The sequence below is a fragment of the Ruditapes philippinarum genome, unplaced genomic scaffold, assembly GCF_026571515.1.
Source record: "Ruditapes philippinarum isolate M1 unplaced genomic scaffold, ASM2657151v2 ctg400_1_1_1_1, whole genome shotgun sequence".
Taxonomy (NCBI): domain Eukaryota; kingdom Metazoa; phylum Mollusca; class Bivalvia; order Venerida; family Veneridae; genus Ruditapes; species Ruditapes philippinarum.
The window spans coordinates 46,847-191,025 of record NW_026857630.1 but is presented as its reverse complement, the minus strand read 5'-3'; the positions used below and the strand labels follow the sequence as shown (position 1 = coordinate 191,025).

General features: G+C 33.2%; 8 protein-coding genes and 1 long non-coding RNA gene across 10 annotated transcripts; 3 read left to right on the top strand and 6 right to left on the bottom strand.

Moving 5' to 3' along the window:
* Positions 1 to 599: 599 nt before the first annotated feature.
* LOC132750401 (N-acyl-phosphatidylethanolamine-hydrolyzing phospholipase D-like) lies at positions 600 to 18,322 on the bottom strand. 2 transcript variants are annotated; one of them, XM_060740367.1, is made up of 6 exons: positions 18,169 to 18,322; positions 14,854 to 15,065; positions 13,035 to 13,571; positions 7,365 to 7,516; positions 4,461 to 4,578; positions 600 to 1,589 (listed from the first exon to the last, which is right to left on the bottom strand). In XM_060740367.1, exons 2-6 carry the CDS (start codon positions 15,055 to 15,057, stop codon positions 1,395 to 1,397), a joined length of 1,206 nt encoding a protein of 401 aa, XP_060596350.1. In that variant the 5' UTR covers positions 15,058 to 15,065; positions 18,169 to 18,322; the 3' UTR covers positions 600 to 1,394. The 2 variants fall into 2 exon arrangements, with proteins under 2 accessions (XP_060596350.1, XP_060596351.1); XM_060740368.1 differs by lacking the exon at positions 4,461 to 4,578 and adding an exon at positions 3,865 to 3,979 and having other exon boundaries at positions 18,169 to 18,321.
* A 2,963-nt stretch (positions 18,323 to 21,285) lies between these two features.
* LOC132750400 (putative cysteine protease YraA) lies at positions 21,286 to 22,240 on the top strand. Its single transcript, XM_060740366.1, has one exon. The coding sequence runs from the start codon at positions 21,333 to 21,335 to the stop codon at positions 21,840 to 21,842; it is 510 nt and encodes a 169-aa protein (XP_060596349.1). The 5' UTR covers positions 21,286 to 21,332; the 3' UTR covers positions 21,843 to 22,240.
* A 3,175-nt stretch (positions 22,241 to 25,415) lies between these two features.
* On the bottom strand, positions 25,416 to 34,983 carry LOC132750414 (uncharacterized). Its single transcript, XR_009628542.1, has 5 exons — positions 34,880 to 34,983; positions 29,711 to 29,948; positions 28,994 to 29,202; positions 26,407 to 26,566; positions 25,416 to 25,901 (listed from the first exon to the last, which is right to left on the bottom strand). It is a non-coding gene; the product is annotated as an uncharacterized LOC132750414 (long non-coding RNA).
* A 253-nt stretch (positions 34,984 to 35,236) lies between these two features.
* LOC132750399 (uncharacterized) lies at positions 35,237 to 41,401 on the bottom strand. The gene is made up of 4 exons (XM_060740365.1): positions 40,080 to 41,401; positions 39,214 to 39,370; positions 38,332 to 38,445; positions 35,237 to 38,103 (listed from the first exon to the last, which is right to left on the bottom strand). Exons 1-4 carry the CDS (start codon positions 40,082 to 40,084, stop codon positions 37,159 to 37,161), a joined length of 1,221 nt encoding a protein of 406 aa, XP_060596348.1. The 5' UTR covers positions 40,085 to 41,401; the 3' UTR covers positions 35,237 to 37,158.
* A 1,819-nt stretch (positions 41,402 to 43,220) lies between these two features.
* LOC132750413 (uncharacterized) lies at positions 43,221 to 46,687 on the bottom strand. The gene is made up of 4 exons (XM_060740390.1): positions 46,622 to 46,687; positions 45,887 to 46,043; positions 44,941 to 45,048; positions 43,221 to 44,661 (listed from the first exon to the last, which is right to left on the bottom strand). Exons 1-4 carry the CDS (start codon positions 46,624 to 46,626, stop codon positions 43,846 to 43,848), a joined length of 1,086 nt encoding a protein of 361 aa, XP_060596373.1. The 5' UTR covers positions 46,627 to 46,687; the 3' UTR covers positions 43,221 to 43,845.
* A 14,623-nt stretch (positions 46,688 to 61,310) lies between these two features.
* LOC132750397 (alanine--tRNA ligase, cytoplasmic-like) lies at positions 61,311 to 85,446 on the bottom strand. The gene is made up of 20 exons (XM_060740363.1): positions 85,305 to 85,446; positions 79,296 to 79,450; positions 78,567 to 78,755; positions 78,036 to 78,181; positions 77,317 to 77,508; positions 76,540 to 76,684; positions 75,846 to 75,991; positions 74,271 to 74,418; positions 73,563 to 73,799; positions 73,063 to 73,207; positions 71,002 to 71,171; positions 70,427 to 70,540; positions 69,001 to 69,138; positions 66,950 to 67,090; positions 66,358 to 66,470; positions 65,925 to 66,033; positions 65,221 to 65,346; positions 64,569 to 64,775; positions 63,998 to 64,111; positions 61,311 to 63,413 (listed from the first exon to the last, which is right to left on the bottom strand). The coding sequence occupies exons 2-20, from the start codon at positions 79,437 to 79,439 to the stop codon at positions 63,243 to 63,245; spliced, it is 2,895 nt and encodes a 964-aa protein (XP_060596346.1). The 5' UTR covers positions 79,440 to 79,450; positions 85,305 to 85,446; the 3' UTR covers positions 61,311 to 63,242.
* LOC132750398 (protein FAM133-like) lies at positions 85,325 to 97,071 on the top strand. The gene is made up of 5 exons (XM_060740364.1): positions 85,325 to 85,465; positions 91,031 to 91,111; positions 94,088 to 94,170; positions 94,985 to 95,046; positions 95,769 to 97,071. The coding sequence occupies exons 2-5, from the start codon at positions 91,090 to 91,092 to the stop codon at positions 96,151 to 96,153; spliced, it is 552 nt and encodes a 183-aa protein (XP_060596347.1). The 5' UTR covers positions 85,325 to 85,465; positions 91,031 to 91,089; the 3' UTR covers positions 96,154 to 97,071.
* Positions 97,072 to 99,868: 2,797 nt separating this feature from the next.
* LOC132750396 (methionine--tRNA ligase, cytoplasmic-like) lies at positions 99,869 to 124,353 on the top strand. The gene is made up of 21 exons (XM_060740362.1): positions 99,869 to 100,024; positions 106,132 to 106,244; positions 106,578 to 106,750; positions 107,868 to 107,996; positions 110,129 to 110,204; positions 110,850 to 111,064; positions 112,337 to 112,443; positions 112,896 to 113,012; positions 113,484 to 113,687; positions 114,237 to 114,326; positions 114,982 to 115,168; positions 115,450 to 115,620; positions 116,275 to 116,488; positions 116,976 to 117,109; positions 117,596 to 117,675; positions 117,906 to 118,037; positions 118,999 to 119,103; positions 120,063 to 120,246; positions 122,000 to 122,095; positions 123,103 to 123,186; positions 123,364 to 124,353. The coding sequence occupies exons 2-21, from the start codon at positions 106,142 to 106,144 to the stop codon at positions 123,520 to 123,522; spliced, it is 2,760 nt and encodes a 919-aa protein (XP_060596345.1). The 5' UTR covers positions 99,869 to 100,024; positions 106,132 to 106,141; the 3' UTR covers positions 123,523 to 124,353.
* A 2,126-nt stretch (positions 124,354 to 126,479) lies between these two features.
* On the bottom strand, positions 126,480 to 135,226 carry LOC132750395 (protein asteroid homolog 1-like). The gene is made up of 2 exons (XM_060740361.1): positions 135,138 to 135,226; positions 126,480 to 129,687 (listed from the first exon to the last, which is right to left on the bottom strand). Exon 2 carries the CDS (start codon positions 129,462 to 129,464, stop codon positions 127,206 to 127,208), a length of 2,259 nt encoding a protein of 752 aa, XP_060596344.1. The 5' UTR covers positions 129,465 to 129,687; positions 135,138 to 135,226; the 3' UTR covers positions 126,480 to 127,205.
* Positions 135,227 to 144,179: the final 8,953 nt, after the last annotated feature.

Genomic DNA, 144,179 nt, shown 5'->3' with positions numbered 1-144,179 from the left:
TTAAAGTTTTTTCTTTCGGTTGCCATGGCAACCAGAGTTCTGCATGGAATTAAATTCTTTGAACAATTTTTAAAGGTGACCACCAAAGGAACATTCCTGTGAAGTTTGGATGAAATTGGCTTAGTGGTTTATGAGGAGATGTCATTTAAAGTAAAAGTTTACGGACGGACGGACGGACGGCCGGACGGACGACGGACGGACGCCGGACGAAAAGCGATCACAAAAGCTCACCCTGTCACTTTGTGACAGGTGAGCTAACAAAAAATACAGTTTATTAATAGCTGGTACAACATGAAATTATTCTTCTGTATCAACAAATTCAGTTATAGATTATAATGAAATTAATATTCAATGTTGTTATAACCTTTTAAAAGTCCTATAATTTTGCCATTTTATGAATTTAATAAGCTTCCATTATTTTTCATCATGTCTTAACCAATTCATCAGATGTTCAATGTTAACCTAATGTTTCCACTTGTTCAGATAATTCCAAACTTCTGAATTCCGGACACTTCCAAATTCCAAACTTTTTGGCTAATCCCACAGGTGTTCCGTTATCAGAAGTTACACTGCACATCATAATCAAAACAAATAACAAACTAGTTATAATATTCTTAATAAATCTTCACACAAAACCATTTAACCAATTCACAAACATTTAATATGCATGTACACTAAGTGTAAAACAATATCAAGACTTCATATGTATGGAAACATCACCAACACTTACACAGACACTTGGTGTAAAACTACAAACCTAAGTAAAAATCACCAACATAACATTTATACATACACTTTGTGTGAAAAAAAGACAAGCTTTCATTATTTGAGAAAAATGTCATTATTGCAACGATAATACACATGTAGTATGTTACTAAAGCAATAAACCTACTAGTATGAACAACTTTTAAACAAATGAATTGTGCAAAAAACGGTTATTGTTATGTCCCATTGCCTGGAAATGAATAATGGTAACTAAAAAGTGTTAATTTTTTTTATTAAACACTAGTAAAATATATATTTTATTACATTTCTGGATAGACTTATGTCCTTTGGTCTAAAAGTGGATATATTGATCACTTACAAGTATTCAAAAGCAAAACCTCAAAGAGTACAAAAAACTTGACTGAAATTTTTAAGTGAAATCCATGACAGAGTTATGTCCCTTACATAGTTAAAATGATACTTGACAGATCTGTCTACCCAGTTTAGACACTGTCTTCATGTTCATATGTAAAGCAGGTTAAACAATAAATGTTTTACAAAGTTAAACTTCTTGCACCAATAACAACTAAACAACATGTATATATTAATTTAAAAGAGCATTGATCAGATTATAGTTGTCTGGCTTATCTACACTACAAATACACATTTGTATATCAACATAAGAAATGTTAGTCTGTATAGTTGTTTGCCTGGTCTGCACTACTATGTCTCCCTTCCCTGCTTTTATATGTCATGAATGGGGGAATTTTTCTTTCATCTCCAACACACCACGTCTCTCCATGGCTTAAACTTATAAACTGTTTCGGATCCAGTTTCTTCTTTTTCATTTCCTCCTCAACCTTCTGTGGTGGTTCAACAAAGAACTGAAATCAACAACTTATGAAATAATCAAGGAAGTTAAGTTAGGTATCACATACTGTATATGAAACAAAATAAAATAAGTGAATTCATGAGTTAAGTGAATTGCATTCATTTATCATATGCACTTTTATGGCCATAAAAACAATATTTGATGTAAGGTAATTAACAATTAAACACCTATTTCAAAACTAAACTTTGTTCATAACACCAGAAATATGACTATGAATTTCATGATGGTGAATATCTCTGTCAAGTAATTCCGAACTTCATTAATGAGTGACAAAATTACGTTCAGACAAAGAGACCACCTTACCTACAATATCAAGCTCATGGTGTGGGAGTATCTGTAGATATAATGACATAATTCACTGTAAATAAATTAGATATATATATATTTAACATGAAGTTAGAGACTTTTAAGTGATAATGTATAGTAAATATCTGGCAATAACGCAATGAAAATATATCAAATGATATTAATGCAATGTAAATTTCCAATAATAATGCAATGTAAATATCGGTGATAATGCAATGCAAATATCCAGTGATATTAATGCAATGTAAATATCCAGTGAAAGTAATGCAATTTTAATATCCCGTGATATTAATGCAATCTAAATATCTGGTGATAATGCAATGCAAATATCCAGTGATATTAATGCTATGAAAACATCCAGTGATATTAATTAATGCAATGTAAATATCTGGTGATAATGCAATGCATATATCCAGTGATATTAATGCAATGCAAAAATCCAGTTACATTAAAGCAATGTTAATATCTGGTGATGATGCCATGCAAATATCCAGTGATATTAATGCAATGTAATTACCCAGTGTAAATGCAATGCAAATATCCAGTGATATTAATGCAATCTAAATATTTGGTGATAATGCAATGCAAATATCCAGTGATATTAATGCAATGTAATTACCCAGTGTAAATGCAATGCAAATATCCAGTGATATTAATGCAATCTAAATATTTGGTGATAATGCAATGCAAATATACAGTGATATTAATGCAATGTAATTACCCAGTGTAAATGCAATGCAAATATCCAGTGTTAATGCAATGTAAATATCCAGTGATATTAATGCAATATAAATATCTGGTGATAATGCAATGGAAATATCCAGTGATATAAATGCATGCAAATATCCAGTGATTTTAATGTAGTGTAAATATCTGGCGATAATGTAATGCAAATATCCAGTGATATTAATGCAATGTAAACATCCAGTAATATTAATGCAAAGTAAATATCCAGTGATATTAATGCAATGCAAATATCAAGTGATATTAATGCAATGTAAATATCCAGTGTTAATGCAATGTAAATATCCAGTGTTAATGCAATGTAAATATCTGTTTTTAATGCAATGCAAATATCTGTTGTTAATGCAATGTAAATATCTGATGATAATGCAATGTAAATATCTGATGATAATGCAATGTAAATATCTAGTGTTAATGCAATGTAAATATCTAGTGTTAATGCAATCAGGGCCTTTTTACCCTTCTGTACTGTAGCCGGTATTCGGCTACTTCCCCAAGCCAACTTACTACCTTTTTTCCCCAAAAAACAGTCTAAAATTCCCCTTCTTGCAAAGATTTTCCCTTTCAGAGAAATGTTACATCGGAGAAAAAAACTTGTTAACAAACTTTCTTGTTTAAAAATAGATCATTGTTTTTGTCCAATGAAAGCTAATTATTCAATTACCCACTAGAGGGATACCTCAAATCAAGAACCCTCACATGTCATACGTAAATTTTCTATAATTAGGAAATATGAGTTAATGTATTCTTAGGCAAATAAAAAGTGGCAATAAATTGATCTGTAAAAAAATCCCTGTAACTTATGTTGGACAGAAAGCTCCTAAAATAAGTGTGTTTGGGGGAAAATATGCAAATATATTATGATATTTCCCCCAAATGTATGATTTAAATAAGTCTTTATTTATAGTAATAACAGTTAAACTGCCAGTGGAAAATGTGATTTTTTTTCCCCAAAAGTATTAAAACCACACATTTTTTCCCCACAAAAAGGGCTTGGGCGCCTTCCCCAAAACTAGTGAAAAGGCCCTGGCAATGTAAATATCTGTTGTTAATGCAATGTAAATATCTGATGATAATGCAATGTAAATATCTAGTGTTAATGCAATGTAAATATCAGGTGTTAATGCAACGTTAACATCCGGTGTTAATGCAATGTAATCATCCGGTGTTAATGCAAATATCCACGAGTGCATGACAAAATTTAAAACCCTATATACCTCATTTGTTAGCTCAAATGTCCCCCAGTGCATTCCAATAGATTGTTTTGAGTTTACATCTAAGTGAATTTCCACAGCTTCTGTCGGATCTACATGTTGGAATTCAGTTATATGTCTGAAACATTTTTTTCATCAAATAACTATAACATTAACGAATAAATACCCATTCATGATGTATGTTTTTGCTAGAGGACATGCTATTATTTTTTTTTCTCAAACATATGAATGAAACATAATCCTTTATTCGAATATACAAATGCAAGCAAATTTATGATTATTTTACCAGTCATTTTATCCTTCTGTAAATAAACTGACGGCTAAGTTGACATTCTAATAATGTCTTTAATCATAAATCTGCAAGTTAAATGTACAATGTAGAATAAAGGGTTAAGCATTTAGTTGTTAAATACATCCTGTCCAGTATGCCAACATTTTTTCTGTTTTCTACAAGCTGTTTGATATAACATTTTAATTTATATAAGATGATCCCAATCAGTAAAACAAAGGTGGTGGGTACAGCAGCAACTGCTATACTTCACAAAATTTTACTTTGACAAGATGCATTTAACATAAACAGAAAATCTTTTCATCAGTACCTCACAAGCTGAAGTTTTAAATGTCCCCCAATGCATTCCTATAGAACATTTAGATTTAATATCTTGATGTATATTTACAGCTTCTGCTGGATCAACATGTTGGAATTCTAAAATCCATCTGTAAAACATGATAATGATTAAAATTCATCTTTAACAAGAGTACTGCTAGGCGGAGCATTATATGCCCGAAAGTGTTTTTTTTTTTTTTGTCCCCCGCCTTTTCGAAGAAAAAAGGGGGATATAGAAATAAGCTCCGTCCGTCTGTCCGTCCGTCTGTCCGTCCGTCACACTTTCGTGTCCGGTCCATAACTTTGTCATTTATGAAAGGAATTTGAAATAACTTGGCACAAATTTTTATTATAATAAGACGATGTGTCATGCGCAACAACCAGACCCCTACCTCCAGGGTCAAGGTCACACTTGCTCATTCAAGGTCAAAAATTGCCTATTTGAGGGATATGTCGTGTCCGGTCCATAACTTTCTTATCTATGAAGGAATTTTGTAAATACTTGCCATAATTGTTCACAATAATCAGACGATGTGTCATGCACAAAAACCAGTCACCTACCTTCAAGGTCAAGGTCACACTTGGAGGTCAAATATTAACATAGTCTGTTACAGGGTATATTTTGTGTCCGGTCCATAACTTTCTTATCTATGAAGGGATTTTGTGAAAATTCTTGCCATAATAGACGATGTGTCATGCGGAAAAAGCAGTCACCTACCTTCAAGGTCAAGGTCACACTTAGAGGTCAAATATTAACATATTCTGTTACAGGGTATATTTCGTGTCCGGTCCATAACTTTCTTATCTATGAAGGGTTTTTGTAAATACTTGCCATAATTGTTCATAATAATCAGACGATGTGTCATGCGCAAAAACCAGTTGCCTACCTTCAACGTCAAGGTCACACTTGGAGGTCAAATATTAACATAGTCTGTTACAGGGTATATTTCGTGTCCGGTCCATAACTTTGTCATTTATCAAAGGAATTTGAGATAACTTGGCACAAATGTTTGTTATAATAAGACGATGTGTCATGCGCAACAACCAGACCCGTACCTTCAGGGTCAAGGTCGTACTTGTTCATTCAAGGTCAACATTGTCTATTTGAGGGTATATGTCGTGTCCAGTCCATAACTTTCTTATCTATGAAGGACTTTTGTAAATACTTGCCATAATTTGTTAACAATAATCAGATGATGTGTCATGCGCAAAAAACCGGTCACCTACCTCCAAGGTCAAGGTCACACTTGGAGGTCAAATACTTACATAGTCTGTTACAGGGTATATTTTGTGTCAGGTCTATAATTTTTCATAGTTCAAGGGATTTTGAAATAACTTGGCACAAATAGTCACAATAATAAGACGTTATGTCATGCAAAACACCTTCTCCCCTACCTCCAAGGTCAAGTTCACACTTAGAGGTCAAAGCTTAACATGATAGATTTTTAAATTCCGTGTTTCATTTTATTTTTTTAACAAATTTATTGTTACATTTGCAGATCTAGCATTGATCATAATTTTGGACTGAATGTCCTGAGGTCCATACCTCAATCTTTTGAAATAGCACAATTTTATGCTTCATATAAAACTCCCGGGGCGGGGGACGTTGGTAACTCTGTTACAAATTCTTGTATTAGTAAGGATGAAGCATTTGTAAGACATGGGAATTAAATAAAGTATTAACTCCTTCAAATAGCAATCCTTTATGAAGTTTGAACACTGTGGGCTAAATGTAACTTAAGTTATGCTCCGGAAACTCTTTCCAGTTTTAAAGTAATAGTGACCTTGAACTTTGACATTTTGATCCCAAAATCAATAGGGGTGTTCTACCCAATATGGAAAATCATTCAATTAAGTTTGAACACTGTGGGCCAAATGGAACTTTAGTTACGTTCTGGAAACTGTTTTCAGTATTTAGGTTATAGTGACCTTGACCTTTGACCTTGTGACCCCAAAATCAATATGAGTCTTCTACCCAATATGGACAATCATCCTATGAAGTTTGAATATTGAGGGCCAAATGGAACTTAAGTTATGCTCCAGAAATTGTTTTCAGTTTTAAAGTAATAGTGACCTTGACCTTTGACCTTGTGACCCCAAAATTGATAGGGGTCCTCTACCCAATATGGACAATCTTCCTATGAAGTTTGAACACTGTGGGCCACATGGAACTTAAGTTATGCCCTGGAAACTGTTTTCAGTTTTAAGGTAATTGTAACCTTGACCTTTGACATTGTGACCCCAAAATCAATAGGGGTCTTCTACCCAATATGGACAATCATCCTAAGAAGTTGAAACACTGTGGGCCAAATAGAACTTGAGTTATGCTCCGGAAACTGTTTTCAGTTTTAAGGTAAAGTGATCTTGACCTTTGACCTTGTGACCCCAAAATCAATAGGGGTCTTCTACCTAATATTGACAATTATCCTACGAAGTTTGAACACTGTGGCCAAATAGAACTTAAGTTATGTTTCGGAAACTGTTTTCAGTTTTACGGTAATAGTGACCTTGACCTTTGACCTTGTGACCCCAAAATCAATAGGTGTCTTCTACCCAATATGGACAATCATCCTATAAAGTTTGAATACTGTTGGCCAAATGGAACTTAAGTTCTGCTCCGGAAACCAAATTGCTAAGGGACGGACGGATGGACAGACGGGCGCCAGGGTGTATAACATAATATGCTATAAATTCTTTCAGGCATATAAAAAGAAAAAAAAATACAGATTAAAAACTCTTTGAATTATATATTTGTTCTTTGGTGACCTAAAAAAATACCAGTCTTTAATTATATTTCAAAATTTACATTCATACACTCATAAGTTCATGCTAAAATGTGAATAAATTAATGTTTGATATGATATCCTGAGACAATCAGATGTATTATTGATTATACCTTGGTTCATATGCTCCTATTGGTAATACTGCCAGATCAAAACCGCCATATTTCTTACCAATTGCCTTAAACAATTCTTCATAATAACCTGTGTCACCAGCAAAATAGTAAGATTTAGTCGGCCCTTTTACAACCCATCCACACCAAAGAACCTAAAAATATAAAATGTTTACATGCAAAATTGTACTGATTGCATATTTTAATTGTATATTTTTGTACTTTAAAAACCTCTGGCTTTTGAAAAAAAAAACCCAAGTGAGCCTTTATCAATCAACTACATGAATGAACAAAGAGTTAATGATTGCCCTAGATTGCTATGTTGTTTATCTAGGATTTTTTACCATAAGGGTTCAGTGGGGGTTCAGCGATTTTCTTCTTTACTAAAGGGATTAAAAGTCAAAATTTTGTGTGATTTGCCCTAAAAAAACATACTGTAAGTTATAAACTTTAATGTATTTTATGCAATTTTAAAACTGAATAGCCATATCCCAGGGATGAACCTAGTCCCCCTCACCCACCCCTTCTTGATACATGTATGTCACTCACCTGAACACTGTAATTGTGCACTGCACACCTACTCAATGAGATCTATCTACCTACAAAGTTTCATGTTGATACTACTTATACAGTCGAACTTCGTTCGTTGAACTCGGAGGGCCTGTGCAAATTTGTTCGAGAGATCGGTAGTTCGAGCCAACCGAGGTTGAACTAATATTACGTTGATCAAATGCCTAAAGGTTTTCCTAGCTTACATCGTTTGAATGATAAATGCGTCAATATAATCATTTGTTAGTATATCTGTTCGTCGAATTTTCATACTCAGAATTATTATCCCAGTGTTTAAATTAAGTATTAACGGTACGCTGTGTTTATCTATATTCAGGCATATTGTAATTGGTTGAGTTCGATTGGGCAATCACACCAAACTTGTTGAACAATGTATAAAATATATTTATATATTTATATGTTTATAATGGGATGAATTTAATTTTAAAAAATAAATTAATGAAATATTTATTAAAAACATTTACAGCATCATCTATTTGTAGTCATTTACTAAAATAAACACACATACAAGTATCATTCTATAAATAGATAACACTGTTACGATTCACTTTACATGAACCACGGTTGTAATTAAAGCCGTCCGGGTAACGTCATTCTTTATTGGCATGCATATTTCACTTATTTCACAAGTTATTTTCTTTTTATCGTTACCATAAACGGCAAATCAACAATATTATCATACAAATAAATCGGTTACAACACCTCTTTTTTGTATCAATTAACCTTAATTACCTTTGTCACGATCACGAGGTGTTAAAAACATGTGTCGCTGACTGTCATTTATTTAGGACATACCGACTTGTCTTTTTGTGTTCGACCGGAAAGGTGTGATTTTCACTATATTTCTGCCGAAGGGACCAGAGATCAGGTTCGAGAGTTCGAGCGATCGGTGTTCGAGCGATCCGAGGTAGAACAATATATATAATATAGGAATTTTGCCGGGACTGGGCGATGAGTTCGAGCGAAGGGAGGTATTCGAGCGATCCGAGTTCGAGCGAACGAAGTTTAACTGTAGTTTTAGAGTTATGTCCCAGACAAAGTTCAAAGTGTAAAATAAACAAAGGGGAATAAATCAAAAATTAGGCAAGGCAGAGTTACAGTTCTTGTGCACTGCACACCTACTCAATGAGATCTATCTACCTACAAAGTTTCAAGTTGATACCTGTTATACATTTAGAGTTATGTCCCTGACAAAGTTCAAAGTGTAAAAATAAACATAGGGGGATATTTGAAAAATTAGGCAAGGCAGAGTTACGGTTCTTGTACACTGCACACCTTCCAAATGAGATCTATCTACCTACAAAGTTTCATGTTGATACCTCTTATACTTTTAGAGTTATGTCCCGGACAAAGTTCAAAGTGTAAAAATAAACAAAGGGGAATAATTCAAAAATTAGGCAAGGCAGAGTTACGGTTCTTGTGCACTGCACATCTAATCAATGAGATCTATCTACCTACAAAGTTTCATGTTGATACCTCTTGTTGTTTCAAAGTTATGTCCCAGACAAGAAAAGCGGATGGACGGACGGAAAGACGGACGGACGGACAAGGCGGCGACTATATGCTCCCCCAAAATTTTTCGGGGAGCATAAAAATGATACTTAAACATGATTGGTACATGAAAATACACAAGCACAACACTGACACAATGCCTACTGAGCTATCAAGGCACATGGTAACATGATGTTTTAAGTTGTTTTTTATTTATGAGGCTTCAATATGCCTTACCTATTAATTATACTGTTATTATTAAACAACGGCTCAAGTTACCATCCTAGGACAGAACCTTAAAGAAACAAGATATGTTTGTAAAACATGTATGCCCCCTATCAGCAGCCAATTAGTCATGTGATAAGGTTATTATTAGGGATGTCATTCGGAGTCCGGATATCCGAACGTTCGGATAACGATTCGGTGTGCGGAGCCGATTTTCTGATCCGGATGTTCGTATAAAATATTTTAAAATATTGAGAAAATGTGATAAATACATGCGTTGAGATAATCGTAGACATGGTGTTGACACCATATTGTATATTGTACCTTAATTTGACAATACACATCATAATCTCTGCAGACCACAAAAAATCAATAATTACTATAATAATTACGAGTCAATTATGACACATGTTGTTAATCAAATTTAAGTTTTGTAAGATTCAACATGGATATTCTAATTATAAGTCCCGTGCGACTGTCATCGGCAACGATGTTACATTTTTTATATTTAATTAGGTTATTATTTTTATATATATTTCGGCTTACCGACCCGTCGACTCCTTATTTTGAGACAATGAAAAATCTGCAGAAATAAAATAAGCAAATAAAGAAATGCACTTACGAATTATATGTTAATTATCACAGCTTTTATTAAAATTGATACGAAAATTATCCGACAAAATAACTTTCTCCTTTAGTATTAATCAAACATGTGCATTTTTTTTAAACATTTTTTTTTTCACATTTCTTTTTTCACTTATGAACACTTAAAATGTGTGTAATTCATGTAAGTTTCGGCACTTTCTTTGAAGATTCGAATCAAACAGCCAGGGCTACATGATGGTAAACATCAAAGATTGGCAGATTCTTTTGAAAAGCCGGCTACACGTGTGTTAAAGGTCATCGTGTGTAAATTGTATGCGTGTTATCGAACAATGGAAACATTATATTTAATTTTTACGGGTATTATTTTGTTTTCACAAATGTGAGCGAATTTTATTGCGTATTATAGCGCTAATTGAGAAATCGGCGGCGAATTTCGTTTTCATTTCATTTGAAATTGTAAGTACCACATGCACGAAATTTATTGATAACAACTAGTCGTATTCTATATAGAAGAAATAAAATCAATAACGGAAAATTTTTGATATGTATCATTCAATTAAAAAGGAAGAAAAACGAAATACTACACTTTCAAAAAGGTCGCGAAAAAATGGTTACGTCATATCAGACATCTAAGAATATAACAACGATCCGAACATCCGGATGTATCCGGATGTTTGATTCGGATATCCGGATGGCTGTTTCGGCTCCAGATGACATCCCTAGTTATTATGCATGACTTCTGACCCAGTGATCAAACAATTAATAAGGGTTATCAAGTATCTACTGGCCATGACCTTAACCATTGACCCCTCGACCCAAAACTCAATAGGGGTCATCTGCTGGTCACGACCAATCATCATACAAAGTTTGAAGTTCCTAGGCCTAAGCGTTTTTAGTTTATTGATCAGAAACCGTTTTTAACATACCAGGTCAATGTGACCTTGACCTTTGACCCCAAAATCAATAGGGGTCATCTGCTGCTCATGACCAATCAACATGCCAAGTTTGAAGTTCCTAGGCCGAAAGGTTCTTTAGTTATTGATCAGAAACCGTTTTTACTTACAATGTCAATGTGACCTTGACCTTTAACTCTTGATCCCAAAATCAATAGGGGTAATCTGCTGGTCATGACAAATCACCATACCAAGTTTGAAGTTCCTAGGCCTAAGCGTTCTTTAGTTATTGATCGGAAACTGTTTTTACTTACAAGGTCAATGTGACCTTGACCTTTGACCCCTTGACCCAAAACTCAATAGGGGTCATCTGCTGGTCAGGACCAATCATCATACAAAGTTTGAAGTTCCTAGGCCTAAGCGTTTTTAGTTAATTGATCGGAAAATGTTTTACTTACAAGGTCAATGTGACCTTGACCTTTGACCCCTTGACCCCAAAATCAATAGGTCATCTGCTGGTCATGACCAATCACCATACCAAGTTTGAAGTTCCTAGGCCTAAGGGTTCTTAAGTTATTGATTGGAAAGCATTTTTACCTACAAGGTCAATGTGACCTTGCCCTTTGACCCCTTAACCCCAATATCAATAGGGGTCATCTGCTGGTCATGACCAATCACCATACCAAGTTTGAAGTTCCTAGGCCTTAAAGTTCTTTAGTTATTGATCTGAAACCGTTTTTACCTAAGAGGTCAATTTGACATTGACCTTTGACCCCTTGACCCCAAAATCAATAGGGGTCATTTACTGATCATGACCAATCACCATATCAAGTTTGAAGTCCCTAGGCCTAAGGGTTCTTTAGTTATTGATCGGAAACCGTTTTTACCTACAAGGTCAATGTGACCTTGACCTTTGACCCCTTAACCCCAAAATCAATAGGGGTCATCCACTGGTCATAACCAATCACAGTACCAAGTTTGAAGTTCCTAGGCCTAAGGGTTCTTTTGTTATTGATCAGAAACCGTTTTTACCCAAGAGGTCAATGTGACCTTGAACTTTGACCCCTTGACCCCAAAATCAATAGGGGTCATCTACTGATCATGACCAATCACCATACCAAGTTTGAAGTTACTAGGCCTTAAAGTTCTTTTAATTATTGATCGGAAACAGTTTTTGCTTACAAGGTCAATGTGACCTTGACCTTTGACCCCTTAACCCAAAAATCAATAGGGGTCATCTACTGATCATGACCAATCACCATACCAAGTTTGAAGTTCCTAGGCCTTAAAGTTCTTTAGTTATTGATCGGAAACCGTTTTTGCTTACAAGGTCAATGTGACCTTGACCTTTGACCCCTTGACCCCAAAATCAATAGGGGTCATCTACTGATCATGACCAATCACCATACCAAGTTTGAAGTTCCTAGGCCTTAAAGTTCTTTAGTTATTGATCGGAAACCGTTTTTGCTTACAAGGTCAATGTGACCTTGACCTTTGACCCCTTGACCCCAAAATCAATTGGGGTCATCTACTGATCATGACCAATCACCATACCAAGTTTGAAGTTCCTAGGCCTTAAGGTTCTTTAGTTATTGATCGGAAACCGTTTTTGCTTACAAGGTCAATGTGACCTTGACCTTTGACCCCTTGATCCCAAAATCAATAGGGGTCATCTACTGGTCATGACCAATCACCATACCAAGTTTAAAGTTCCTAGGCCTAAGGATTCTTTAGTTATCACTCGGAAACCATTTGGTCTACGGACCGACGGACCGACAAGTGCAAAGCAATATACCCCCTTTTCTTCGAAATGGGGGCATAACTAGGGACCAATACATCAATAATCCATTCAATCTTATACATGTTTAAGAAATTATAAATTACCAACCTTATAATCATCTACAGGGGGAAGACGGGCACACCAATGCTGTGTTGGAGTACAAACAAATTTAAATGTCTGTCCATTCAAACTGATGTTTTTGTCCTCCCCTTCCCACCAATCTAGCTCTGTTACATCACTTTCATTTATCCCATTTTTTACAATCCAATCCTTTTGATTCTTTGCAACAAACCATTTCACAGGAGATTTTCTATATGTTTCATCTTCTCTGGCTGATTTTCCAATGGCTTTTACAGATGCTTCTTCTAAATGATCATAGTGGTTATGGCTTATAATAACAGCATCAATCTTTACAATGCCAAGAAGTTCTTCAATTGTGCATGGAGCTTTTCTGTATCTCTTGTATGCAGTTACGCTGTTTGGACCACAATAGTCCAGGAATACAGGATCAGATAATATACAGACTTTATCAAACTGAACAAGAACTGTAGCATGTCCAATCCAGGTCACTTGAATTCTGTCGTCAGGTGGCATCTTGAGTTTTGCTGTATAAAGTTTGTGCACTTCTAAAACACTGTCAAGCTCCTGTGAAAAAAATATAAATAAAGAAACAATGAAGTTTAAAATAACAAGAGCCAATATGTAACATATGGTAAATCCCCTCACCATAAAGAATTTATAAGTTTTACTTTGGTATATTTTACTTAGTGAGAGGAAATCCTTATAAACCCCTGCTAAGTACAGTTTTCATGTGGAAAAAGAATAAGGCAATGAAGAAAAGGTTAGAATAACTAGTAACATATGTGATTTATTTATTTTGTTTATTTTATTATTAAGTTTGAAGAAAATTACTAAAGAGTTTGCTAAGGATTTTTCCTTTTCAAGTATATATCTGATAAAGTAGAATAACTCTAAAAAAAGGCAAGGTAGAGTTATTGTTCTTGCATCTTGCACTTCCTACCGATTTGCTGCCAGTTAAATCCCTCAATGTTGTTAGGAGTTATGCTTCAGACAAAGTTGATTTTCAAATAAATCTGATAAAGGGGAGTAACAATTAAAATAGGCAAGGTAGAGGTATTATTGTATTTTTATTCTAAACTTTCTCCTGATGGGCTCTGTCAGTATATTGGGTTTGAAGAAAATTGCTCAAGTATTTTTGGAATTATGCCCTGGACAAACATTTTGAAGTAAATCTGATAAAGAGTAATAACTCTAAAAGTAGGCAAGATAAAGTTATTGTTCTTGTACTTTGCACTTCTTACAAAGGTGCTTTGTCAGTGTTTAAAGTAGTAAATAAAAAAAGTAAAATACTGTATGAAAAAAAAATCTCTCAAGTACTTTTGGAGATGGATGCAGGCATGCACCGATGAAGATTAACAACAGCACAATATGTGGTGTTAATGCCTGTCTGTTAAGGGCAACATCTATCACTAACAAACTTTATTTAATAGATACTCAAAGTTTAAACTCCTAAAAATATTACTTTTAAGATAATGTCAAGAAGTATTGCATGTTTCACTTTGATACCCTTCATAGCTTTAAAATTGTTCGATATTTAATAGACAATTTTGAAAAAAGAAAAGGGGCAGTATTAAGCAAGTATTCCAAGTTTTGTTTTCATACCTTTAAAATGTTTGAGTAAATTGTCCAAGATTCTTTAAATCAATAAAAATTATTTAGATATTAGTCAATAAATGAAAGTCCTATACAAAATTATGATGAAATGGTGCCAGGAGAGGACAAAAATCCATATATTACTTGTATTCCCCCAAACCCAAAAAGTCATCAATTTTCAGAGCTTGTTATCTGCCAGTCTATGGAAGTATTGATGGCAACAATAAGTACATGACTTATAAAATCTGCTTACCTCACCATCTGGTATACAACTGTTATTCTTTTCCAAAAATTTCCATTTCCCTAGATCTAACAGATTGGGTCTACTAAATTTTTTCCAAGGACAGCAAACAAACCGTTCAGATCGAAACCAAGGTTTTTCTATTTTCGATCTAAGTTGCTCAATATCAATATCAACACAATTATTGTCAGCTCTGGGGTCAAATTTGCTTGCCATAATCAATCCTGTAAATATATAAAATGCTCAACAATTAACAAAGATCATAAATAATGGCATTGAACCTATGTAGCAAAAACAAAAATTACATATACAAATTAAACAAGAGGGCCATGATGGCCCTTATATCACTCACCTGGTTATTGAGGCTATGAACTAATATTGTTAGCAATGAATGAAAGGCAGATATAATGCCATAAACTTAAACTGATATAAGAATCAGGCCTCAACACTAACTTTTTAGCAGGTGGTAGGCCGGACCACTAGATTTGAAAGTTAGGTGGTCCTTCCAGAAGTCAGGTGGTCAGTTATCATTATTATATCATTTTACTGCAAATGTAGAAAAAAATGTTTAAACTTTATGACAAAGATGTATTATTAACCTTTAAAGAAAACAGATATTTTTAGATATATATTTTTCACCTAATCAGAAAAGGGCGAGCAAGTCAGTAGGTATTTTATCGTAGAGTTATTTGTTTTTTATCTCAGTCAAAAATACACAACAGAGCTCTTATTTATGTTAACTTTTATATTAAAGTGATTTCTCCCTCAATTCAAGTTAGGGAATAGTGAAGCCATTTGTGTCTGTTATTTTCTTACTGTTATTCAAATATTCATTGCTAATATGTGGTACGTCTTACAAGTTACATTAATCATGATAATAACATAGCATCTTTTATAGATTAACATTTTTAATGGAACTAATAAATTATCTTATTCTTGTCTTTGAAAACAAGCAAATATCTAAATTATTAAAATAATGACAACATTTTATTTACTATAACTTATCTTATTTTTCTCACAGATTTATAATACAGAATTTTACCTCCCTGTTGCTTGTTGGTTGATATATCTATTTTGTAGATGATATTAAACTCCATTTCGCAAAATGAAGTCCATTTCGCATTCTATTACAACCCTCCTCTAAAGTGTTCAGTGCAAGGTTCAGCAAAATTAGTCCTAACAAACTCAAAAACTTGACTTATCTTGCTCTAGGCAATAACAATATTTCTGTGAAATAGTTGAAAAATCAGACTTCAAATAAGGAAGTCATGGGCCGGACACAATTTTGCTGCAACGTCATGCTGTGACCTTTACCTTCAAAATAGTGACCCAAATGTTGCCTGCGACACGTTGTCTCAATATGGTGATCTTTTCTGTGAAATAGTTGTTAAATCCAACTTCAAATTATAAACGAAGTTATGGGCCGGAAATGATTTTGCTGCAAGGTCATGCTGTGACCAGCATGACATCATGCGGCCTTAAACGCACATCTGCGTCCAACAGTCAAATTTGCGCGGGCACATCTTTCACATCCAGGTCGGATGACGTAAGCAGGTCAACAATGGCCACTTACATACGCTTCAGATAATAAAAAAACACCTTTTTTTCTAAAAATAATTATCATTTAAAATACTTCCATATTAACCGTAACCATGTTTGCATATAAAAAAGTCATTTATTTAATACAGATGCTTAACTGATAAATGGATAAAAATGATAAAGGGGCGGAAAACTACTAAGACCAGTAGCGATTATAATAAAAACATGCTTGTAACTTCTGATCACTTAGTCAGAGACATATTATCTGATATAATATATGTTTTTAACGTCTCTGCTTAGTCTTGTCAAAGAGACACCGAGATAATTTTGGACGGGCGCTACGGTTTGACAGTAAGAAAAAAAGTCTGTAAAATGGGTTGAACCGTTCACGCCGAATTAATAAGGCTACCGATCACTGTACCTTACTTGGGAGACTATAAGCTAAAGATACTTCAGCGAACAGATTTTATAGTACTATATAGATCTACTATTTTAACTTTTCTTGCGATAACCAGGATGTAGACATGTATTTAATGTACTGTTGAATCTATAACAACATGTAGTCCAATATATTAGACGTTACAGGCTTGTTATAGTTTTTGTCGGTCAAGCCTGCATGACAGAAGCAAAAATATCTCAAAGCGACGTCATGTCATAGTATATAAACGGGTACACGCTGAACCCCACGCTGAAGACCTTAAGCTAGTATCTGTGTACTGTACCAGCTGTACTGTATCATGAATTACGAATCCGGGTCAGCTCGGCCCTAAAACGTACTCGGCCCCCGAGTCAGCTCGGCCCTATTCCAACTTGGCACGGGTCAATTCGGCCCACTTTTTAATTATATATATTTAGGTTTGTGTTATCACTACTTATTGTTATTATTGTAATTATTTATTAAACACGGATTGACAGTTTCAGAACTAGTAGCAGACAGGCTTTTCTTATCAGTAGAATTGCGAGTAAAGATAACCGATTGCGTATCTCACTGTATTTCTGACTCGTGATAGGTTTAACCGTAAATTTAAATACCTTCAGTGTCAAACAAGGTGTTGAAATATATACTAAAAGGAAGCTTAGATCACCAGCTTTAAATTTGTGTAACAAATTTTAAAATCGGACATTTAATCGCCCCAAACTAGCTATTTAAACACAGCTAAATTTGCATTCGGGAAATTAAGGAAAACAACTCTTGCTTTTTCACTCAATATACCTCGGTTATTTACGTAGTTCGACAGAGAGAGTTTATAAATATAAGACAAATAAATAACAATTTTTTTAAACTATACTTTATTTCGGCAGAAGTACAATGTATAATTATATAATAATAAGATATTTCTTATTATTCATTTACCTTAACAACATGCAAAGCAAAGTTAATACGTTATATATATTTTTGTAAAGTGGGCCGAGTTGACCCGTGCCGAGTTGGTATAGGGCTGAGTTGACTCTTTTCCATGAATTACAGAGACATTAGGCCATCCTTAAAAAAATTTTTGTTTGCAGTAACCCGACCCAGAACTTTCAAGGTTGGTAGGTAGGTAGGTAGATTTTTCTTTTTTTATTGAACTGTACTCCCAAATAAACATGGAATTTCAAAATGCTGGACAATATATGCTTTGATAATCTGGTAGAACAATTAGACTAATAAATTGATAACTGAATTCTCATTTAATAAGATGAAAAAAAATTTTGAATAGGGGCAAATTGTGAGTCGGTCGCGTTACTGCAAACAAACAATTTTTTAAGGATGGCCTTAATTTCCCTGTGAATATCTATTGTACAGACCTGATTTTGAAACCACAATTACGCGCAAAATTTTGATAAACGTCTTAGCATTAAATATGTCCAGCTTTCCTTTTCAAATCATACGGGATTTCCATTTACGAAACAGAAAGTAGAATTTTGTGTGCTAATCGTAAGAACAACACTTTTGTGAGGGAACAAACATATTTTTACGATTCGCCACAACAATTTTCGCAACAGATGTAATTCTTGTGTCTCATCAGTTGACACTGTTTGCACTTTGCTTTTCAAGCTCCGGCTAAATATCCATTCTTTACTTTGTCATGTTACCCTTTTGCAATTTTTGTGTTGCGTAGATATATATAAATTTCTGGGTTGGTTGAAGTGATACACCCCTACAGTAATGCACTTAGTATCTCCACTTTGAAGTAAACTGAGGGGGCGTTGATTCAAACCCCAGAAGGGACAACTTTTTTTTCTTTCTTTTTTTTTACCATTTTTTATTAATCTCTCAGATCCCTACAGTAATGGAGGAAAAAAAGTGTTTCAATTTAATTATATAATTATTGTAGGTATTTATTTACTAAATAATGCCATATTTAATAGCAAATATATGATACCTGATATTTTCAAAGTTTAATAAAATAAAAACTACATGGTAAAAGTATTTTATATTTTGCAAGACCAACCAATTTACATTTAAGAAAATTTAGGCAAACTTTGAAAACCGCCCCTCATTGTGGAAAAGTTTAGGGATATTTTGAATAAGGCTTGTTACATAGGGAAATGGTCAAATAAGTGTTAAAAGTGGATGGGATAGGGTTACATTTTTATACATATTAAAAACATTTCGTTTAAAAACAATCATTTTGCTTGTTTAATTTGTTACCTAAATTGCATTATTTGTTTCTTAACAATGAGCTATAGGAAAACATTTTTCATAATGATGATATTATAAATTATTTAGAGTTTCCTCATTTCTGAAAAAAAGCCCTTCTAATGGCAAAGTTTTAGTTCAGAAAAATGTCCATTACTCATAAACCACACGATAAATTCTGTTTAAATGTTGCATACAGGTGACATTTAAGGCATATAACTGTCCTATGTTGTTAATTTTACAGTTCCTTATAGTGTCCATTAGGGGTGTTTTACCTTAAGATTGGTGGTTATAATGAATCAATTTATATGAAAAATGATATCTGATGTGTCATGGAGATACATTTTCTTTAACGCAGATCTACATTGTACGTCAACTAAAGGTGTTTTACATGTACATCAGACCTATGTGATATGATTCAAATGATATTTTGTCCAATGAAATAGTTCCATTTTTAAAATTATATTCTACATTCAGAGACACCATTGACTGATGACACCATTACATAGTTGACATAAAAATTACTTTCTCCCCCTTACTAAATGATCTTTATAAGTTAGAAGCTTGATAAAGAGACTGGGTCATGGAATTTAACCCTGATAAATATGAAGTACTTATAGAATCTCTCACGAGACACATCTTGAAATTTTCTCTATTCCTTACCACAGATATATAAACAATATTAAATATTTAGCTCCATGTCCTTACATAATACAACATAAAACACTATATTCTTCAAAATATATTGGGTATAATTAACTGGTCCCTGCATACATAGATATATAATTTATATTTAGCTCCATGCTGCATATAGATAATGTAACACCCAAACAACTTCCTCCGTTTTATCAAAAGAAACATAAAAGCATCAAATTAAGGAGGCTGCATAGACATCTTACAAGATCGCAAGTAGAATAATGTTCTATATTAATTTGGTACGACAGAAACACTTTTCTAATAAAATAGAAAGTGTACAGAGAACTGTGGCAAGATATGTCAATAACAATTATGATTTCACTGGTAGTGTCATCAATACATGTATGTTACAGAAACTATATAGCGAATATCACCAGTCATGTCATTAACTGGTTAATTTTATCACCACAAAGTGGTTATATTTTATCTCTATGAAATTTCAACGGAGTACAATGTATATATTAGCCAAAGATATGAATTTTGAGCCAAAAGTAGGTCACTACATGTACGGCGTCCAATGAGAACCTACATTGTAAATGTACACTAACCTGGGACAATATAGCTAAAGATACTTTGACAGCGAACAGGTTTTATAGTACTGCTAGACCTGTCGCAACGTCAAAATAAAAGCGACATATAAGGTTATGGAAGCCAGAACTAGGGACAATAATTATGGAAACGTTGAAACACTGAAAAGGGCTATCATAGGCCACCAAGGGCATGCCTTCTAAGCCGTCGCTCTCTTTGTTAGGGGCTCTCACACCTTAGCACACTTTCCTCGTTACCCCTGCCTACTTTGTGAAACCACTCTCCTCAACTTTAGTCAAGACATAGGTAGGTGGTCTCCAGTCATAAACGAAGCAGATAGTGTTCCTGGGTACGGGAAGTTTAGAATTGTCTACCCGCCAATTACAAGCCGCATATCTTCTGCCATGCCCTTTGCCGTCTCTGTATTTTCTCTGTATCAATCCGTTCGTTTTGCATCCCTTCCTAGCTCATACTGCCACCCATCCCTCATTATTTAGCTATGTACAAGGAGTGATTATGAGTAATTTATAGTTTTTAACAAAAGCAACTTTTATAAATATTACGTTTAATGACGAGTTAACATGTAATTTGAAATTGTGATGTTACTCGGCTGTACGTAAGTCAAATTATTCCAGTCAAGGAAATGAATATGTACATCATACCAAGTATACTTAGACTTTACAGCCCCCGACATTGAGGTTAGAAAGTTATGTTCAAGCCCTTTTTGTACGTACACTTGATGATTATATATGTTAAATTCTGTAAAATTGCATTTTAAAACATGTATATTATTTTAATATAAGCATATTAAAATAATTAGACTGTTCTTTGACCTCAATAAACTCAAAAATGTTTATTGTAGAATATAAAATCGTCATCATTATCACCATCATCATCATCATCATCAAGATATATTTTAGTCTGGATTACCTGCCCTTTTCTCTCCGTTCAAAAGAGTACGACTTTATAGTACGACGGGAACCAGGCTAGATATATTTATGCTATTTTACCTAAGTGTGCGAATCGTTACTGTGTCGAATAATTATTGTGGCGAATTGTTACGCCCCTTATTTTAATTTCCGCTTTCGGTTTGACATTAGCAACTATGAGTAAGAAAATAGGAATTCTTGCAGAGTTTAATTACGAGGACTTAGAGCTATGGTATCCATATTATCGTTTAAAAGAAGAGGGTCACGAGACATTTACTATTGGGCCGGAAAAGAATAAAACGTATAACTCAAAACACGGTTATCCATGTAAAGCCGAGTTTGGAATTGATGAAATATCTGTTGATGGTTTAGATGCATTGATCATTCCTGGTGGGTTCTCACCGGACTACCTAAGGCGAGACAAACGCATTCTTGCTTTAGTTAAGGCGATGGATGACGCTGGCAAAGTGCTGGCTTCAATTTGTCACGGTGCATGGGTTCTGATCTCAGCCAAGGTGATCAAAGGAAGAAACGTAACATGTTTTATAGCTATTAAAGATGACGTCGAGAATGCAGGGGCAAATTACACCGATGTTTCTGTAGTTGTCGACAAGAACATGGTTACTTCCAGATTACCAAAAGACTTACCAGACTTTTGTAAAGCCATTATCTCAAAGCTTCGATGAATGATTGACGAAGTAGTTTCACAGTCACGTCATTTATGAACACAATTTCGGAAACTGGAGGGCAATTATCGTGTTGGTATCCATTAATAGGACTTTAAATATTTTTCTGGTGCAAAAATGACGTTTTTTAGAAATACATTTTTCTAATCAAAGAAGGAAAATACAAAATTGACAGATGAAAGAAGTTTAATCATAAACAATTGCTTTTGCACTATACAGTTATGAACAAGTTAAAACAAAAACATTTGTCACGAAGATTTCTGCAGCCAAGTTCCAATAATTTGATTTTGTAAATTATCGTACTGTATCTTTATATAATGTGTGAGGTCATTTGTTTATAATTATGCTTGATTATGTAGCAATGTTAATGGATATTGAATAAGAAACAAAATTTTAAAGATGTGTTTTGTTTTTTATTGGTTTGTAATTTAACTCTGTACTGTTTATTTATTTTACATTTTTTGAACTGTCTAGAATTTGGCCAAGTTTTTTTATGGTCTACATTGTATCAATAAGTACCGGGGCCAATAGTTATATAGGATCATTTTAGATATACTGCAGTATGCCTTCGAAGCCTTAACTTTAATTTCCCCCAAAATATGTAAAAAAGCACTGAAAGTACTGGAGTGTCGATTGTGTTGTGAAATATATAACCTTTCACAGCCTGAGTCTGTTTATTGATTACGCCATTTATTTTCGTTGCAGATAATGTACAGTTTGATATTTATTCAAATATTTTAGTTCTATTAGACCTATCTCTAAAAAGAAGAAAAACAGATCTAGATGACATTAATCATAGGTTTTTACAGCAAAAGTGTGCCTTATGAAAGATATTGGCACACTTATTAAAATATTGGCCCAAAGTTAATGCCGGTTAAGTATACCGGTATTTTCTTAATGAACACTTGCCCTGTATCATAACCTTTTTATTGCATTTGCAGCAATGCTGCCCTGTATTTTAATCTTATCAAAATTTGAGACTTGGGCAGCCCTTATACTCCATATGGAATCACCTGGGCGGCCCATGTACTCAATATGGGCCCCATATGGGCAGTCCTTGTACTAAATATGGGTTTCAAATGGGCAGCCCAGATACTTCCATTATGGGTAGATTTTGAATTCCGGGATAGATCTATTTTCAAGTACTTCAATTATAAGTTTGCTGGACGTTAAGTTGCAACTGTCATAATTCTTGTACTTGCATTAAATATTCAAGTGATGTTTTAACTGGAACAGACAGATTATGGCACAAAGCCTTTATTATCCTGCAAGAAAACAACACACAATGTATATGCTTTAACAATGTTAACTTTATTTAGTAATCTCAATTATGGTAAGAGTGTATCATATATATACAGATTCTCAAAGACACAACTGCAAACCTACTCCCATGTCTTTTTAAATTTCTACATAATTCATAGGAAAGTATTATACATTTATTGTAATTCATTACAAATTTCTATCTACCAATTACTTTCATTTTCAAATGAAATAGTATCTATGTTTTATATGATATTTAAATTTTCAGATATCTTTGTATTGGACAAATGAAATAGATCTACATGAATAAATATAAAAAGTTGTTCATTACAACCATATATTACACTTTGGTATGATAGTGCTGAAGAAAAATATATTATACAGCTTGTGAAATGTAACAAATATAATAAAACAAAACCTTGGCACAGTTGTAATACTGTTCATAGATGTGTAAACAAAATATACAGCTGATGAAAAGTAAACAAATATAATAACAAAACCTTGGCACATAGAAATACTGTTTATAGACGTGTAAAAAAAATATGCAGCTGATGAAAAGTAACAAATAGTTTGTACAAGTTTGTAAAAATAACCAGCTTCATTTCTCATATCTTCATCAACAAAACCACAATAAAGGCAAGAAATAACAATAGTATTTACAATTTAATGCATTTCAATTGTTAATATCAATAGTTATAGTAACTTTTGTGAAACGTTACTGTTTGGATCAGTTTTCTATGTGCTTATAATATCATTCTCAATAAGAATTTCATTAATCTTTTATCAATTTTCAATGGTTTATGGAAGTTAACATTGAATTATATCCTGACTCACAAGCCACTTTGTGAAAAAAGTTATCGAATTTGATAACTATATAAATATCAAAAAAGATAACCAAGTATACTGAATTTCGGAAAAAAAATATGACAACAACGTCAATAAAATGACTTCATCTTTGCGATGCTTCCTGATAAAAAGTTTCTCGCATATTTCAACCTTTTATTGAAAGGAACCAAACATTAGTGGAGTTTTAGACATAAAGTAAACACATACATGTATACTGTATCAATGTAAGTATCATGATAAGTTCACTTCTGAATACCAAAATTTGTTATTTTCACTCATGGCTGCGCCACTTTGTGAACAACACTTTAGGTATCCACTCTGTGAAATTAATTATAAATAAAATGTGATATTACACCGAAATTAACAATTATCCTATATATCACAGAACAGTAATTAATTATGGATATATTCCTTTAAAAATGTGAAATAATACTGATTTAACGAGATCAAATTTGTTGTGAAGAAGTTCATTTAAAAAATTGTCAGTAAAAATAGCTGTTTCAGTAATTTATCCGATATTATCGAAGTTTCAACAATAACAAAAATAAAGATTACAAGAAGCATCATTGTACAGTATTTCAACTTGATTTAAAAGGTTAATACCATATCAATATATGTGTTCCCTGTTAGTGTTAAGTTTGGACAAGATGTTATAATTGTATTGATCAGTATCAAAAACATTCCCCAGGCATTTTATGTCTTGATTTAAATAGCAACAATGTTTAATGAAAAAAAAAATAACAACAGCATATAGACAACAGAAAAACAGCATATAATGTCAACAACAAACATTACATAGCAGCAAAATAAACTGACTAGAAGGCAAAGAATTTTGTATTTACAAGAAAGACATGCTATGCTGATGACCTCAAACATTAAAATTAGCAACAAAAAGTATAACAAGATACACAAATGAGCCACTTACTGTAGTTCTGACCCTTATCACATTTTAAAATACTTTGATATCTATTGACTTTCAATCATTGGAATAACTTATATGCCGATGAAGAAAAGGTTCGAAAATGTAAAATAAAAGTCATTCATTTTATGCTTTTGTGTGTATTACTGATGTATCCGTGAAAATTATATTTGATAAATTTACAGTGAAAATGATCCAAATTTCAAACTTTTCAATGACAAGACTACTTCTAAGATTTTCCCCATGTGGTACCTTAATAATATCATTTTTGCTGACAATTCTGACATTCTCAGGACTGTTTCAAGACTAACCTATCCAAATAATATTCTTCTGAATACAAAATTAATTTTCCTTAAAATACACAACTTTTAAAAATGGCCGCCACTTACATTTCACAAAGCCAGGTCATACATATATTGCCTGAGTAACAGAAATAAGGTGGGATGGTGTGACTTTTTCTTCTAGAATTGGTTGTTTTTATTATTAAAACAAGCGATTATTCATATTTTTTTAATAAAATAAATAAAATCATTGATTGTCAAACTTTTTGTATAGCCCAAGACTCCTTTATTTATGAATAATTGGACTTAAATTCAACTAAAATTGATGTTAACAGTGGGGAAAACAGATTTAATAATTATTAAAGTTAATATTGAGGAAGTTTCATTAGCATAAAATAAAAAGACACTTTATTGTTTGTTGTGTAAGATGTAATTTTATATCATTGAGGGACTTTTATATAATAACAGTGTTCTCACTCGTGAGAATAATGTTTTTACAGCTCACTTGATGATATAAAATTTCATCTTACACACTAACAAACAAATACATGTATCCTCTATAGATTTGCATTTTTAAAAAATAAAAACATGTCTAGTCACTTCCTTCATTTGCTTAAGGTAAGGTCTCGGACACTTTGTTTCTTGCTTTCCTTCCCCCATCGCGGTCCCACTCCCCAGCCAGCCACTTTGAAACCTCTATTTCTACATCCTTCCTCGTTGCAGTCTTTGTCGGCAAGTTCCTTTGGACACATTCTATAAAACAAGCATCCTTATCCTTAATGAATGAAATGAAATGCAGTGAAATGTAGGTATTGAAACCATTCAAAGGTCATAAGTCACCTTGTAGCATTTTGAGCATAAAATTGGAATATAAACTAATTCTAGTATGTTTTAACAAATATAGATGTTTGTGTCCCGGTTTTACGTAGCTTTTAACAATATTTCTGTGATATCGCTGCAGTCAGTTGTAAGCTGAGATCATCTTATCGGTGTATCAGTAAAGAATGTTAAGGTAAACAAATAACTTGCTTTACAGGAAGGTGATTTCTGCTTATATTATGCATCACAACACAATGCATGGGATCAAAACCACACAGCATGTAAAATATTCTCTCTTATTAATTTCCATAAAAGCTAATCAAGCATTTTCTTTCATTAAAGCGATACCTGAAGACACAATAACAAGATCTTGGATAATATATCTATTTTGAAGCCTACTTAAAGACACCACTTTGCAAATTCGTAATTTATCACTTACTATACAATACATTCAGTATCTAGAGGCCCCCAAATGTTTTCTTCCCTTTCAGCCCCTTCATATTGAACATTCTTGCCAGTTCATTTGACATGGTTTCTATCATCTAGCGGTCAACAGTTTCCCGCACAACTGCCCCACCAAACATTGAGAGGAACCGCACCTTAATTAAAGCAGAACATAAACTTTTTTTAATGTTAATTTTAACACTACTAATTTTCAAAATTTGTGATGCGCTGCAAGTCACCAAATGACAAATAATTGTCAACTGGACCTCAAATACATGATCTGCCAAGAAAAATGTTTGAATTGACAAATTAAAAGACCTTTCCTCATATATTTACAGCCTAATTGACTTGTGCCTTTTTGTTTGTCCCCTCCACCAAGTGTAATTGGGCACATTATCATTGTTGTTTTTTTAACACAAGTTTATACAGTATGAACAGAATAATTTTTGATATTATTATAACAGCGCAATTCCTGGATTTTGTGGGTACTAGTCATTTTCCTGGTATTTTAAAAGCTGCCAGCATTTTGATTAATGAATCGACTGTCTTGTCTTAATAATCAATGTTGAAAACGAGGTCAACTGCCAATGTCTTGTGCTCATGGCTATTATAGCATATCTAAATAATAAGATAACTGTTTCAATATGAATCAAAAAATTAAAACAAGCCAGTTTTTAATTCCGAAAGTAATGCAGTAATAATAATAATAATAATAATAATAATAATAAACACTTTATTTCATGAAGGTAACATATTAAGAAATACAAATCTTATTTACAATATGGCCTTCAATTAAACAAGATAATGAAAGTCACAAATATGTACACACATTAAAAACAACATAAACAACAACCATTCAAATTGACAGACACATGCATACATCAGATTCATTTAAATTGTATATCAATCAAATATTTTTTCATATTTCTTTTAAAAGCATATAGAGACGAAGACTCTTTAATATATAAAGGTAAATTATTCCATACTTGCATTGCATTATTTTCTAAAAGTTCTTTTAACATATTTCGTATTAGATCTTACATGTATTATGTTTCTATTTGTAGTTGATCTAAGTGTATACGTTTGATTTTTCGAAAACACTATGATATCTGAAATGTAGGAAGGAGTCAATCCTTGTATAGATTTAAATACTAATAATGCTGTATGATACGTGCATCTATTTTCGAAAGTTAACCAGTTTAATTTTAGGAAAAGCTGTAAAGAAGGCGTTTTAACTGGTTTACACAATATTATCTTTTGCTGCGCGTTTCTGCAGTTTATTCACTTTTTCAAATTCAGTTTTATTACAAGTACTCCATATAATACAACAATAATCAAAACAAGGTAAAATATAAGCATTGTAAAAACATTTCTTTCATTTCAGCGGATAAAAAGTACGATATACGCTTTAAGAGAGCAATTTGTTTTTGTAATTTATTACAGACGTGCTTTATTTGAACATTCCATTTTAAGTTTTCATCTAAGTAAATACCTAATAATTTCTGTGATTTCGTTTGACTTAGGTATGTACCTTCTATATTTATATCTAAAGAAGGTTTTGATTTTAATTTATTTTCTGACCCTATTATCATACAATTGGTCTTTTTCGGATTTATTGCCATGTTGTTTAATTTACACCATTTGCTTATATTATCAACATCACATTGCAGAGTTCTCTGAATCACTTCAATTTTTTTATTTGATGCATGCATAGTTGTATCGTCAGCATACATGTCTATGTTAGAGTGTGTTGTACTAAATGGCATATCATTAACGTAGAAAATGAAAAGTAAAGGGCCTAATATAGACCCTTGAGGGACCCCTGATTTCACTGTTCCACTATTTGAATGACTATTTCCATATTTGATAAACTGTGTTCTATTTTCAAGATATGATTTGAAGAGTTTAATTGAGGTGTTTGAAAATTTGTACAATTTTAACTTATGCAACAATATGTTGTGATCTACCAAATCAAATGCCTTCTTTAGGTCTAAAAATACTGTGCCTATCAAACAGCCCTCATCTAAATCGTTAAGGAAGGATTCTATGAGTTGTATTAGAGCTGTTTGACAAGAATTGTTTTTTCTGAAACCCGACTGACTTTCATGAATAATATTAGTTTCGTATATATAACTATGTAATTGTGATGCAATATGCTTTTCAAAAATTTTTGATATGGTTGGCAAAATTGAAATAGGTCTATAATTATTTGGATCTTCTTTTGGTCCATTTTTGTAAATTGGAAGTACATATGCTTCTTTAAGTTTATCAGGAAAAATGCCATTTCTAATGGAATTATTTATTATAGAAGCTATAGCTATGCTTAAATAGTCACCACAGGCTTTAAGAATACGCGGCCCAATTCCATCATTTCCTGTTGACTTGTTTACATTTAGTTTATCAATAAAGTGTTTGTCCACTGTGCAATATTTTCCTACATAAGTATAGCAGAATGATAATACATTATCATCAAGTGCTAACCACAGACCATTATGTTATTTCGCATTTAAGCCAGTGGATATGAGGTATACTTTTTTCAGTTACTTATGGTGCAAAAATAACATGACTAACACTATGCTTACCACAGATGACAGCTTTGTCTGATCTTCCAGAAGCTCATCGAATGTTTCCATCTGCTAAGGAGAACGAATGGGGAATGAGATATCTTCAGGAAGCTGCAGCGGTTGGTCATCTGCTGCTGACCTTGACAACAATTGCTACATCATCCTCTTATTTTCACGATTCTCCTCCCGCATTGTCTCCAAGACTCAGAGAATCTGTGTAACAGCAGCTTCAAAAAAGGATTCATAATTCTAGGCTTTATACTTTTAGAGCTATGTGAATTACAAATGAAAAAAAATCCAGTATTTTAAATTTTTCCTTGGCTTAAACAGTTATTAACGCTAAAATCTCAAAAGGATTGTTGAGTGTGCAAGGTCACAAAATGTGAAAATGATAAGAAAACATGAATTAAACTTAAAATATTTTTGAGCTAGGCATGTCATGGGGTGAATATAAACATTTTTGACTATTCCAAGGACAGTAACTTTGGATAACAGTTGTGGGGTCAGACAAGAATAGGCGAACATTAATTCACATCATGATAAAGACTAACACAAGTAATCATCAATTTCTTTTGAATTTTTTTTTAACTATACGTCATAAGGTGAAACTTTCCATTTATGGCTGTGTCACTCAATCCAGCTTGTTACAACATTTATTGGCTTGTTTTGAGGATAGAACATTTAATAAGTATGTACTGTAATGAATATATTTACAGCTCCGAAGTTTATACTTACTCGGCCCAATAATCTGCCCACGGGAGGGCGTATCAGAAGCACCTTGTATTGGAGAAGCACTTTGCACATCACTGCTGGCCTCTCGCAATGCCTGTGCAGATAAGCAAGGCGGAGGTGAAAGCAGGCTTCGTGCCTGTTTGGCGTTGTTGCTTTGTCAATAACTTGTGATGGTCTACTCTCGGTGTCTGTCTCATTCTCATCAGTGTCACTATCCGATTCATACAGCCTTTTTGATGGCCTATCGACAATAAAATGAATATACATTAATAAGTAGTTAAAAATACATATACATTAAGTGAGTTATTGCACCAAGTGACAATATGATTATGACCTGTACACGGCTGACAAACATGTATTAGTCTATGTTTACGTACCGTACCGAATTGTTGTGCCGCAATTTTTTCTACCAAGGATTTTTAGCACGAATGCGCTCGTTTCCTGATGGGATTATTTCATGAACAGGAAGGGCTAGAGACTTGGAGTTGGTCTCATTTGGAAGCTTAATACAAATGTGAAATAATGATAAAAGATTTTTTTTAATTGTCTGGACAATTGTTTTCACAACGGCCTGGGTAGTGAATCCCTTGCTCGTAGGCTCGAATCTAGAGTTTCCAGCCTTCTCTTAACTTTATAGTATGTTTTTAAAGGGGGTCATAATTTACATTTTTTTTGGTTTTCGAATTTTTTTAAGATGAACACAGGTTTAATTATCTATCAGGTCATATTTTTTCTTCTCAGGTCCGATACTCATGCCTGTGCAACAGCTAGAGGGCTTGGTTGGTACTTGGAAAAAAATACTTGAATTTGTAAAAAATAAGTATTTGTATTTAATATTTTTAAAATGCTTATGAATGAAATGTTGGTACAAAATGGAAGGGACTTCTAAGGCTAGGGGGGGACACTGGATTTCAAATGATGGTGTCCCTTTAAAAAGAGATCTCTTAAAATTTAGTCTAGATAGAAACAATATTTTTAAAATGTTAGTATCGACTCCGTCACAGTTAAGTAATTCAACAATAACAACTATACACATGCATAGGTCACCTAAATTGCCTAAGAGTCAGGGCGTAAATTCTAGAAAATGTCGCAAATTAAACGACTGTTTGGAAATTACATGACAAAGGCAAAAACTAAACAGCGTTTACAGCTTACCTACACACACAATAAACATGTAAGGATATAATATGAAAAGTCGTTATGACGAAATCGTGGTTAAATGCTCGGAATCGAAAAGAAATATTTTTTTCGTGTACAATTTTACAATTTAAACATTTCAATACACAATTTGATTTTAAGCGGCAGCGGAAATCACGTCTGCACATGCTCGAAATAAATGTTTTCATCAAAAACTGATTTTTATAAATTATTTCTGAATTTATAGTCTAAAAACACATTTTTATATTTAAATAATAAAAATTAAAACCAATATCAAAACTTAACAAATTAATTTCTCGCACCTGCTCAGGCATCCTAATATTTATAGGGTTGCCCAAATGGGACCCATATGGGTCCCTCATGGCTTGTATAAATGTTTAAAATAATGCTACGATTTTATATAGGATAATAGCAATTTATTGCCAAGGTGGTCACACTATAGCTCAAAGTAAACGAGTTCTAAAGAAATAAATAAAAGAAAAATTGTTTTTTCCTTAAAGTGCTGGAATATGGTACCCGGCCATATGGGTCTAATATATAGGCGTACCCAAATGGACTTGCCAATATTGGATCCATATAGGTCCAATATGGGCATACCCATTAGCTTGCCTAGATATAGCCATATGGGTCCCATATATGCATGTTTGCTGGGTATGTATTATTCAGTACAGTACCTCCAAAATCTGCATATTCTGCACATATGTCAATAAGTATACACATTGTGACAATAAGAAATATTTAAGGTTAAATGTGGTAAATACTCTGTGATTACTTCTCACATTTACTTGATATTAATAACCAATACTCGTTACATTAAAAAGCATACTAGTGACACCGGCGAGCAACTCCAAAGCAATACTCGGTAAACTTTACATGTTTATTTATTCTCAAAATGCACTGTTATCTGAAATTTTTATTGTTGTCAGATTGAAAGTTTACCTTGAATTTACCTTTGTTCATAGTCTTGAAATGGGATGAAAGTCCTCTTAATATCGAGCAATATCCGGCGGTAAAGGCTCCCACGTTTACAATTTTTTACATGATTGCTAGAACCGAATCGATAATGTTAAACGGTGGTTACTTCTATGCACTATACTATACCATGTATTCAAGTCGCCAAATTGATGACTTACTTCTATACAAGTAAATAATGTTCAGTGCTCATCACGATTTAGGCGGCACACATTTTCTGCATTGTATCCGCATTTCGTTATTTAAAAGATCAAAGAAAAATCAACTTTAACAAAAATGAATTATGTCACAAGCGATTATTGCACGGTGATGGTGTGTGGTCCGGGTTGTAAACACCCATTTTCCATTTTTTACTTTGATAAACCAATAAGTATAGATAAAATCCATTATTACAGGAAATTATTAAGATAATTTGTAAGACAATATGGTCATCTCGAATAAACGGTAAAAAATATCATAACCGTTTATGAATGAAAATCGAAACAAATCCGTTTAAAAGTGTAACCGTGGGGGCCTTACCTGCGGTACGGTATTCCTCAGTGAAACTAGTTTTGTTGCTCTATGTTGAATTATCTTTGTTTCATGTGTTCATACCTTTCATTGTTTTACGTTTTCATGTCATAATTTATATACCTTTTCTAATTGAAATTGTTATTGATGAAAGTGTGTGAGGGAAGAATTTACAGTTCATAAATGTTTAAGCTACTGGTTGGGGACTACCAAAACCGGACAACCACCAAACCCGGACGGCCCTGAAAATGCTTAATTTAGTATTTTCTTTCTTCAGTGGTTGTCACTTTTTTTATCAACAATAAATGCATGTTTCTTCTAAAAATAAATAAATAAATTTATTTCAACCACCGTAAATGGTAATATAATTTTAATGGCTATTTCAAGAATGTTGACGTTGAAATTTGGGGGGTCAAGAAAACAATGCCTGACCTCATATACCATCTATAATCATTTGCAGAGTAAACAATAGAATTTCCAAAACTTCAGCATTTGTTTCTGAATCATTGTCTGAATCATTGTCTATCATGTTAAAAATTAAAACACCCAAGCTGTTATCTGAATTAAATAACGTCATGTACATAAATGTCCGGACACATGGTGCTGTAGTGTAGACATTTGAGGTAATTTTGATACCTCCTTGTCGAGCCTCAGATATAAGTGTCAATACAATCAGACAAACAAGTTTGTTAGTTAGGGGAAGAACCTAGCTGAACCTTGTCAATTTTTTTGGTCTCTAGGTTAAAACTTATGAAACCTGTACAGAAAAATGTTCAAAAAGTGTCCGCGGTTGATGGTCCCTGACCCTGTTGTATAAATCACAACATCTCATCTTAACAAAGATAATAAAACATACAGATCTTTTCAATTATTTTTAGTATATGTGATCTACCGCTGGATGTTCATCAACTAAACAATCTAAAGTGATTTCTTTTTTGTTGCGGACCGAGTTGGTTTACAGTTATCTTATACCTCTTCGTACACATTGATAAGATAAGTTTTGTTTCAAGTCGGCAAGTTTTCAACAGTACAACATAAGCTCTAGGAGCTTTTATAACCGACTGTATATAACATAAAGTATAAGATCAACAAAGATAAAACAGCTACAATAAAAAAATGATTACACATGATATATATACATCACATACATAAAATAGACCTTTTAGATATTTTTATAAAAATGAATCAGATGGTAAAAAACTAAATGATAGTCAGTGTTCCCATTCACGCACAAATGTGAATTCCGTATACTGTATTCTGTAATTTACAAAAATCACGCATGAAATTACAACTAGGTGCGTGCATGCACGTATGAAAATTGAAGTAAAACTGCCAAAAAATTATCCGCAAATTCGAAGCGCAAATCAATAAACTACTCACAAATCTCTGAAATTGTTTACAAGACCGTAATTTAAGGTGATTCTGCTTTGTCAGCCATTTTTGTTTTCACTATGTGGGTCCAAAGTGAAAGTAGGCCTAAATTCATATAACAACAAAGCTCACATTGTTATATGATGAGCCATTTGCAAGTACACTTCCAGTTCTATGTTTTAAAGACTATTTTAAACAAAAATAAAAATGATAACAATAAGAAAAATTACCTTGAATGTGCTACATTTCTGAAGACCAAAAACATTCTGTTGCAAAGTTTTATGCACATTTCATGAATGGCAAAATCCTTTTTAAAGTCTGTTTTAGTGCCTACAAAAGCTACTTTTTGCAGAAAATACAAAAAAACTTTAAAAAATATAAACCTTAGGAAAGTAGTTTATCTGACCTTGAAAAAACATGGCCACCATGACATGTGTAAAAAAGTAGTACCATGAAAATAAACATCATTTATCTATCTCTTGTGTACATGACAAACAGACACACTTCACTGTTACACATAAAAAAGGTTAGATTTTAAAGTTTGATTGCGTTTTCATTTTAATTGTAGTTCATAAGGCTATAAATGATGATTGTTTTATTGCACTACTTTTTTACAAAAAATAACGGAGGCCATGTGCTAAGAAGGACATGAGATATGGATTTATTTGGAGTTAAGTTTTGAAAGATTTTTGTATTTGCTGCAAAAAATAGCTTTTGTAGGCACTAAAACAGACTTAAAAAAGGATTTTGCCATTCATGAAATGTGCATAAAACTTTGCAACAGAATGTTTTTGGTCTTCAGAAATGTAGCACATCCAAGGTAAATATTCTTATTGTTATCATTTTTATTTTTGTTTATAATTGTCCTTACAATATAAACCTGGAAGTGTACTTTCAAATGGTTCATCATTTTAGAATAAGAGCTTTGTTGTTATATGAATTTTGGCCTACTTTCACTTTGAACAGACTTTGTGAAAACAAACATGGCTGACAAAGCAGAATCACCTTAATCCGAGGTCATAACTTGGGTTTCCCAGCTGTGCTATTTTTAGCTCATGGACTGGTTTATAATTATTAACGACGCTTCGCACACTTTGCTCATTCTGGGACAATTTATTTTGTTTATTAGTCAAAATCGCTGTAAGAGTATCCGATACTTACAATTTCTTCAAAATAGCCTGATATTTGTGTCAAATAACGAAGTCGAAACTGCATTTCAATCTGCTTGAATAAAAATGGCGTCGTTGAAGAGCCAATCACGTGATCCACTCGCGCATTTATATAATTTCTGCGTACAGTACAAATTTAAACTAAATTGTAATTTTTAATTTTCAATACTTTAATACAATTATAAATGTATGACAACCCCTTCTATATTCAATGCATGAATGGATTTTCTAACTTGTAACCGAACATACGGAACTATTTTTTTTGTCAACGAAATTCGGTTGGCAGTAAGAAATAGTCCGGTAGATGGGTGGTTATACCTTTGTGTCGATTTACAATCGACACAAAAAATCGGACATCGGACACCTTTGATTTTCCGGTTTTACGCTTTATTCTCAATGATGACTATTAAATAAATTTTTAGTCTCACTTATCAGCTAAATCACTGTCGAAGAACGTTTTAATACGTAACTTAAATGTCCCTCAAGAATATTTAAAGTGTTAATATGAATGAAAAGACAAATAGATATTGAATTAATGTTGGGAGAGGAGTGAAAAACACAACAGAGCAATTACGGATTATAACCCCGAACATTTCATATTGTCATGTACATGTGGCAGATTGAATAATGGCGAATGCAAATGTTAGCAGGCATTTATCAGAAGCAGTGTTGTGGCGGGATGTTGATATGGTGGAACAGGGGGTCGACATCGTGAGGTGTTTGGTGTGGACCATACGGTTATCACCCGAGACTGGGCGAGGTTCCAACAGCATGGTACACCTGTTAGACGACATGGTGGTTGCACAACAAGGGTGACTACTGAGGCTGAGGATCGTTTTCTGGTCATCTAGGCACGAAGAAATCGTTTTGCAACTGCTACTCAACTTAATTCGTTCTGACCTTCAAAATGCTTCAGGAGTGCGTGTGTCAACACCAACCATGCGTACATGTTTGCATGAAAGAGAAGACTATGTATACGGATCCCGCTGTCTAACAAAAAACCACTGCGGTCTCCGATATGATTGGGCCATGGGCCATGTTGGTTGGAGCAGGATGGACTTGTGACCTGTCCTCTTCATCGACGAGTCAAGGTTCTGCCTTGACTACACTGATAGGCGTGCTAGAGTATTGCGAAGGTTAGGGGAACGGTTCCATACAGCAAACCTTGCGGAACACGACCTGTATGGCGGCGGATCAATAATTGTCTGGTGTGGAATCAGCTGGGATTGACATACTGACCTCATTGACCTCGACAGAGGCACATTGACTGCCAAGCGGTATCGAGATGAGATCCTGAACACCAAGGTAATGTTGTATGCTGAGGTGCAATTGGTAATGGGTTCATTTTGATGGATGATAATGCCCTCCCCCATACAGCCAATGTCTCCAAGAGTACTCGGAAAGACAGGGTATTACTTGTTTGGACTGACTGGCCCGATCCCAGGATCTTAACCCCATTGAGCATTTATGGAGTGAGCTACAGGTCCGTATTTCAGCCCGTCAGGTCCAGCCAAAAAGCACTCAGGAGCTTGGTGCCGCCCTTGTCGAGTGGAATACTATCCCACAAGCCGCCCTAAGAAACCTGATAGGGTGTATACAACGACGGTCATTGACAACACTGGGTCACATACTTGCTATTAAAGCAAAATCAGTGATAAGCAAAGATTTTTCGGGGCAAATATGAGTTTTTCACAAATTCCACCATATCCGTCTAAAACACAATTTCATTAAAATCAAAACAAATCAACATGAAAACACATTACAATTGGTAACAAATTCCTTAATGATGTTTATAAATCACTATGTCATATTATAAGAACAGAAATAAATCTAATATTTTACGTACAACCTAAGTAACAAAAATACTCTCGGTGCTTCTCAAACTTTGAGTAGTATACAATGGTTTGCTATAATGTATTGCTCTAGATGGATTAATTAAACTTTAGTCCAGTAAAGTTAAACCATTACCTTTATGTAAAGTACAACTTTCAAAACCACCGTGAGATTTATATAATTATATACATGTATAGAGAGAAATGTAATGAAATGATGTCATCTCCAAGATATTTAACTACGTTAACATTTGTCGGATGTAGTGCCTTATCAATGATGTAACGTTTAGATTGTAGTGAGCTATCAATTAATACATGTATTATACGAAAGCAACTTTTAAATTTATGTCATTGTGACATCACTAAGATGCAAATACAATTATATAACTATTTACTGTCAAGCTTTTGGTATCGTTTGAATCCTTTATATTAATTTTTGTCATTTAGTTTTTGACACTTTCAGTGGCTGTATTGGGACAATGTCTGTGTCCGGATAAGAATTTCCGGTGTACATATTTTCTGGAAGATAGTGCAATCTTTCATTGTGTTGTGGTTCTGGTGGAATCCAGTATGGAGTGGTGTCTCTAGATTCTATAACTTGGTTGTAAGATGGAGGAGGTTCATTTGGATGTTGACTCATCCTCCGGATTAAATTAATATTCTCTTTATTTCTGTTTGAACGACTTTTTATCATCGATTCATTACAAGTATGACTTAGATCATCAGAACCGCTGTATAACGCTCCGTTTTCTGTTTGTATGAGAGACGTGTTTCTGTTTTTCAGAAAACGTTTTGTTTCACTTCTATTTCTATTTAACTTTTCTAGAGTGACAATATTGTGGTCATATGTGTCGTCTGCTGCACTGAGTGGACCGCCATGTACTGTTCGATGTCGTTTCAACGGTTCTTTCAAAGGTGGAAGCAAGTTGTTTCGTTTACATTCTTTGTTTTCATTTAATGTAAGTCCATTACTTATAATGCTTATTTTCTTTAATGGTTTGGGTTTTTTGGGAGACGAATTAGTTTTACTAGTCTGTGTTTGTGCCAATGAATCATGAGTATTCAATTTAAGTTTGAAGTTTGGTGGCTTTGAAGACAGGACCAGATCTTGAGTTGTGTCAATTTTCTTCCGTTTTATATTCAAGGAAGTGACATCATTTTCAGGTCTTATTTTGTGCCTTGTTGAGCAGATGATAAATGTTATTACAGCGTTGATAACATGACTGACCACAATGACGATAGCGATTGTCCTGTTCTCCCATTTGTTAACTGTATAGTAGCATGGGTTTTCCTTGTTACCACACACTCCACTATTACCAGCCATCGATGCACCAACGATGCTCCATATGAAGGAAATGTACTGCAGGATTAGGTAGAAAGCTTTCTAAAATTCAGAATAATATATCTTAAATTGTGTTAGCATAACATAAAGAGAGAGGCCTTCTTATAACTTTAATTAGATAGTATTTGTTACGAATTAGCAAGAATCTCTTATTACCAAATATATTACATGGTATTGGAAACATTATTTTCAATTCCAGTTAAAACGTGTTAACATTGACTGCAATTTGCGTTTGTTTACGATCAAAATTGAAAACATATTTTTGAATACCAGTCTTCTGAAATGTTTTTCTGAATTATCCCAGCGTCTGAGAGTATCGTAGATGTCTGATAATGACCTGGCGAAGTAATATGACAGGAATGCTACAATCGTCGACATAAAATGCTGGAATATACATATAAAATAATGTATTGACTATTATAACACGACTTCTTTTTTTATGAAGGTAACATGTTAAATATAAAAAATAAAGCCAATGAATAGTTGTCCATGTACTGTATGTTACAAACTGCGCACGAGATGAACATTGTACAACGTATAACAATCTAAACATGTACAGTAGGCTCCAGATATTATTTGCCAATTGCAGTTTTTAATTTTCATAATCGTGAAAACTTAATACTTAAAAATTTCACCAGTAAAGCTGGAACGTCGCGATATGACCTATTTACTGTGTCGATGTGACGTAAAACCCCAAAACAAACAAACAAACTTAAAAATGTATTGCGAATCAAAGACACGATAAGAATTATGCTAACAATCCGCAGTTATACATGTTTAATATTATATTGTAGCATAATTACCATCCGCATTTTTATAAGACGGAAATATCTGAACTCGTGCATTTTACAATAATTAAACGTTATTACTTTCTTGCAGTAAGTCAGTATTGTAATATAAGAACGCCTTTTCTAAATTCGTTAAATGTCCTTTAACGTACGTACATGTTCTTTTACATGTTATATAACTATATATTACCTACCAAGATAAAATATCACCCTCGCCTAGCGGCTCGGGTGATATAAAATCTTAACAGGTAATATATCCACATATATCACTCCAAAACCAAAATAACATATAATATTTATGTTAAATAATACATGTGTACTTTTTAAACTATTTTTAATCCTTTCTTTATTTATGATAACTTACAAAGGTAGAGAGAACAATAGCAGGTACAAAGTAAGGCAGACTACTGTCACCATTTGATCCCTGAGAGTAATGAAGACCGAGGGCGAACAATACCGCACATCCTGCACTGACCATAAAATGGTAAACCGCCTGCTTGTAAAACTCCGTGAAGTACGTGCTGTAATTAAACGAATGTGAATTAAACAGACTATAACATGTATTAAATAATAATATTCTCACAATTAAACATTAATTTTTCCAGCGTGCGGCTGTGACAATATAAATGCAATATTTAAGACTCAAATTTTACGTTTCATATGTACAGTGTCAACATCCACAACTCTTTTACTAAGGATAATCTTATACATGTATTTCTAAACAAGTGAAGACTGTGATAAACAAAGCTTGTTTTTATTAGGACAGGATAAATTCTAAAGAATATTTCTGGAATGAAAATAAAATGAAAAAATATAAATATCTGTACGTGTACGACCAAGAAAGGATCTGTGTACGAATGTGGTTATCTGATATTTTTATTGGTCAACACATGTTGATGTCTGAATGTTACAATGTACAATATTAATACGATTCGACTATATATGTGTCTTCCTGCGGTATCTAAGATTTAACAACAAATAATATCCCAAACGAAAGTAAAACAGAGACAAATTAGGTTTTGAATGTTGAGAAGCTGTTTTACAAAAATTCGAACACCAAAAGTATTAATTAAAGGTGTATTTGTTTAAGGTTCGGCACGATAGAAAAAAAGGACAGCATGTTCGTTTTAATTAATACTAGAAAATAAATAAATAACATAAATAACTCCAGAGTATTATTGAGCAATATTTAACATATACAATGGAATACATATATATGTTTCTACTTACAACATATTTCCACAGTATTACTTTAAGCTTGTTACTCCATTTAGAATTGGTTTCTAAACTTTTGTAAAGCTGGAACAAAATATTTAATCTGTTAACAAATTTAAGACCATGTGAAGTGTATTATAACAGTAATACATTGATCTACGTCTGAAGATTTACAATACAGAATTAAAATTAGTTCTTATTAAAATCAATACGCTGTTCTGTTTTCAAAAAAACATATCATTTACAGTTAAACGTGTATTAAGCGACCGCGCAAAGGAAACACCAAAAATCTTTGCTTAATGAAACGGCCTCTTAATTAAGACAAAGCATGATAAAAAAAGTAAAATTTTGTACATGACATATTTCTTTTGCGGGCGGAATGTTTTTCAACTTCATTTATATAAATGTTTAATAATTAGAACACTCCAATAATATAAATGGATGCTAATATAAAAAACATAACTTTCTGATGTTTATTGACATCCATTACGTACACGTTTGACATGTTTCCAGAATTTTTACTTTTACTTAGTTTTGGACGTGATATCTATATTTCATTTGAATAAGCTAGGATGTTGCTGTATGTAAATTTATGACATTTTTCTGGGTTTGGGACGTGATGTCGATATTTCAATTGAAAAAGAATGTTGCTCTTGGGTAATTAATGTCATGGTTCGGAAATTGTATTGGGTCTGTGTGTGCAAGTGTGCAAGTTTTATTATTTGTGAATGGTAATTAAATGCCGTGAGATTTATCAGTGCGGGTGGAAGAGATCTTGACATTGTTTTTGTTTTGGGTGCGATCTTGACATTGTATTTGTTTATGGCGCGATTTGACATTGTATTTGGTTTTTTTCCTGGTAATATTCAGGGACTGTTCTCAACATTGTATTTGTTTGTTACGTGATCTTGACATTGTATTTGTTTGTGACGCTATCTTGACATCGTATTTGTTTAAGGCGCGATCTTGACATAGCATTTGTTAAGGGCGCGATTTTGACATTTTATTTGTTTATCTACTATTTAGGGAGTGATCTCAACATTGTATTTGTGTATAGCGTGATCTCGACATTGTATATGTTTATGGCGTGATCTTAATATTGTATTTGTTTAGGGCGTGAATTTGATATTGTATTTGTTTTTTATGGTAATATTTATGGGAGTGGTCTCAACATTGCATGTGTTTATGGCGTGATCTTGACATTGTATTTGTTTATGGCGTGACTTGATATTGTTTTTGTTTTAGGCTTGATCTCGACATTGTATTTGGTACGGCCGCGATCTTGATATCGTATTTTTAGGACGAAATCCTGACATTATTTTTGTTTAGGGCGCGATCTTGACATTGTATTTGTTTAGGGCACGATCTCGACATTTCATGTTTTTGTTTTATGGCGTGATCTCGACATTGTTTTTGATTAGGACGCTATCTTGACATTGTATTTGTTTATCGTAATATTTAGGGAGTGATCTCAACATTGTATTTGTTTATGACGTGAACTCGACATTGTATTTGTTTATGGCGTGATCTCGACAGTGTTTTGTTTGTGGCTTGATATCGACATTGTATTTGGTACGGCCGCGATCTTGACATCGTATTTTTAGGACGAGATCCTAGCTGACATTGTTTTTGTTTAGGGTGTGATCTCGACATTGTATTTGTTTAGGGCGTGATTTCGATATTGTATTTGTTTATCGTAATATTTAGGATGTGGTCTCAACATTGTATTTTATTTATGGCGTGATCTCGACATTGTATTTGTTAATGGCGTGATCTTGACATTGTATTTGTTTTTTTTCTGGTAATATTTAGGGAGTGTTTATGGTGTGATCTTGACATTGTATTTGTTGTGGCGCGAAGTCGACATTGTATTTGTTTGTGGTGTCATCTCGACATTGTGTTTGGTAATGGTATTTGTTTAGGACGAGATCTTGACATAGCATTTGTTTAGGGCGCGATCTTGACAATGTACTTGTTTATGGTGCGATCTTGACATTGTATTTGTTTTTCGTAATATTTTGGGAGTGATCTCAACATTGTACTTCTTTTATGACATGATCTCGACATTATATTTGATGATCTTGCGTTAGCTCGAACGTTGGAGCCAAACGATATTCGTTAACATGATAGTTTTTTTATATTTCAAACATAAGGAACTGGTAATTTCATCAAAAAATAAAGAACGGTTTGAGAAGCCGAGCATACATAAATAAGCCCTTAGCTTATGTTCTAATAAGCATTTAAACTTGATTCCGAAAATCTACGTTAGGTTTTAGAAACATTCCTTTGAAAACTCTAATTAAATTGCTAATGCTTCTATTATCAGCATTTCCTCGGTTGTTTCATATATCTTTCTCTATTTAGAATAGAACTTGAAATAAGACCCGTCAATGAGACAACATTTATAAATCTTTAGAAACAATTTAAGAAGGCACATTTCACGAATTGTTTTATCATAGTATTATCATTTTGAATTGTCTGGAATAGGAAATTTCACTCCGCTACACGCACAGCAGTGGATGTATACATGCGGGTAATTAAAGAGCGTAAGAAACTTGAAGATTCCTTAATATTCTAATACTTCTAAGGCCGCGTCTACACCTATTCAAGTTTCTTACATGTCACATTTAGATAAGCTAAATAAATGGCCCTTTCAACATTTTTTCAGGCACAATTTTTACTGAAATGTCTTATTAAGATAGCCCAGGATTTATACCTTTGTCTTTGCAAGACTATCATGTTTCTGTAAAATATGTGAAAAAAGCGGGAAAATGATGCAATTAGCTAAAACAGAATGGAGTAAAATTGAAAAAATGTGACAAAAATTTATTTTGATGCAAATTCTTTATTCGATGAAAGTTATTCACTAAATGAACAAGATCATTTTAAATCCATTTTGACTCTACTTGAAAAAGAGCTCTTTTTCATTTTTTACGATGTATTTATTTTTATTTATTTTATTTTTTTGCTCTTCTGTGTATCAGCGTATTGATTTGTTCCTTTGACCAAGACATTGTAATCATTTACTGAAATTCAAAGGACATGTACACTGAATCAACAACAAAAAGTCAGAAAATAATAAAAATAACAGCACTATCAAACTTTCGGGCACATGTTTTGTGTCAAACCGGTGTTATCAGTGTCTTGACAGCCAAAAACTTGTAGAAAAATAGAACGTGTTCTAACTTTCTTGCAAGAAATTATCTTCATGGATGTCACATAATTTCTCGTTAAAAACCATTCAAGTAGGGTGTCTACACTATCCAATTCAAGAGAATATGATACTTGCATTCAAGACTTGGATAGGTGTAGACGGGCACTAATATCAATCAACTGCAGCAGCAACATACGTAACAACACAGATAATCACATAACGCTTACATTGATCTATGTTATAAAAGTAATATTTAATAAATTTATGGTAACTCATTTTGCAAAACATGCTGATTGACGTGAAAAACAAACTATTTTTGTTAAGGTCACTTTCAAAACAATTATTAAAGGCAAATTGTAAATCTACGTTTATTTCGGCCATAAATTAAAAGCTACACAAACGACTTGATATAGAGCGTTTGAGATAGGGAGTTCTTCTGTCAGTGTACTTCATTAAATTATTTTATATTCTTACATTAACGAAATGATACACTTTTATATCATCATAACAAAGCATGGTCAGCGTTTGGAAATTTCACTGGCAGGTATTACCACAAGTTTAGATTCAGCATTTCCGGTGTACATTCTAGTAGACAATTTAACGACATTGTGCAACAAAAATAACTGGTCAACGTCTGGAGATTTCACTGGGCTGTATTGCCACAATTTCAGTATCAGGATATGCGTTTCCAATGTACATGTTGTCTGGTAACCTACTCATTTCTTGGTTGTCCGTCGGTATAGGAGGAAGCCAATATGGGTTATAGTCCGCATCGACGGCAGTTACGTCATTGTAAGGGGGCGGAGAAACAGACGGCACACGTGGTTCTTGATAGTTGACGTCTCCAGCGTGTTTATTCTTTTGAGCAGCATATTGAAAAACGACTTTACCAACAGCCGAAAACAAAAGATTTTTATTCTTTTTCGGAAGAGGTTTTGGTTCAACAGGAGGAATATCACTGATTCTAGGACGACTGTTTATTTTGTTACTAAGCAGGGAATCATCATAATATTCATCTTTTGTACCTTTTTTGTGTGGTCTAGGTAACATTTCTAAACTATGCCGCCTTGTTAAAAGCCGAGGCTTCTCCACACCTTGTGAAACTTTCTTATGTTGTGTAAGCTCAATCTCATTGTTCTGTAATAATTTCGACTTTTGGGAAGCTGTTTCATTGACTGACATTACTGTTTCTTTTTTACTACTCGTGGCGACAAATGGTGTTGTTCTCGATTTAGAACGCGATGTAGAAATCGTGATATACGACACAGCTACGTTCAGTACGTGCATAACAATAATTATTATAGCTAGTGCACGATTAATTCCAATGTTTACTGCATACGAGCATTTGTCCTGTTTCTTACATATTCCCGAAACTGCTGCCATGATAGATCCGACAAAACCCCATGCGAAACTTAATATTGTAAATAAACCATGAGCGGTTTTCTGAAGTAAAAACAAACAATAAGCATTACATTTCATCTATTGCATGTTTTGTGGTGATTTGAACATTAGTTCTTTTACCGGTTACAAGACTTTAAGCATATTCAAAAAATGATTTTTTGGAATAACAGATGTAGTATTGATTATAATTTTTTTTTATTTCATACCCGTTTTTGTAAGTTCATAATGAGTTTTCCTGCAATGTTTTATCAAGAACTGTTGATAACTTATCAATATCCAATATCTAGTTGCTATAAAGGTTTGATATGAAAATATCGTTACCAATCTTTGATAGTGTTTTTCAGTCTTGCTTCCAAATGTTCCTACAGCAGCTGGACATCCCCTCGTTAACGCAAACAACAATATAGAGACAATTGACAGTGAACATTGCTGAAATGTATCGATTAAGTTTATGCAAAATACCACAAAACCAAAATAAACCAAGAAAAATAAATAATTTTATAATCTAAGTCATACATGGGGCATGTTTTCGGCCTGCTACTCTTAAACATCATATCTATACATTAGCAGTTTCTCACTCCTAGGTCAACCAATATTCAGAGTCACAGAGAATTAGTGCTCATTAGTTGCCCGTTTAACCAGAATTCTAACCTCGGTGAAATGTAGCATTTGTTGGTAATCTTCTTGCTTAAAGAAAAAGGCAATCTCGTTAAGAAAAGGATTAAACCTGTAACACCCGAAGTAAAGGTTCTACCATGGAACCTTATATTCCTCGTAGAAGCATGTTATTTAACCGTAAAATCAATTTTGCAAAGTACATGTATATTAAAAAAAATACAATACATAAACGAAAGTTTATGTTGATTAGTAATCGAATTAATTTACTTTGTCTACTCTGAAAAAAATAGGTAAATAATTCATAGTAAGGCTTAAAACGGTAATTAAGTAAAAGGCAAACAGAATCACATGTTGTTTGGTTCATTGTCAAGGAACACCAGATTTGACTTTCGCAATTCCAGTGAAAGTTATTAAAGTCCTTCGGTGAGTTACTTCATGGTAGAAAATCGTTTTCTTCTTGATATACGTAATCTAAAATATACAATGATTAACATTTTTGTGAATAGTCCAAATAGATACTTTATGTATTTCTATCATAATTTTATTCTATTGGATTGATTTGGTGTAAGTTCGTTTAGAAATAAAAAAAAAGACAGATGTAAAGAGGCACACCAGTAACAATTAGAAATAATTTTGAATAGATACTTACAATAGCGGAGAGTACAATAGATGGAATGTAGTAATCTACCACATCATCCCCATCTTCACCTCGGGAATATTCCAAACCAAGAGCGAACAATGCGGCGCATATTGCACTCACTATGAAGTGATAAAGAGCCGCCTTGTAAAACTCGTCAAAATATTTGCTGAAAATAATAGATCTATAAAGAATCTGGTTGTAAAATGTGTTGGTAATTTGTCAAGGCGTTTTTCCTTTTACTTTTGTTATGAAATATAGACATTTGTAACCGAAAACCGAATCTGAAACAAATTACACACAAACGCACGCACACACACGATACAAACCAACATTTTTGCGTTCAGAAAATATTCAGAATTTGTGAATTGAAAATTATCAGTATTCATCGTCGTTTATTGAAATAAAACCATACATTGTCACATGTTGCAAAAATTAGAAGTCATTTGCACTGCAAATTGAACTTGGGTTTTAAACAAAACCGCTAATAAGATATACATACTTCGAATCAATTTATAACCGACAATATGCTTTTTAATAAAATAAAGTAATGGAATACATTGATATTTTGTTTCACATTTATAAATTATTTGCTACTAAAAGTGACGAAAAAAATAAACTAATCTTCTCATTGTAATAAAAGTTATCAATTTGAAATAAAAACATTTTAAATAAAGATCATTTTAAGTAAAGATCATTTTAATGAAACGCAGATTGGGAAATATAATTAGAAGAAACTGTACATACAACATAGCAACGTCGATATGTTTTATATATTCCTTATTTAAATCTGATTAATTCCATTCACATTTGTGAACTTAAAGTTTGTATTAAGAATAAACATAAATATAGCGACAGGGAAAATATAATTTTAATAACTAGTGGTATATTGTCCTTCAAAGTAAAAGCTGAAATGGCATGTAAAACTTTTGAATGGATTACAGTGAACAAAATATGTATGTACAAGCTTATACATTATGTAAGGTAGAGCACCCCGTATAATTGAAAATATTTTAAGAGTCAAAGTGTATTATAAATATACACTGGACTTTAATGGAAACGTTTGCTGTGTGGTTTGAAAAATAGTGATGATTTTGATCAAACTTGTAGCAGTGAAACAAATAAACATGTATACATTGTATATCTTTCATCAGTTTAAAATGGTTTCTTTATTCTATAAAAACATGTAGTACCATAAAGATTTTAATGATAAATATCTAAAATCAACAAAAATTTACCAACTCTTTCATGTGAGGAAGCTATCCAGTTAGCTTACAGAACGTCAGTGGTTCTACTCAGGTGCCCGTTCGTGCCTGAAAATAATGCACGGAAGGGCATCTGAGGTCTTCCTCCGCCGTCGCCATATGGCCTATGCTGTGTTGGTGTGACGTAAAACCCAATCAAACAAACAAACAAAAACTCATGCATATCAGGAAAAATACCTAGATAAGTAGATATTACGATATTTTTTTCAGGAAATGATTGATCTGTCACTAATAAGCATTATTTCCTTCAAACTCCGGGTAGGGACGTATGAATACACAGAACGGATACGGTATTGCGCTCTAACCTACACTAAGAAACTAAACATGTAAACAACAGTTACTAGAAATTTCATGCCAGAAGCGGAGTAAATTTATAGATATAAAAGAAAACAGTACATTATTTATATACTTATTATTATGGCTGTAGAAACCAAAAGGAAAAAATGTCTACCTGTTGACATTAAGTCGCGAATTTGTTCATAATTATACACCAATTAATGTCCGATAAGAAGATCCTGTATATGTTGTAATTAAGGTAGTTACCACACTGAAGTGAAATTTTATATTTGTATATATAATTATGTTTCTAAAACAATTTTCAAACATCGAAGAATATGTAAAATATGTACTGCAAATATTTGTCCACATGTAACGATTAAAATATATGTATTCATTTCTTATTGAAAAAAAAATGACTTAGACTTTATAGAAAATAAATTTCTAATTACCTCCCTTAATTAACATGAAATGTAATATTCAGTAATATCTTTACAAATAAGGTTTTTTGGAACTTACAATATTGATAAATTTGATCTTCATTTGAGCATTATATTTATGATATAAAAACATAAAAAAATGTGTCACAGGATCTTAAAGTGTCCAAAATCCCATGGTGCAATACGTTTCGTGCCATGACTGCCACGAACATAACTTGTACCGTGACATAAACAAATTAATGATCTACGATAAGGGAAGACCTTAAGAGACTAAAGACAATAGGGATTATGATAAATATTTTTAAAGTTTTTTTTACAATTTATGTCTGTTCAAACTGTATCGTTTCAGTTTCATATTTATCAGTAAATAAGTTAATATACAGTAATCCTAAAATAATAAATATAGTTATAAAGATTTGGAGTTCAGTTTGTGTAGATTATACAGGATTTATCTTAGTGTGATACTTTTGGAAACTATATCCAATCCGTTCTGAAACCAACCAGTGCTTAGCAATGAGCACCTGACCGGGGTTTGAACCAACCCAGCCAACAACCATTAATTAGATTAATTAAATTGACGCGTTTGATAAAAAATACTTGTGTAGATATGAGATATGTATAAAAAAAACAACAACAAAAACCTGCACTTTTACCCAGACGGAATGGAAATGAAATAATTAGTACAGAGCCAAGCCAATCTGCACCTCCATGCATGCTGAACAGGTTGTGTACTGATGGCTGACTAACTTTATAGAGCGAAGCCAATCTGCACCTCCATGCATGCTGAACAGGTTATGTACTGGTGGCTGACTAACTTTATAGAGCCAAGCCAATCTGCACCTCCATGCATGCTGAACAGGTTATGTACTGGTGGCTGACTAACTTTATAGAGCGAAGCCAATCTGCACCTCCATGCATGCTGAACAGGTTATGTACTGGTGGCTGACTAACTTTATAGAGCCAAGCCAATCTGCACCTCCATGCATGCTGAACAGGTTATGTACTGGTGGCTGACTAACTTTATAGAGCCAAGCCAATCTGCACCTCCATGCATGCTGAACAGGTTATGTACTGGTGGCTGACTAACTTTATAGAGCCAAGCCAATCTGCACCTCCATGCATGCTGAACAGGTTGTGTACTGATGGCTGACTAACTTTATAGAGCGAAGCCAATCTGCGCCGCCATGCATGCTGAACAGGTTGTGTACTGATGGCTGACTAACTTTATAGAGCCAAGCCAATCTGCACATCCATGCATGCTGAACAGGTTGTGTACTGGTGGCTGACTAACTTTATAGAGCGAAGCCAATCTGCACCACCATGCATGCTGAACAGGTTGTGTACTGATGGCTGACTAACTTTATAGAGCCAAGCCAATCTGCACCTCCATGCATGCTGAACAGGTTATGTACTGATGGCTGACTAACTTTATAGAGCGAAGCCAATCTGCACCACCATGCATGCTGAACAGGTTGTGTACTGATGGCTGACTAACTTTATAGAGCGAAGCCAATCTGCACCACCATGCATGCTGAACAGGTTATGTACTGATGGCTGACTAACTTTATAGAGCCAAGCCAATCTTCACCTCCATGCATGCTGAACAGGTCTGTGTACTGATGGCTGACTAACTTTTATAGAGCGAAGCCAATCTGCACCACCATGCATGCTGAACAGGTTGTGTACTGATGGCTGACTAACTTTATAGAGCCAAGCCAATCTGCACCTCCATGCATGCTGAACAGGTTGTGTACTGATGGCTGACTAACTTTATAGAGCCAAGCCAATCTGCACCTCCATGCATGCTGAACAGGTTATGTACTGATGGCTGACTAACTTTATAGAGCCAAGCCAATCTGCACCTCCATGCATGCTGAACAGGTTATGTGTACTGATGGCTGACTAACTTTATAGAGCGAAGCCAATCTGCACCACCATGCATGCTGAACAGGTTGTGTACTGATGGCTGACTAACTTTATAGAGCCAAGCCAATCTGCCACCACCATGCATGCTGAACAGGTTGTGTACTGATGGCTGACTAACTTTATAGAGCGAAGCCAATCTGCACCACCATGCATGCTGAACAGGTTGTGTACTGATGGCTGACTAACTTTATAGAGCCAAGCCAATCTGCACCACCATGCATGCTGAACAGGTTGTGTACTGATGGCTGACTAACTTTATAGAGCGAAGCCAATCTGCACCACCATGCATGCTGAACAGGTTGTGTACTGATGGCTGACTAACTTTATAGAGCCAAGCCAATCTGCACCACCATGCATGCTGAACAGGTTGTGTACTGATGGCTGAAAACTTTATAGAGCCAAGCCAATCTGCACCACCATGCATGCTGAACAGGTTGTGTACTGATGGCTGACTAACTTTATAGAGCGAAGCCAATCTGCACCACCATGCATGCTGAACAGGTTGTGTACTGATGGCTGACTAACTTTATAGAGCCAAGCCAATCTGCACCTCCATGCATGCTGAACAGGTTATGTACTGGTGGCTGACTAACTTTATAGAGCCAAGCCAATCTGCACCTCCATGCATGCTGAACAGGTTGTGTACTGATGGCTGTCTAACTTTATAAATTTCTAGCTTGATATTCCCAGACAGTTAAAAAAATTAAAACTTAAAAAGCCATTTCATAAATTCAGCAAGTAAAGAAAAAGGATTGCAAATCTGTAGTCCCACAGGGGCATCACTTCGGCGCTCAAGTTTTTTATTTTCTTTTTTTACCCATCAATGAATCTATGAAAGAAAAACTGCTATGAAAAAACTAATTTAAAAAAAATTCACAATCTAGTATCCCCCAAGGGGAAAAATCTTTTTATATATGTTTAAAAGCTTAAGTAAAAAAGTTTTTAAGGGAAACTTGTCATTTGGAAAAAAGGCAGAATTTAAATATAGGCTTTAAAAGTGAAAATTTTAGTACCCTTTTTTAACCCCAAAAAATGCCGTTTTTTTGCGTACAAGTAAAACAATCAAACATTGCCCCACAAACACATTTTAATCTATATAAAGGTGTAAGAAAACAATACAAAATTCATAATCACTATCAAAATACTTTTTTGCAATCGTTTTATATTGTAAATATCCCGTTCCAATACAGCAAAACAATTGATCGAGAAATAAGTTTTACATACACTGTCGCATTCCATAAAGTGCGACGCGATACATCAAAAAAAATTGATATATTCTAGCTATATAGTACTGTTATGCGCTGATTTTTTGGTTCTACTGAAGGTGGATCGAATCTCAACACAAAGTTCCGTTTTATATTTTAATGTTTCTTTCTTAGTGGATTACCACAAATAATATATAACATATACACAGGTTATCCTGATGTTAACAAATTGATATTAAAAACAGTAACAATTATATATTTCTAGTGGAAAGCCACTATACAATGTTATCACTTGGAAATCCAAAATCTAACTGCCCCTAAATTTTCTACATGTATCTTTACAATATTTCTAAAATTGATTTCGTTTTAAACTGACCAATAGAATTTTAACATTTTTGTGTCTTAAATAACAAAATGACTAATCAGGTTTCAATACAAAATAATGTAACATAGCAACATAGAATTTATAACAACAATCATCACCTGGGTATTTTATCAGGGGGCCTCCGTGGCCGAGTGGTTAAAGTCGCTGACTTGAGATCACAGGTCCCTCACCACTGTAGGTTCGATCCTTACTCGGGTCGAAATCTTTCATGTGAGGAAGCCATCCAGCTGGCTTACGGAAGGTCGGTGGTTTTCTACCCAGGTGCCCGCTCGGTGCCTTGAAATAATGCCCGGAGGGGCACCTGGGGGTCTTCCTCCACCAATAAAGCTTGGAAAAAAATCGACGAAAAACTCGGCGGGACGCTCTAGGATGACCCGACTTTGAGTGCTTACGGGTCGCCCATATGGCTTTCGGCGGCGACCTTTAAATAAACGCAATTAAAAAAAAAAAAAGTATTTTATCAGTCATAAGGTTTTTAAAACATATAAAGTACAAACAGCTTAAATTGACCTTATCACCCTTATATATTATTAAACTTTTGCACAATTGATTGGACACAAAGAGGAAAAGCCGCATTTTAATCTTCCAGTGTACATAATTAATAATTTGACATCTGGTTATTTAAAAACATATAATATTGTAACTTAAACATATTTTGAAATTTCACAACATTGGTCGTTGAAAATATGACCTTTTAGAAAATGATTATATTAATAAATATTTGTTTTTAAAAGAAAATCATCATGCACATTTATTCATTTTTAAAAAAAAAAAGAATTTTATCATTTTCCGGCCGCACAACATGTGCAGTACTACCATTACGGAAATATGATTTTTTAAAGTCCTCACAATTTCAATACGTTAAACATGTTTCAATTGCTTATTAATTTTTGTTCCTTGAACAATTTATGTCATCAGTATTTATTAGTGTTGCTGCACTTACTAGTTCAGTTTCCGGAAACGCATGTCCCGAAAAAGGGCCAACTGCGTGAAGGTGGGGTCAAGTTAGGCATGTGTTTCTATTCCGGCGGAAATGATTCATTGTAAGACGGAGGTGTAGTCGTGGGAAGAGCAGGAGTTTACCAGGTTTCTAGTTTTAACATAACTTTCGTTTTTTCGTTCGTCTGACGAATTTGCTTGGAAGCGCTAATTGAAAATTGATGTCGGGACTGTTTATTTGCCCTTTATTTTTTAAACTGTTTAACTGAACGACCACTTTCCCAAACAATGAAAAATTTCTTTTTCTTTTTGGAAAGGGTTTTTTTAAATGTCGGGGTCAGCCTTGTAATTTATAAACGTTTTCCTTTTAATAAATCATCTAATTTTGGGCCCTCTAATCGTGCGCGTGATTGCTTTCAAATTTTTGTCGTCTAATTTCCCCTTGGTTTTTTTTTCCGGGGGCAGAATTTCTTTTCTGATAAATTTTTTGTTTGGGTTTGGGTTTGGCTTAAAATTCTTTCCCTTTTTGCGGGAAATTTCGCGAGAAACTGAGCCTTTTTTTTTTGCTTAAAGGGGAGAAAAAAAACGGAACAAAAGGGAATATATTTACAACAATTGTATGGGAGTGCGAGTTTTACACCAACGAAAACTATAGACACCTGCCCGGGAGCCAGCATAGCCCCTGCCGGAAGTTTGCCCCAAATTTAAAGCCAGAGACAAAAAATTGTGTTCGGGGAAAAAGTAAACGTTTCCGAAAAAAAAAAAAATTTAAAAAATTAGGGGATAACGACTCCGGGTATTTAAAATAAATTAAGTAAGGACAAAAGAAGATTTAAAAAAAAAGCTTTTACAAATGAATTTACAATTTTCCCTTTTAAAATTTACAAAGAGGGAAACACTCTTTGTAACCAACACACAATTACCGAAAATTTTTATTTATAAATTTTATTAGACAAACCACACAACTTTGATCACTAAGGAGGGGATATTTTCCATAAAACAGATACTTTGGCCAAAAGGGAACAGTCCAGCCAATCAAATGAGACAAATCGAAATTATGAAATCAGGTTAAAACAGAATATTGTTACCTTTTTTTGACCTTTTGAATAAAACAAATGAACCAAGGGGGGAAAAAAATGTATTAAAATGGAAAATGTAAACTTAATTTTTTTTTGCCCCTTAAAACCAAATTTTTTAACCATTAAGTTGAATGTAAAGTTTTATTTTGTGTTTAAATTTTTTAATTACTTCAATTCCCGACTTTAAAGCATATTTTAATAACTTTACCATTGCAACCCTTTGGAAACTCTTCGGAAAAAATAATGCTGCACCCTAACTCGTAAAAATAAAAAGGGTTAGCTTTTCCTTTCCTAAAAAATGGTAAAATCGGAAAACTTTAAAAGAATTTTAAATTCCAAATGAAAGGAACTAACTTTGGGGAAAAAAATTTTTCAGTTTTTTTTATTTTCAAAAACAATTAATCAACACATATTGCAGAAAGAAAAAGCACTGTTTTATTTAAAAAAAGACTAAAACATTTTAATAATTTTTCTATGGTGTTTTAAATTGACAGTAATCATTTTTAGGTTAAATTTTTTTGGGAAAACAGTCATGGGCAAAAAGGGAACAGAATAAAAAAATATAATCTTATATCATATATTCAAGGGAATAATTTACTTAAAATTTTTGGGGGAATATAACACAACAATTAGCAATTTCCATTAAGAACACGGTTTGGTTCGATTTTGGGGGGAACACCCTTTTTTGTTTCAGAAAAATACAATAAATTTTAAAAGTAATATTTATTAAAAAAACAATACAGTTTTTAGAAAACATCAGCACTAAAATAAATTTAGCAATGAAAAGCAAAAGATACTGAACATTGAACACAAAAAACATGGACACTGGAATCACACAGGGACTAGAATACACCGGCACTTAAATACACCGAAACAGGAAAACACTAAAAATTTTATCCAAATTTAAACAAATAATATCTTTTTAAATGAGGTTTTTTTTTTTTAAAAAAACTTACAAGGTTTGCAGTTCATTCATTTTGTTTTAAATCCTTAAAAATATTTAATCGTAAAATATTTATAACAAAAAAATTGTATACATAAGGGAATGTAAATAATGATTTAAAATTTTTAGTTACAAACCACATAAGAAACCACCAAATTATTACCACTGATAGATAAAATAATAAGGGTTTGGTTAGTTCGATAGAAAAAATGTATGTTTTTTATTCAGGGTTGGTTACATTCCTCAAATTTTTAAAATTTTATTAAAATATGTAAGTCATTAAAACTTTTAGTGTTTAAACATTAAGGGGCCCAAATACGGAAAAAGAGATTTCAAACTATCCCAAAAACCCAAAAAATTAAAAAAACATTTTGCTCTAATTACAATATTTTCCTTGTTTTTAATTTAAAAATTGATGAATTTTTAAAATCAAAAAAACAAAAATTGGCTACCTCAGTATATAAATTTTTTAGATTTTCCGGGTTTCAGGCCAGTTTACATATGGTGTCAAAAGTTTTTTAAGGATTTAAAAACACTGGGGAAAAATTTTTACTTTGATAAAATTCCTGGGTTTTTATTTTAAAATTTACAAAAAAAAAAAAAAAACCCCAAAATTGGGCCTACAACCCTTTTAATAAATTTTATTAATCAAAAATTCTGTTTATTTTTGGGGTTTGGGTTTTCAGTCCCCCAACACAAAGGGCCTATTACTAGTTACTAGTAATATGGTACTTTACTGGTAGAAATCATTGTTTTATATAATATAATCAATACTAAACACATGTTAACATGCGCAATTAGTTTGTACAGAATTTTTTCTTAATATTGCAAAAAACAGGCAGTTTTTTCAAGGGAAGAGAAATATCGTAAAACTATTGGAACTGGAAGTCTTTTGAAACTGAACCACATTTTAGGGTGAAATTACAAATTTGTACTTAAAATGAAAAATCAATTCTTTTCGATTGCCCCACCCTCAAACATTTTAAAAGATGGACAAGTGAAATTGATTTACTTCCATCTTTCGTGAATAGAATCGTTAAGCGATAAAGTAGGTTGGGTTAGACATTACAGGGACGGTATTTTGAAATTGGGTAGATGGAAAAAAATTTATATCTTTAAAATATAGAACAAAGTGGTAGAATTTCAGTGGTTTTCGGACAAGTTCAAGTTCCCCGGGGGATTTACTTTATCGATAACCGATATTTAATTTAACGTTCCCCAATAGGCCTTAAAAACAGGGACGTTTCTTAAACAACATACGGTTCGAAATAAAAAGTCTAAATTTATATTTTCAAATGTCAACCCAACAGTACTTAACGGGTTTAATAGTCAATTTAGAGATTTAAAGATGGTAGAGAGAAAACCTTTGAATATATTTAATCTTCAACATTGTTTTTTAATAGTCCCATTAAAAAGCGAGAAGTTTAGGGCAGTGTTTATACATTGTTTACATTGGGATTATAACCCGAAGAAAATTACTACTGAATTCACCCGATATTATTTAACTATTGAAAATGAATATAGACAAAGTAAAAGTATATAAGAACTTGAATTTATTGGCATGGGAATGAACTCATTATACAATGATACTTAAAAGACTAAAGTAGACAATTTTTTGGATTAATCTTTAAAGTGCGAGGCATGATAAAATATTACAGGTTTAACTGAAATTTTGTTATTTTGTTTTTGTTTATTAGAGTTAAAGTTGATGCCTTAAGTATTGATTTCTATGACATTCATTAAACAGGTGTGGTTTGATGCCATACGTACAATAGTAACCCCTATTATAAACAAAGCCGTTAAACGCTACTCAATATCAAGTTCTATCCATATTTAAAACAGGAATAAACTGAAAAATAATGATATTGTACATTTTTGTTTTTAGACTTATTTTTTGTTTATTCAAGAATGATTGGTTGTAAGGTAACATGCGGATGTTAAAGTTTTGAAAAAGGAAGCTAAAAATGTAAACATGTATTTACGACTAGCGCCAGATCTCCTGCCATGGTTATAACAAGACGCACCGTCGTTTTGAACGTTTTGAGAAGAGATTTCGTACTTTTGATTGACAAGGGCAATCTTTCACTATGAACCTAACTTTATTTTACAATATTTTCAGGTTCCTTTTACCGTTTGGTAAATGACTCAAGCAGATTTTTCCGAAATGCCACAGTATTATCATATTGTTATTGCGGTATGTATGTTAGGGACAGGGGTGACATCTATAATTCTCTCTAACGGATCAAACGGAGACGCAAAGTGCCTTATTTCTTTAGTGCTTTTATAGCCGGGAGCCTATGGGTAAAGCATATATAACATTTCTTACTGAATTAACCCATAAGGTGTGTTACATTTATATACTTTTTTAAATGCGTGAACAAGTCTATTTTTAGCTGGCTTGAAACAGTATAGTAGTTTGGTACATAATAATATATATTACATATGTTTTTGAAAGAAATAATTTATATTTTTTTATCACAAATTACGCAAGGACTTGACTTGATGTGCGTTTCTGATGCCAATTTCCCTTTTATAACTTCTTTTTTACGTCAAAGATAATCTTTTTTTTTCTTTAAAAAAAAAAACAATCCGAAGAAGAAGGGTTTTTATTGCATGAATAAACGAATGTATATTTAATGCTACTCATTGTTGCAGGGTTGTATTTTCATTTATTGCATTTTAATAAAAATAAATATCGCCGAATACTCGACAAAAATACCCTTATCAAAAAGTTTGTATGATAAAAAGTTTGTTATTGATTAATTTTTAACCAGCTGTATATATATATGAACTGTATTTTTCAGCAATATTGTTTCGGCTGTGGTGTGCAGGTGTGTATATATTACCTGTCAGGTGAGAGAAGTGGAGTCAGCAACAGCTATTGTTTCGGTAATGTCATTTTTAGTAAAGATTTAAAATAAAGCGAAAAGTGTATGACTACAATGTACATGTTACTTTATAACAAGCCATTTGCTAATTAATTCCATTATTTAAATTGTTATCAATCATAACTAACTGTATGATCAACTATGTTGTGTTGGTAGATTGATTTGTTATTTCTCTCTCTTTAATGTCTTATACATAAAGATACCCTTAAACATGTGCTATGGAACGCCGGGTCTCTCTTTTTGGACGTCATCTACAGTATGTTTTATTGTCTACTTAAATGATCATGTTATTTTGTGACTTGTGTATCATATATAATTATTATAACGTTCGTGCAATCTTGACGAAAAAAAATCATGCTATTTATCGTTATCTCTTAAATATCAATAGACAGATTACGGTTTTCCATAGTTTGCATATTAAAGTTAAGAGTACCATAAAAGAATTTTGAAAGTCTCGAATTTAGCTTTGCTATTGTCCGTCTGATACTACTTTTTACTATGCACCACCTAGGCTATATAAAGGACATGTGCAGGTATACGTACTAGCAGAGCAATGTGTCCTAACTAAGAATTTCCCAAGGCTTAAAATGTATTCACAATTAAACTATTGGCCTAAAATTTTATTTATTCTCTAGTGATTACCTTCTTTATAGATCTGCAAAGTTTAACTGTTCGTCAAAGTTATATGGCTTTAAAACAGGCAGTTCACATCAAAATTATGCCCCTTTATTGAACATGTTAATATTTCATGAGACTTCAGTTTAATTTAATAAAGATGACTGATTAGTTTTCATGTTAATTTTACAGGTACGTATCTACTCCATTTTATGCTCCGTGTTCGTTTTATTCAACGTAATGGGTGTGGTGTTCACTGTGGTCAATGGATTGTGCATTGAGAGCCAGATGTGTTACTACGACAAAAATCACGTGTCAAACAGAATCATGGCGATTTTACTTATTTTAGAACATTGTGTATCAACTTTAGCAACTATTATTCTTGCAAAGAGATCTCACTTAATAGAATCAGAACTAGCAGCAGATGCATCAATTAAACTCAATACCCACTTTAGTTTTAGTATCCGTACCACAGAAAAATCTTTGCAACAATCGGACAGTTCTCGCAGTCAGCAAACAACACCAGAAAATCAGACAGAATCCGGTCTATCAGAGGTACAAAATAAAAGGAGGACATGTTTTAACAACCATTGAAATATCAGCAATGGCACACAGGAAGACGCACAGACGGTCAAAAATCACAACCAATCAATCTTAAGCAGCTGGGATAAAACCGATAGAAATTGAAGGACAAGTATTTTCTATATACTCTTGATTCAGAATCAAAAGACAACCAAAAAAGCCGCAAGAAAAAGAAGCGTTTTATTTCACCAGGTAAAACAAACCGTGTCAAAGCAAGTATTGAATTAAAAACAGATAAAAGAATACGATCAAAATCTGTTGGAGATGATCTTGATCACTCTTTCTCAGGAGATGAAAGTCTTTCAAGCTTTGGAACTAGAATGTCAGTAGAAGATCGGAAGCAGCTATTAGGTCAAATGGAAAAAATCCGTCGGACTACAGTTCCGCTTCCGGTTGATCAAAATGAAGCAGACGACATATTTTATGTGAAACCTGTCCATGAAACTGAGGACGTCGAAAATAAGCAGCAAATATTGTTGAAAGAACAGCAAAAACTTCAAAGAGAACAGCAGAAATTACAAGAAGAACAAGCAAAACTTTTTGAAAAACAAAGAAAATTGTTTCAAGTCCAACAGGAGCAAGACAAACCATACACATATATGGAGCCCCCTCCGTACGATGCGTTGGAGAGTGAAGCCAATGGTAGAACAGTTCTTAATTTAGAAGCAGATGGAAATATGGACAGTCCGCGCGATGTATCGCTGTGATAGCAATGTAATTGTAATCTATTACATGGCAATTTGTTTATCCTATTAATATTTAATATAAATACCTTATTTTATTAATATTTAATATAAATTAACACTCCCAATTTATCAGGCTTCCATTTGTCATTGTTTCTTCCCTCTACTTAAGAGATATCTTTATGAAGGTATATATACCTGCTTTATGTAATACTCATTGATTTCATTTTATATTTAACTATACTCATAATGTATTTGTTTTCTGTTTACTCTGTCATAAAAAATGTAAGCAAGATCTTTATATATGTATGTGCAATATGGAGCCGAAATAAAACACTTCTGTGCAATGTTTGTGGCACTGACAATGCAATTACACTGTGATATTTGATGAAATTTCACAATTTTCTTTTTTTCCCCCACAAATTTCAATAGAGTACATTTCATTATAAGATCGTTTCACTAGTCACCGTAAGAGATCCGCATTGCTATCAACTACTAATACTACATCTATAGAGTAATAAACTTTGATAGAAAACATTGGAATGATTGAATAAATTCAATAATAAATTAATGAACATACACTTGTTTCTCCCAAAGTGTTGGGACATAAACAAGCAGATTTAACTATTCATGAAAGCATATACACAAGACCGGAGCTTAACCAATGTAGTTATAGACGAAAATGTGTAATCTAGATTCATGACAAATAGTGACAAAACTTCCTAACACAAGTATTTAGAATTTTTTATCCGATTATTAAAAAGTCTACTTTTTATTGCTTGGCAATATACTGTATATTACGTAGCAACCTTTAGTTAACAATAAACAAACACACAACAATTATTCCTCATTTTATTGGCACATATTGCATATTTCACTAGAATTAGATATTGTATTGGTTTTTAGTTTCGATTGATCATCAGATCAATATATTTCTGCTGAATCATACTTCCTGTTCATCTGTTATTTTCATGTTGTCGAAGCTAAAATAAACACTTCAGTCTACGTACATGTACTTCTCATTTGTTTTATAGCATACAGTCTGTCAGCTGGCTTTTAAAAGTAAATATAAGAAGAATGAGCAATAAATTGTATAACAGGATTGTGCTAAAATTCTAATGATTTTGTTATCTATACGGGCTTGACAAAAAACCCGACGATTTTCAACTTCAATGTTTCTTACATTATAATAACCTGCTACTTTTAATTTACACTTGTGACAATACCAAAATGTTGAATAAATTAAACGATAGCCTAAAAATGTGACGTAAAATGACATTGACTATGAAAGTCAAGTCAATTCGCTTAAATTTGTCATAACTTTGATTTCAAACATACTTTGGCAAAACAACACTTACGACAACATCAGCAAAGCATTACCTTGATTTATAAATAACCTTGATCGTAAAGGTCAAGTTCACTTTGCTTAGAATTGCCATAATTTTGTCATTGATATACTAGCGCCGGACAAGTAATCTAAGGACTACTGGCCGCGTGCGTCGTTGTATCCGTGAGGAAAAAACATCTTTACAATCATGCATGGATCCAGGAACGGATTTGATGTTTCAATAAGCTTATAGCTTTCAACACAATCAAATTATAATAAATTCAATTCGAATAAACTAAACTAATACACTTGTACAATACAACACTTCTGAAAGGTTCAATAATTCAAGTGTTACCTTCACTTATAAATGACCTTGATCGTTAAGGTCAAATATGAAATTTAACTTCAATTTAAAGTGTTTTAATGATTTTCCTCAGATGTGTTTGCTGCTGAAAATAGGAAAATTTGAGTATGGCCCTGCTTACGGGGGCTTTTGTTAACCCTATGGTTTATGCATTGTAATACTTCATGCCCAGCATCTTAACTCCCGTCCACGTGGTTGCAGACGGTCAACCTGTTGATGTAGAAGACCTACAAGCAATTTTTAAATTCATCTTAAGTCTGTACAATAGAGGTTCAGTTTTAACGCCTTTTCCCTGCCAGCCTAAGTAAAGTTAGTGACCTAAACAGCAGTCAAATATGTAACTTTTGAAGATAACGGCTTGAAAATAAGTCATTTGAGGTATTTAAAAGCTGTGATATTATGTTTCAGAAAAAAAATCTTTAAATGTCTATAACACAAGTGACACGAGGGCTATTTCATTTTTACACAAGGGGCATTGAAATATTTGCTGCTTTCACCTCATAAGTCGAAATGTCAACGTTTATTGTATCATATTTATTAATACACAAAAGGTTATAATAGTAAGCATGTTTTTAATATGTGTATCTGACTTCAGTTAATTCGAATTAAATTTAATGTTTTAACAATAAATTGCTTATCACTCCACAGTAGAAAGAAGTTTAAAATCAAGTCTTGACTTTTAAAATTGGTGTTAACTTTTAACATATCTACAATACATTTGTAACTGAATAAAATAACGATACTACTTTCAATTGTTTTCTCACTATTATACACAATAACTATTTCACAGTGCAGTAAACATGGTATTTCTGTCTGTTTTAGTTCATTAATGGTATTTTAAAAACTAGAACATTTTCCATTACATGATAATATTATAGAAGAAACTATTAATAATAGATTTTATGCCCAACATTTCATTAGAAAAACCAGTCAACTATAAACAAATCGGTTCATGTTTCATTACTTATTATCTTAAAGGCTATATATCATAATGATTTGTTACATAGACATTTAAAAATTACTGCCCTTTACAAACTGTTCATTCTAAAATATGTTGTTCTTGTACACAAGACATCCATTCTGCTGATGAAAATCAATTTGACCAAATGCCAGATGATGCTTCCAGGGTCATAAATTTTAATAAACAATTGTATATAAGTTTTAATAAATGGTGGTAAATGTGGCATTTTGTAAAACAACAATTTTAATTAAGTTAACTGAAGGTGTCCAATGTCCTAAAAAGATAACGTAATATCAAATGCAATCGATATGTAGCGTACACGAAAAGAGGTCTCGAATTACAAAGGAAGCTAGTTCTTTTTTATGTGTACCAAGTAATTCAAATTCCTTTAAAGACTGAGACATGAAAATATGAATTTTATTTCCATTTTTGACCTTGACCAAGGATGATGCGCTGGACACCTTGTTCAAAGTTTACAGGAAACCACTATCAGAATGATTGATCTAGACACAAGAAACAAGGTGATTACTATATGCCCACCTTTGTGTGCATAGTTATAATATATATACATGTAAATATTTGTTTTCTTTGATGTACCATTGTTACCATGCAACAAATCCAAATAACATAAAGAGTAACTTACAATATACAATATTAGATGTTTGTCGGCCACACTGACAATAACATTTCTTTGAGCATTTCCTGACATAAAAAGTCTATAAACTTAATTGCAACTTGTTTTATTTCATAATATAATAGATGTGACAATGTAACAAAGGTGTGTATTTACTTTCCATACAAGAGTGTTAAAAGTTGGTCTGTATTATATTTATGACAAAAGCTTCAATGGTGTTTAAATATGAAAATTGTTAGAATCGTGATAAATTCCACAATCTTCTGAAACATCCTTAGTATAAGCTTATATAAAGACTATGTTTGATATTGCTAGAAAATATGTTATGAAGTATAAATATAATAAATATATCCTGACTGAACCTCGTGAAATATTGTTAGCATGCTACATACATGTATGTAAACTAAGAAATCAGTTAAACTGTCATCCTCACAAAAATATGTCATGAAAATTTTGTTTCTTTTTTTGTACACTCTTAAATCTTTGGATTTTTTTTCTACCCTTTTTAAGATTGAACTAGTTTCCAATAGCAAAAATTGTATAAAAAATCTCAATGACTATAGGAATTTATAATATAACATTTCTTGCTACTCATTTTTTTCATCTTTTAATGGCACAACTCTTAAAATTATAATGACCCAATTACAATAGGGTAAGAAATTGATTTATATCAGAAAATCATTATAAAAAACAGTAGATCTTTACTAGAAAACAATGTGAATATGTAATTAAATAGCTTTTGGTCAATATTAAATTAATTCAAAGTAACATAATATTACAATAAATAGATGAACAACTAGCACTTAGAGAACACAAGATATCTGATAAATGTCCCACACATAACATCCTACATTTATCAAATGTTCAGCTTTGCAAATTCTGTCGCTACTTCTAAGGCCTGTTTTAGAGCTTGTGTGTTTGACCCTGTTGCTTGTGCAGCCAGATCTTTCCCACCTCCTTTTCCATTAATAAGTGGCGCAACCTGCTGTACCCACTTGTCAGCACCAAAACCTTGTGTTGCCACTGCCTACATATAAAACGATGATAATGTCAATTGTCACTTTGGATATATGCTTAACTCCCTCTCCCCTTAACCATTTCAAATTGTGTAATGGATTTGTCCATTTTGGAACTGTTAATAATCAATTCAGGGTACTTAAGATGAAAATCTAATGCTATTCAGCCAACAGTATCGAGCCTGGTCAAACTGCAGTCATGAACAAACTGGCCTGGCTCTATACTGGTGGCAAAAATTAATCACATGCAGTTCCAGCAGAGTATGAATCTGTAACAACTAATATCAATGAAACTCAATCCTCCTTTACAAGTAGAAATATATATGAATGTCCATTAGAAAAAGTAATAAATATGCTATTATACAATAGACTTGATAGAAGGAACAAGGTTAGATGATCAATACCATCTGATATCTGTTATCTTTGATTGTAACTTGTAACAGTAAGTCAATTCAGTTTGTTTGATACTTGGAAGTCAATACTTTAAATGTATGTTTAACAGAATCTTTTAAAGTTAAAAAATGACCTTAAAACACAACAAGAATATAGTACTGGAAGTGTATAGTAGTGTTGATAATGTAATAAGTGGTCTTACCTTTGGTACACAACTCATACACAGTATTTTACTGTTGTCATCATCTACTGTAAAGAACATAGCAGCTGTCTCAGGACTGGAAGCCTTATACTGTTTCATGGCAGCATCTAAAGCCTGCATTTCATGATAAACATAAAACATTTAATGATATTTTGATGTGAAAAATATTCAATAAAGTAACTTTAAGTAACAGTTTTACTGCTTGATGGTTGACACTTTACAATCTAAATTCAAATGTTAAGCTTAATGTAAGATCAGTTAATGAGACTGTTAAAGATGGTATATTGAAAACCATGATGTAAAATTTCTATATTTAACAATTGCCATAGTTTATTATATTAACATCAAATAACAGAACCTTGACAGCAGTTTCATACAATAAGACTTAAATGTGTTTCCTTATATAAAGTCTATAGACTAAGAGTGACCTCTGGGGTGGGGCCAATTTTGATCTGAGGAAGTCCAAACCTGCATTCTGCATATTGTCTCATTATATGAAACATATCTGTCAAATGGTTTTAATTTCCTTCAATCAATTATCAGGTATAGCTTAAAACTTTTAAATATTCACCTTAGAATTGGCTCCAGCCTTAAACTCATGAACAATAAACTTCTGATTAGGATTATCAGTAATCATCTGCTTGGCCTGTTCTGTAACTTCACTAACTATTGCAGCTTTCCTCGCCTTGTCAAGATCATCCATTTTCTTTTTTAAACCTTTCAGCTCTGTCCGTAACCTATCTTTCTCTGAATATGATATCACAGATTGGGATACCTCCTGAAATGTGCAGAAATTACAATTTGAAATCTCCATGGCATCACCATGAGGTTGACTTCGCAACTAATGCCAGTGAAACATGTAAAGTTTTTAAAACTTTACCCATACAGTTTTTAACATCAACATCTTTCCCATCAGAAAGTAAAACCAATGCAAAGATCAATTATCAATCAACCCTCAACCTGTTTAATTTTGTAATAGAACATCTTCAGCTAATGTGATTGGAACTGACTATATTTCATGATATCAAGATGAAAATTTTGAAGTTGGTCAGCTTTGAGTATAGAACCTGGTCAGACTGCATGGACCTGCATATTGGTCCAGCTCATTACTGGTGGTATATGCTAATCTAAATCACTATCTGGACTAGCAGGATAATGGTTTTTTATAAGGATAATGGTTTTTTATATACTATATACTATTATATTACTATATACGATCTTACATCATTGAGCTGTACAATCATTCTGGTCAGCTGTTTATCTGTGTATTCCTGGGATTTGCTGTTTTCCTCTAACTTTGTCTTCAGCTCCTTTACTTCTTTATCTAATACATCAACACGATGAGCAGCCTGTCAATTAATAGAAACCTAAATTAATAGAAACCTTTTAATATGGATATACTAGTACATTATATCAAGATTAACAATCTTGTAAGAGAACTACCACACAATGCTACCAGTTAAGTCTCTTACTTAAATAGTTTCAGAGAAGGGATTTTGCGATATTCACTGTGTCAAACAGGTGATCCATGGAGCGGTGCCTTTTTTTGAGCCCATGAGCAATCCATTAAAAATCTTTGTTAAGGCACAACATGCATATTAAATATTGATTTGTACTTTTGAAAACATTTCACTTTTTCAATCTTTAGCTCTTGAGATATAAACCTGAAACACATACTTCATGCCCATTACACTAATGGTCTCAATTTAGATTTCATTTGAAGCAGTGGTGACAGAACAGGACACATAAACAATGTAATCCTAAACGTTTATACTACACTCAGATGATTTAACAAATTGCAACACTGAAGATCAGTCACACTTGCAAATGTTTTCAAAGAATTTTTGAATATATTTAATGTACTTTTTTACTTTTCTCCAAAGATTTTTACTACAACTTTCTTTTTTTCAAAGACTATTGAACTTACTTTCATGGCTTCTGAGCCTGTAACAGCAATGATTCTTCTCACACCTTTAGAAATTGCTTCTTCTGATACAATTGCCATTTTACCAATATGTCCTCCATTTAAAAGATGCCTACAATTAAAAAATCAAAAACAAGAAAAGCTGTCTTCCAAAGGAAGCTGCGTCGCTTTTTTTAGTTCTTGCCAAACAAAACTTTGAAGTTAAGGGCCACAAAATAATTAAAAAAATTCTAAGTACCCAAAATCAAGAAAAATTTTAATTATCTTTCTTTTTACGATTTTCTCAAATTGATGCAAATAAGAATCCCAGTTTTCTAAGAAATGCTCTACAAACTTGTATAAACAGATGTAGAACTCAAAATCAATATCCTTCCACTTCTAAATAAAGTTAAGCAATGAAGAATTAGCCGTCTGATCTATAATTGTTTATACTAACGTTCCTCCACAGAACTCTAGTGATGTTATAGATCCACCAGGTCCCATTGGGTCAGCTATCAAATCGTCTACAGGTATACCAACTGAGACTACCCTCACTGGATCTGGATATGTCTATTACAACAGAACAATATTTAATGAGTCAGTTTAAACACAACAAAATACAGTATGATAAAGATGAGATATGTAAACAATTTTATCTTGGGTTTAAACCTTGCACCATTGTGTAACAGAAAATGCAAAATTGACAAAATAACACAAAATTTAACTTTTGAAAGTTTCCGTTATTAACTTGTGTATCTAACTTTTGCTAATAACCATTTAAGCAATGCTACAAATATTTTATTGCAGAGTCATGGTCGGTTTCTGATAAGAGTTTCAGATTTCAACTGTAAGCATATTTCCGACAGATGTTAATAAAATATTGTCTTCATTTTTATGAAAATTGTTTGCAGAGTGCTGCATCAATATTTGTCAATCAAATAAGATTTAATCAATGCAGTTGTAAATCAGTTTCTACACTGAATTTAAATGAAGGTAGAGAGTAATAATTAACTTAAATTTTACAAAGTGAATACAAACATTTAGTTTACCTCATCAAATATGGCCCTCAACCCTTGAATAGCTTTAGCATCTGCCAGTGGGCATACTTTTGCATACACTTGTTGAGATTTAGAAATGATTTCATTTACAATATCTTCAGCTCTTTTAACTTCTTTCACAGACATAGCACCCTAAAATATATGTATACATTGCATATAAAGATAGTTTAAACACACACATTATGATATAATATCTCTTATAACCTCTTAAGCTATGATGCTTGGCTGTTGGTGTTCAGCAAGAAACTTTTCACATATTGTTTAGCATTGGCTTGTTCCAGGTGTTTCTTTAAGCTTATAGCACTTCCAACATAAACTAAAACTAGAAATGTGTCCAAAGGACATGGATGCCCCCACACACCACTGTTCTGTCAATCTAATGACTCTAGGTCAAATATTTTTTGGACTACATGTGCCACAAGTTGAAAACTAAAAATCAACAAAGGGCCATAATTCTGTTAAATTTGGTTGCAGCATAAATTCCTTCCTTTACTCCCATCTACACATTATGGTTGTTAATCCCTGGAAGTTTAAGCAAAATCTGCCATCCGGTTTAAGAGGAGTTGCATTCACAAAATTTCTACATAATAAATAGTGAAAAAATCAACAAAGGGCCATAATTCTGTAAAATTTGGTCGCAGCAAAAATTCCTTCCTTTACTACCATCTACAACTTAAGGTTGTTCATCCCTGTAAGTTAAAGCAAAATCTGCCATCCAGTTTAAGAGGAGTTGCGTTCACAAAATTTCTACATAGTTAATTTAGTGAAAAAATCAACAAAGGGCCATAATTCTGTTAAATTTGGTCGGAGCAAAAATTCCTTCCTTCACTACCATCTACACCTTAATGTTGTTCATCCCTGTAAGTTTAAGCAAAATCTGCCATCCGGTTTAAGAGGAGTTGCATTCACAAAAAATTTCTACATAGTATATAGTGAAAAAATCAACAAAGGGCCATAATTCTGTAAAATTTGGTCGCAGCAAAAATTCTTTCCTTTACTGCCATCTGCACCTTAAGGTTGTTCATCCCTGTAAGTTTAAGCAAAATCTGCCATCAAGTTTAAGAGGAGTTGCGTTCACAAAATTTCTACATAGTATATAGTGAAAAAATCAACAAAGGGCCATAATTCTGTTAAATTTGGTTGCAGCAAAAATTCCTTCCTTTACTACCATCTACACATTAAGGTTGTTCATCCCTGTAAGTTAAACCAAAATCTGCCATCCGGTTTTAGAGGAGTTGCGTTCACAAAATTTCTACAGAGTAATCTAGTGAAAAAATCAACAAAGGGCCATAATTCTGTTAAATTTGGTCGCAGCGAAAATTCCTTTCTTTACTACCATCTATACATTAAGGTTGTTCATCCCTGTAACTTTAAGCAAAATCTGCCATCCGGTTTAAGAGGAGTTGCGTTCACAAGATTTCGGGACGTACGGACTGACGGACGGACTGACAGACGGACAAGTGCAACGCTATATGCTCCCACATTGTGGGGGCATAACAAATTCTGTATAAACTAAGCTATACTTTAAACATTAACTTATACCAACACTGTACTTAATACAAAAAAACAAACAGTTCGAATCAACTCAAAATGTTTTACATAAAAATAATCAAAGCACATCGTGAACAATATCAAACACTATTAATATTTAAATACTTCCGTTCACTTTCATACACTATAATGCAGGGTTTCATATTTACTGACATCTACTTAGTTCCCTTAAATATGAAGTTTATATTTTTAAGCATCAATATATAGAACTTCATATTTAAACATTTTTGTTCATTTTCATACAATATGAACCAAACTTTCATATTTTTAGACTTTGTTGAGACAACTTTTATCTATGGATAAAATTAAATTGTGTTCTCACTTTAATTTCTAAATAAATATTGTTGTTTATATAAACAAATATTGTTGTTTATATACCAAATACTGTTGTTTATATAAACAAATATTGTTGTTTATTAAATCATTGTAGAGACCTTTAAAGAAATATTAATTTATAATTGCTGTATAACACAGCCTTCACAGTTTCATACCTTTGCACTGAAGTCAAATCTCAATCTATCTGGAGCCACAAGAGAACCCCGCTGGTCAGCCTCTTTTAAAACTTCACGCAGGGCAAAATTCAAAACATGTGTACCTGTATGATTCTTCATCACAGCTGCTCTTCTTGACTGTAATATAATAACAAATATCTAACATATACAGTAGAACTTCTATGAGTCGAACTTCGATTAGTCGATTTTCTCGATGTGTCGAAGTAAAATGAAAGTCCCGATTTTTTTCCTTATATATTCCTTATAAAAACCTATTAATGAGTCGAGGTTTTATGTGTCGAATTTTTCGATGTGTCGAAGTTTTTTCGTGGTCCGTATAGAATAAATCTAGAACAATTTACCACAAATAAGTCGAAGTCCTTCGATTATTTTGACACCTTCGATCTCGAGACATTTTTCACACCTTTTCTGGCCGCGAAGACGATTTCCGATCAACTTTAGTGACAGGTGTTAATTACACAGCCGAGTGTTCAAACTGCCTTTGTATGCGTTTAAATGTGTGAAAAAAAAATGCTTTAATCGTTACTATTTTAATTGCATTAGCGGTATTTGAAAGTACATGTAAACAGTAAGAACTATCATTTGAGTACTTCCGTGACCCGGTGTCGCGTGATAATCACACGCGAAATAATTACTATAAGCTGGTTTAGTTATTGCCCTTTCGTATTGTTACGCCTTTTGTAACTTCATTGTATACGTCAACAGGTAGTCCAAATCAATTTAGCCGTGAAAAGTTACTTAACGTGTCATATTTATCATTGTATAATGTAAAATATCAGATTAATGAATGAAAGAAAAACATGAAATAGGTTACGTTATAGATCTTATAAATAGGGCTAGTCACGGGTTGAAATTTGGTCATGAAATTCAGACCGATTCATGAGTCGAAGTCCCGATGTGTCGAAGTTTTTACACAAGTCCCTCCAACTTCGACTTACCGAAGTTCTACTGTATAAGTAACTGAACACTAAATGAAGTACAATAAACCTAGAGGGTCATAAAAAAATTTATCAACTTTTCTACGACACTATTTCTATGACCTTGTTGGTTTGACCTTATATATATTCACCTTCTGTAAATAGAGTGAAATAAAGTTGCATGCAAAACCTTACCTGAGTGTAATATAAACATCTGTCAGAAAGATATATTCAATGAGTCACAGTAAAATATGCATACATTTCATCAAACTAAACATTTGTCTTAGGTTTTGTAACTTCCAGTCCCCTTCTTAACACTGTGTATTCAAAGCAATTGTATAAACAAGACTATCCTCTTGTTTGCTAGTTTATTCAGACAAAACATAACTAAAGTGATTTTTTTTTTTAAAATTGGCATACATTTTATTTTAATTGATATAAAACATGGTTTCTCATAACTACTAGCAGAATAATTGTATATGACAAACCTCATCAATGGACTGCTTCACGGTATCTCCAACTTTGAGAGTTCCCTCTATTACACCAATGTGAAGTACATATCCACCTCGAACTTGAACATTTCTTACTCGAAATTCTACATCCTGACATTATACATAGTGTCTTTAAAAAAAATCTTCTACAAACAAATTCTAAATTTATACCATATAAATAATAAAGTAATAATAACCAGGCAACCTTGTATTTTTTTAAGGATATTATCTATTTGTTAAAGGTTATACAAAACTAGTTGTGTCAATGAATTTTGTTCAAAGTATCAAATTAAATACAAGCCTGTATTTGAGTTCTAAATTAGACATAGCTTAAACATTCATAAGTAGATTATTGTAGCAAATTCAAAGTCATCCAATGTCAAAAATCATTTTTTCATGGTAAAAAAAAATGAAGGCTCTAGCTTGCAAAATACAAAAGGAGATCACAAGCTACTACCAGTGTTCCGATATATACACCAAGTAATAGGAACAGATAGAATGATCTTGTCCATGACTAATTTATATGACTCCCTTGAAGCTGACTAAAATTGGGAAAACTATAATATACTTACTTCTTCGTTTTCCTTCACAAGAAATCCCTCATCATAGATCTGACCTCCCTGTTCAGCATAGAAACATGTTTTATCAAGTAACACTCCACATTCTTGACCAGTTGATACTGAATCTACAAACTCCTTGTTGTAACGAAGGGCTATCACTTTACCAGTGCAACATTCAAATGCTGTAAATAGTACATGTATAAAGGTGTCAGTTTACATAGTACAACACTTAAAATATGTCAAAGAATCTGATATCAAATAATTGTGAAGTTTATTCAATTCACACAATAGCATACTAAAAAAACTTGACTATAGTACATAAACAATATAGGTTATCAATATTCAGATTTTCCACTAATCCGCTAGTACATAGCTAGTATAATTTGGGTCAGGCCTGTAAAATTTTCCAAAAAACTAGCCCAGCTGGTATGTGAAAAATAAGCAATCAATCACCTTAGTTTGTGACTGGACCATTATTACCATTCTTCAATTTCAAACAGTTGTTTAACTGATTAAGTTTTTAAGGATGCAAATGTTCAAGTGTCAGTACACTCAGTAGTGTTAAAATCTATATCATTCCAGAGGTATCTTCTTGCTGATGAGAACTTATCTGTAGTGACCAAAAGCTCTTGTCTTTCCACAGTGTTATGGAATGATAAACAAGCCTTCAAAATCAAATGTAGGAAACACTATCTAGACCTTGTTGAAACCCAAACAGTTACCAGTAGCTAAACCTCAAAAATAAATAAACCAGAATACAGTGAGGAACAAAACTAATCCAAAGCCAAATTTTGCTTGTAAATAAAAATTATTTAAGATCATGACACTATTGCATCTCTAGATTTTGTATTAAACAAGTGAAACTAGAACTATCACTAAATGTGATTAATACCCCCACAAGACTGCTTTGGAAATGAGGATGTTACTAGTAACAGAATACCTTGTAAAAGAATTGAAATAGAGTTATGGTTGTGGGCAATTTAAGATAGATGTGGTTCTTGTATGTTGCATTTCCTTTCAATGTGGTTGGCCATTGATGAAGTTTTATTAAATTACTCTGTAATAAGTCCAGAAAGACAAGGAAAAGGAACAAAGGGCAATAACTTTATAAATACTGAAGATGGAGTTATGGTTATTATACACTGCACTTCCTCTCATTGCGTTTGACCATTGTATGAAGTTGTATTGAATTCCAACTAGTAGTTTTCAAGTTATGCTCTGGACAAGAAAAAAGCAATGGAAAAGTAGCAAAGGGCAATAACTCTATAATTACTCTGGACAGAGTTATAGTTCTTGTGCACTGCACTTCCTCTTATTGTGCTTGACCATTGTATGAAGTAATTTTGAATTCCAACCAGTACATTTTAAGTTATGCTCCGGACAAGGAAAAGTATCAAAGGGCAGTAACTCTGTATTTTGTCAAAATGGAGTTATGGTTCTTGTGCACTGCACTTCCTCTCATTATACTTGACCATTGTATGAAGTTATATTGAATTCCAACCGTTAGTCTTCAAGTTTTGCTCTAGACAAAAGAAAACAATGGAAAAGTAACAAAGGGCAATAACTCTGTAATAAGTCAAGATGGAGTTATGGTTCGAAGTTATATTGAATTCCAACCATTAGTCTTCAAGTTATGGTCCGGACAAAAGCAATGGAAAAGTAACAAGGGGCAATCACTCTGTAATTACTTTAGATAGAGTTATGGTTCTTGTGCACTGCACTTCCCCTTATTGTGTTTGACAATTGTATTAAGTTGTTTTGAATTCCAACCAGTAGTTTTCAAGTTATGCTCCGGACAAGTAACAAAGGGCAATAACTCTGTAATTACTCAAGATAGAGTTATGGTTCTTAAGCACTGCACTTCCTCTCAATGTGCTTGACCATTGTATGAAGTTATATTGAATTCCAACCATTAGTCTTCAAGTTATGCTCCGGACAAGGAAAATGTAACGAGTGGCTGGACCGACCGAACGGTCGACCACCGGGTGACTTCTATATACCCCCCCAAACTTCATTTCGGGGGTATAATGAGTAAAACAAACATGTACTGTATTGAAAAAGAAGTACACTTACAATAGTTGCCATTCTCATCAGCATTATATTTATATTTAGGTAGATCATCTGTGGGTGGTACTTCACGTGTCTGTAGATCATTTATGGCATGAACATTCAGGTTGATTTCATCATTGCAGGCACCTCCTGAACCCTGGGACAACTCCTGTTTAAGATATCATTGTACATGTAACTTTAATATAAATCTTTTCAATCAGACATTCTTTTCTGCAATTATAACTTAACAACAAGTTTATTTCCAGGAAAGTGGTTTGTAAGAATGTATTTGTAAGATTCATATAGGTAGCAGGCTTTAAGTCAGTTTTAATTTAAACACTTGCTTATAGCTTACATGAACCATTCTCAGGGTTCATTGTTTAGCTGCTCCTTCAATGAGTTACTTAAGTGAAACAATTTTATCACCAGTGTCAGCAGTAACTGTAATCAAAGTATCAACTTAAATGTACACATTGTAAATAATCATTTAAAAACTATATTTATGAAATCTACAAAACATTTACCTGAGATTTTTTCTTGGCTGCCTCATAGGCATTCATATCTATAGAAAGCTTCCTCTCTTCTGCCATCAGTGAGGTCAGATCTACTGGGAAACCATAGGTGTCATATAATCTCCAAGCTACATCCCCCGGTAGAACATTGGTATCTCCTAATTTATTGATAGTTCGCTCAAGTAGACGTTTACCACGTGATAATGTCTTTAAAAACTGCTGTTCTTCCTCATTTATGATTGATTTTACCTGTATTAAAATAAAATCAATTAAATCAGTTTTCTAATATATCTACACAGGAATTCTGTCTGTGATATCAACATTACTTTTTTCTGGTTTCTAATTTATAATCAAACATAATTGCTTCAGATCTTGACATGAAATCTATCATTCTACCCATATCTTTTTCATTTCAAAATTTTTGAGAATAAGAATGAGTATGAAAAAGAACTAAGTATAACTATATTCTATTAGGTACAACTTCTATATTTTATAAGAGGAACTTTATACCAGTAATCAAAAGTCAATATATTTGAAATTTAGTATTCTTGATCAATATTTGATGTAAAACTTGGCTTGTATGACCAAGAACAATGTTGCAGAATTGGGATATTCATGCCTCACAGTCACTTAGATACACAAGTTCATTTTACTTTTTACAGAATACAATATCTATATCTGTATTAGTAAGCTTTTACTTTTCTCTATTATCAATCTTACCTCCTCTGGATCTTTGGTGACCTCAGGGAAGGCTCCACCAAGGAGAGATACAACCGTATCAACCATTGAAGCAAAGAATCCTGGTTTAGCTCCTAATTTCTCAGTGGCATATCTTACAGCTCTACGTAATATTCTCCTTAAAACGTATCTATAAATAAAATATAATTACTCTTTAATGTCTAATTTAAAAATGCCATTAAAAATTCAAGCTGAATAGCCTAAACTGAAACAAGAGATTGAAGATATTCCCCTACTATCTTGTTCAGTGAAGTGCCCTATCTACTTACATCATTGAAAAATTAAATAGAAAGTTAATGACTTGCATGAAAATTTCACAGTACACACTTTTTACTACAGCTTTTTAAATTTAGTTTAATCACACCCTCAGCTTTATAAAGAAACCTCATCAATGCACATTGAAATGAAATGAAGAGAATGAATTATTTGTACATTATACTATTTTGAAAATATCAAAAGCAGTGTCCGATATTCTATTTGTTCTAAGCCTTGCCTGATAAAGTTTATAATATCAGACACAAGTATGGTTAGCATGATATTCTCCAGGCTAGAAATTAAAATAGTAAGGAGTATTGCCAAGAAAATAAGCTACTCTGTGCTTGATTAAATGTTAAAAACTGTTGCAGTGTTTGTCTTAAACAAAGTGCTAGATAGTAAAATAAAATAAGAGCCATTGTTGAGTTTATTGTCTTAACCCATTACTTCATGAGCATTTTGTGAAAAATGGCTGTTTTCATTGGAAAGTCTCCCGTTACAAGTTCAAATTGCTATAAAACTATAAAAACTGCTTCAATACTAATCATACTTGGCACAAATGTTGACTGGACCATTAGCCTTTGCAACAACATGCTCGGGCTTAAATTTTCTGTTACCATGGCAACGAGGGGACATCTCCAAATTGCCAAAAATCACATTTGCGTTGATATTTTCCATCAAAATTGATCTCAAAGTGCTGCAACTTCTCAATGGATTGAGATAGAGTCAAAAATTTTCTTGGCGATGAGGGGGACTTCCGCCCCCCTTCAACCCCCCCCCCCCAAACAGAAGGGGGCACATCCCCCTTCTGGCAACCCCGTCCCGAAAAAGTGGTCACTTTTTTAACAACATTTCTCAAACAAAAACAAGTGTTGGGGGTCTAAATAAGGCATTTTTTCACCATTTGAGACAGCAAAAAGGGGGGAGGGGTGAAAAAGGCGTTAAAAGGTGTGTATTTTGCGTAATGGGTTAAACACTGCGTTTGATAATAAATAAGTAGTTTTTCATCTTTTAGCTCTGTGTTTGATAGTAGGAAAGAGTTATGTAGAGTTTATTGTCTTAAACTCTGTGTTTGATTTTGTTTTATATAAAATTTATACAAAGTTTTTTATCTTAAACTCAGTGTTTGATACTAGGATACAGTTATGCTGAGTTTATTTTCTAAGAGCCATGGTGAGTTTATTGATTTTTCTCTCCACTTGATTTCTTAATAAACTGGCTATTCTCTATGGTTGATTGTACAATTAAAGCTAAGCTGAATGAATTATTTATTGCCTTTTTTAGAATTTATGTTTGCCTTACCCTCTTCCTGTATTATCAGGACGTCCACCATCAGACAAGGCTATAGTTAATGTTCTGGCATGGTCAGCAAGTACCCGGTATGCCATGTCAATACCATCAACATCATCAGCACCTACATTTCCCGCATACTCCCTACATCCTGTATTCTTAAAGATTTAACAAAAAGTTAATGATCTGTTGTGAAGTTGCTGAAAAACAAAGTTATAAATGTAAAACTAATTCAGCATGAACCTTTGGTGTTCTTGATAATACAAACCAAGCTTGCCATCGGTTTATATAACACTTTAGCCGAAATTACATTCCAAAAACTAAGTGATGCATTTTAAATAATCATATTACATCATTTATTTTCTGTTCACTTTGGTTTGAACACCGATGTTAATACATTTTTGGTGATATCTTTGTCAATTGGTTCACTTCACTTAATTTCCTGGATAACTAAACAGTCATAACATATTTTCTGCAAGTGACTGACAACTAATTTAACAAGATTTCTGAATGAGATTTCAGAATCAAATGACCATCAGCATGTGAGAGATCAATTGTCAGAGAGAAGTTTTACCTTGTCCAAGGATCAAACTACTGGATTACAAATCCAAAACTCTCACTATTCAGCCATGCTGTTGATTTGATTAAGAAATAAATTAGTCTAGTTATCAATCTTCAGGTTGCTATTCAAAAACTTGCAATTTACCTTCTGTATAAATTCAAAGAGAGGCATAAACATGTCTGTATCATAGTTGGATTTTTTCCTCTGTATGACAGACACCAATCTCTCTAAACCCATACCACAATCTACATGACCTTTAGGGAGAAGTTTCAGCTCTGTGGCAGATTCTCTATAAAATACATTCAGAGATGTAACTCCAGTGAAAAGATAGAGTGTGTCAGTTTTAAACAGGTTTGCATTATGTCTAAATAGGTTCTACTAAATGTTCCCAGACATAAGACAACTCTGAACAATGTCTAATCACTCTAGTATTATTCTTCAATCAAAACAAATCAATACCATAGCTTGAAAATGGTACAATGTAATTTATAAACAGATCAATAAGTTATTGTAATATTCACTCAATTTTGAACCAATTTAATATATCAAAATGTATCAGTTTTAAAAAGACAATAAATATCAATTCAAATCAAGCAAGTAAAACCGTTGACCCCTATGGCAGGGTCTCTACTGACCCTAGAGCAATGATTTTAAGATTAAAACAAACTTTCAACACAACAAATATCTAAACTGTAGGTGTCAGGTTTTTTGATGATTTTATTTATGGTTTTTACAAATATGCCTAAATTGACATGACTTTCTGCCAAATAAGGGATGGCAACTCTGTTACATATTATTGAAATGTCCATTTTGTGACATGAAATCAAAGTTCACACAAGTTTTGTGTGAGTGTGATTAAAATCAAATCAAAACTAGACTTGCTATCAGGCAATAAAGGTTGCGGCAGTAATGTGCCCATACCTGTTATACTGTATAAAGACAAGGTTCCACACTTCCAGCACATCAGGTACATCCATATTGACAAGATGTCTAGCATCACGCCCACCAATCCTATCATAGTGGATTTCTGTGCATGGACCACATGGCCCGACATCACCCATTTCCCAGAAATTGTCCTTCATTCCAAAAGGCATCACACGCTCCTCTGGTATTCTGTTAACAAATTATCAAAAATAAAAATTTCTATTTCAGAACATAATGAATCATATTATTATCTTGTGTCTAATACTGATTTAAATAACTAAAATTACAATCATAATCAAATAGATTTAACTTTAATTCAACATTAAATAGTGCAAAGTTCATAAGGCAGCCTTACTTGCCTCTTGAATGTATACATATCTGCCAACAATTATTTATTGTTTTCAACAATCTTCAAATAAGTTTCAACTTCTTAATTACTCTGGTCTGGACAGTTTCTGAGGGTAATATTTTTAAAGATTTTAATTCTTTAAGTCCATTTTTAGATCCAGCTACTTACTTTTGCAACAGACTGGAACAATTTCAACTTTTGTACAGTGTCCTCTAACATGTTGTGTAAAGAAATTGTTGATTTAATACAAAGTTTTGTGATAAAAATTTAATGAATATTTATATATTTCTTAAAATAAAAATACATGTTCCTTCAGTTTGAGTTTTGAAGACTCATTTTTCCCATCAAATGATAAATACTGTTTTACCCTAATCCAAGCCATATATCCCTTGTAACATTATCAGGGTCCAGACCAGCCTCTTCATTCCCTCCGAAATATGTTACATAGAGACGATCTTTTTCCATTTTCACTCTCTCTGTCAAAAGTTCCCATGCCCATGTACAAGTCTCTTTCTGTCAAGGTTAAAAGAGGTAAAATTAATATATTTACTCTATGCACACATTGTGCAACATTCGCATGTCAATTATAACAGATAATGCTCAAATTAACATCCTATTAGATAAGGAATAAACAGTGTACATTATCTATGATTTATATGGTTCTATACTTTTGACCAAATGACCAATAAAATTGTTTTATGTACAGAACACTATTTAGACTAAATTTTTTTAAAGTTGCATGCATCATAACAGGCAAAATTACACTTGAGAAAAGTGTACTAAGATTTTAAGACCAGTAAAAAGGTTCAAGATTCATGATTAATGACATTGTGCCATACTTCATAATATAAGTTAAAGTCCATCTTTTATGTTAGACTTGTCTAAGAGATATGATTACCTTATAATAATCACCAAAGGACCAGTTTCCCAACATTTCAAAGAAAGTGTGATGGTATACATCTTTGCCGACATCATCTAAATCATTATGTTTGCCACCAGCTCGTATACATTTCTGTGAATTTGTTACACGCACATACTTAGATAGGTCACTGTTCGGGTCCACAGTTCCAAGAAATATCGGCTTGAACTGTGTAACAGAAAAGAATACAGATAAAACAGGTAATTAAAACAATGTATAAAGTAATATGCAAATCTAACAAAATACCATGTATATATTATATATGTACATGTCATATGCCCCACTAGCCTAGTTGATATAATATGTTAGACATGGCAGCCGAAGGATATAGGTTCAAATATAGCTCTGCTATTGGACAATACCAGACTGTTGTATATACATTGTATCACTAGGATATCAAGCCTTCAGAATATAAGTAATTGGAAAGACAATGCAGAGGCAAGAGACTTCATAACTATCATACTCGTCACACACTAAAGTTTCAAGTAATCCAAAGTTGAAGTTCAACTGTTAATTTTCTTTTTGAGGGCTGTCTCTTTAAGACCAAAAAGTACATGTAGATAAATAGATGAAGATTAAGTGTAACCAATGTGAAAGGTTATTCCACACATAAAACTATGTGACATAAATTTGAAGTTAATAGCTTTAAAATTGGAAAAGAACACAGGGCATTAATCTTATAGTAGACATTAGACTTTGTAATAGTACCTGGTTCATTCCAGCATTAGCAAAGAGAAGTGTTGGATCATCTAGAGGAATGGTTGATGATGAATGAACATATAAATGTTCCTTCTCCTTAAAAAAGTCTATAAATAACTTTCTGATTTCATCTGCTTTAAGACTTGTATCCATTATTCTGATCTCTGAAATGATATAAAAGTTAATATCTGTAATGTGTCTTCAAATTACATTTACTGTGTATCAATACCCAAATACTGCAGTAACCCTGTGATCTCGACAATGCCTAATACTTCATTTTGGATGTACGGTACTCAACCTATTAATGATTTTTTTTAAAGAGATTCAATGACAAAGCAATATATTTGGTATTGATATTATAAATTTTATCAGTGTAAGGCAATAAAGATTAGTGTAAAATTTTATGAATTCTTTCACTAGAATGGGGGTTTACACACTATTTCTTGAATAACTCCTGATCAAATGTCATTTGTTTATCCATGTCAGTTGATAAAATGACCTACACAAGTGTAAACGCTTGTAATGTTAAAAAGATATTACATGTATACAAACTGCTGGTATTAATGTAAAGCAACTGCCTCAGATGGTAAACTGCAGTCTATGACCAAGTTTAATGATGATGCATCAGAAAATATATTAACAACTTGGCAGACAGTGAGTCTAGAATACTGCTGAGTTTTTGATGAAAAAAAACCCCACACATCTGATAGGCAGCTATATTATGCCTTTGGAGACTGAAACTTCATTTTTTTTAAATACTGCAAAATCATTATTATTCGTGGGGCACAATTTTCCTGGTTTTCGTAGGTAGGTCAATTCACGAATTTAAGATCCCTTGAAATTTTATTACACAATGTATCTATTCTATATATTTAAAACATGCGTCAGCGCTTTTCTTACCGATTTTTTGGATAATGAATGTATACAGATAATCAGCTTTGTGGCAGGTTATATCTATAAATAGTTCAGGTTTACAATATTTAAGAAACTTCAGAGAAAAGTCGATAAGGCCCCCTATATGTCACAAATCTCGATCGCATAAACACATCACAGGGACTACTTGATCATTATAGGCTACTTGATTGTGTCAGAAAAATAAACTTGAGATAATCTAGTAAATATGGGAATCCATTGCATTAATTAGCGCCAATAAAAATTTTCGGTTTGCACTTTTTAATTACCAATCAAATTGACTTTGATATTAATGTTGTATGTAAAAAACACAGAACAAAAAAAAATACCGCTCGTAACAACAGATGACTAGTTAATTCTTTTGTTGCATTTTAACAAGTTTGTTAATGGTCCAGTTTACATGAATTTTATTCTGTATTTGTACGACTTCTATTCCATAAAAATAAAAAATGCCGCCGATTTTAATATTTTTTAGATCCTTACATACTCGTGCCATTTACTCGTCATAATTAATATGCATATTGATTTACACAGTAGATGTGACGTTGCGTGTATTTTTTTAAAACTGGCTGATTAAAACGTGGCAGTCGTGTCATATAATATGAGATGTAATCATGTTTACGTCGGCGACATGGTTCAATTAAGCTGCCTATCATGTCACATTAATGTGTTAATTGCTATAAATTATCGCCAGTTAGTGTCATCTTTGAGATTCGCCCAGAGGCAAGGATTAAATTGATTGACCAGCATGGTGTTGTACGTAAAGATCTGTGCTTGCCGTACGGATTATAGATAAGTTTGCATTAGTTTTTTTTACAAGAAAATGAAAATCCACGCATTTAAGAACCCACGAAAATGCTCGTTTTGATAAAACCACGAAATTTCATGCCCACGAATATAAGTGAATTCACAGTAGAAGAAAACAAAGTAAGTCTGCTTTGTTAGTTTGTTAAACCACTGACTTACTCCTAGGGCATGTATCAGTGCTATATACTGGGCATCACTATGTAAAAGAACCAAGGGGTCTATTCTAATAGAGCTAGGGACTAGTTCCAGGATTCCCTTGTATCTCATGTCTACGTCACCGCGAGGGGTTTGACAGATAGATACTGTAGATATGCCAACACTTTTCAGATAGATAGATATGCAAACACTTTCAATAATAATACCCTCCATTTTCAATCCCAAATATAACCAAAACTATGCAACAAACAGCTAGTTCAGTTATGGATGTAGTCCAAATACAGTAAAGACTGTCTTAGTGACCCCCTGTATATAGCGACATTCTGTCTTTAGTGACCATAGTTAGGTGCGCCGAACAGTTTTTACTATATAAATGGTCTGTATGTAGCGACTCCCTGTCTAGTCCGTACAACGACCATGATTTAGTCACCCGTTACGGTATTTGTGCTGTGAAAAGCAACTTTAACAAGGGGACTGCAGGGCTTGAGCTAGGGGGCGAGTCGGGCCCAGAAGTTGCTTTCGGATCAGCCACTTCGTCTAAAACAAACTTCAAAGAGATTTTGAAGTCGCCCGATTTTTTTAATGATCTGTCATACTTATTTACGCCGCCAGGTCTGTTAACAATTTGTTTACCTCTCAAAAATTACAACCAATTACCGTTAATCCGCTAGTTAAGAACGTGTGTAAACATCAACAAAGTCTAATACACGCCCAAGGCAAGAGTCCACTATGTATATCTTTATCATTATGTATTCATGTGCTTGACGAATCATAATGCGCGTTGTATCTACGGCAGTTTGCATTGACCAAATGGCGACACGCTAATACACTGTGGCTGTTTGTTGACAATTACACAAAATGGTGACAGATTCAATCAATTTTTGCCGATTGAGTGATTAAAGACACCTGCATGTACATAATTGCTGCAGTGTTTTGGCGAGTAAAGATAAACAATGCCCAACGTCTTAAAGGTGTGGTTATGTTTTCGAAAACCTCGATTGTTAAAAAAAATTTCAGAGCACTTATCTGTAGAAATTATGTGAAGATTTGTATCTAATGTTTTATTAATACATTGAACTCCGTAAAGTAAACAGGCTGATTATACAAAATTAAATGTCTCTAACATCAAATTAGTAAAATTGAAATTAAACATTTTTTTACAAACAGATTTATCAATATAAATTACATTTTTAATCAATATGTAACTTTTAAATACTAATGAAATGGTGTACATTGTAGTTTATAATCTTAACCAATTATACATGCAATTTTAATACTGTCCTGTTTTTTATAAATGATATTTGGTATGTTTAATGGTACTATCCTGCTTTTCAACAAAATATTGGTATGATATGTTCATATATCCGAATTATGTAGAGACTGTCCACAGTGACTCCCTGTCTATAATGACCTTTTTTCTTTTCTCCCATCGAAGGTCACTTTTAACAGTCTTTACTGTATTCAAACATGTCAACTCTCCCACTTTTAGCGGGAGACTACCACTTTCTGCTGCCATATTTTCAAAGAATTTTCTTAAAATAAGGGGTATTTTCACAAATTAAAGAAATCTCCCTCTTTTTGATATCATAACTTTTTTCTTTGTTTATTGCAAATTCTAAAATCTCCCTCTTTTTGAAGAAAAATCTCCCACTTGATCATCGGAAAAAGTTCTCATGTATGAATATTTAGACATAAACCGCGGATTTGAAGCGATTTTTTACATCGGTCAAATACGCTTTAATGTCTAAAGATATCTATTTAAAAGTCCATAGCAAAATGAAAAACATTGCCACGTAACATGATACAAATAATGGTTGGTATTCATAAATCCTACCACAAATGTGTATTTTCCTTCTCAAAAACAGCATATTCAACTTTTAAACAATTTTACACAATCCTGTGTAAACAGCCTCCATATTGGTACGCAGGTTACAATAACCAAATTATTTACAAAATTTTAACTGTGTGCCCCTAAATATCCCAAGAGAAAAAAATTTTGTTCAGACTTATTTCGTATTATATTTACGAGTGACGTCTCAGAGCAACCTGAAATTTCCAATATGTGGGGTCAACACAAAATGTCTTTCATGTGTTTTCTCAAATAAATGGATAAATAAACAACTTATCGTGAGTAATTTTTGCATATTAAAACTGTTTTTGAGAAAATAGTTCTGTTTTATATGCATAATGCAGTCAGTTGCTTTTTGTGATAAATAACATTTAGGTCGTGATTTACTGGTAAATTCAAATTGACTCGAGAAGCATGTCAATAATATGAAATGAGCCAGTTATGGAAAGACTCCGATAAATGTCAAACTGTAAAAAAAGAAAATGCAATGTCTTTTAATGAAGGACTATATATAGACCTGTTATGCATACTGCTATTTCTGTTGGACTGTCAACTGAGTTTGGAAATTTAACTGTTTGCAAATTTATAGGATGTTTTTCATCATAAATTGAGTAATAACTGAGTCAAGTTAAATAACTGTTTGTGTCAAGCTAATGTAGATTTAGTCAAAATATATTGACGTTAGGGCTGGGTATTGATCAGAAATTTCCGATACGATACGTATTGCGATACAGACCAACGATACACAATACGTATTGACGATACAGTACAATGATGCTTCATTGTTAGGATGTACTTATTAAAAGTACTATTTACATTTCATAGATGCCCTGGTGAAATATTATTGAATCTTTCTTATATCTGTTTTAGATTTTGACTTTGTTAATGATGATATATAATACAGAGCAGGTGCATAGGTACCTTAATTAGTACATTTGAGATAATATTTTGAAAATGACATGATGGCCCCTTTTTTTAGATATATTAAACAATTATTTTGAAAAAAAAAAATAAAAAAGCTTTGTAGAGAAATAATTCAATGCAAAAATATAATTATGTAAATACTAGGAAAAGTTAACGCAGAAAAAATTAAAACATCACTATTTAATATTTATTATGACAGGAGTCTAGTACTGTCTACAAGTCAACTGTTCTAAATTATAAGATCTTTATAATAAAATCAAATTTTTGTAGAATTTGAAATATATACGCTGAGAAAGTATTGGAACATTGAAAATTTTCTAACAAATCATGTTTTTTCTATCTTAAACGGTAAAATTACAATAAAAATATAAATATCATGTAATGATGTTGTGGTGTCGTAATCCGTAACGTAACGGGAAACGGTGTTTAGCTACGTCTTCGCGCAGTCACATTTATTTAGTTAGCAAACTACATCTTGGAAAATCAATAAATTTGTAGGATTTATGTGTTTACAATATGTGTTTGATTAAATTACAAGTAAATGTTTTTGGTCTAATACAAACTACTGCCGACCTGAAAGTATTTTTTACCAGTGTTAGAAATAGGAGATTGAATGGCCGGATAAATTTTGTCACGGATTTATCCGTCATTTTGTGTATTGACACATTCGTTGTTCCACCTGAACTAATCAATGCAGCCTTTCAAATATTGCTGAGGGCCTTCTTAACATTTACTTTAGAGAAAATTCCACACTTTTGACTTTCGTGTGGACATTTTAAAGACGATAGTTTTAATGTAAAGCCATCATGTTTATAAGTTCCACTTTTTTATTAGGTTGTCTCCCTTTGTATCGGTATAGCTAAAACCCGATAACCGTACCGTACCGTATTGAAAAACGGAAAATCGATAAATACCGATTTACCGGTATATTGATCCAGCCCTAATTGACGTGCCAAAGCTTGATTCTGAGATATTTTCGTTCTGGGGCAGAATCTCGCTTTAAGAGGCGAGATATTGCCCAGACACGAAAATAGCACAATATCTCGTCGCTGGACTAATGTAGATTATAAAATGATTCCATCTATAACTGATGAACATTTACAATTATATCTGAGTAAAGTAATGTGACAAAACATATCACCTTAAATAAGACTTTATTATGAAACATATGGTTGAAAAATATCATAAAATATCCGTCATATTTCAACTATTTGTTAATAATAATAATCGAATTTGTGATATCCGAAATATGTGTAATTAATGACAATAATGTATCGATTATTGCATCATTGTTATTTACAAATGTCTCAAAAAATTGAAAATGTCAACAGTTCAAATATAAATTGAATATCTAATTATTAAATATTAACCTTTAAAACACCAGCACGGATGCGAACAACGCTCCTTTCTTTCCTTTTCTTTAGTATTTTTTATTATTTTTTTCACCGGCAACGTGATCGCCAACTGATACGGTGAAGCAGTAAATTATAACCTAGTGAAATTTATCTACTGTTAAAGATGAAAATATTGTGTAAGTAAAGGATACGATCTATAATTCAGATAAAGAATTGAAAGATGTATTGCACAATAATTTCACCACACTATTTCATTATTTCAACGGATATGAATATCACATTTGCCGACTTATATCATTCTGATGAAATCTATTGAAAAATAGTCGATTCGTACTTAGTTAAATCGAACCTTGTAGTCAGCTTGTCTTTTTTTTGGTCTATTCCTCTGCTGGCAAATTGGTATGGTGATACAAAGGTGACATGTGTGTGTGTTTTTATTTATCTTGTGCGAACAAGATACTGTGTCGTGGCCACAAGTTACTAAGTCTTGGCCATGAGATAGTTAAATCGTGGGAAAGAGATACTATGTCGTGGCCATGAGTTACTAAGTCGTGGGCACAAAATAATCAAGTCGAGGGAACGAGATACTATGTCATGGCCATGAATAAATACTAAATGTATGTCGTGGTCACAAGATTATTAAGTGGTGCGCATGAGATAAGTGTTTTGGCCAGGAGTACGTTACATGTACTTAGTCGTGGCCATGAGTTACTAAGTCATGGAAATGAGATACTATGTCGTGGCCACAAGTAACTAAGTCATGCCCACAAGATAGTTTAGTCGTGGAAACGAGATACTATGTCGTAGCCCAGGATAATTAAGTCGTGACCACGAGATAGTTAAGTCGTGGGAACCAGATACTACATGTATGTCGTGGCCACCAGAAACTAAGTCGTGGGCACGAGATACTTAAGTTTTGGGAACAAGATACTACCTTGTGGCCATGAGTAACTATGATGTGGCCACAAGTTACTAAGTCGTTGGCACGAAATAAGTCATGGGAACAAGATACTATGTTGTGGCCACGAGTTACTATGTCGTGGCCACAGATAATAAAGTGGTGCGCACAAGATATTGATAATGTTATGGCCACGAGTTATGAAGTCGTGGCCACTAGTTACTAAATCGTGGGAACGAGATACTATGTCGTGGCCATGAGTTACTAAATTTTAGGGACGAGATAGTTAAGTCGTAGGTACTATCTGATGCAAGTTCTGGTACGACTTATTTATCTTGTGCCCATGACTTAGTTACTTGTTGCCTGGCATATTATCTCGTTCCCACAAGTTAACTATCTCGTGGCCACTAATAAGTACATTGTGGCCATGACTTAGTAACTCGTGGGCACAACAGAGTATCTCGTGCGCACAAGATAAATAAAAACACACACGTCACCTTTGTGCTGCAGTAACTTGTTATCTGTCTTCCTTTCTTTCTACAAATTTCCTTAAATATAATAAAAATAATCTATAAACTATGAGTGAATTAAAATGTTTCGTTAGTAAATTACTAAAATAACAATAAAATATATACATTGTATACTGGCCTACTTAAACTCTTAGGAATTCGGGAACAGGTCACCGCATATTGCGGCTCATAAATCCAAATCTGTTTGTGGCTTTACATATTGTTTGTCTGACCTTTGAATATCTTTTCATGATATCCGAGTATGTGTTCTTTAATAATATAACTTTAATTTAATATAACCTGCTAGTTTTAAAAATCAGTTAAATTTACGGTTTGTAGAAAAAAGTCTTTTTTTATAACACTGTAAAATTTTACCAATTTTAAAAGTAACAAATTGTGTTCATTAATATATATTAATGATAATATATTCTTTGAGACCATACACTTGGATAATACTAAAAGATAATTTGATGTAGGAGAAACATCTTTATAAGCACCGTTAGAGGATCGAAAATATGCAATGCAATCTGCTGTCCAGTTTCCGAGTTCCTATGCTCAAATCTGGGAATCGAAATGATTATGTTTATTTTTAAAATTAGCCCAAATCTTTTGGGGGGGGGGGGGAAATAAATATTGCTACAATCATGTTGTTGTTTCCTGTTGCCATGCCTGTTGATGTCTAGACAAGAGCGATCAGTAATCACATATGTCGCCTCATGATGGCCAATTTCATGTTGGGACAAATTTTGTGACAGATGGACAGACAGACGGACAGTGCACAACTAGACTTGGTACTGATCATTCCTGTAAAGTTTGGATAAAATTGCACCAGTAGTTAATGAGGACTAGTCCGGACAAGCTTTTGCGTATCTGGCAACACACAGAAAAAAACACCTTTTTATCAAAAGGCCATAACTCGGCCAAAAATCATTCAACCAGAAAACCGGTGCAATATGCGCAAGGGCTTGAGCTACAGATCAATCCTGTAAAGTGTCATTGAAATTGCATTAGTGGTATAAGAGAAGTAGTCCGGACAAACTTTAAAATTAAAAATAATTAAAGGGCCATAACTCTGACAAAAATCATTGAACCGGAAAATGCTGACAATATGCACAACTAGACTTGGTACTGATCATTCCTGTAAAGTTTGGATGAAATTGCACCAGTAGTTTATGAGGAGTAGTCCGGACAAGCTTTTGTGTATCTGACAACACACAGAAAAAAACACCTTTTTATCAAAGGGCCGTTACTTGGCCAAAAATCATTCAACAGGAAAACCCGTGCAATATGCGCAAGGACTTGAGCTACAGATCGATCCTGTAAAGTTTCATTGAAATTGCATTAGTGGTATAAGAGAAGTAGTTCGGACAAACTTTAAAATTAAAAATTATTAAAGGGCCATAACTCTGACAAAAATCATTGAACCAGAAAATGCTGACAATATGCACAACTAGACTTGGTACTGATCATTCCTGTAAAGTTTGGATGAAATTGCACCAGTAGTTTATGAGGAGTAGTCCAGACAAGTTTTGTGACGGACAGACAGACGACGGAGAAGTGATCCCTATATGTCGCCACTACTCTGTAGAGGCGACACAAAAAACTACCAAAAAACTACCGCAAGGAAAAGATAAATCAATATCATTTAAATCTTGAATTATAAATGACCTTCACCATGAAGGTCAAATTATTGTAATTATAACAGTTTTTTGCTACAATTGGTAATACTTTTGTAAGTCATGACTGGATTGTCTGCAAACAAGGCCATGATAATCCACCTGGCAAGACATTATAGAAGATTTAATTGAATTTGACCTTTACCTTAAATGACCTTGACCATCAAGGTCAAATTATTGACTTTAATTTAGATTTTATAATATTTTATAATAGTCGACGCCTTGTCCGTCTGTCCGTCCGTTGTCTTGTCCGGAGCATAACTTGAAAACCCTTGGAGATAATTTGTTGAAACTTCATACAGTGGTAGAGGGCATGGAGGGGGAGTGCAGTGTCAAAGAACCATAACTCTATTTTGCCTGTTTTTTTATTTATCTCCCCTTATAGAAAAATCTTGTCCGGGGCATAACTCTAAAACTATAAGAGATATCAACATGAAACTTTGTAGGTGAATAGATCTCAATGGGTAGATGTGCAGTGCATAAGAACAATAACTCTTTTTGTCCTTATTTTGGAGTTATTGCCCTTTGTTAATTTTAACACTTTGAACTTTGTCCGGAACATAACTCTAAAACTATAAGAGATATCAAGATGAAACATTGTATGTACATAGATCTCATTGAGTAGAGGTGCAGTGCAAAGAACCATAACTCTGTTAAGCCTCATTTTTGAATTATCTCCCCTTTTAGAAAAATCTTGTCCAGGACATAGCTGTAAAACTATAAGAGATATCAACATGAAACTTTGTAGGTAGATATATCTCAATGGGTAGATGCGCAGTGCACAAGAATCATAACTCTGCCTAGCCTAATTCTGGAGTTATTGCCCTTTGTTTATTTTTACTTTTTGAAGTTGTCCGGGACATAACTCGGAAATCATAAGAGATATCATCAAGAAACTTTGTAGGTTGTTAGATCACATTGATTAGAAGTGCAGTGCAAAGAACAGTAACTCTGCCTTGCCTAATTTTGGAATTATTGCACTTTGAACTTTTTCCAGGGACATAACTCTGAAACTACAAGAGGTGTACTTTCCTGTGTCCAAAACCTATTCGGGGAGCATCACCCGGCTCAAACCGGGCTCTTGTTTATTTATGTTTGGATAAGAGCGCTTATGACATAACCTGGATGTTGAATATTACATATATGACCTTGACCTTCAATGTCAAGTTATTTTCTCAAAGATTGTCATAATTTTGCGGTTAATTTTTTCCTGTATTTTACAGCCAAATAAAGGCTATTTCCCCTAGCTCAAAATAGGTATATTTTCCCCTAAAAATGCTAATATTTTTCCCTAAAATGCCCTACAAGAACCTTAACAGCAGCTGACATATCAGCTAGATGACAGAAAGCTGTCCCTATAGATAGCCTCTGCTATGTACCATGCATGTTAAATTGAATTGAAATTGAAAATTGTATAAAATGTGTGGGTAAATTCCATTCTCAGTTGTTGGAATTTAATGGTCCTCTTTTCTGATTTATCATGCTATATTTTCCCCTTCAGAAAGCCACAGGTTGGGCCATCCTTAAAAAAATGTTTGTTTGCAGTAACACGACAGACTCACAGAATTTGCCCCTACTCAAAATTTTTTTCATGGTCTGGATAAAAAATTATTTTTTTTGAATCAGAAAATTATGCCTTAAATTGTGCTTTGTTTTCGTTCTTTTTAAGGTTAATAGAAGAAATAAAATATAGGTCTTATTAAATTAGAATTCAGTTATCAATTTATTAATTGTTACCATATTATCAAAGCATATATTGTCCAGCATTTTGAAATTCCATGTTTATTTGGGAGTACAGTTCAATAATAAAAAAAAAAAATCGACCTACCTACCCACCTTGAAAATTCTGGGTCAGGTTACTGCAAACAAACATTTTTTTAAGGATGGCCTTGTTTTGAAAAAAAAAATCAATGTTTTGTTATTTATGGATTTTATATAATACCTTGATAAAAGAACCCACATAACAAAATTTAGATGTTGAGTATTTCAAATTTGACTGTGACCTTTAATTGACCTTAACCCTCAAAGTCAGCTTATTGAAACTTGCTTAAATTGACCTAACTTTCTTATTTTTTAACCATTTAATTTATGTTTGGACAAAAACATGACAAAACTGATATTACTGAATTATTCAAATATGACCTTGACCTGATCATCAATGTCAAATTAATAGATTTAGCATAAATTGTTATAAATTTGTTATTAATTGACAGATTTTATTCATACTTCCAACTATGAATTTTTTGACTGATTCCCAACAAGTTTAATGTTGGCCTATAAATGTCCTTGACCATCAAGGTCGAATTATTGTTATTAATTGTTATCTATTCAAATGGACAGATTTGATTCACATTGGGGAAGTATTATCTTGATCTGTAAATGACTTTGACTGTCAATGTCAAATATAAAATTTGAATTATATTTTCTCAACGTAAATGTTGTTTTCTAGGGATATTCTTTGCCACAATATTCTTCCTGCGATGTGTTTCACTTTAGAAAATAGAAAAAGTTCAACTTGGCCCTGCTTGGCGGTGGCTGCTGTTGTATCTTTATTTCAAATTTGTTAGGTGAATATTATACATTTTATACATATAGTTAAAGGACCATATCACAAAACTAGATCTATCATCACATATAGAATGATACTTTTTCCTGCAGAAACTGGTAAATACAGGTTGCTTGCTGACCCTTGACAGTTATGAAGTTGTTCGTCTAAAATGGAAATACCCAAACATAGTGGTAATTATACCATCATTTGTCAACAGTTTACTATTTAATCTGTTATACCCAATGTTTGTAACATTGGATTTCATTGGGACAATGGTGCTATGTATATTTCCTATAATTATGCATAGCTGCAGCAAATTTATTACTAAATTTCAATTTTAATCAAAGGCTTGCATACTGAAGGTTGGTGGTTCTACTCACAGGCTGCTAGCATTCTTAACGTTGGTGATCTTTTTAGTCCCCTACCGGTTTACCGGAGGGGACTTTAGGTTTACCGTCTGTCCGTCCGTCTGTCCGTCCGTCTGTCTGTCAGTCCGTCCGTCCACAAAACTGGATCCCGCGATAACTTGAAAAGTACTGAAAATATTTTTATGAAACTTGATATATGGATAGATGGCAGTATGGAGATTATGCACGTCTTTTTCTTTTCTTCCTATGTTGAAAATTCTGGTTGCTATGGCAACAAATAGGCTGAAAATATGGCAAATTTTACACATAAACTGGATCCAGTGATAACACAAAAAGTACTGGAAATATTTTTATGAAACTTGATATATGGATAGATGGCAGTATGGAGATTATGCACGTCTTTTTCTTTTCTTCCTATGTTCAAAATTCTGGTTGCTATGGCAACAAATAGGCTGAAAATATGGCAAATTTTACACATAAACTGGATCCAGTGATAACGCAAAAAGTACTGGAAATATTTTTATGAAACTTGATATATGGATAGATGGCAGTATGGAGATTATGCACGTCTTTTTCTTTTCTTCCTATGTTGAAAATTCTGGTTGCTATGGCAACAAATAGACTGAAAATATGGCAATTTTTACACATAAACTGGATCCAGTGTTAACGCAAAAAGTAATAGAAATATTTTTATGAAATTTGTAATATGTGTAGATGGCAGTCTGGAGATTATACACGTCTTTTTCTTTTCTTCCTATGTTGAAAATTCTGGTTGCTATGGCAACACATAGACTGAAAATATGGCAAATTTTACACATAAACTGAATCCAGTGGTAACTCAAAAAGTACTGGAAATATTTTTATGAAACTTGACATATGGGTAGATGGCAATCTTGAGATTATGCAGGTCTTATCAGTTCCCCCTATTTTGAAAAAATATTGGTTGCCTTGGCAACAAATAGGCTTAAAGCATGGCAAATATAACAATATTTGTGACTAGTCAAAAAGAGCTGAAACTTTTTATGAAATTGCATCTTTAATTCCAGAGTTATCTCCTCTTTAAGAATTTTGCTTTTTAAAATGTTATATTTTGGTAACAGGGATGTTTCAAATATTAAATTTAGAGTGTCCTTCAGTTCGTCTGTCTGTCTGTTCATAAAAACTTTTTCCTGTGATCACTTTTAAAGAACATTTCCAACAAATTTACTTAAAATAGAGAAAAATTTACACATTAGTGAATGGCCAATGGCCCTTCAGAATGCTGATGGGGTTCTATCCGGTAGGGGACTTATGGATTGCTTGCAATACTATGATAATTGCTTGTTAGGTGTGCCTTGCATACTGAACTGTAGTGGTTCTACTCGGGTGCAGCTAGTGTACTGAAGGTTGGTGATATACTCAGATTATGCTGGCATTCTGAAGGTTGGTGATATACTCAGATTATGCTGGCATTCTGAAGGTTGGTGATATACTCAGATTATGCTGGCATTCTGAAGGTTGGTGATATACTCAGATTATGTTGGCATTCTGAAGGTTGGTGATATACTCAGATTATGCTGGCATTCTGAAGGTTGGTGATATACTCAGATTATGTTGGCATTCTGAAGGTTGGTGATATACTCAGATTATGCTGGCATTCTGAAGGTTGGTGATATACTCAGATTTATGCTGGCATTCTGAAGGTTGGTGATATACTCAGATTATGTTGGCATTCTGAAGGTTGGTGATATACTCAGATTATGCTGGCATTCTGAAGGTTGGTGATATACTCAGATTATGCTGGCATTCTGAAGGTTGGTGGTATACTCAGATTATGCTGGCATTCTGAAGGTTGGTGATATACTCAGATTATGCTGGCATTCTGAAGGTTGGTGGTACATTGTATACTCAGATTATGCTGGCATTCTGAAGGTTGGTGGTTATATTCATTGGCTGCTGGCATTCTGAAGGTTGGTGATATACTCAGATTATGCTGGCATTCTGAAGGTTGGTGATATACTCAGATTATGCTGGCATTCTGAAGGTTGGTGGTATACTCAGATTATGCTGGCATTCTGAAGGTTGGTGGTTATATTCATTGGCTGCTGGCATTCTGAAGGTTGGTGATATACTCAGATTATGCTGGCATTCTGAAGGTTGGTGATATACTCAGATTATGCTGGCATTCTGAAGGTTGGTGATATACTCAGATTATGCTGGCATTCTGAAGGTTGGTGGTATACTCAGATTATGCTGGCATTCTGAAGGTTGGTGGTTATATTCATTGGCTGCTGGCATTCTGAAGGTTGGTGGTTATATTCATTGGCTGCTGGCATTCTGAAGGTTGGTGATCTTTTCAAGTGTGGCTTGCAAACGGAAGGTTGATAGTTTACCGTTCTACTCTGGTATGGCTTGCATACTGAAGGTTGCTGGTTCAACTCAGGTATGGCTAATGATCTGAAGGTAGATAGTTTGATGCAGCTAGCATACTGAAGGTTTGTGGTTCTAATTAGGTGCCATCTGTCTGAAATAATTGATAAAGGGACACCTTAGATCTCTCTCCATTAGTAAAAGCTGAAAGTAACCATAAGACCTATGGTGGGTAATAAACTTCATCAAATGTATTGTCTCCTTGCCCTCATTTTCCAGCTATTCCAGGTGATTTACATAACTTAATGCCATGACTCAGATTTTTTGGTAAACTAATTGTTTATATTTTGATGAACCTATATGAATGAACTATTAGTAGATGTGCCCACTGTATATGGAGACTACTCTTAGATTAGTTGTTTGAAGTTTTACATGTTGATTTTTTTCTAGTGAAAGACACAAGGGCAGTTGAAGAGAAAAATACAGATGGTGGTAATGAAAGTTTCCAACTACAGTCACAAAGATTTAGATGGGTTTGTATTTATATTGAATTATAAAACTAATAAACTGTTGAAATTATATAGCCTCAACAAGTGACAACTCACTTTTCACTTGTATTCTTTTGTTGTACTATCAGATAGTTACTTATATGCCACTAACAAGGATTGTGCCTTTGAGCCTTACAAGGTCACAGCCATGTTATTTCATGGTACAGTTTCATGTATAAAGAAAATGAACCAAATTAAGATTTTGATAATTACCAGACTTCACATGTAGCCATTGTAGGTCATTTTGAAAATTCTTTCAATTATGGTATAATGACTTTATTTAAGCAACAGACGATAAAAGAAGACTTCAAAATGAAAACAAGGGAGATGACTGGGTCTTGATTATCACTTTTGTACACTATTGTATTAGTCAAAATGGGACTGTAACAGCGAAAGAAAGTTTTGATTTTAAATAAATCATTTTATAAACCTATATATAGATCAGCACAAATTTGGTTGTAAATTTTTCAGGTAAAAAAGTTTACACCAATTAGGATTCATCAGAGCTTAAATTTGAAAAACTACAATATCTTACATTTTGAAGCCCCAGCACCGATATACACTGATGTTACTATATAGGATACTTTGATTTAATTTTAATATCAATTGTTTCCCTTGAAATGTTTTCGCAGATAAATTTATTATAATCATTAATTTTCATGGACAACAACCAATCAAAATTTTATCTAATAAGTGATGTAGGGTATCTACACCCTATTTTGTATAAGTCTCGATTTTAATCATTTTCACTGGTTAAAAGTAAATAAATAACTTGTAGTAAAATAAATTATGATTTCAGAGTTATGAAGATCCAATGTATAATTATATCAAACAACAGAGAATAAAAGATAAAGAGGACAGGTTAGATTATTTAATTTGTTAACTGACTCAGTACAAAGTGACAGAATGAGCTCTTGTGGTTGGACAGTGACTTTGTGTCCATTGTCAAGTTTAGGCTGCTGAATTTGTGTAATGGATTTGCACAGCTTTGAATTTGGAACAGTCCAATCAAAGTGTATGGGATTTCAATATCCGAATTAAAAAAATAGCTAACCATAAAGAGCTTGGTCAGACTGCCCTTGCTATGTACATGTGGCAAAAGGCTGATTATTTTTGGTGCTAGCAGTCAAAGTTTTGATTAAATTACCTATCAAAGTTTGTCAAAATGTCTATGAATATTATTAGTAAATACTAATGCCATCAGACCAAAACAATACATTACTGTTTTGTTGTTGTTGTTATTGTTGTTTGGTTTTACTTAGCACTGATACTGTATAGGTCATATGGCGACTTTCCATCTTTACTGGTGGAGAAAGACCTCAGGTGGCCCTCTGTGTATTTTTTCAGGCACAAACTGGCACCTGAGTATAAAACCATTGACAATCAGGAAGCTAGCAGGATAACTTCCTTACAAGAAAGAGTCAAAAGTGTCAGGCAGGACTTGAAAACGCAGCGGTGAGGGCTAAGTGGTTAAAAGGTTGTTAACCTTAACTACTTGGCCACCAACATATATATAAATTGTTTATGTGTATGCCAGGGTGTGAGTAAAATGTAACAAGTGATTCTTTATATTTCTTTTCCAGGGTAAAGGAACTTCAGTCAATGTTAGAATCAAGTAGTTCTTCATCGGATAGTTCAGACAATGTTTCTCACAGAAAACAAAGGAGATCAAAGTCAAAATCAAGCTCATCTAAAAGAAAACATAAACACAGATCTCAGTCAGAATGTAGTTCGCCTAATAGAAAACATAAACATGAAAAACAAGAAAAATGTTTAACAGAAGAGTGGACAGATAAAAGAAATTATCACAGTGATAAAGAGGAGAATTCTCATAGAAAAAGGAAGAAGAAACATAAAAAGCATGTATCAAAGACACACAAAAGGGATAAACGAGATTCAGATTTTAAACAAAGTGAAATCTTGACTGTGAATAAAAAATCAAAACATAAGCGTCATAAGTATAATTAAAGTCAATTTAGTTTTAGTTTAACTTCTGTGATTTATTCTATTTTTATAGATCATAGATGAATTTCTTTTATTGGTAGATATGTGCTGTCTTTCTTCTGATCTTATCTACAATTTTTAATATTACCTGATCAGTGAATTTATTTTTCCTGCATTTTTAAACACCATACATATACTTATTAAATAAAAATAAGTGGTAAAAATCCAGAGACATAGATAACAGAGATAAGCAGCTCCTATATACCCCATTGAAATATCACTCATGCCTATCAAAAAGTAAAAAATAGGCATTTTGTAGCAAATAAAACTTAATGGATGTACATTTGATCCTTTAATATTATATACCATTTGAAAGGTAAATCTTTTATCTATTGCTGCATGTTAAAATATTGGTAACTTTCCATGCCTTTCACTTAGAAAAACATAGCAGAACATACCCACTGAGCCAGGTTTTTCGTCATATGAATAGTTGTGTAACAAAAATAATTAAGTAGTTCTCTTTAACAATTGATGTATCATTTATTTAAATGGAAACCGTAAATATTTTTATCTGCAACCATAGACAAATGCATATGCTTTCAGATATTGTATTATTTTACTGATTTTGATATCTTGTTAATAAGTTTTACTTGCTACAAGTTTTAAGTTTAGCAGGCACGCGTGATATTTTAACTGGCTAGGAAGTTGCCTATCTCTGTTATCTATGTCTCTGTAAAAATCTAAATTGTTTGATTGTGTATACATATTTATATTATCAATGTTTTCTATGTATGTGTAATATATTTCTTATATAGTCACTACTATATACATTTTGTTGACATGGCCCAGTGTGATAAAATGTAGCAAGTGGTATATCTTCTATATACTGATATATCTTCCAAGAATTTGATAATATTTTGAACTAAAAATTATGAAAATTGTTGTATTGTTATAGTTGTGATTTCTAAAACTTTTATAGAGGACCAAAGATGATTTTGGTTAGTTTTAGTAAGAAGACCAAGTACACTTTGACCCAAGGGGGTAAAGTGATGCTACATATGTACCTGCCAAGTATCAATGCTTTGGGCATTGTAGTTTCAGAAGGGTTTTTAAAAATTTTTGATATACAAATATCGTAAGAATTATATATAAATTTCACAGCCCTATGTTTTGTAGACTACAACATGCCAAATGTTATTTTTAGCCCATTTAAATGGGTATGCTTTAATTTTTTGTAGAAGTCTACAAGGCTTTTTAGCTCACCTGTCACAAAGTGGCAGGGTGAGCTTTTGTGATCGCTTTTCGTCCGGCGTCCGTCCGTCCGTCCGTAAACTTATACTTTAAATGACATCTCCTCATAAACCACTAAGCCAATTTCATCCAAACTTCACAGGAATGTTCCTTTGGTGGTCACCTTTAAAAATTGTTCAAAGAATTTAATTCCATGCAAAACTCTGGTTGCCATGGCAACCGAAAGAAAAAACTTTAAATATCTTCTTTTAAAAAACCATAAGAGCTAGAGCTTAGATATTTGGCATGAAACATCATCTAGTGAGTGTCTACCAAGTTTGTTCAAATAAAAGCCCTGGGGTCAAAATTGGCCCTGCCCCGGGGGGTCATTGATTTTCCCTATATGCATATAGTAAAAACTTAAAAAACCTTCTTTTAAAGAACCCAAAGAGCTAGAGCTAAGATATTTAGCATGAAACATGTTCTAATTGTTGTCTACCAAGTTTGTTCAAATAAAAGCCCTGGGGTCAAAATTGGCCCCGCCCCGGGGGTCATTGATTTTCCCTATATGCATATAGTAAAAACTTAAAAAACCTTCTTTTAAAGAACTCAAAGAGCTAGAGCTTAGATATTTGGCATGAAACATCTTTTAGTAAGTGTCTACCAAGTTTGTTCAAATAAAAGCCCTTTGGTCAAAATTGGCCCGCCCCGGGGGTCATTGATTTTCCCTATATGCATATAGTAAAAACTTAAAAAATCTTCTTTTAAAGAACCCAAAGAGCTAGAGCTAAGATATTTAGCATGAAACATGTTCTAATGGGTGTCTACCAAGTTTGTTCAAATAAAAGCCTTGGGGTGAAAATTGGCCCCGCCCCGGGGGTCATTGATTTTCCCTATATGCATATAGTAAAAACTTAAAAATCTTCTTTTAAAGGACTCAAACAGCTAGAGCTTAGATATTTGGCATGAAACATCTTCTAGTGTGTGTCTACCAAGTTTGTTCAAATAAAAGCCCTGGGGTCAAAATTGGCCCCGCCCCGGGGGGTCATTGATTTTCCCTATATGCATATAGTAAAAACTTGAAAAATCTTCTTTTAAAGAACCAAAAGAGTAAGAGCTAAGATATTTAGCATGAAACATGTTCTAATGGGTGTCTACCAAGTTTGTTCAAATAAAAGCCCTGGGGTCAAAATTGGCCCCGCCCCGGGGGGGTCATTGATTTTCCCTATATGCATATAGTAAAAACTTTAAAAAATCTTCTTTTAAAGAACTCAAAGAGCTATGGCTAAGATATTGAGCATCAAACATGTTCTAATAGGTGTCTACCAAGTTTGTTCAAATACAAGCCCAGGGGTGAAAATTGGCCCCGCCCCGGGGGTCATTGATTTTCTTTATATGTGTTTAGCAAAAACTTTAAATCTTCTTTGAAAAAACCCAAATAGCTAGAGTTTAGATATTAAGCATGAAACATCTTCTAGTAAGTGTCTACAAAGTTTGTTCAAATAAAAGCCCTGGGGTCAAAACTGGCCCGGCCCCAGGGGTGTCATTGTTTTTAACTATATGTGTATAGTAAAAACTAAAAAAAATCTTCTTTTAAAAAGCCCAATGAGCTAGAACTTAAATGTTTAGCATGAAACATCTTCTTATGGGTGTCTACCAAGTTTGTGCAAATAAAAGCCCTTGGGTTAAATTGGCTCTGCAACGTTGGGGGAGTGGGGGTTGGGGGGGCCTATATACAGGTGAGCGACCTCAGGGCCATCATGGCCCTCTTGTTTTATATTGTTATGCATTAAGTCATATAATAATGCAACCTTGAGGCCAGTGTGAAAGAATCTAATGCCCACCTGAAAACAAGGATAAGGCTCTTTAACAGTAATGTGAGGACCATTGTTTTGTATAGGGCCTTTACATGGAGACTAGGGCTGGTAAGTCTCTAAGGAAGTTTTTGATTATAAGGTGTTTGTTGAAAGCCTGAAACTTTGGGCAAATGGGCAATCACCAAGCCTAGAATACATACATACATGTACATGATGTAGATATAAGGAAGACCATTGGGTGACATCTATTTGGTGAAGCCAAAGCTCAGACCAGAGACCAATTTAGATGCCACAAGTTAAACGACTTATTTTAAACAAGTAAGTTCTAACTAGGACTTCATAAAGTACTTATTTGTTTTTTTTACAAGTTCTCATCTAGGAGTCACAGTTTTAAAGTCTTATTAAGGAGTAAATTTGTCCTATCTATATATGCTTCTAACTCCTAAATATGTGAGTCTGACCTGTTTCAAGAATTAAGTCCTAATTCGGGGTTTAAAAAGTCATTATTAGGCTTTTAAAGTTCCTTATTATGAATAACAGATCTAAAAAATGATATTTGAGAATTATGTCCTAATTCGTTTTTCTAAGTCCTAGCAATCTCTTAATTATAGCATTTTTGCAGGCCATAATAAGGATTTATCTCAAGGTCGTTCCGTTGCTGTGTGCCTGTGCCATATCAGAAAATATGTTGGATACAAACGAGTAGTAAAAATTATTTACGGTCTCTGTCGACTCTAAAGTCGGAGACCGTCCGTTGACATCTGCGGAGACCGTGTCTTGTCCGATAACTACTGTCCGAAATATACTCCTATTATCAGCCACAGATGCAACGTGACTTCTGAATAACGGTAAGTTTTTTTAGTGAATAGTGTATATTTTGTGGTTTAAATTACTTCTTCTATTACATTGTATTCTAATATGTTAGTATAAGTTGTGTCGCACAATATAAATTATGCGAAAGTAACAAGAACTGCTAACGTACTTAGTGGAAATATGTACTAGTCCTCGGACATCACCAGTGATCGTTTTTTATTTGAATTAGTATAAAAGAATGGAATTGAATGGGGGATGTAATCTTTTTCACAAAGCCTACTCTTAAAAATATGATAACGGTGTTATATTTTATTCGTAAAGAAAGTAAGATCATTAACATATCTGTAGCACTAAGGTCTTTCAGTAAGATTGCATCATACACAATTACACTGTACCATCCATAAATTTTAAGATTTTCAATGAAAATTGTGAAAGTTGTTTTCATTTCAAACTGAAGATTAAAATGAAGAAATTTCATTACATAAATTAAAGAAATAAGTATATAGTTTGAAGTTATTTTAATTTCAAATTCAATTTTACAGACACTGATATCTTGATATCTCTCTGACAAGTCTAATTAGTTGGACTTAGAATTATATAAAGCACCAAATTTAGTTGGACCTAGAATTATATAAAGCACTAAAAAAATTTATTCCGGATTGGTCAGAATGCCCGGCTTTTATGCAAGTAGCATGTATACAAAATGGCATTGCTAAAGATGCCAAACCTGGGTAAAAACGAAAATCTAAGTCAGAGGAGGGCACAGAACAGTAAAAGGATAAAAAAAATAGACCAGAGAGAAAATTTAATGAAAAAATTTGGAAGCAGTCTGTGAATCATTGGTGTGTGATAGGGAGGAGGTGAAAATATGCTGTACTGACTTGTGCCGGTTTTTTTTAACGGCAAAAAATTTAAACCGAAAAGTGTCTTAGAAAAACAAACAAAACTTTTCCTTTGATTTTGATTAATTTTAATCGGTCTGACAGATTTCGTTTCGGTCTGACAGATTTTCATGGTTTGTCAGATCGAATGTCTGACACTTTTTTTTTAACTTTTGGGAAGTCTGACCAGTTTGTGCTCCGATGGTTTTTAGCAATCAAGTTTTAGCTTATATTCACAACTTAGACGTTGGGCATTGTCATAAATTTACTCTCCAAAACACCGCAACAATTACATACAGTGCCCATCAAAAGTCTGGAGACAAGTAAATAAAATCAAGTATTCTTGACAAAATATTCAATTTAATTCAATTTGAATGTATAATAACACATAACAATTCATTCATGTCATATATCATCACAAAAACAATACACAACTTAGATAAAATAGTATCAAATGCCAAATATTGTCTCATTTAGACTTATAGCACAACAACCAACAAAAGCACTACAGAAAAGGTCATACAGTTAGTACTTAGTGTGTCCACCCTTAGCTGCCAAAACGGCTTGAATTCTTCTTGGCATACTCTTTACTAATGTTCTACATCTGTTAACTGTCAACTCATTCCAGGAATCACACACATTGACTGACAGTTCTCTCAGATTACCATGATGCTTGTTCCTGAGCTTCGTTTTGATGTCATGCCACAAATTTTCGATGGGGTTTAGGTCTGGAGACTGTGGTGGCCAGTTCTCCAAGCACCTAATGCTGTTCTGGGAATGCCATTCTTTCACTATCTTGGCCGGGTGGCATGGGGCACCATCATCTTGGTACCAGAACTCATCTCCATACCCTAGCAGATGAGCTGATGGTATGGCACAATTGTTCAAAATGTCAATGTAACCATGGGAATTCAAGTTTCCATTCACGACCTTCAGAATACCAGTTCACCGGTAGCTCATGGCACCCCATACCATGATTCCACCACCTTGAAATTTAACTGTTGACACAACACATTTGTCCAAAAGAGCTTCACCTGGACGTCGTCTAACAAGAATTGGTCCATCTGTCTGAAACATGTTGAACTTGCTCTCATCAGTGAACAAAACAGTGGACAAATCCACCCATGTCCAGCCAGCATGTGCTCTAGCAAAAGCCAAACGCTTCTCTCTATGAGCATTGGTCAGTAGTGGCTTCTTAATGGCTCGATGACTCTGTAATCCAACTTGCTGAAGTCTACGACAAACTGTGGAATGTGAAGCATTAACTCCAGCCAATTCCCATGACCTCTTGAGCAATGGAACAGTAAGTCTCCTGTCTTGTAGAGACTGTCTGATAAGTAAGCGATCATCTCTTAGTGTAGAGGTCTTTGGACGGCCTGAACGAGGTCGATCTTGGTGACTTCCAGTAACCTCAAATCGTTCCAGGATCTTGTAAACAGTGGATCTGGAAGAAGAACAAGAAAATTAGGCAAAGAAAAGACATCCAAAGCTACATAAGAATTTTTATGTATTCAGCACGTGAAAAAAATTGAAAAAAAAATGATAATTTTAAGTCACTAACCTTCCTATTCCCAGAATGTTGGCAATTTCTGCAACAGCAACTCCTTGACTCCTCAGGGCTTCACAGCGCACTCTGTCTTCATACGAAACCATTGTTTTGTAGTGGAATATTCACTAGACTGACCATGGATGTTATGTTCATATTTGGGCAGACAATTTTTATGGATAATCCAAATGTTTTGAAGTGATCGAAATTACTACTTAATTATCAGTTTTCCCTAAAAATATGTAAAACTGTAAGTCTGTCATAAAGATATAAAAATTTTATGACTTTCTTAACATTTTTTTTTGCCAAAAGTTAATAAAGGGAGGTAATGTTATATTTCAAACAATAAAACTGCACTTTATAGACAAATTTTGCCAATTTTACACAAAAATCAGTAAATTGTTGGTTGTCTCCAGACTTTTGATGGGCACTGTATATGCCAGTGTCTTTAATCATGTAACCAGCGAAAATTGATTGTGTTCATCGCCATTTGTGTTGTTGTCAATTAATAGTTGTAACATGTTAGTGTGTCGCCGATTGGTCATTTGTTGATGGTTGATACGCGTTCTAAACAAGCGAATTAACGGTAATTGGTTGTAATTGAAAAGTTAACAAGTTAAAAACAGACCTAGTGTAGTAAATAGATATGATGATAGATCATAAAAAAATCAGTAGACTTTAAAATCGCTTTAATATTTGTTTTAGGCAAAGTCACTCATCCACTTACTTCATAATACTGACAATTAGCGGTGCTAGATAAAACTGGGTACAATTTATAATCCATAATTATTCTTGATGGACAACAAAGCATTGTTAGGTCATTACATGTTTTAAATTAAATTTATAATTTTTCAGAAAGTTAACTTGAATGACACCTGTCAAAGGTCATGCAGACCACATTCCCTTTGATATGTAGAGAGGTGTAATTACAGATGTGCAGGCGATAACTTAAGACTTAGTTTTCATAAAAAAAGTATTTAAAGTACAATCATTTAGAATGAAAGATAAGAAACAAATATACACCAATAAATATAGGTAGATAGATCATATTGCACAAGAATGATAACTCTACCCTGCATAATTTTTCAGTTATTGCCCTTTGTTATTTTTCAAACTTAATTTTTGTCCAGAGCATAACTCAAAAAGCCTTCGAGATATCAACATGAAACTTCATAGGTGGATAGATCTTATTGAGGAGGAATGCTGTACGCAACATTGATAACTCTACCCGTTATAATTTTTTAGTTATTGCCCTTTGTTATTTTTCATACTTTTTGTCCAGAGCTTATCTCAAAAAATGTTAGAGGTATCAACTTGAAACTTCATAGGTGGATAGATCTCATTGAGGATGAGTGCAGCACACAAAATGATAACCTACCCTGCATTATTTTTCAGTTATTGCCCTTTGTTATTTTCAGCCATCAGTATTCACATAGGTTTCAAATCTGGATCAGTTTTTGTGTCGCCTTTAAAAAGGCGACCTATATGGGGTTTACTTTTGTGGGCGTTGGCGGCGTCATTGTCCGCGTCGGCGTCCCCTTAAGCTTGTCCAGAGCATAAGTCAGTCATTTTAAGTCGGATTGACTTCAAACTTGGTATGCATGCTTCTTATAACGACCCGAAGTGCAGTGCACAAGAACAGGTACTCTGCACTTCTTAATTTTTAAGTTATTGCCCTTTGTTACTTTTTATACTTTATTTTTGTCCGGGCCATTTCTCCTAATGTATAAAAGCTATGGACTTGAAACTTTATAGGATGATAGATCTCATTAGGAAGAAGTGCAGTGCACAAGAACCGGTACTCTGCATTTCTTATTTTTTGAGTTATTGCCCTTTGTTAATTTTCATACTTTATTTTTGTCCAGGCCATTTCTCATAAATTATAAAAGCTATAGACTTGAAACTTCATAGGATGATAGATCTTATTGATTAGAAATGCAGTGCGCAGAAACTGCTACTCTGCATTTCTTATTTTTTGAGTTATTGCCCTTTGTTAATTTTCATATTTCATTTTTGTCCTGGCCATTTCTCCCAAACTATATTGTTTCCCAAAGGCGACACATCCAACTTGCGGAGTTCTAGTCATTACCAAAAGACCTCTTTAGATTGAATTATTCTGCTCTACTATATATACATTCTTACAATGAGCAAACACATTCAGAGGGGGATGGCCATGCTAACATGGCTCTTGTATTTCAATGAAAGTATATGAATTTTAATTATCTCCCTATATATGTTAAAGCACTGGTCAAAGTATTCACCATCTTTGGTGTGAATTCATGTTTAGAATTGTTTCAACAAAATCCTAAAACTGCAACATTATATAAATATGCATTGCAATAATAGCTTTTCTTAATTTCTTGTACTTTTCTGTCATAATGAACAAAGTATGTACTTCTGCATGTTGAACAAATGCATAAGATGTTTTATTGCTTCCTGTGAAACTTTGTAACATAGTCTTTCTTGTATTTGAGATGTCTTTGTATTTGAGAAACATTTTCTTGTGGTTCTTTCATCTTACAATGAATGACTAATTAATCTATATTTGGACAAGATTGTATCGTAGACAGTGTTATTAGGAGCACAATGTACATGCTTTAGGTGATATGATAGCATATGGTCAGTTGTTTATGCTTGTATAAAACTGATGTACGTTATTGGGTCATTGCTTTTGTAATTTTCTCTTTACATAATGTAGGGTTATGGTCCCTTGTGCTTTGAAACATGGATTATAAGATTGAACTTGATTCAAAGTTTATTTATAATGTGATTATTAAATTTATTTAACTATCTGTGATATATCATATTGGACTGAAGTCAGCATGGCAATAGTTTAAAAACAGAAAGCATAAAAGTTTTGTTATATGCCTGAGGCATGTAGTTTATTTATGGAGAATGTTGATGTTCAATAGATCTTAACAAAGTGTAAATTCAACAGTTATTAACAAAGTGTAAAGGTATACTCTAGATAAAAAGCTGTTGTGACTCTGAATGATTGATATATTAATATGATAGTATTATTTATAAATTCAGCATCAATTTTTTAGATTAAATTGAAAATTATTTTTTTTATAAAATGAGATTTATGTGTTTTAATAATTTAATTATGTTATGATATATCGTCAAATTGATATCATAACTTGTTTTTCTGTATACATGTAAATATCAGTCTGATATCAGTCTGATAATGGTTTGCACTGTTTGCTGTTTAGTCAATACATATTTTGAAATTTTTTATTTCATGGTTTTGTGCAGATTTAAGATATAAAGCATGGCTAATTAAATATAAGCTACAATTTTACTGATCAGATGTGTATCACTCTATAATGTAATTAATTTGCATTAAAACGTATAATCATTGTATCAAAGTGACATTTAGATTTTGTTAATTTATCAATACCTGTCTAGTTGAAAACATATTGTCTCCTATTGCCACCATAAAATATGAAAAACAACAACAATATTTCATGTTTCATTTTAGTGATTTGTATCAGTGGTGACATCTTCATTTTAGAAATGATCCTCAAATAGAGCCCAGGGTTACATCCCAGCCCAGGGTTACATCCCTGTAAGAAAGTCCAGTAAAGATCTTGCTTGAATGGGATTTTTCACATGAATTCAAATTTTGCTAATATAATGTTGAATTAAATCTGTTAGAACTTAAATGTTCAAAAGTATAGTCCTACCTATAATGATAATTCATTCATTCTTTCAGCTGTGTAAAAATGAAGTTGTATACAGACGAAGGAAACTTTCAGACATTAAAGTTATTTGTGGCAGGTGAAATCAGTAATGTTCCATTAGAAGTGATATATGTGAACAGTGATGGTAAGTTAAGCTATTTATACCTATAAATTTTATCACTGAAGTTCACGCAAATCATGAAGGTCCAATATGATTTAGATGATGGCCTTTTTATGTATTCATATGCCTTTTATGAATTTTTTTACTTGACAGGTGTATTTCCGTTTTTGAAATAACTGATACAAGCTCAGTAAATAGAAACACTTAGTCTTACAATTGAAAGACATATATATAATAAAAAGATAATTAAATGTATGTTGTAGTACTGTAGCTTTCTGAGGCCATGTATTTTGCTACTATCAGCATGGGAAATGTTATCTTTCTCATTGATCAAAGAAGTTGATATATGTTTTACAGAACGTGTTGTGAAATATTTGAGTGAAAGAAGATTACCGGTCCTTGAAGTGCATCCTGACAAGTTCCTGTTCTCATGTAATGCTGCAGCAAGATTTTTACTATCAGATGTTGTTGTAGAGGATAATGAATCAGCTGTAGATCAGTGGTTAGACTGGGAGAGTGCATGCCTCTTTGTAAGTGTGCTAGAATGTTTCTCCATCCATTAACAGTTCAGTGTTCGCTCTGTAATTCTTGAACAGATTGAAGAAAAATGAAATTACTGGGTAAATTATTCTTTAAAAAATCAAAATTTGGGTTAACATTTGTGCTGAACATGTGTTGACCCAAATTTTGATTAAGGCATCTGTCATCTAATTTAGTTTATTTTAGCCACCATTGTTTTACAGTATTTATAAAAAAGAAGACCTATTGATGTGCAAAAAAGAGAAGCAATATTTATGTTGTTTATATGAACTATATTATTCTTTACTATGTTTAATTTAATCCATTTAATCAATTTTGGTGTATGTTTGGTGGAATATGTGTATACGGATAAAAAAAGGATATTGTAGCCAATAACATGTTTCATTAAATTTTGGTTTTCCATATATAAAGTACATGCAAATAAAACTTTAAATAAAAGAAATTGAAAGGGAAAGCAAGACTCAACGTTTAGTCATAAAGGTATTGTGTACTATAATTTGTCTTGAAAATGTTTGGTGCAGTGTAAATCAGGTTAGGTCTAGCAGACATTCTGTGCCACTTTGGAAAAAGTCTAGGGGTTTAAAAGGGTAATATTGAACTCGGCTAGATTCATTTATTTTGATTTTCCTGAAATGAACAGTGTTTAATGTAGGAGCAGTAGTCCAGTGGTAGGACGCGCGCTTAGGGATCGAGAGGTCCCGGGTTCGAACCCCACCAGGGGCACTGCTAATTTCCTTGAGCAAGAAATTTACCTGCGATTGCTTCACTTCACCCAGGTGTAAATGGGTACCTGCGAGGGTGGTATAATTCCGTTGCGCCAAGTGTCGGCTGCACTAAGCGGAGTTAAAAGACTCCCCAAGGAGATTGATAGATAGATACCAGTAGCCCGATGACCATGGGTAATAGCTGTAAAGTCGGTGAACGTGCGTAAGCATGAAACTTAGACTATAAAATGCAATTACTAAAAATTACTTACTTAATGAAATATATATCTTTTCTTGTATTTATAAGGTAAAGTATGTAGACTGTAAATAAACATCACTGATCATTGTCAGGAATTTGTTTAGTTTAAGAAAATTTTTATAAACAGTCTTATTTGTATTCCAGCCATCAGTGTTTTCTTACTTGCTTACAAGTGTAGAGAAAAATAAGACAGATGATAGTCTCATACAGAATGTGAAGTCTCACATAAAACACCTTGATACAGAGCTTAAAGGAAAAGAATATATTGCTGGGGTAAGAATGTACTTGGCATTATTATGCCTTAACTCCCTTAGTATAATTAAGCCAACTAGTGCCCAGCATAATATTGCCTACACTCCCCTAGCATAATTATGCCTACATTCCCCTAGCATAATAATGCCTTCACTCCCTTAGTATAATTAAGCCAACACTAGCCCAGCATAATAATGCCTACACTCCCCTAGCATAATTATGCCTACACTCCCCTAGCATAATTATGCCAACACTCCCCTAGCATAATAATGCCTACACTCCCCTAGCATAATAATGCCTACACTCCCCTAGCATAATAATGCCTACACTCCCCTAGCATAATTATGCCTACACTCCCCTAGCATAATAATGCCTAAACTCCCCTAGCATAATAATGCCTACACTCCCCCAGCATAATAATGCCTACACTCCTCTAGCATAATTATGCCTACAATCCCTTATTCTCTTATCCTGACATTAATCTAAAGTCTTGTTAATATTATAGGGCCATTCATTATTTGTGTCCTTCATTTCGTCACCAAGTTTTGTCTGAGCTATTTTTAACTTGACTATTCAAAGTACATGAATAGCTGTCCTACTCACCATGATATTGTCATCCTTATCTGATTGTATGCTTTATTTCTTTGTGTAGTAAAATATTTTCCCATAATCTTTATCATTCAAGTGATAGTATTTCCCCAAAAATACCTGTTGTATTTCTACAAGAATCCATCAATAATTGTGATTTCAATGGATTTATTCTGTTCAATTTTTCGCTTTTCTGAAAAAAATAACCCCCATACCAAGCTTAAATGACAGTAGGGGAGCATTGTTTTGATAAAAGCTGTTGGATCTAGCATTCTCTTTACTTTGTACATACATAAAATAAGAATTACAGTCGACTCTCGTTATCTCGAAGTCATTGGGACTGTCCAAAAAATATCGAGATAACAAAATGTCGAGATAAACGTATTAGGTTTGATCAAGGCAGAAACTTGTTTTTACAAAAGACAATTGCATAACTTACGTCAAATGAACTAAATATGATACCTCCATGTTGTGTTTTCTTGAGCCTAATATCGCTAAGTCAATATTTAACAAAGCTACATAAGCGGATGTTTACCAGTGGGAATATAGATTTCTGTGATAAAAACACATAGTGAGGTTTACTCAGTAATACAAAACTACAGTGAAAACTGTGTTTTAGCATGGTCGATCCAGATATCCTCCCGGGTGGGTTATCAGGTCCTTCTCGATTGTTCGACCGCTGTTTGAATATTTGTGATGTTGTGAAACAATATTGCAACGATAACGTTTCTATACTTTCGATATTTCATTTTCATTTAAAGTAATAATGAATTTTAATGCAGTGTTCCAAAATTTTATAAATAACGGAAAATTCCCTCCTCTTGGACATAAATCAATCAACACGCTAATAAGATTTACTTTTATAATAACAGCTTGACTTGTTACAAACATATTCATCATTATGACACGCGCTATTGAGCAATTATTGTTTGGTTTGTGTTTTTCACACCCCTGCAGAGGACAGACGAAAAATTATAAGTCGAGATAAACAAAGGATAATAGTGTGAAAATAACTGTTGGGGCTGAAATTTTACTTCGAGATACTGAAAAAATAAATATATCGAGATAAACAAATAAATCCAATACAGATATAGAATGGAGAAAATCCGGACTTTCAAAATTTCATCGAGATAACGAAATATCGAGAAAAGCGATGTCGAGATAACGATAGTTGACTGTATGCCAATATTGTAATCCAGATGACCGGCAGATAGATATTCACATCATCAAATCATACTTTGAAAGCTATAACAGATAAATTTGTTGCTTAATAGATGAAAGGAAGTGAAGCCTTTATCTTTCCAACATAAGATATTGATATTCATTCATGAAACTACATATTTGTAGATTAATCCATGGGTGATGTGTAATAGGCCCAGCCTCTGGCTTTAATCAAATAATCATCTTGTTACTGCCTATTAACATCCTAATTATACACAGAATTAATGTTCTCTCTGAGACAGGGCTTACAGTGGCTTGACACAATATCAAATCTTAAATGTGATAAAGTTGTTTTCTTTTGAGGTTATTTAATTGTCATAGATTATATCATGGATTAATTACAGGAGCAATTGACAGTTGCTGATATAGCTATATTTGCCACACTGTATCCAGCATTTTCAGGAAAGCTAGCTATTAAAGGTAATTACAGCTGAGTAAACAAAAACAAAGTGGTTAGAGTTGAATTTTTTAATAATCTGTAGTTTCTTGTTTACTTTCATCATGTTTTGTTATCCACATTTCTTTGAATAACATCTAAAAACCTCTGGTTTGATTTTGACTAAACTTCACTGGAATAATCTATGTATGGTTCTCTTTAAAGTTATATAAATAGTTTCAGTCAGACAGGCAAGACGGTTGCTCCAGGCCAATAAAATAAGGAAGGTTACCTATGGAGATATTTGTAGCAAGTTCTGGTTATGATAATTTCTTGATTTAAAATCAAGGTATATTGTTCTTCTAAAGTTGGTAGATCTCTCGGTGTCTCATAAACATCTATATGGTATGGTCCTCTGTTCTCATATTTGATGGGAAAGTTGGTCAAGATCTGTTGATTTAAAGGTTTGTCAATAGCAAGAATATGCTGTTGGTTACAAATGTAGTCAAGTGCAAGGTCAATGTGACCTTGATTAGAATCTGCCACTTTAGTTTTATACTCATTGTTTTTAACATAATGTTTATGCATGCATCTGTGATTCAGTAAAATATATATGTTAATTCCCTTAAATGTACTAAAATATTGTTAAATAGTTTTCAGATTATGACTTATTTAGTGATAAATTTCAGGCTTTGGCACAGAATTCCCAGCAGCACAAAAATGGTTGTCTGCCCTTTCAGTGAAACCAGAATTTCAGATGGCAGTAAAGGCAGTGTACAGGGAAGGTGACATAGCAGTCCTGAAAGATTCACTAACAAAACAGTCAGCTCCCTTGAGGCATAAAGAAGTGCAGCTGAAACAGCAAATCCAGAAACAGCCTAGCAAAACTAAAGAAGAACCTGCTGTATGTCTTCATTAATATATTGATATCTGTAATTAATTATCTAGCAGATGATGATTTAACAACATATAACACACTTACAAAATGCACCCCTTTAATGCTATAGTATTAGTAATGAGGGAGATAAGTTAGAATATTGAGGAACAAGTTTTGTCAATAACAAAAGTGTACTTTTGAAAGTAAGCTGGAATACTTTTTATTTTAAGCTTATGTAAGCATGCAGGGTTAATTGTGGCAGAGAAGATAGGAAGCCATCTTGTTTAAGTAAAGAACAATGTTGCAAGGGGAGTTAAGGTGTCTGCCTCTCTACACTGGAATTGTCTGTTTATGCTTTTCTAGGGTAATGTTTTATAATGCCCCCGCCATATAATGGCTGGAGCATATAGTGTTACCCTGTTCCGTCATTCCGTCATTCTGTCATTCCGTCATCATCAGTTTCCATTCATTATCTTAGTAATGGTTGCACACATTCAACTCAAATTTGGCATATGGATATGTCATGAGAAAATACAGGTCAAGTTTGAATTTGGTCATGGTTCGATGATTTTTGGCAGAGTTATGCCCCTTTTACTATGAAAAAAATCAGAAATTTTCAGTTTCAGTTCATTACCTCCCCAATGGTTTTACACATTCAACTCAAATTTGACATATAGATACATCTTAGGAATAAGCAGTTCAAGTTTGAATTTGGTCATGGTTCATTGATTTTGGACAAAGTTATCTTCCTTGAAAATTTTGAATTTTCAGTTTCAGCACTCATACTTTTGTGGAATTGTATGTAGCCATTAATTTGGCCAGAAATATTCAATATGCAATTTACAAAAGGTTAACACTGAATAGTTTCAGTGCCTTGAACTTTGTTTAAAAATGGTTTGTGTTAACATTGAATAGTTTTGAGGGCTTTGAACTTAAAATGAAAAAAATAGTTTGTGCAAACAAATTTGGAACTAAATATTATAACATCTGAAATTTTGGCTGCATGTGGGGGCATCCGTGGCATGACAACACATTTCTAGTTGGAAATGGTTCAGATAAGCTGCATGCTTTCATCACAATTGAGCTAAAATAGAAAATGTTTAACATTAAATTTCTTTTATGCTGATAAATATGTTGAAAGTTGTCCACATTCAATTTATAAAGTTATTAGAAAATGACATTTTACATTTGATTGTAATGTACTTAATGAACTTAAAATGCCTTTATGTTTCTACTTAGTGTGAGTTGGTTTTCCATTTAACTTTGCTGTCCAGTTTAAGATATATGTATTATTTACAGGTTTCTGAAAAGGTGATAGCTGATCCGGTAGAAGTGGAAGCTGCAACTAAAGCTTGGCTAAATGGCAAGAAAGTCTGCCCTGAACCACTAGAAAGGAAACATCCTATGTAAGTGACATTTTGCCGAGTGTTGAGAAGAGCATGTGTGAATTTGGTGATGGTCAGACCTAAATGCTGACCGTTATTTAGAGCTGATTTTAATCAGATTGCTATCAGCTAGCTTTAGTAAGGTCGGTAGTTCTACTCCAGTGCGGGTTTGTGCCTGAAATAATACACAGATGTTCTTTAATAGAATAACACTCATTACACTTATCTTAAATTTGAAATGTAATATTCTATGAGAACTGTAGTTTAGACATATGTTTGAGTCTTGAGACTTAATTATCAGTCCATAAAGGGCAATACTATAGAACTTCTCTAATTTCACCTGCATCTATCTGAATTGTTAGTGATATGTTTTTAACATAGTTTGAACAAACAAACATACAAAAATAACAGGTTTATTTGTGCAGTGAATACAATTTTCATTATCTAATGGACTTGATTTCTCTTTTTTCTAGATTACCTGAGAAAGGTAGACGTAATATGCTTATAACAAGTGCATTACCATATGTCAACAATGTACCTCATCTAGGAAATATCATTGGTTGTGTTCTTAGTGCAGATGTCTTTTCAAGGTAGGTGTAAAATAAATATATAAAATTTAGGTTTATAGTCAAGGTAAGACCTGATTGAATTCAAGGCTGCCGATACTTATCATATTCTCCTAGTCAGAAGTATTCTCGGTTGATAATAGGTCTTAGACAAGATGAATAGAATGTTAATTGTAATTAGTTCCTTCGGAAGATATTGGGATAATACATACTGGCATCTGGTAAGCCTTCACCTTTTAAATGTACTGAAGATAAAAGATATGTACAAGCCTGTAAAAAAATCAGTTTCTGTTTGATTTAAACCCTTATTATGTCTTATACATTTATCTTGACATTTTGTTACCTCAACTTTTTGTAAAGGTACCTGCCACTTCAAGATAAGGAAAGTTGACTGTAATAAGAATTTTTTTTTAAATACTGTCGAGTTCATTACTTAGTGGTGTTGTACAAGTATTGCTGCCCGAGGAATTATAATAGTTTATATGTTTGTTTCAGGTATTGCCGACTAAGGAATTACAACTGTTTATATGTTTGTGGGACTGATGAATATGGTACAGCAACAGAAACTAAAGCTATAGCTGAAGGTTTAACTCCTCAACAGATATGTGATAAATACACAGAGATACATAGACAGATATATAACTGGTTCAACATTGATTTTGACTACTTTGGTAGAACAACAACAAAACAACAAACCAGGTGCTATTATTATATTTTTTTTCCCATTTTTGTCATAAATCTGTTATAACCATTACATCATTTGCAAGGAAAATTGCCCCATTTAAACAGAAGACACCAATTGTTTATTGTCATAAATACTCAAAAGTCACATTGACCAGAACCATCTCTGAAATTTCAAGGTCATACTTAGGGGTAAAATGTCAAAAATGAGCGTGATTTCTTTTTTTGGGGGCTGTAACTTTGCACATACGTGGAGCTGGTATTGCCCAGCATTATCAAACATCATTATGCTCCCCTAAGAGTTGCTGCCTTGTCTGTCCATTATGATACAGTAAACTCAGCTTATAACAGTATTCAGGGAACCGCCAAATTTATATTGTTTTAAGCTATATCATAAGTGGAGTTTACTGTGCTAAAAATGTTTAATAATTCTTAACAATGATATAACTTTAAAACTGTTAATGATATCTAATTGAAACTTCTCATCTGATTTCACCTAGGCATTTGTATAAATCATAATGAATAAAGTAATTTATTAAATTTATGATATATTTTTTTCCATTACAGTATAGCACAGGATATATTTTGGCAACTGCACAAGAAAGGGTTTATATGTAAGGACAGTGTAGAACAGTTACACTGCAAAAACTGTGATAGGTAAATACTTGATGAATATATCATGATTTTAAAATGAACATCACAAAATTGCAAAATATTGTTATGTCAAAAAAGTAGTCATTTAAATAATTACGTTTGTTGAATAACTAGCTAGCTACTTAAGGTCAAGTATGAAAATATGATGTGTAGTTCTGTTAACTGGATTAAAAGTTATTAAGTGAATCAGAGAAACAAAGAATACAAAGTACACCAAAAGTTAAAATATTAGGATAACTCTCTGTCTGGTGTTCAACTTACTTATAACATCTGTTATACTACTGTTCCAATGAGGATAACATATTTTGAAGTAGCAGAGAAAATTGATGCCCTACCCCTGTTGAGAGCAAGGTTGTTATCTACACGTCCTCTGAATATTTTCATGCCATACAGAATATAGGTTGCCATGGCAAAAAAAAAAATCTTCTTCTCAAGAACTGGAAAGCCTTGGTATGCAGCATTGCTTCATACCAAGGGATTTCCAAGTTAAGCTGAGATTTCCAAGTTATAAACATGAAGTTAAAATTGACTGGGTGTCCCTTGTTTTTACAATATAGAGAAAAAATTTACAAATCTTTTAAAGCAATGGATCACAGATGAGTGATGTAAATCCATTACTGTCTTGTAATTAATATGCATTATATACCTTACATTAAAGGTTTCTAGCTGACAGATTTGTTGAGGGTATATGTCCATTGTGTTCATTTGAAGATGCTAGAGGAGACCAGTGTGATGCCTGTGGTAAACTAATTAATGCCACAGAGCTTCTCAAACCTAAATGTAAATTGTGCAAGAACTCGCCAGAAGTGCGCTCCAGTGATCACTTGTTTCTAGATCTACCTAAGGTATTATTATATACAATTTATATTATAATTCTTGTTTCCTTACTACTTTAAGATTATGTTCCAAATAGCAAAATAAATATCAAATCTCTCTAAGTTTGATAGTACACAATGTGAACTCTTGAAATGTCTATTTACCTTCACAGGCAAATACTATGTTCTGTCACCCTCCGAGGCATTTGGTAATAACATAATATAAAACAAGGTGCTCGGTCATGTCAAAGTATTTCTTTCATGTATGAGCTACGCTTTTTTGATGCAATACTCTGTGTAATTGTTTTAAGGTTGAGCCTAAGCTTCAATCCCACTTGACCAAGGTGTTTGCTTCTGGTACATGGACAAACAATGCCAAGGTCATCACTAACTCATGGATCCGAGATGGTCTCAAACCTAGATGTATCAGTCGAGATTTGAAATGGGGGACCCCTGTGCCTCTAGAGGGATACACTGATAAGGTAGGAAAGTTGTACTGTCAGACAACAAACAATTTTCTTCTTAATTTATGCTGAAATGCAGAAGGATAATCTTTGTATGTAATTTAGTTATATTCTTCAATATATTTTTGTGTATAGATAGTGTGATGATCTAACAAGTTTTCATGGTACTACCAGCATCAAGTCATATTTGTGCATAAAATATCCTTAAACATTTCAAATAATTGCAGTCATCAAGTTAAATAATCAAATGTGTAGGTTACGATGCCATTTATTTTCATTTATTTATATAAAAGGTCAGCGTTTCATCTTACATATGTCTTTCAGTGTTGGTCAAATTTATAGAAACATTTCCTTGTAAGTTTGTAAGATTTCAATGAATCAAAATTGTCATAATGACCTGTTATACAGACAGTTCTCAGATTTAAAAGTCCTTTTCTGAAACAAAAAACAAAATTATTACTACACTGTATATAAATTAATACACTGATGGAAAATATTAATTAGTTTTGACCAACACAGTAATGAAGTAAAACAAAATGTGCATTCTGTTTACAAACAACTAGGCATTGTACCATGGGCATATGCAAGTAGTTTTTCATGGTACTAAGTTGTTATTGTCTATGTAATAGAAAATAAAGATGTATTTTCTAAAAAAATAAGTTTTTTTTACAGGTGTTTTATGTTTGGTTTGATGCTCCAATTGGCTACATTTCAATCACTGCTAATTATACAGAGCAATGGGAGAGCTGGTGGAAAAATGCTGACAATGTAGAGATGTATAATTTCCTCGGCAAGGATAATGTGCCATTTCATAGTGTCATATTTCCTGCTACTCTACTAGGAGCTGATGATAACTACACTATTGTCAATCATATGTCAGCCACAGGTTTCTACTTTGTTAACATATCAGTAAACTCAATAAAAAGACCATTTTGATATCACTTTGGTACATTTTTTAAAATATATTTATTTTTATGAGTAGTGGGTCTAAATAATGCAAATGAAAACAAAACACTTGGTTTAAAGTTTGCATGTACAACATTTTAACTGAATTATTCTTGTTTGTTAACTTAGAATTTTTGTTTTTAACGTTTTTCTATGCATGATCATTCTCTACAGTAAACTATTTTTTACTATAACTTCTTTATATTTATGGGAATTTATTCTAAAACACAAATAAAAAAGTTCATAACTATAGAACCTATATATTTAATTAATTATTGCTCTTTTGAATTTTCTTTAAAAATTGTAATATTAGTCTTTAATTTGTAAAAAAAAAATGACTAAAATGACTGTAATCCTGTGGTTTTATGTAAAAAAAAATATATGTAAGGATATTAAACAATTTATATCAGACTCTTTTTATAACACAGAGTATTTGAACTATGAAGATGGAAAATTCTCAAAGAGTCGAGAGACAGGTGTATTTGGTGACCAGGCTAGAGACACTGGGATACCTGCTGATATTTATAGATTTTATCTCCTCTTTGTCAGACCAGAAACACAGGTAACACACGGTCAAACATAATCAAAATAACATTTAATGAAGAGGAAATTTAAGAAATTTCAGCATGATAAAATCTTTTTTTTTTTGTTTTTAGTTTTTGTGAGGGGGGCTGTTATGATTTTTGATTAACTTTAAAAAACTTTAGTATAGTCATATATAGGAAACCATTTGCCTGATAGAAATAACAAGACACACTGCTACAAGCATAGAACTGTTATGAAACTGTATACATACCGTATGTCCTCAGTAAAAGTGATTTAAATCATGCCTACAGGCTGTCAAATAACACACTGATTATTATATTGCTTTTACTGCAAAAGGCAACTTTGCAAAGGATGTGTTGTTATTGAATGAAGATTGAAAACTTTGAATATTTAAGATGGTCTTATAGGTATTTTAACTGAAATATTATAATTAGTGTAATGTTACAAATACTCAAAGATCACTTTTAAATTCTTATTACATGTCAAATATTCCTATTTTCAGGATAGCAGTTTCAGCTGGGATGACTTCCTTTTGAAGAATAATAGCGAGCTACTGAATAATCTTGGCAACTTCATAAACAGGTAAGTTATCATAGCATTCTTACATCTTATGTAAGCCATAAAGTTAACCATTTTGTTCCAAACATACAGTGCTAAATATAGAATAAAAAAAATTTCTTACCAAATGAAGTAAGAAAAAAATACATAATGAGTTGGATCGATGTTAAACTCTTAAAATATATACATAAATATTGAATAGTAATTGTGTTTAATAATGCCATTAAATTGATAATTATATTTTAATTGGACAGAGCTTTAATGTTTGTGAGCAACAGTTTTGGTGGTGTTATACAGGAGATGGTGTTGACTGTTGATGACTATAATCTTCTAGCATTAGTCAACAGGGAGCTACAGACATATATAGACAATATGGAGTCTGCAAGGTAACTTTTCTTACCAAAAACCTGAATCTTGTATAGACATGTGGCTACTTGTTACATTTTATTCCCAATATTTAAAAAAAAAATTTGGATTACGTTATTGTTTTAATATCTTTTACATTGTTTACTAAATTAAACATGGGGCGTCCGTGGCCGAGTGGTTAAGGTCGTTGACTTCAAACCACTTGCCCCTCACCGCTGTGGTTTTGAATCCCGATGGGGACTTTGGATTCTTTCATGTGAGGAAGCTATCCAGCTAGCTTACGGAACGTCCGTGGTTCTACTCAGGTGCCCATTCGTGCCTGAAATAATGCACGGAGGGGCACCGGAGGTCTTCCTCCACCAGTAAAGCTGGAACGTCAGGATATGACCTATACTGTGACGATGTGACTTAAAACCCAAAACAAACAAACAAATTAAACATGGCAGATATGGTGTAGAGTCCTTTTAACTTGCTTATCATAAGAAGGTGCAGTTGCTAGACATGGGGCATACCAACTTACAATTTTTGCCAAAATTGTGTATTAAGTAGAATAATTTTAAACTATGAAAGATATCAACATGAAACCTGGAATATTTGTTTATTTATTTATGACAAAGAACAGTATTTAGACAATCAGCATTATTCTTAAAGCTAAATGTTTGAAGTGATGCCCCTTTTTGACATAGAATTTTTGTCAAAATTTTTAAATATGTAGAATGATTTTTAAACAATGCAATAAACAATAAAACAGACTTGGAATATTTGTAAATCATGGCATGGCACAGTTGTAAGACAAGGGACATTATCCTCAAAGCAATATTTTTAAGAGTTTTGTCCCTTTTAACTTAGAATTTTATAAACATTGGTTATTGATAGGGGTTGACGGTAACGGACGAGTGTCCACAGCATGCTTTGCTCTTGTTATAAAGGCATTTTTATAGCTTAAGTGTATGTATTAAATGAAAAAAAGTTTTATTTTAGATTAAGGGACTCCATCAGAAATATTCTGAACATTTCACGACTTGGCAACCAGTTCATGCAGGAAAACAAGCCCTGGTTGCTTGTTAAAGGAAGTGATACTGATAAGTAAGTTAAATTTATACATTATTGTAATTAATTGTTAATGACGAGTTTAAATATTTGAAGTACCCGTATTGTATTATTGTGTTTTCCAGAGACATAGATAACAGAGATAGGCAACTACCTAGCCAGTTAAAATATCACGCGTTCCTGCTAAACTTAAAACTTGTAGCAAGTAAAACTTATTAACCAGATATCAAAATCAGGAAAATAATACATTTTCTGAAAGCTTATGCATTTGTCTATGGCTGCAGGTAAAAATATTTACAGTTCCCATATAAATAAATGATACATGAATTTTTAAAGAGAACTACCTATTAATTTTTGTTACAAAACTATTCATTTGAAGAAAAAACTGGCTCAGTGGGTATGTTCTGCTATGTTTTTCTAAGTGAAAGGCATGCAAAGTTACCAATATTTTTACATGCAGCAATAGATAAAAAATTTACCTTTCAAATGGTATATAATATTAAAGGATCAAATGTACATCCATTAAGTTTTATTTGCTGCTTAATTATCTCTGTTATCTATGTCTCTGTGTTTTCTAACCATTTGCCCTGACATTACATAAGTTATTAGTCTTCACACCGTAAGGAATGTGTAATGTGTCCCTCCTAACTATTTTATCTCTGCTCTGTATCTCATGAATCACTTAATTGAGGAATGTTCCTTATACATGTTTTTTGTCATGGAAATACAGTGAAGTTGATTTTGAATCATCTTTAACATCGCCTACCTTTTACTATCTTCAGGACAAGTTACACATTTAAAAACACTAAATCATTTGTCAGTAACAAATGCCTGTGCCATTCTTTTAACATTACTAAAATTATTTTAAGTTTCAGACGTTTCAATATGTTCACCTTATTATTTCCTTCATTATTGTCAAATAGAAAGCCAAAATTTCTTGATTAATCTTTTGCATATTTAGAATTAGTAACCTTGTTATTGTCTTGTACTTGTAGGCGACGAGCTGGGAGTGTAGTGAGTCTTGCAGCAAATATTTCCTGTCTATTGTCAGTGTTGGTTCAACCATACATGCCTCAGATTAGTGCTACAATACAGGGTCAGCTAAATGCTCCATCTTCCTGTAATGCAGTGTATCAAGATTTTGTATGTCATTTACCTCCTGGACATAAGATAGGAACAGTAAGTAAAACAGTTTAAACACTGTTTACATCCAAATTGACCTATATAGAGAATTATTGTAATGTGATGAAAGGAGAACATGTAATGTCAACATGATTATTTCAAAAATGTCAGGTTCACATAGGAAAAAAATTATCTGTTTGTTCTAATCAGTTGAAAAAAAATACTAGCTGTAAAATAGCTAAATTATAAAGAATGTTGGTGGGTTGGTAGTCTCTTTTCAAGTTATTGACACTGGATAGGCTTGTTGTGACTGTATGGAAAATTTTTTTTTTATATAAATTGTCATATTTGTTGTGTTGAAATTATTGAACTTTGGTTGATGGCTGTTAATTAATTTTGTCCAAAGTGATATTTGTTAATTTCAAAAATGACCTGCTGATATTTGTTATTTTCACATTATTTAAGAAAAAGTACACATCACTTAGGACTCTATAGCATTATAATGACTGATCAGTCATCCTGCAAACAATTACAGACCCAGACTGAAGACTGAGGTCCATTTAATGTTGGTAGCTGAATTGGAGGTCTATGAGGTCCAAAGAACTGTGTGCTATATCTAATATTATACCGCACATTCCTAAAACATAATACATGTAGTTATCCCCCGCCGATGGAATCGGGAGGGGGATATAGTTTTGGCGTTGTCCGTCCAAATTTCGTTTCCGGAGTAGTTCTCTGCAACTACTGGCTGGAATTCAACGAAACTTTATGGGAATCATCAATATCAAGAGGCGATGCGCATATCGTCGGCTTGTTCTGGTCAGACACTTTAACTCAGAGTTATGGCCCTTGATTAGTTATGTAGTATGCATATAGAGTAAAAATCGTTTCCGGAGTAGTTCTCTGCAACTACTGGCTGGAATTCAACGAAACTTTATGGGAATCATCAATATCAAGAGGAGATGCGCATATCGTCGGCTTGTTCTGGTCAGACACTTTAACTCAGAGTTATGGCCCTTGATTAGTTATGTAGTATGCATATAGAGTAAAAATCGTTTCCGCACTACTTCTCTGCAACTACTGGCTGGAATTCAACGAAACTTTATGGGAACCTTCAATACCAAGAGGAGATGCGCATATCGTCGGCTTGTTCCGGTCAGACACTTTAACTCAGAGTTATGGCCCTTGATTAGTTATGCAGTATCCATATAGAAAAATATTTGTTTCCTCGCTACTTCTCTGCAACTACTGGCTGGAATTCAATGAAACTTTATGGGATACTAAGAGCAGATGTGCATATAGTCGCCTTGTTCCAGTCAGATACTTATAACTCAGATTTATGGCCCTTGATTAGTTATGTAGTATGCATACATCTCATTGGCATTTCCAGATTTTACTATTTAACACAAAGTTATGGCTCTGTTATTGCCCTGAATATTTATCAAGTTCAAAGAATATTACTGTTTATGCCATGATTAATATATAAATAAAGCCTTATGTCTTCAGTTGTTGTGTTAATAATAACCAGTACTCGGCGGGGGATATAAATTCAACAAATTTGCTTGTAATCATCTTGTTTTGATCACAAAAGTTTTTGTTAAATGTACTGAATATTGTTGGCAGTCAACTATATTATACACATTTTTATTCAACAGGTACTCAGGTGGTCACTACCTTTTTTGTTGGACCGCTTTAGTTATCATGAATATGAAACTATTTAAAGGCCTGCTGACATTTATATTTATAAAGAAGGATCATATTCTTGTAAGGTATAATATTATAAAATATATTACTTTTATCAATATTGTAGCCTTCACCATTGTTCCAAAAGATTGAAGCATCACTGATTGCTGAATTGAAGAAAAAGTTTGCTGGCAAGGGACCTGTCCCATCAAGTAAAGCTACGGTAATGATTATACTTGTACATTATCTGGTTTACTTAACATCAATATACTCTTGATGTTACATGTTTAAAGGCTTGAAAGGTGTGATGAGCCTACACATCTGTTACATGTATATCGAGTTTGGTTTATTATAAAGTAAATATGATAGAAAATATTGGGCACAACTTAAAGGATTTTCATCTACAGATTTATGTGATAAGATATATAACATGGTATTTAGGGACATGATCTTTTATCCCTTTACATGCATGTTAGGAAGATCAGATTAACATTTAACTATGGTAAGAATATCCATTCTTGACAATTGGATAAGAGCAATGTCATAGAATTATAACTTTATATAATCCAATTTTTTTTGCTCACCCAAGCACAAAATGCCAAGAGTTTGTTCTTTATGACGGTATGTTGTCTTTGGTGCAAGGTTTTATCTACAAACAATGACACAAGCTAGATTTTGACTAAACTTCATGAACCGCCTCCGTGGTCGAGGGGTTAGAGTCAATGACTTCTAATCCAGTTACCTCTCTGGCGTGGGTTCGATCCCCGGGAGATGCTTTGGTAGTTTAGCGCGGAGGAAGGTAGTCTTGTACTGGTGTAACTCTCCAGGAACGATGGTTAGGAAACTACCCGCCTATATGACTGAAATACTGTTGGAAAAAGGCGTAAAATGAAACAAACAAACAAAGACTAGACTTCATTAAAAATATCATATATCTAAGAAATCTTTTTTCTCCTCAGAAATTGTAATGCCAAGAGCTTAGATAGTAATGTAACCATATGACCCTCTATAAGATTTGTATCAATCATGCCCCTACAATGATAAATTGATGATGTTCTGAGAGACACTTGGTTTATATATCTATATACTATATCTATATGCTTTAATGAATCTGCTGTATGTATCATGTATGAACTTTAAATAGTTGGGATCTTTCTCTTATCTGTTGTACAGGTATAAATATATTGGTCTTGTATCAAATTTACAAGTAGTGTTTTACGTATGTTTCAGGGTAAAAAAGGAGGTGAACAGAAGACGGGTGTTGCAGCAAGTCCAGAAGAAATAGAGAAGTTACAGGCAGCTGTAACATCACAGGTTAGTATGTAACAAATTAAAATTCATATCAGAAAATGGTCTGGGAAATTATGGACCTGTACCCCCTGTTAAAAAAAAATCCAGGTAACCGTAATTATATGCTTCAGTTCATTTTTCAGAACCTAACAAATGTAGTACCTTTAGCACTTTTATCATATATATTGCATTATATTTCAGGGTAACAAGGTTAGAGAATTAAAGACAAATAAAGCAGAGAAGGTAATTGTGGACGCGGAAGTCAAGAAATTGCTTGATTTAAAGAAACAACTTGCTGTTGCCCAGGGCAACGATCCTGAACCAGCTAAAGGTGGAGGAAAGAAAAAAGGCAAAAAATAGAAATGGAGTAAAATAAATAGGGCTGTGAAGTGCAAAGTTTGGTTTTTTCAGAAACCCAGATTTGTGACAGTTGTTAAGGATATATATATTTATTATTACTTTCGAGTGGCCCCTGACATTTTAACAGGATATTAATGGGGAAAATGCATTAAAATATAATACAAGCTGAAAATATGGCAATTTTTTATTCACCTGGGCATAAAAAGCTCTACTGTGAGCTATTGTGAGCCTCAGATGTTTGTTGCATTTTGTGATTCAATATACATTGTTCATTATTTGTTCAAAAATACCTTCTTTGAAACTACAAGGTACATTTAGATGAACTTTACAGAAATTTCCTTCAAGTGGTTCTTCTGCAAATGGTTCAAGTTTGATAAAGAACTTGTAGTTCAAAGAATTAAAAGTGAAATCTGTAGAATCTGTCAAATTACCAGGCTCAGGTCATAAAGATTTGGCCTGTAACATTGCCTAGTGGTCCTCCTCTAGTTATTTTCATAATGCCCCTGGAGTCAAATTTTGTCTGGCTGATTGTATCATATGTTTCAAATATATTACTGTATTTCTAGAAATTTTTGTGGAAACAATACATGCCTTTTCCCAGTGTTACTATGGTACAGGTTACCAGACCCATTCCCAATACCAAATATGCTTATTTTTTCCCAATCTAAAAAGAAAACCTTCCCAAACGAACTGAAATTCTAGATATCAAAACTGACAAATTTGCTATCAGACAGATGTTTCCACACATTTCAATGTCAAATTTTAATGTATTATTTATGCTTTGAATTATATTTGCATTGGTTGGATTAAACAATTTTGCACAATTCAAAATACTATGCCAAAAAGGCATAAAGGAGGTATTTTTCCCAATAGAAGCTATTTTATGACGAAAAAAACTGAGCCAGGTACTTTTTTTCCAAAGGGCTAGGAAAAGGCCTGCAATATTTCATATTTTTCACGAGACAGACTAATTGTTAGGATTATACTAATAACTATAGGTACATAGTGAATAAAGAGATTAAGTGTTTACCCTACACCCATACAATATCCTGTATTTATTGAATCTAAACTATCAAGCTGAAATATGTTTCTAAGCATTTTATGGCTGGCATCTACAGAAGTTCTCTAAATTATTATTCTTCTGTCAGAAATGAACTAGACCAATGGAGCTATTATCTAAATTAACCATTTCCTCAGGTGAGCAGTGTTAGCACACAAGTTGCATATTTGTGAAAAATTGTGTTTCAATTTTAACCTAATTGCATGTCTTGAAAAACTGGAATGGTGATTTTAATATTTGTCAAGAATAAAAAATAAAGGTACATGTCTCTGCTTCATGATTGTCACTTTCTGTAACTTGCTAACTACAAGATCAACAGGATTCTAATGATAGGAAGAAAATTTAATTAAAACACCTAGTTACTCCAAATGCATAGAATATCTTTGCCAATACAGTATGTATTTACAGGATGTACATACCATTTGGGTTTGTTTTTTTTATCTTGTCCAACAGACTATTACAGTGAAATATGGCTCTGAGTTATACAGACAGATACAGGAAAATGACTAAATCTTAAAGCATTTGGGGGGTGTTTATACACATCACTAAGGCTCCCATGTTTACATTTTTTTGTAAACGTTTACATGATTGCTAAAAACCGAAACAATACCGTTTGAACGATTGTACTTCTATATACTATACTATACTATGTATTCCAGTTGCCAAATGAAGAGTTACTTTCTTATTAATACATGCACAAGTAAATAATGTTCAGGGCTCATTGCAAGGGAATCGGCACAAATTTTTTGCAGTGTATCCCAATTTTGCTCTTGCATGATTACAGGCAATGAATAAGATATTTTGTAAGACCATATGGTCATTTCATTAACGGTGAAAATATTATGAACATTTACGAATGAAAATCGAAACGAATACGTTAAACTTGTAAATGTGGGAGCCCCAACACGGTGAAATTTTTAGCTCTTCTGGTGGAGGAAGACCTTGGGGAGTCACTCTGTGCCTCACCCTAGTAGAACCACTGATGTAATCTAGCTGAATAGCTACCTCACATGAAGGAATCCAAAGTCCCTGAAGGGATTCAAACCCATTACAGTGAGGGGCAAGTTGTTTGAAGTCACGAAACTTAAACCCTGCCACACATGCTCCAGACAATCTTATAGTAATCGGAACAACTCAACAATTACTAATCTAATCATCTAAGACTTGATCTAAGATATAAGCAAAACGAAAGGACAAGGGTTACATGTATTTTATAATGAATAAAATTTGTATATTTATATGACATCCAAAGGAAAATATCGAAATATATACCGTGACAAAATGTTTGATATGTATTACTAGTTGATGTATAACGAGATACATGTAAATGTACAAGTTAAATAAAATTTTCTTCTACAAAAAGTCTATTCCAGTACAGTCGGGACACAATACATTGGAATCCATTATACTGACAAATTCAAATAACGACAGTGAATTGGTGGGAACCAAATTTTTTCAACGTTATTCTTTATAACAGAAAATTCGTATTCCGACTCCGACACAATAAAATTGGAAACCAAATGTGTTATTTTCTATACAATCAGTACCCGTTAAACTGACACTTGGTCAGTCATACGTGGGTATAATTGAGCCGAGAACAAAAGCCGCAAGGTGTTAAAACAGGTATTGTAGCTTTGTCAGTTGATTGTTACACCTTATTACGATACCAACGTGTTGTTGTCAGCTAAATTTTGCTACTTTTGCCAACTTATAACAACAAACAGTGTTCAATCAATTTTTAAAGGTTTAACTTTTAAAGTTCTATCATTGTATTTGCTTTTTATAATTTTCATATCAATTTTTAACTATTTTAGCTGTTATTACTTTAATAAAGTTGTTGAATTATGTGTTTAATATGTAATGTGTATAATAAAGTGAACATATAAACACAAACATCTTTTTCATTATAGATGTTTATTATAGATCTAAATACATAATGTTCAGATACCAGTGAATAAGCATCTCATTACATGATGAATGATGAAATTCAATATACCGTACTGACAAATTCGATATACTGACATATCCTTTGGGTACCAACAGTGTCGTTGTAATGAGCCCTGACTGTATAATTATCATTGTAAAATATGTCTGACAATCACAATCAATTTTAAAGCATCCAAAAATGTTCAACTATAAACAAATCTGAATTCAAGGCAATAGGTATTCATTTTGTACTTTTGGTTACTACAAACTTGATACAATAAGCATGGATATAAATAATATATACAGCGTTTCCTTTTATACTTCTAAATTTACATAATTAGGCAAACTTTTACACAATATAATGGAATAAACAATGCCAACAACTCCCATATTTACTCGTTATTTTTTTTACATGTTAATTTTCTTAGCATAGCTTACATCAAAATACTGCATATAATCTGTGTATTCTTACTATTGTCTTCGAGGTCCTTAACTGCAGATTGAAAGGGCTGAGAAAATGCAATTGATCTTGTATTAAAAACAAGACTACTGATGATCATGTTACAAGTTCAGGGCAAGTTTGTTCTTTATGTATGCATGTTACATGCTTTTTGACACATTATCAAGATTTCATTATGGCAATTTTCAAGTCAAACTAACAAATTTTCCAGCAAAAAAAAATACCCATTTTTCTTCCTCAAAATGAATCACTAAGATTAAGGAGTGAAAATTTGTTGCTAACATCGCAATTCAATGTCACAGTTTCATCTTCCATTTTCTCTGAATTTATCAAGGTCTCTTTCCTCTCCTCCCTGTCAACTTTTGCTGTCTTCTTTCCTTTGGATTTATTCTTCTTCTTAACACCTAACCCTGTTGCTTCAAAACAGTTATCATTGCACAATTCAATCACTTTCTGCTTCCAAGATAAGAATAGGGTATGTAGCGAGGATCCCCTACCAAGTATATCTGCACAAAAAAGTTCTGAGTGAAGACGACCTTCTAGATCTCTGCAAAGATTGTATACAAATGTACAATTGAGAATCATGCTTGGACTTGGCATGCAAACTGGTTTTAATAACACTTCATTCAGGTACATTGTGTACAGAAAACATGTCTGAAACTGTGCAAATCCATGTACCACCTTATTATCTCGAGGTATCTTTGCCGAGTGTTCCGGTCGACTGAAATGCTTCTCTATGTGTTTCTTGAAGAATTCTGCCTTTTTACTGGGTAATGTTGAACAAGCATTTACAATGTCTATATATAGATCTGGTTCATATGGTTTATATCCTAATGATTTTTTCATATTTAACCACTCTAATTCTTTCATATGAAGAGCAATGACACTAATAATCAGTGCACTCAAATGACTTTCTGTGACCTTGGGTTGAGCAAACTTTACCCACATGCTTAATACAAGCAACAGCAACTGCGTGGATTCTTGAAATGTTTCATCAAAACAACTTTCATCGACATCAAATGCAGCATATAACATGTTTCTTCTCTCTATTCTTGACAGATCAGGTATTTCTTCTAAGAGTGGAATTTCTGGTACAAGGGCTAGCAAACTGTCAACAGGTTTGACAAGAAACTTTTTAGTTTCTTTACCCTGTCTGTCATATTCTACAACACATATATCTTGATACGTCTTACCAGGTACATCATTTGTCTGTGAACTTAAAATTATTTTGTATATAAAACTACGTAGTTTTCTCGAGACAGCATAGGAAGATGTTTCTCTCAGTATTTCCACTTGGCAGTTTAGTATGACTCTATGATTTACAATCGCATTCTGCAAGAATGATCCGTTCATTTCACAGTTTCTTAGTCTCTTAATGAACCAACCTGGAAGTTGTTTACCATTATGATCAGTCACTTGTGAAGTCTCATCACCTTCTACTGCAATGTCACTGTCAATGTTCTCATCAAACATAGTTTTGTCACTCTGGAAAGCGTTCAAAGTATTTTCTATATCAAATGAAGAAAAACTGTCTATTTGTTTATATTCATTGATAGAAGTTTTCAGAATTTCTCCAACTCTGTCCCTCTTCTCTAGAGTTATACTTGCTAAAATTTGCTCCAGAGCTTCTGTTTCATTTTCAGTTGTATCTATCCAATACATTACAGCCTCCATTCTACCGCTTGCCTTAACATTCAATGACCTCTTACTTGGGTTCTTTGGAGCACGAAGTGCATAGTTAAAACTGCTTAAAACCGAGTTGTCAACATAATCATTGCCAACAACTGTTGCTAGCAATGGAAGAACGTAATTATCATCAACTTTCTTAAAAAATTTCAACAAACGCTCACAATTATAGTATTTAACAGGTATGTATGCAAACTGCTTTTCCCCTACAGACATTTTATGTTCCAAAACTGAAGCAACTTCTGTTTCTGTATTATACACACATAATGTCATATTGATATAGTCTAAGGGTATGAATCCACCTTCAAGTCTGTATACAAAGAAATCACTGTCATTACTTAACACCGGACAGTTCCATCGCTTGGCAAGAACTGCAACTTCTTTATCAGCTTCGTACACACACGACACATGTGCTATATCTAACTCTAAAAGCACCTGTTGAAATGTTTCGCAAGTCAGAATTGGTAAAACACATCCTCGTCCTCGAGCAACTATCAAACCAACTCTCTTCCTTCTATCATTCATACGATCTAAAACCTCTGGTAATTTTCTATCATCTGGATTATATCCGCCATCAAAAACTACAAATGGTATAATTTTACACTCTTTCAAAGTATTGAAGTAACGTTTGCATTTTCTTGCAAAGTGATCATAATCTCCACCGAATTGGTGAGAAACTTTGTAATGGTAGTATAAAAAGTGAAAAAGATTTGTTCCATCTATAATAACTCTTGTGTCATGCAGTTTATAATCATTAAGTAGAACATTCTTATTATCATCTATAAATGTTGACAGTCCTCGAACACCCATCTTCTTAACTGTATCTGTTTGATCTATAAATGTATATTCATTTTCCACTGTTTCTGTACATTGGACATCCACTTCAATTTAATTGTATGTCTTGGAATATTAAACAAATCTTTCTTTCCTCATTTCTATGACCAGAAGATGTTAAGCTCTCCAGCGGACTGTATATTATTTTGGATAAAAAAATGTGCTGACACTCCATATAACAATTCTCAACACTACCATCCTGAAACAAATAATAAACAAACATAAATATTTTCTTCTTATTTTACACATACACATGTACTCTATTATTGTGATACATGTGACTTGGTGATATACTTTATATTAATTTTCATACTGTAAAATATCAGAAAATAAACAGCAGAAATGACACATCAACATCAGATGGACTAGATCAGTAGATGTTTTATTTTACCAGTTCGTATCTTATATATAAATCTCCATCAATCATGCTAAAACAATGTTTAACATTACTGGTTGGAGAGGTAACTCTGACACTAAATCACATATTTTTTGCAATATCTTAATTATCTTCCGGTATATTTTAAATATTGAACCACCTTAACAATGTTCAGTTCAAAGACTTTACATTACACTACAAAAATTATGTATGAAAATGGAAACTGGTACTTCTTTAAGGTCCTGAATGAGGTAAACAAAATATAGTCTTTTTATCCTACAACAGTAGATAAAGTTGACACTTAAATTTTTAAGTAAAAATTGATAGGAAAATAAGCATCAATAATTTATTTTTACATCTGTTTTATTGATTTTTGTTGATATTTTTTAGTTGATTTTAGTAAAAACAAAGTTCTGAAGGAAAAGTTACGGTTATTTGAAAAACATTAAAAAGTTCACCAATTTACAAAAAACATCACATTCTGTCCTGCACCTACTTATACTAGGTGACCATGACTGCTTGTTTGATGAAAAACAAAGTTATAACAATTATATTTATCAAGTGTCAGGGTTATCTCTGTGTTATGAGTTATCTCTCCGACCAGTATTCTAAACAATGAAGACTGAATATTTATGTTAAGGTGACTAAAATTAGTATTTTTCCCAGGATCCTGTTAATGTTGGACCCTGATATATAATCACAATGGGTTATATTTTATGTATGAAAACTACTTCTAAGTTCTTTTCATAACAAATAATGGGTAATTTTGTACCCCATATCAGACCTCATAATTTATGCTTATTCTATGTTTTGAAAAATAAAAGGGATCCTTACAACCAAAATTACCCCTTTATCATATAGTTCCTTTTTAATTTTGTCATAAAACCGAACATCTAATCTTTTAAAGTGGTTTAAATATAAAACTGATTCAAATAAAAATTTAAACCCAAATTTTTAAAAAAGGGAAACCGGGGTTTAAACCAGGTGAAAGCTCCCCAAAAAGGGAAACAACCCCTTGTAGTTTTCACAATTTTCAAAAGAAAAAAGTTTAAAAATGAAAAAGAATTTAAAACAATTTAAAAGGGAAAATAAATTTTTCCCTTCCAAAAAATTGTTGGCTGTTTACTAATAATAAATATTACTATATCAATGGTCAAGTGTAGGTTTTGGGGCCATGGTATGCCTTAAATAGCAGACCTAAGAAGTAAGTTGTGTAAGCAAATTTATGTGAAAACTGCTTGTCAGTATAACTCTTATGAGAATTGTTGAATATCCATTAAAACCTTTATATTTTTATTAAAAGTGAAAAGGCCATCATTTTTATCTCTATTTTAGTTGATTTTACATAAAAGTTCAGATTGTTACTTGATTGGGTTTTACGTCACAATGACACAGTGTAGGTCAATTATCGACCTTAACCACAGATGCCCCAGTTTGTTACATTTAAAAAGTATGTGCACTCACTGCAAAATTTCTGTGTTTTACAAATTTATTTATGGCAGTCAAATATGTGTAGAAGTCTGAATTACTTTAGTCCCATAAATTGTGTAACGAGCCAAATATTTATCAGTTTATGCCTAACAATCATATTTTTGTGGAGTTTGCATGTAAGAAATAGTTTTAAAGCAACTAGGATTTTAGTATGGAAACTACTTGCATGCCACACTGGCACCAAAGCTTCAATGTCTTTTCCCTACAATCATTTAAACCATAAAATTCATTTTATATTGTTCAACAGTTGTCTTTTCATCCAAACCATAAAATTAACGTTCTATGTACAGAAAGGAACTAAGAGCGAAAACGTAGTTGTTTTGGTGCTTATTTTATTATGTATCAACAAATTGAAGCATGTGTTTATCTATCTATATCACCAAAATTAATAACTGCCAGCAACTTGAACACTGTTGCAGCTCTAATGCCAGTGGTATGCCAATATCGCAAACAGGACGTTTCGGCCCCAAATCAAATCGGCCCCAGTGGGACAAAATCGGCCTCTTGACGTTTCGGCCCTTTTCTGTAAAACGTTTCGGCCCTACTATAGTATATTGCTTGATTGATTAGTTTACAACAATTAATTTAATTACAATTAAACAGTTATGACACTTTAATTCTTTAGATAACAAGAGCACCGCTAGGCGGAGCATTATATGCCCGAAAGTGTTTGTTTTTTATCAGTAAGGATGAAACATTTGTAAGACATGGTAATTTAATACAGTATTACCTCCTTCAAAAAGCAATCCTCCTTTATAGCTGAAGAGCCTTCATATATATACAGTTGCTGTTTTCAAAGCACCAGCATGAAATTGTAATTATGCTCCAGAAACCACAATTTTCAGAGTAAAGATCAATGTGACCCTGACCTGTAGGTTGATTAATACTTAAGTTATTGAGCAGAAACTGTTTTCAGTTTTAAGGTAATAGTAACCTTGACCTTTGACCTAGTGACCCCAAAAATAATAGGGGTCTTCTACTCCCCTATATGGACAATAATCCTATTAAGTTTGAATATTGTGGGCCAAATGGAACTTAAGTTATGCTCCGGAAACCATTTTCAGTTTTAAGGTAAAAGTGACCTTTGACCTTGTGACCCCAAAATCAATAGGGGTCTTCTACCCAATATGGACAATCATCCTATTAAGTTTGAATATTGTGGGCCAAATGGAACTTAAGTTATGCTCCGGAAACCATTTTCAGTTTTAAGGTAAAAGTGACCTTAGACCTTGTGACCCCAAAATCAATAGGGGTCTTCTACCCAATATGGACAATCATCCTATGAAGTTTCAACTGTTTGAATACTGTGGACCAAATAGAACTTAAGTTATGCTCCGGAAACCATTTTCAGAGTTAGGGCAATAGTGACCTTGACCTTGTGACCCCAAAATCAATAGGGGTCTTCTACCCAATATGGACAATCATCCTATGAAGTTTGAAGACTGTGGGCCAAATGGAACTTAAGTTATGCTCCAGAAACCATTTTCAGTATTAAGCTAATAGTGACCTTGACCTTGTGAGCCCAAAATCAATAGGGGTCTTCTACCCAATATGGGCAATCATCCTATGAAGTTTGAATACTGTGGGCCAAATGGAACTTAAGGTATTCTCTGGAAACCAAATTGCTAACGGACGAACGGACTAGCTAGCTAGGGCTGGGGAGAGTATCCAAGTACTAGGATAATCACGAATCAAAGTGAACTAGAAATGTGTCCATAGGACACGGGTGCCCCCACCGCGCCACTGTTCTGTCAATCTTTTTACTAAGTCAAGGGAAATAACTCTACAAATACTGGATAAATTGACAAACGAAACCCCAGGTGCAAATCTAAATATGCCGAGCAACCTGCCCATAAGGTTTAATGACTATGTCAAATCCTTTTTGAGTAACTTGCGACACAAGTTGAAAATTGCAAAAAAATTCTAAGTGAAGGGCAATAACTCTAAAAATACTAAATAAATCCAGACAAAAATACCTGGTGCACAACTGCAAATGCTGATCAATATTCCTGTAAAGTTACATGACCCTAGGTCAAATACTTTTTGAGTTACGTGCGACACATGTTGAAAATTGCAAAATTTTACTAAGTCAAGGGCAATAACTCTGAAAATACTAAAAATATCCAGACGAAAATACCCAGGTGCACAACTACACATGCTGATCAACATTCCTGTAAAGTTTCATGACTCTAGGTCAAATACTTTTTGAGTTACGTGCGACACAAGTTGAAAATTGCAAAATTTTACTAAGTCAAGGGCAATAACTCCAAAAATACTAAAAATATCCAGACGAAAATACCCAGGTGCACAACTACACATGCTGATCAACATTCCTGTAAAGTTTCATGACTCTAGGTCATATACTTTTTGAGTTACGTGCGACACAAAAGTGAACGGACGGACAGAAGGATGGACGGACAAGGGTAAATCTAAATACCTGCCACAAACGTGGGGGCACAAAAATCGAGTTTGAATATTCGTAAGCCCAGAGATGGTGGATAGCGATCTTATTTGTTTATATATAATACATTTACGGTTTCTCACACACTAAAAGTCGAGAAAAATACAATTTGAGTATAAATTATGGGAAGTTTACCTAAACAGGTCTAGGATTTCATGATATTTATGGACTGTCCGTAAATTTATGGACAGTCTAGAAATTTAAAGATTTTTCAATCCATAAATTTACAGATATTCAATGTGAAATTTGCTGTTTTTAGTTTTACAATAAAATCCGCAGCTTAAGACAAGTTGTTTTATTGATTGTTTATATTTACAAAGGTAATGGGGTGGGTTTCATCTTTGTATGATGATTTTGAAATTTTTGTTAAAAGTGAAAATTGAAAGTCATCAAACTGTTCTGAATCTTAGCATACTGTTACATTTAATCATATAATACCTAACCTTATTCATTTTAACCTGCGGTTTTAAATTTTAATGCCACTTCTACTAACTTAAGGTCTGTAAATTTACAGACAAAAAAATCTATAAAATTATGGATCGTCCAAAAATTTACAGACTGTCCGTAAATATCATGAAATCTTAGACCTGCTAAATACAATTTGCAGGTTAAAGACCATGTACCATGATGCCGAGCTAGGAAGTAATTGGTTTCAAAAAACAAAACAATAATACTCATCCAAAGAATAAAACCATAACCTGGTTGCATATATGTTTAATGTTAAATATTATTTTTTAAATGAACATGTTTTTAGAACTAATGTACATGTTTTTATGGGTGTCTTGATAACAAAAGATTTGTGGTTCGATTTGTGAATCATAAGTGCTGAATCGTGGATCGGATCGTCACTATCCGAAGATCCACACCCCTAGAACGGACAGACGGACGGACGCCAGGGGGTATAACATAATATGCCTGAAATGCTAGATGTTATGAAAGTGAATGAAAAAACTAAAACCAAGTTATATATGCTATGTTCTTGCTATAGAAAAGTGATAAGATTTGAAAATAAAGTGGGGCCGAAACGTCTTGCCGATACGTCCACAGTATTATAGTATGGGGATATAATTCTGACACGTTTCGACGATTTTCATTATATCCCCATACAGTGAGAATATTGTTTTTTATTTATGAATTTTTATTGTGCAAATCAACTTCCATTGATATTTTTTATGGGTTGTAGTAGGGCCTTCGGGGGGGCCGGGCTAATGTCAGATTCCTGTGGATACGTCTTTGGGCCGAAATGGCTCGAAATCCCAGACTGTATCAGTATGGAAATTGGCCGATATCTGAGACCACCGAATTGTCTCCAAATAGTAACCCACTATGAAGGACTGGAGAGAAACTGTAAACGAATTAAAAACTCTATCTGTTGTATTCACTACAACGTTAAATCATGCTTACTTTCAGTTGTCTGTATCATACAGACGTTTACATGTCACATGTGTTTAGGTCTGACAGTTCTATTGATATTCAAGATATGTAACGGGATTCGTCCTACAACATCTCGACCACTATGTACGTACGTCCCAAATGTGTCATTTGAAGTCCGATTTTACAACAACATGTATTTCACATAAATGATCACCATATTGAGACGAAATGTCACAGCATGACCTTGAAGCAAAATCGTGTCTGGCCCATAACTTTTTTATTTGAAGTCAGATTTTACAACTATTTCACAGAAATGTTCACCATATTGAGACGACGTGTATTACGCGCAACATTAAAGGTCGCAACCTAACGGTCACGGTCACAGCATGACCTAGCAGCAAAATCGTGTCCAGCCCATAACTTCGTCATTTGAAGACGGATTTTACAACTATTTCACAGAAATGATCACCATATTGAGACGACGAGTCGGGCGCAACACTTGGGTCATTATTTGAGGTCAAAGTCACAGCTTGACCTTGAAATAGTGTCCAGCCCATAACTTCGTTATTTTAAGTCGGATTTTACAACAGTTTCACAGAAATGATAACCATATGAAGACGACGTGTCGCGCGCAACATTTGAGTCGCTACATTGAAGGTCAAGGTCACAGCATGACCTTGAAGCAAGGTCACAGCATGACCTTGAAGCAAAATTGTGTCCGGCCCATAACTTCGTTATTTGAAGTCGGATTTTACAATTATTTCACAGAAATGATCACCATATTGAGACGACGTGTCGCGCGCAAGTCGGTAAATAGATCTACTTGAGTAGAAGTGCAGTGCAAAGAACAGTAACTCTGCATTGTCTAAGTTTGGAATTATCACACTTTGAACTTTGTCTGGGACATAAACTCTGAAACTACAAAGATATACTTTTCTGTGTACAAAACCTAGTCGGGGAGCATCACCCGGTTCAACCGGCTCTTAAATTGTTTGTTTATTTGTTATTATCATTTTGTTGGTGGGGGTTGTCTTGGGAGTGATTGGATGTTGTACATGTACGTCGCACCAACATAGTAGAGGTCATATGGCGACTGTTCAGCTTTACTGGTGGAGTAACACCACAGGGTAGCGCATAAACATGGCACAGAAACACACTTCTTTATCACCCCCTCATGACAAGGGTAACACAAGGTTACAGCGGGGTTCAGTTAATTTCCACACTTAATTTCCCTAAAGTTAAAAATATCTGATGAATTATTTTCCGTTCCTTATTTTCAGAAAAATATTGGTTAATATATTATCAGAATGATAAAGAGTGCATTTTTTTCTAAAATAATTAACATATATCTGTAGTTAAAACACTAGTACATCACCACATCAAAGGGACTTATTAACTTGAGAAATGATCTTGTTTATTGAGGAAAAAATTATCAGTACATTACCTTCAAAGGAATTTGTTAACTATAGAATAAAAATAAAATAGTTGATAAAGCGTCATCATTGTAATTAAACATAATGACAAGTTTCAATTAATTCACACATCATAAGCAATAACAACATGTTTCTGAAATTTTAATATAAGGGTTTAATAAATCTCTTAAGAAGAGATTTGATATTCTTTGCTTGAGGAGAAGTTTTTTTCATTATATATTTATGTGTGTGTGTGTGTGTGTGTGTGTGCGTGCGTGCGTGCGTGTGAACAGACATTTGTGTAAAAGGTTCTGATAACTCTCTATATATCTGTTTTTTTTAAAATAAAGCTTTCTACACATTTTTTGTTTATACAGAGAATTTTAATATGTTCGTAATTGACCTTCAAACAATACTTTGCTTTCATAAAAAGAAGCTGACAATAACCAGCTTACTTTCCCACTGACACGTATCAATCAGTTAAATAAATTAACAGATGTTTAATAAGAACAGATGTTTAAGGGAAAAGAAAGCTGCAAAAACAAAATCGTAGGCATAATAATTGTAGCTGATATCGACATAACCTATCATCAATAAACGTACAATTTGTAAGATAAATCTGCTTTCGTCCCACAAAGTTTTTATTAAGTTATTTGATAGAATTATATTTCGACTGCTATATAAAATTTTCGTCTGTAATGCAAATTTTTCGTCTGGTACTCACGAGACTTAACAAGAGATGTCACAGGAGACAGCTAAGCTCGACTAAATAAATATTGGACGCAGTAAGGAAGACAAAACTATGAAACAAAATCAATTATGATATAAATATATTTCTTCTTATGGTTGTTAACATAAATTCCAAGTTCAAAGGGAAATAATTCTGGAAATAGTCACACTAGAGTTATGGACCTTGTAATGATAAGAAATATAGATATATTTGAACTTTGAAGATAATACCTTAAAAATTAAAGAAGTTTTCTTAAAGAAAATTATAAGTTCAATGGGAGATAAATATGAATTGCTTCAAGAGTTATGAACCTTGTCACATAAGATGTGGTTGATTATAAGGGACATAATTATATTTGAAGTAAGAAGTTGATCGCTTAAGAAATAAAGAAGTTACAGTAAAAATAGTTTTAAGGGTCGTTCAAGGGGAGATAAATCTGGAAAAAATATTGGTGCTAGAGTTATGAACCTTGTCGCATAAGATGTGGTTGATGATAAGGAACATATACTTGAAATTTGAAGTTGATACCTTAAGAAATGAAAAAAGTTATACAAATGTAGTAAAAAATAATATTTTTTAAGGAAAATTCTAGTTCAAGGGGTGATAAATCTGAAAATATTGATGCTAGAGTTATGAACCTTATCACATAAGATGTGGTTGATGATAAGGAACATATATTTGAAGTTTGAAGTTGATACCTTAAGAAATGAAAAAGTTATAGTGAAAAATATTTTACTGCACCAAAGCTTTAATCTGAAATCTGGACGCGGACGCCGGGGCGAGTAGGACAGCTCTCCATATACTTCGAATAGTCGAGCTAAAAACGTGCTTCAATAAATGCCTATATCCTGCCAACAGTTTATGTTACTTCAAATCTCCCAACAATTTTTAAATAAAATGACTCGTTTGAAATTATAGTTACCTCACTTGAAATACGTTATCTAAAACGAACCGCACTGGCTGAGCACGTGGACGCAGTCCAAAGGCTTCGGCAGATGTTAATGTACGTAAAAAAGCGCATTGCAATAAAGTATACGTATGGTTCGGTAATCTTTTTTTTTTCGTATGCAGATGTAATGCTTTTCACGTCGTGCTAGTGAAATGTGTGATGTCATTGATAATTAACGAAACTACCTTGGTCGTCTTTGCAGTCAGCAATTTTAACAAGGGTTCTTGCGTCGTACATCAAATAAAAAACGCACAACGACGGCGCCTTCTTGCGTGATTTTATCTGTTAATGCACGTTTTTTCCCTGCGTGCAAGATATATTATCATTTAAAATGTGTGTCATCGTTTTACAAGTAAAAATGGTAAAATCAAACAGAGCAAATAATTTTAAATTTTAATACATATTTTAATACATTGTTATACATATGTGTGTTTTATTCCTTCAATTTAGATCAGTTCTGGTGCTGTCCACTTTGTGAGCAACATAATTTAATTTGTTCTGTCAATCACTGCCCGTGTTAATATTTACTGATAACGCTGATCCTGGAATAGAATATTCGCTTAGTCATGGAACTAAACGACCGAACATTCTGATAAAATCTGGTTCTTGTTAGGATGGAAATTGAACTGTAAAAAGGCAAATTATCATTATAGAAAATAAACATTGTTAAATGGCTGAAGTTTGGTTCTAAGAAGGAAGTAAAAACGAACAAATTCAAAGTAAACAAAAACGAATTAATGTTGAGTGTTATTCTATGTATAGCATATAACAATCGCATTCAGCGTGTACGAAATGTTCATAAGATTCCTAGAACATTAAAAAAAAACAATTATACATTATAAATTTAAAGATGCACGCCTCCAGATGAGCCAAAATATTTCAAGAAAATCAATATAGAGAAAAAATGTACTAAAATTTAAAGAAAGGTAAAAATATTCAAGATCCAAGTTATATTTAACATGAAATGTGCGGTTTGAAACTGGTTTTGCAGTATTTTATTATTTATTTTCATATCGATTTCTACTGCGTTACTAACGCAGATGGGTTTTTTTGCATATGTGACGACTTTTTTGGTAACTTTCTTGGATTGTAAGTGCGATTACAATATGTTAATATGTTAATAACTTGATTTGTCACAATATTTAACCATTAAATACATTTCTAAAATGTTCATGAAAATTAACATGGATATGGGGGCGTGCTGCTATAAAGTAATTTCAAATGAGTGTCAAACGTCAATCTTTCACTGGCATGGTGCACGTCTGTGACGTACACATGGTAATTTCATTTCCTGTTTCCGCTTATATGTTTTCCTTTGTAACTTGAATTGTTGCAAAGGAAATCTTCAAAATAATTCATGTTGCTTTTTGTTCCTTAACTTTATTTTCAGATAACACTAAATTTTACTTATTCAACAATTCTCAGCAATATATTGGTATGTAACAATAAATGTTTGACTGTGATTATCGTGATTAAAAGAAAACACATTGATTCAAATTAATTGTACATGTATATTGTAAAATGAAGCTTTCTAGCTAGTTCACGGAGTGTCGGTGGTTCTACTCGTGTCTCAAATAACAATCGCAGTAGTTTTCGTTTTAAAGTCGTCAAGTGTCTCGTCAATATATAAATAACTTATAACGTTACCAGCTGTTATATCAAATTTCCATTTGTTAGAACCGGATGCCATGTTATGTCAATCAACAAGTTTATCTAGCTTAGAAATCATGAAAAAGGTTACTATGAATTTCTTACACATTTAAAATATAAGTGCATAGTAATATTGTTAGCGCCAATTAAGGTTTGGAAACAAAAACTGTACATGCAATGAACAACTTATCTAAACTGATGCAGGGAATGATTTGTCATGAAGATAACCGTTTATAAGTTTCAAAACCTTAAATTAGAATATGCATTGTATCTTGATGTCTTGTTGTATCCAATGTATTACACTAGTTTTTATTTCTGGATATTTTTTAGTCTAGAAGAAAGTATTTGCAGCTACGTGTTTTAAACGAATTAATAAATAAAATCTTTATTTAAGATTATTTATTTATTCTTTTCTTTCTTTCTTTCTTTCTTTCTTTCTTTCTTTCTTTCTTTCTTTCTTTCTTTCTTTCTTTCTTTCTTTCTTTCAGCTCGTGATTAAAAGACATCGTATAAATAATAACGCTTGATTATTGAGCTTAAATATGCGCATGCGCTTTTTCTATTGATGGCATTGATTTTGATAAAATATTTTTGAATGTCAAAAAGGAAAATATGTCGACACTTGAAAAAATATGTATGAACAGATATTTTAAAGCAAATGACCAGCTACGTATTTAACAAAAGAAATCGTTGTTTTGCACGTTACTTACGTTTATTAATCGTGCTCTGGTCAGAATTGTTGGTAATAGGACATTTCGGACCATGGACATTTCGGATTCAGCCACGTGTTGTCATTTTTTTTGTTGTATATTCAGCCATGTGTTATCACTTTCTGTTCTACATTTAGACACATGTTATCACTTTTTGTTCTTCATTCAGCCACGTGAAATCACTTTTTGTTCTATATTTATTTACGTTTTATCACTTTTTGTTCTACATGCAGCCACGTGTAATCACTTTTTGTTCTGCATTCAGCCACGTGTTGTCTTTTTTTTTTGTTCTATATTCAACCACGTGTTATCACTTTTTGTTCTACATTCAGCTACCTGTTATCACTTTTTGTTCTATATTCAGCCACGTGTTATATTCAGCCACATGTTATTCCTTTCTGTTCTACATTCAGCCACATGTTATCACTTTTTGTTCGTCATTCAGCCACGTGTTTTCACTTTTTGTTCTATATTCATATACATGTTATCACTTTTTTGTTCTTCATTCAGCCACGTGTAATCACTATTTGTTCTACATTCAGCCACATGTTATCACTTTTTTGTTCTTCATTCAGCCACGTGTAATCACTATTTGTTCTACATTCAGCCACATGTTATCACGTTTTGTTCTACATTCAGCCACGTATTTTCACTTTTTGTTCTATATTCATTTACGTGTTATCACTTTTTGTTCTACATTCAGCCACGTGTTTTCACTTTTTGTTCTTTATTCATTTACATGTTATAACTTTTTGTTTTACATTCAGCCACGTGTTATCACTTTCTGTTCTATATTAAACCACGTGTTATCACTTTTTGTTCTATATTCAGCCATGTGTTATCACTTTTTGTTCTGTATTCAGCCACGTGTTATCATTTTTTGTTGTATATTCAGCCATGTGTTATCACTTTTTGTTCTACATTCAGACACATGTTATCACTTTTTGTTCTTTATTAAGCAACGTGTTATCTCTTTCTGTTCTATATTCAGCCACGTGTTTTCTCTTTTTTGTTCTATATTCAACCACGTGTTATCACTTTTTGTTCTTCATTCAGCCACGTGTTATCCCATTTGTTGTATATTCAGCCATGTGTTATCACTTTTTGTTCTGTATTCAGCCACGTGTTTTCACTTTTTGTTCTATATTCAGCCACGTGTTATCCCATTTGTTGTATATTCAGCCATGTGTTATCACTTTTTGTTCTGTATTAAGCCACGTGTTATCACTTTTTTGTTGTATATTCAGCCATGTGTTATCACTTTCTGTTCTACATTCAGACACATGTTATCACTTTTTGTTCTTCATTCAGCCACTTGTAATCACTTTTTGTTCTATATTCATTTACGTCTTATCATTTTTTGTTCTACATTCAGCCACGTGTTATCTCTTTCTGTTCTGTATTCAGCCACGTGTTATCACTTTTTTGTTCTATATTCAACCACGTGTTATCACTTTTTGTTCTTCATTCAGTTACGTGTTATCACTTTTTGTTCTATATTCAGCTACGTGTTATATTCAGCCACATGTTATTACTTTCTGTTCTACATTCAGCCACATGTTATCACTTTTTGTTCTTCATTCAAATACGTGTTATCACTTTTTTGTTCTTCATTCAGCCACGTGTAATCACTTTTTGTTCTACATTCAGCCACATGTTATCACGTTTTGTTCTACATTCAACCACGTGTTTTCACTTTTTGTTCTATATTCATTTACGTGTTATCACTTTTTGTTGTACATTCAGCCACGTGTATTCACTTTTTGTTCTTTATTCATTTACATGTTATCACTTTTTGTTTTACATTCAGCCACGTGTTATCACTTTCTGTTCTATATTAAACCATGTGTCATCACTTTTTTGTTCTATATTCAGCCACTTGTTATCATTTTTTTGTTCTATATTCAGTCACGTGTTATCACTTTTTGTTCTATATTCAGCCAAGTGTAATCACTTTCTGTTTTATATTCAGCCACGTGTTATAAAATGATTGCAAATTTGTTTGTTCACTAAATTAATGAATGTGATATTTAAAATATCGTCAGAATATGAACTATATATTGTTTATATGTTTCCAGTAACTAGAATCTCAATACAGTCAAATCTTGTTAACAACGGCCACTCAAAGGAAAGACCAAACATGACCTTCATAGACAAGTGGTCTTTATTTTGGAGGTTGCTATGTTCTATTTAATCAATGCAGAATAACTGGAAACTGTAACAAGTAACCAAAAATAAAACGTTTATGAGAAATAAAAATGCTGGCATATATGCTGATGCATATATGATGGGCCTTTTAGCCTATTTTTATGTACTTTATCATATTATCTTGTAATATTGAATTAAGAACATGTGCGATGCTTGTCACATGAAAAAACTGAATGTGACACATTTTGTGATAAAAGTAGCAAAATACAAACAAAGATATAATATTTTAACTTCAATACAAAATACTAAATCATTATTACTGCACTGATTACTAGTACACAAAGCAAGCGAAAGATGGCACAGCTTTATGGTCAATAAGTTATGTGCAGGAAACTGTCACACACAAAAATATTTTTGAAAAATAAATATATCAACTTTTCCAGGCTTAATGGGCCATTAAATTCTTCTTGTTCTTTTAATGTATTTTCGTCCATTCTATCCTTTTTAGAAAAATCAATCGTCAGAAAATGTATTATTTACAGTAAAACTTAATGACAATTTCATTTAGAAGGTTTCTTGAATAATTTCAATATTTTAATATCTCACTAATTACTTAATTTGTATATTTTTTCATTTTCTAAATGATTTGTTGCAACTCAATTATAACCGTGCCCTGCCGTTATACTACTTTGTAAGTTTTTTATGCTTTCATGCTTATTGGACTATTGTGATCCGCTCTGCCCGACATTTGACGGCGTGCGTCGTCAGCAATAACTTTATACAACATCTCCTCTTAAACCAATGAGGCAATTACTGGATATTTACCAAATAATTTAAGGCAATATAAAATAGTAAATGTCATGGTCATAAGATACATGCATTTGTTTGTTATAAAATGCTATATATTTACATTTGTAGTCTCTTGTAATTCTGTATAGAATGGCTATATATACGTGTTCTTGTTGTATTATATTGTGCCATGTATATAGATGAGCCCAAGTCATCTAAAATCACAGCGCCGACATGAAAGCAAATCATATGGATACAATTGAACACTTAAACGCAAGCAATGATAGTTCGACAAATAACGAATGAAAAACAGACATACAATAATTAAATGAGCCGCGTCACGACAAAACCAACATAATGGGTTTGCGACCAGCATGGATTCCAGACCATCCTGATCAGGATCCATGTTGTTCGCTATCAGTTTGTCTACTTGTAATAGGGTTTGTAAGCGAACAGCATGGATCCTGATCAGACTGCGCGGATGCGCAGGCTGGTCTGGATCCACGCTGGTCGCAAACCCATTATCTTGGTTTTGTCATGACACGGTTCAAATGTGAATTGCGGTACCTTATATTTGTAGCATAACGAGATGATAACGAAG

Coding starts and splice junctions, on each gene's coding strand:
- LOC132750413 (XM_060740390.1), bottom strand. Junction 45,049..45,886: donor CTATTGTACTCTCCGCTATT/GTAAGTATCTAT, acceptor GATACATTTCAG/CAATGTTCACTGTCAATTGT. Junction 44,662..44,940: donor AAAAACACTATCAAAGATTG/GTAACGATATTT, acceptor TTTTTACTTCAG/AAAACCGCTCATGGTTTATT.
- LOC132750399 (XM_060740365.1), bottom strand. Junction 38,446..39,213: donor CTATTGTTCTCTCTACCTTT/GTAAGTTATCAT, acceptor TGTATATTCCAG/CATTTTATGTCGACGATTGT. Junction 38,104..38,331: donor AAAAACATTTCAGAAGACTG/GTATTCAAAAAT, acceptor TCTGAATTTTAG/AAAGCTTTCTACCTAATCCT.
- LOC132750395 (XM_060740361.1), bottom strand. CDS start 129,464: ATGGGTGTTCGAGGACTGTCAACATTTATAGATGATAATAAGAATGTT.
- LOC132750396 (XM_060740362.1), top strand. CDS start 106,142: ATGAAGTTGTATACAGACGAAGGAAACTTTCAGACATTAAAGTTATTT. Junction 117,110..117,595: donor TTGTCAGACCAGAAACACAG/GTAACACACGGT, acceptor TCCTATTTTCAG/GATAGCAGTTTCAGCTGGGA. Junction 119,104..120,062: donor AAAGGAAGTGATACTGATAA/GTAAGTTAAATT, acceptor TTGTACTTGTAG/GCGACGAGCTGGGAGTGTAG.
- LOC132750400 (XM_060740366.1), top strand. CDS start 21,333: ATGAGTAAGAAAATAGGAATTCTTGCAGAGTTTAATTACGAGGACTTA.
- LOC132750401 (XM_060740367.1), bottom strand. CDS start 15,057: ATGGCAAGCAAATTTGACCCCAGAGCTGACAATAATTGTGTTGATATT. Junction 13,572..14,853: donor GTTGTATACCAGATGGTGAG/GTAAGCAGATTT, acceptor TTTTTTTCACAG/GAGCTTGACAGTGTTTTAGA. Junction 4,579..7,364: donor ATAGGAGCATATGAACCAAG/GTATAATCAATA, acceptor CATGTTTTACAG/ATGGATTTTAGAATTCCAAC.
- LOC132750397 (XM_060740363.1), bottom strand. CDS start 79,439: ATGGATACAAGTCTTAAAGCAGATGAAATCAGAAAGTTATTTATAGAC. Junction 77,509..78,035: donor GATATATGGCTTGGATTAGG/GTAAAACAGTAT, acceptor ATTTGTTAACAG/AATACCAGAGGAGCGTGTGA. Junction 69,139..70,426: donor TGAAGCAGTCCATTGATGAG/GTTTGTCATATA, acceptor ATTATATTACAG/TCAAGAAGAGCAGCTGTGAT.
- LOC132750398 (XM_060740364.1), top strand. CDS start 91,090: ATGGAAATACCCAAACATAGTG. Junction 94,171..94,984: donor AGTCACAAAGATTTAGATGG/GTTTGTATTTAT, acceptor TTATGATTTCAG/AGTTATGAAGATCCAATGTA. Junction 95,047..95,768: donor ATAAAAGATAAAGAGGACAG/GTTAGATTATTT, acceptor TTTCTTTTCCAG/GGTAAAGGAACTTCAGTCAA.